Source organism: Cervus canadensis, chromosome 5 (assembly GCF_019320065.1).
Source record: "Cervus canadensis isolate Bull #8, Minnesota chromosome 5, ASM1932006v1, whole genome shotgun sequence".
NCBI lineage: Eukaryota > Metazoa > Chordata > Mammalia > Artiodactyla > Cervidae > Cervus > Cervus canadensis.
The window spans coordinates 13,439,912-13,584,090 of NC_057390.1; the positions used below are offsets into that span (position 1 = coordinate 13,439,912).

Here is a 144,179-nt window from a genome sequence, read left to right on the forward strand (position 1 = left end):
TTATGTTCACTAAGAGTTTTTCTTTAAACAACAGTGATATTCATTGATGTTAAATAATGTGCTAAGCATGCAAATAAATTCTTCCATTTAGTTCTTGTATCAACCCAATGAGTTCAGTATTATCCTTGTTAAAAACATAGGAACTGAGGCAGTATAGCACAAAAATCAATACAGAGGCCCTGGAACCAGCTCAATTGTTTTCACATAAAAGGAGGATGAACTCTTACCTCATAGGGTTGTTGTAAAGATTAAATGAGATATATAAGATGCCCAAATCAGAGTGTTAATATTTTAGTATATTGGGTTTCCTCCTAGCCCTATAAATGTTCAAAAATAATTTCTCAGTTTACAAAAAATGGTGTGGATATTTAGAAAAAAATTTCAACACTTGATTATCTGTTTGACTTGTATGAGTTGGAAGGTTGATAAAACTACAGATATGAACTGGCTATTGAAAATATTGGGGAAGAATCAATGATTTCCAAGCATTAAAATGTCCTTTGATTTGGGTACTCTTTAGGCTGCAAGGTATCAAATTATCTCTTGATTTAAAATTTTTACAGTCATGAAGGGAACAAGCTCATTGTCTTGATTCTGCTGCTACTTCCCTCAACCCATGACTTTATGTGCAGGCAGGGGGCAGAGGAGGGGAAACTGCTGAACCTGACTCTTGTCAATTTGGACAGCTGGCCCTCAGTCACACTGAACTTGAAGTGTGTGTCCCAGCAGGAAACAAGGGGACAGGTCAATTCTCCAGCCCGAGTTGAGGGTCCTGAAGAACAGGAGAAGGATATGGAGAACACTTGATTTCTTTCCTCCTGTAGCCAAGGCAGGCTAGTCTAGGAAGGAGACAGAAGAGCCACAAGCACAGGTAAGAACAGTCTGAAGGATGAAGACACAGATGCTGAAGGGAGTCAGGGACCACTCATCAAAGACAGTGTGTGTGCCCTGTGCATGCATAGATGTGCACTTAGGAAAACATGTACCCCAGGACTTAAACCCTCACCACTGGTCACTGAGTTGAAAAAGCAGCAAAGTACCCTTTGAGAAATATATTACAAGGAATGGTTTCTCAAAGTAAATTTACACTGTTTCCAAAAATCCTTTTCTACACTGGTATTTCCTGCTCAAACGTCGAGGCCAGTGACCTACTGCTTCCTATTTGAAACTAGGCCCCTTATCTCCTATGAAATAAACTTAAACATCAACTCTGAGAGTCTGAGCCTTGGGCCAAGGAAACGGCAAGCGATTTTGCCTTCTTCCCCTTCAAGGAGAGTGGGTCTACCCTGAGGAGGTAGGATAATGGGATTGGATATGCAGATGACACCACCTTTATGGCAGAAAGTGAAGAAGAACTAAAGAGCCTCTTGATGAAAGTGAAAGAGGAGAGTGAAAAAGTTGGCTTAAAGCTCAACATTCAGAAAACTAAGATCATGTCATCCAGTCCCATCACTTCATGGCAAATAGATGGGAAAACAGTGGAAACAGTGTCAGACTTTATATTTTTGGGCTCCAAAATCACTGCAGATGGTGATTGCAGCCATGAAATTAAAAGACGCTTACTCCTTGGAAAGAAAGTTATGACCAACCTAAACAGCATATTAAAAAGCAGAGACATCACTTTGCCAACAAAGGTCTGTGTAGTCAAGGCTATGATTTTTCCAGTAGTCATGTATGGATGTGAGAGTTGGACTATAAAGAAAGTTGAGCACCAAAGAATTGATGCTTTTGAACTGTGGTGTTGGAGAAGACTCTTGAGAGTCCTTTGGACTGCAAGGAGATCCAACCAGTCCATCCTAAAGGAAATCAGTCCTGGGTGTTCATTGGAAGGACTGATGTTGAAGCTGAAACTCCAATACTTTAGTCACCTGATGGGAAGAACTGACTCATGTGAAAAGACCCTGATGCTGGGAAAGATTGAGGGCGGGAGGAGAAGGGGACCACAGAGGATGAGGTGCTTGAATGGCATCACCGATTCAATGGACATGAGTTTGAGTAAACTCTGGGAGTTGGTGATGGACAGGGAGGCCTGGTGTGCTGCAGTCCATGGGGTCGCAGAGTCAGATACGACTGAGTGACTGAACAGAACTAATCCCTGAGCTGGGGGCATCTGGAGAATACACTGCTCACTGCCTCTCTGGAGCACACTATACATGGCCCCCGGGTAACCTATGATTCTTCCTTTCTCTACCCAGAAAGTCTTCCCTCTGCCCCCCTAACTTCTCCAAATTCCAGCACCAGGGGCCAGCTAAAGGCCACAAATCCTTGAAAAAACCATCCAGGTAGCTCCAGCCCATTCACCCCTCTCTCAGACACGTGGCTGCATGCTACCTTGTTCTTGGTCTCAGCTGACTGTGGCAAGATGGGGTGGGGTGGTTTGGGGTACTGGTGGTGATGGAATACCCATCTTCATCATCAGTACCAGACCAGGTGTACGAAGGTCTACTGATCTTCACAAAGTGTCGGCCTGAGAACTTCGGGTGGCCGCGCTCCAGGCGGGAGGAATCCGGAGAATCCAGTGTTCTCTCGGATGGGGGCGCAGGTGGGGAATCTGGTTGAATTTGTTCGATTGTGGGGAGCACTTTCTCTGAGCCACGTCTTGGCAAGGGCAGGCGAAGCTCTCGCAGGTCCCCTTCCGGGCCGCGTCCCAGTTCTTGGCCCGGGAGATCCCTCGGCAGCGGCCGTCGGCGCAAATGACAGACGCCGGGGTGGCTCCTCTCCTGCGCCGAGATCCTGGAAGCGGCCACTGCGCCCGGCCGCTCGCGCTCGGATCTGAGCGGCTAATCTGAGGGTGGGGTCTGAAATCGGGCGCTTCCTGCCTTTCCCCCGGCCTGGATGCCCGGCTGGCTCCGCGGGCTCCGAGATTCCCGCGCCGCCCCGCCCCGCCGCCCGCGCCCCGCACGGTGCGCGCCGCGTCCCCGCCCCAGCCCCACCCCACCCCGTGCCCTCAGGGGGGCACCCCCACCGGGGCGGGAGGGTGGTCCGCCGCGCCCGGTCGCCGAGTGGCGGAGGTGACGGTAACCGCCTTCCCATTTCCGCCCGGCCGGCGGCTCGGCGGGGCGAGTGCCAGCAGAGGCGCGCGGTCCTCCCTCCGCCCGCCCGCGCCGGGGGCTGGCCCTGCCTCGCCGGCGCCTTTTTCCCCCGCACCGCGGCGCCGCTTCGCCACTCGGGCACCGCAGGTAGGGCAGGAGGCTGGAGCGCCTGCCGCCCGCCGCCCGTAAAATGGTCACCTCGGCTGGACAGCTCGCCCTCTTCGCGCTGGGTACGTACGCTGCCCGTGGCGCGCCCGGCGCCACCTGCCCTCCGGGACACCCTGCTTTCCCCTGGTCCCCTCCATTTCTCTGTCTTGGGGGTGTTCTGCGCTCGCGTAGGAGAGGAGAGGGAGGCGAATGCTTTTCGAGGCTTGCAAGCTAGGAGGCAAGGGAAATCACTTGTGTCTACTAGGGATTTGGGGAGCCTGTTCCAAAGAGGGGGACGGTCGAGCGCTCAGCCGGTCCCCGGGAAGTGGCCGGCCGGCCGTGCGTGAGAACGCCCGCCCCGCCGGGGAAGGGGGAGCGGTGTGTGAACGCGCTTGAACTTTAATCCGCCGCGGCTCGTACACTTGCCTACACCTACCTGCTTACCTGGCTGCTTCCAAACCAGTCTTCACCGGCGTCTGAAGCGCGTAGATTCGGAGAGGGTGGTCGGGGTCCGACCCTCAGGCCAGACCCTGGCTTCTTCCTTTTCGTACTCTCTGCCTACCCCTGAGCCCAGCGACCCGCAGATGTTCACCATCAGCAGCGGCGCCTGGATCTTCTAACTTTGCGAGTTCTGGAGCTTTGGGGTGGGTTTTGGAATTTTGTGCGGATTAATTGTTCTTTGATTAACTTCTCTGGGAGCCGAGGGCAGGAGTGAAACCCTAGACGGAGTGCTGCCAGTTTCCTTTGAGTTTGTTCTTGGAAGAGAACGAGGGATGGGGGAAGGGAGGGGAAGTTGAGCCCGGCAAACCTGGGCCGGGTCTGGGGAGCCGGTGAGTTTTTCAAAGGTGAAGGTCACTGCCCGGCCGGCTCTTGCCCCTTGCGGCGCCGGGTCTCTCTGGTGTTGAGATAACAGATTAACAGCCCAGGTGTCCTGGTCATTGCCTAGCTTCCGTGAAGTGAATTGTTGGGTCACTGTCTCCTCTGGAAAGCAAGTTGTTTGCTACAGGATGATTTATTAGAGCTTGAGAAAAGCTCTGGAACCCTTCCCCTTCCCCCCTCTCCCCAAATGCCCAGAGCCTCAGCCCCACCCAGTTCCGTGTACAGTTTCAGGGGGTTCACGGACCCGCCCGTAATCCTGCCCATGAAACGCTGATTAAGAAGTGGAGGCATCATCTAAGGGAAATACGGGGCAGCCGTGGAACCGGATTCCACAGCAGCTCCGGGGTGTACCCTCACCTGAAAGTCACCAACAGGTGGCATGACTCCGAGTGGCTTTTTTTTTTCCCCTTTTCCCAAGCCCTTTTATATTTTTGTATTGATAGTTCTAATTTTAGATTTTTTTTTAAAGCAGTTAAACATTACCAATACAATAGAAGTCTCCTGTATTCGGGTCCCTATTATAATGTTGTTTGCAAATGCTGAAAGTATTAATAATAACCTAACACTATTTGAGCACCTACTCTGTGCCAGGCACTGTTCAGAGTACTGTATATGTATCGGCTCATTACATTTTCACACCAACCTGATGATGAAGAAGGTATTACCATCCCCAGTTTATGGAAGGGTGAAGTGAAGCACATAGGCCCTCAGTTAGTAGGCAGCTGAGTCAGAATTATGATTATAGCAGGAATGTTGATACTAAAAGTCAACTTACTGTGGTTACTGTAGTCCCATTCTCCTGGATTGGGACTTTTTCTCCAGTAGAGGTGAATGAATACCCTGGAACTTGCTTTAAACAGGGTTTTCTTTTGGATTCACAGAATCTCAGGGCAGTTTCAGGTTATTCAGTGAACAATGAAACAAGAAACAATAAAAGTAGGAAAAGTCGAGGAAGCTTTGTAAAGCTGCTCCTGTCCCCCAACATGGGATACTTGCCCATGAAGACTGCATTCGTTCATCATGGAATTTTTCTCTTTTGCCTGAGTTCAACTTAATCTTTGTTTCTTTCCTTAACAAAAGAGTGTATAAACTTACAAAGATTGATCAATTTGTAAAAGCTGGCTTATGCAGTTCCAAGCAATGAGCAGTTGAAAAAAGTAGAGGAAAAAGAAGGCAAGTAATTTACACCAGTGAGGATTCCTTCATATATATATATATATATATATATTTTTTTTTTTTTTTAGTCATTAGTTCTGTGCATTGACTACAATTTCTGTCTCCCACCTCACTTTCCACTAGATTGCTGAATACCCATCAATGCCACATGCATCTTTATTCTGCACATTTCCTCCAGAGTTGCATTCCTCACTAATTTTTCTTAAATTAGTTGAAGGCAGTTCTAGGTGAATCAGCCAGTGTTCTGTCAGTAATCAAGATTTGGAAAAATGAGGTCTTTCCTCTTCTTCCCCCACATCCGTGGGGACAATCTAAGAAGGAACTGTTGGGATTCCCTGTTGATTCTTCTGATTACTTGATTGGTGTTTTGGTGGAGAGAGTGTGGAGACTTGATTAAGTGTAACATTGGGAACTTAATCTGGGTTCCTGTGGTGGCTGCCCTCTGATGTCAGGTTCCCCTCAGTAGCGGCATAGGGTCTTGTCTCCTTCAATCCCAGGTCCTCCTGGTGTCCTCAAGGGAGCAAGATGTGTACTTTTGGGCAAGTTACCTAGCTTGTACCTTGTTTTCCTCATCTAGAGAATAGTAATATTAACAGGATCATTGAATATAATTAATGAACCTCAAATGGTGCTTGACACATAGTAAGCATTTAATCAATCATCATCATTGTCACTTTGAACTTAATAGAATTCCAGATATCATCACAGGTTATGTCCATTCTGTAACTGAGAGTTTGTCTTACTTATCTCCCAGTTCCTCACCCTTCCTAAGACAGAAAATACTGCCTGAAGTAAAAACCTTAGAGATTTTAGCAAATCTCATTTGGCAGATGACAAATTCAAGAAAGTTTGGGAGTTCTCTTGAACCTAGTGAATTCTTTAGTTTTTGATGCAGAGCATTGGTATTTCCTCCTTACTGTTCAGTGGTCAGTTGTTTATTGAAGTCCACACTAAGTTTTAGTTTCCTTATCTGTAAAGTGGAAACTCTACACACCTCTACACAGTGGGTTGTTATGAGAATCAAATGAGATGGTAAATATGGAAGCTACTTATAAACTTTAAAAATAAAGGGCTACACACAAAATGACATTGATTTTGTAATATATCTTATAATCCAGAAATAAACATTATTACTTTTATGGCAGTTCCCAGAAGACTGCTGCTGCTGCTGCTAAGTCGCTTCAGTCGTGTCCGACTCTGTGTGACTCCATAGACGGCAGCCCACCAGGCTCCCCCATCCCTGGGATTCTCCAGGCAAGAACACTGGAGTGGGTTGCCATTTCCTTCTCCAATGCATGAAAGTAAAAAGTGAAAGTGAAGTTGCTCAGTTGCGTTCAACTCTTAGCGTCGTAGACTAAAGAAGCATGTTCCCGGACACAAAATACCATGAAGGATGGGGAGAGAGGAAGCGAGTCAGCTTCCCAGTGGATTTGGGGCAGAGGGACCAGCAGGGGGCATGAAGTAAGCTGGTTCTCTTCTCCATTACATAGAAATGATGTCTTTCAGAGTGAACAGTGGAGCTTTGCCCAGGACACATGTTTTCCTTATTGGACAGTCATAATTAGGGAAAGTTCACTTTGAACAAGGGCTGTAAAGGTGTATATGGAAGACTTAGAGGCTGAGTTTCCTGTATTTACTTTTCCAAAATTTGGTTTCCTAGGATAAAGTGAAAATCTTTCTGCAAATACTCAGTGTCCCCTGCAAAGAGGACCTTTCTTATAGGAGTAAATGATGCTTCATGTTCCATGGTAACATGTGAAAAATAGATGGTTTTTCCATTAGACCTATCTCTAAAGACCTTTTAAAAGTATACTTTGAACAGGGTCCTGCTCTTTGGGCTGCCGGCTGAAAAGGACAGGCAGTGGGAAGTGGAGATTGGGTCAACCAGAATGGAACTGGCCTAACGAATTGGGCGTCTTGTGCCTGCTTCTCCCTCAAAACCTCTCTAGTCTCTTCCACAGCAGTGCCCTCAAATCACAACCACTTGGAGGACTTGGTACCCCATTGGCTGGGTAGGAAGAAGGTGGGCGAGTGTGCCCGTCTAATGAGAGTTCCCCCGTGTGGCTTGTGACTGCTGCTGGTGGGGAAGAGAGGAAAAGGACCCTTTGAGACCCATAGCTGTAGTCAGTGTGGTTAGGGAAACTTCTCACTTCACTAGTTGCGTTTTGTCTGAAGTACGTTTGGTGTTGTAAATGCTGCTGTGCATTTGTGAGCGTTAGTAAAGGCACTTCTGCCTGTCCTGTTGACCAGCAGGTTAGAAGTCATGCTGAGAACTCTTAGCTGTCCTACATGTTCTTGTACTTTACCTATGGATGTAATGATCAACTCAATATTAAACTCCAGCAGACCAATGCTAATCATGTCATGCTTTTTTTTTTGGTTGATCACCCAAAATTGACCATTGTTTTCCTGCCATTTCAAATGTTTTTCATCATCTCACTTAAAGTATAGACTTAATTCTATGCTAAAGCTAGTATGTTTCAGATTGCCTCTAGATAGAGGATTGGGGCACTTTTATGGTGACTTTTGTTTTGCTTTTTTTCTTTTCATCTGTGAAATGTTAAATATAAAAATCCTTTTGTAGAATCAGGAAAGGAGCCAGAAATCTAGGCTACTAGAACCATTTCTTAGGAACTCTTCATTTCAAGCATAAGTGTATGTTTCCCTTCAGACCAGTTCTAAAAATGTGGGTAAATTCTTTTGAAGCATTATGAATTAGTTGGGTTAAATATGACTTAAATAGTTGTTGTCTAGATGTAGAAAAAATTGGAAGTTCGTTGAAATGGAATTTTATGCATTTGTTAGTACTTTTATTTCTTTCTCTTAAGTCAGAGGAAACAAACTTTCTTCACTGGATTCCCTGATGGCTCAGACAGTAAAGAGTCTGCCTGCAACATGGGAGACCTGGGTTCAGTCCCTGGGTCAGGAAGATCCCCTGGAGATGGAAATGGCAATCCATTCCAGTATTCTTGCCTGGGAAATCTCATGGATGGAGGAGCCTGGCAGGCTACAGTCCCTGGGATCGCAAAGAGTCAGACATGACTGAGCAACTAACACACACTAGCCTGGTGTATTATATGCCCGGTACTTTTGCCTTTAATAGTTTGCTGTCCTCTTACCTTGAAAATCTTTCAGTTTTACCCACTTACATTTCTGAAGTACTTGTAGCTGGTTAGGGCTTCCTCAAGGAGGGATTTGACACATAACTTCTTTGTGTAACAAGCTTGTATAACTTTGTGGAATTCAAGCCTGCTATTGCCTCTCCTCTTTTGGTTTTAATTTTTGACCGTGTTGACTTTTCTGGCAGGGAACCTTGATACACCTCCACGTCCTGTCTTGAACTCATGTGGGTTGGTGCTTGCCCCCTCTTCCCTGCTGGTTTGAGGGCTTCTGGAGGGCAGAACCCCTTGGTCTTCATCTTTGCCCTTGGCACCCGGAGCACAGGCTGACCTTCTGGGGAGACCAGTAAGCACTTGATGAGTCCTTGGGATGCCCTGTGCTGAATACTCCAATTGTAGATTCAGTTGGCAAACACTTAGCTGGGCAGGTAACATTTATCCTGAAAAACTCTTTATTATGATCATCAAGTTTGGTTGCATATAAATGCTTGTATGCAACTAGTTTTCAGATAGTGTTTTATTGTTTTTTAGTAGATGATGATTTGTTTTAGACTGCAAAAGCATATTTTTTTCTCTGGAACATAGAAAATTTAGGAAAGCGTAAGAGAAAATGTATTTTAATGGCCTGTAATTCCACCACCCAAAGATAACTGTGATTAACATTCTGTTGCACAGTCTGATAGATGAAAGTATGCGTGTGTGCGTGCATGCTTGGTTGTGTCTGACTCTGCTACCCCATGGACTGTAGCCCACCAGGCTCCTCTGACCATGGGATTTTCCAGGCAAGAATACTGGAGTGGGTTGCCATCTCCTCCTCCAGGAGATCTTCCCCACCTAGGGATCGAACTGGCGTCTCCTGTGTCTCCTTGCATTGCCGGGCAGATTTTTACCACTGGGTCACCTGAGAAGCATTCAGATGAATGTATAGATCAATAAATATTCTGTAAAAGCTTGTATGAATTCTGAGGGACTCACACTGTTTAACTTATTTGCTTTTTAACTTAAAAATCTTTCATAATAAAGCTTTTATGTCATTAAACATTCTTCTATAACATCATTCATTGTAGCTGGGAAAAATAATCCCTTGATTGCATTTACTATAATTTTGAAATCCTTTGACCATATAGATTCTTCTTATTTCTCACTGTTATGAGTAATCCACACATTGTTATTGGGAATATAAATTGATACAACTTTTCTTGGAAGTCAACGTGGCAATCACTATCAATTTTAAGTGGGCATAATTTGGGTCATTGATTTCACTTTTTGACATATATATTTATATTATACTTATATAAATACTTACCTGAAAGTGCAGAGAAAAATGTAAATGATGGTGGTTGTTGACTTGTTTATAACAGTGACAAGTTGGCAGTCTCACAGTTATACTTTTTTTAAGGAGATTCCTTACATAGGTATTATTATATATGAATACAATGATTTCCTTTATTCAGTTCAGTTCAGTCGCTCAGTCGTGTCTGACTCTTTGCGACCCCATGAACCGCAGCACACCAGGCCTCCCTGTCCATCACCAACTCCCAGAGTTTACCCAAACTCATGTCCGTTGAGTCGGTGATGCCATCCAACCATCTTATCCTCTGTCGTCCCCTTCTCCTCCTACTCTCAATCTTTCCCAGCATCAGGGTCTTTTCCAATGAGTCAGCTCTTCACATCAGGTGGCTAAAGTATTGGAGTTTCAGCTTCAACATCAGTCCTTCCAATGAACACCCAGGACTGATCTCCTTTAGGTTGGACTGGTTGGATCTCCTTGCAGTCCAAGGGACTCTCAAGAGTCTTCTCCAACACCTCAGTTCAAAAGCATTAATTCTTCTGTGCTCAGCTTTTATAGTCCAACTCTCACATCCATACATGACCACTGGAAAAACCATAGCCTTGACTAGATGGACCTTTGTTGGCAAAGCAATATCTCTGCTTTTTAATATGCTGTCTAGGTTGGTCATAACTTTCCTTCTAAGGAGTAAGCATCTTTTAATTTCATGGCTGCAATCACCATCCACAGTGATTTTGGAGCCCAGAAAAATAAAGTCAGCCACTGTTTCCACTGTTTCCCCATCTATCTGCCATGAAGTGATGGGACTGGATGCCATGATCTTAGCTTTCTGAATGTTGATCTTTTAGGCAACTTCTTCACTCTCCTCTTTCACTTTCATCAAGAGGCTCTTTAGTTCTTCACTTTCTGCCTATGTACCTATTTTCAAAAAATAAAGATTTCTTCAAAATTTTAAATTCAATAAGGCAGGTTCTAGAACTAGATGTATAATATAGGGCTACAGTTTGGATTGATTAATTTTTTTATAAAAATTATATATTAAATTTGTAAGGCTAAAGTCAAGGAACATAAATGATACAACAGAAATTCTTGTACATAAATGTTTGGCTCATCTTTGATTATTTAGGGTAAGTTTCTAGAAATTACCCTTCTTTCCCACTAGCAGTGTGTGAATGCGCACTTTTCAGGCCCTTCTATAAACAGACATTAGTTCTAACATTTGCCAACTTGACTGGGGAAAAAAATCTCAGCCTAGTTTCATCTTTAATATTTGTTAGAGTGAGTAAGTTTGTAGATCGTTTGTCATCTTGTTACTTGCACCTTAACCTTTTTAGAATTTTTCCTATTGATGGATCATCCTTTTCTTAGAGCTTTATAACACACTTTATATAAAAAGGTTACTGATAGTTGGCAAGTAGTCCCCATTTATTGTCTTTTACTGTTTTGTTTACGGTATTTTTGACATGCCTATTTTTTTTGTTTTTATGTAGCAGAAGCTATGAATCTTTCCCCTTAAGCTTTCTACCTTTGCTTGTATAATTAGGAAAACCTTCCTTATCTTCTAATTCTTTTGTGGTCTCATTATGTTGAACTGTTCTACCTACAATTTGTTCTAATGTGTAGTGTGAGGTACAACTCATGTTTTACTATTTTAAAACAGTCAACCAATTAATATTCTCAATTGTCATTTGTGGAATAATCTATTCCTTCCGACTGGAAGGAAGGAATAGATGATTTGAAATTCCATTTTTAATCATATACTAAATCCTTCTAAGTACTTGAATCTGTTTGTGGAATTTCAGTTTGGTTCTTTTATTTTGTACTTCTGTCCTTATTCTGAACTTGCTCATTCATGTAGTCTACAGATTTTCATTGAGTACCTGTTCTGCACTGTAACTTCTAGGTACTAGGGAATCGGCCAAAAATGATTCCTGTTTTCATGGATCTAGTGGGTGAGACTTTTTCCCTTGCTTTGGTTATTGATGATATCTAAAAGCTTTTTAGATATCTGTAAATTATATTTACAGTCGGTCCCTGAACAACACAAAGGTTAGGGGGCCAACACTCCAAAAATCCGCCTTTAATTTATGGTTGGCCCTCACATCACAGGTTTCTCTATATCCAGGGTTCCCCACTGGCAGACTCAATCAATGCTGATCATGTAGTTCTGTGGTGAAGTGAAGTGAAGTTGCTCAGTTGTGTCCGACTCTTTGCTACCCCATGGACTGTAGCCCATCAGGCTCCTCCATCCATGGAATTTTCCAGGCAGTAGTATTGGAATGGGTTGCCATTTCCTTCTCCAGAGGATCTTCCCCACCCAGGGATCGAACCTGGGTCTCCCGCATTGCAAGCAGATGCTTTTACCATCTGAGCCACGAGGGAAGCTCCAAGTTCTGTGGTATTTACTATAAAAAAAAATTCACACATGTAAATGGACCCACACAGTTCAAAGCTGTGTTGTTCAATGATCAAATGTATTTTGTAATAGGTTTTGTTAATTTTAATAGTCCTTCAGCTGATTCTCTGAGGTTTCTTGCATCGTGTAATCTTCAATGGAGATAACTTTGTCTCTTTCTTTTTATATTTTCATCTCATTGCACATGTGAGTGCTGGGTCCGTCCGACTCTTTGAAACCCCATGTACTGTAGCCCGCCAGGCTCCTCTGTCCATGGGATTATCCTGGCAAGGATACTGGAGTGCGTTGCCATTTGCTCCTCCAGGGGATCTTCTCAACTCAGAGATCGAACCCATGACTCCTGCATTGGCAGGCGATTTCTTTACCACTGAGCCACCTGAGAAGCCCTTTCATCTCATTACTTTTTCTTATCATGTTGGCTAAAACTTTTAAGAACAACACTTTTTTTTTTTTTTTTTAAGCAGTGGCTATCTTTGTATTTTTCCGGACATACCATAATGTTTGTAGCTTTTAGCAATTAAATAATAGACTGATTTTTCAGTTATTTATATATAATATGCATATGTATATTTTTCTATGTGTATACATACATGTACATTTTGATGTTAATAAAATATGCTTCTCTTCATAAGTTACTAAAAGATTTAGTATTTTGATTTGTTTTTTAAAGCAGGGGAGATAATATGTTGGAGTTTTGTTTTTTTCCTGAAATGTTTTGAGGATATTTGACTCAATTAAATTAAAGCCATTCTTTTAAATTCTTGGAATGAACCCTTCTTGGCCATGCGTATTATTCTCTGCATCTACTGCTAGATTTGATCTATTTGGACCCTTTTTTCCTTTTTTTAGGCTTTGATATCAGTGTTATGTCAGCTTTATAAAATAAATATTAAATTGTTCCATCTGTTTTATTCTCTGGAGTAGATGAATTATCATGGAAATCAAATGTTGCTGTGAAGGCTTGGAAGAAATTGCTTATGAAACTTCTGAGTCTGGTCTGTTTTTAATGGTCAGTTCAAGTTTTCTACTTCTTGAATCATTTTTGGTAATTATTTATTTTCCTCACAATATTCAATTCAGATTTATAAAGCTTTAGCATAGATTAATAAATGATCTCCTTTTAATTAAAATTTTTTCTTTTGCACCTGCAACCTCAGTTAATGTGGCTTTACCAAATATGAAACAAAAATAAGCACTTTGGCCCCCAACATACATTGTTAATTTGTTTTTCTTGATAATTATAAAGACTTCATTTTAGTCATTAACCAAGTTCAAGTCAAAGTTTCATATTTGATAGTTTATTTGCATAAAGGCATGTCCAGTGTTGTTATAATGATGCTATTTTTTATTTGGATGATGCATGGCACTGTAATTTCTAGCAGAGGCTGCTAACTAGCTTCCTGATGGTTTCTTAAGCTTTAAAAGTTTTGTTGTTGTTGTTGTTCAGTCGCTCAGTTATGTCCGACTCTTTGCGTCCACATGGACTGCAGCACGCCAGGCTTCCTTGTCCTTCACATTCTCCTGGAGCTTGCTCAAACTCATGTCCATTGAGTCAGTGATGCCATCCAACGTTCTCATCCTCTGTCGTCCCCTTTTCCTCCTGCCTTCAGTCTTTCCCAGCATCAGGGTCTTTTCTAATGAGTCAACTCTTCGCATCAGGTGGCCAAAGTATTGGAGCTTCAGCTTCAACATCAGTCCTTCCAAAGAATATTCAGGATTGATTTCCTTTAGGATGGACTGGTTTGATCTCCTTGCAGTCCAAGGGACTCTCAAGAGTCTTCTCCAACACCACAGTTCAAAAGCATCAATTCTTTGGCGTTCAGCCTTCTTTGTGGTCCAACTCTCACATCCATACATGTCTACTGGAAAAACCATAGCTTTGACTATGTTTTAAAAAGTTTTAAAACCTCCAAAAACACTGTTGTGTTCATTAGATGCTACTGTAGTGTTCGGAGCAAGATAGATTTCTGTTGTTTGCTCATTTGCTTTTTGTTTATTTACTTATTTATTGGTTTGTTTTTAAAATCTGTACTTGTAGTTGAAAAATGTTGTGTTCTTACAAAGAGACCATGTCTTCATCTTGGATTTTAGGTCTTTAATCTGAGTTTGAACTAGGTTAGTAAACAATTCTCCTGGGTACTTGGAGACTAGGTATACCTTGACGGCTCTTTCGTCATCTCTCTCCAGGGCTGAGGCCCTCTCTTTGTAATTATTATATTTCCAAGCGGTCTGGGAGATTAACTGGCTAAATGGTACACATAATGTGGTGACAGAAAAGCGGCTGAAGCTGATAAACGAGAGGTTTGCAATTACACACTCTGCTTCCCTCTGCCAGGCCTTGGCAACAGGGAAAAGAAGACTTCGGATACTTTTCTTGGTTGAAAGAAACCACATAAGCCCTGTAACTTTCCCCGAGGCCGTGGCCCTGAGGAATTGGCTTGGGAGCTGCGGAGGAACCTCACCTGGTCACTTTGTCACTGAGCGCAGCCTGAAGCTCTGGGCTCAGGAACCTGTCACCTTGGGCGGGTTTCTGGGTTACCACTGCTGCATTGAAGGAGCACCTCAGCAGGCTGGTTTGCGTGCTTTACACACTCCCTGCCAGCACGTTTGAACAATGACAGGTGGATTTTTGCACATAGCAGACCTTGGGTGTTATAATTAAGGTTTTGGATGATGAATCACAGGTTTCTGAACTAGAATGAAAGCAAGTCCGGGTCCTGAGCATTTCTTTTAGGGAGATGAGGTAAACTCACAGATCATAGAGGTAGGGAATCCTTCTGGATCTGGACACTCCCTAAACCTCATCAACCACTCCTTTGTCCCCCCCACAAAGAAAACCCTCCAAACAAACACACCTTTTGTGCTGACCCCGAGCAGACCACTTATTGTTACCAGAACACATACACCCTCTGGTTGCCACCTCCCCATGTGGGGCACTCAGGACACCCTCCTTCTCTGTCAGCCTTGCTAAATCCTACTCATTCTTTTTCCACAGTGAAATAGAAAATCAGAATCTACAAACTAGAGTCTGGAAAACACTCTCACATTCAATTCACCAGAGACATTCTTTTTCGAGGCTTAATTGTCATATCTCTTTCTGTGTGTGGTTACAGATTTATTTGTATATTCACTCTTTTTCCTTCAAAAATGGCATTTGGTATTTTAAAATCTGCCTTTCACTTACAGTATATAGGGAAAGTGTTTTTGTGGCAAAGATACAAATATGCCTATCCATCTATTTTTAATGAGTAACACATTCCATTAAACAGCTCTGGCATTGTTATTTATTCACCCGTTTTGATAGAGATGTAGGGTGTTTCACCCTTTTAAATACTGAAACCTGAAATTAAAATGTTTACAGCTAAATTATTACCAGCATCTTTGAATTATTTACTATGATCAAATCCCCAGAAATGGATTACTAGGTCAAAATGTACACACTTTTCCACCTCTTAATATGTTTTGACAATCTGCCTTTGAGAAATTCTGCCTTTTGAGAAATCTGCCTTTGAGGCTGACAAATTCATACTTCTATCCTGTGTATGAGTGCCTATTTATCAGCAAACTTGCCTATGATGAACATTATGATTTTTAAGACTTTGCTAATCATGTTGATTAAGTGATGTCTCATTTTAATTTGTATTTCTTTGGCTAAAACCAAAGTTTGCTACAATTGCATGCTTTTCATGTTAAGTATTTGAATTTATTTTCTTGAGACTTACCCATTTCTGTCCTTAGGTCATGTTTTGGGCAGGTGAGTTATTTTCTCATTGATTCATAAGCAGTTTTTTAAAAAAGATATATGAATTATTTTCCTTGTTTTGTCATTTTGCTATTTAAATTTACAGGTGTGTATATTTAGGTTTACAGAAGTATGGTTCTGTTTTTGTTTTTAATTTTTAAGGACTTAAAATCATTTCATTATTTCTTTGTGACTTCTACTTTTGTCTTGGAGTAGGAAGAGATTTTCTATAACTCTTTGATCTTTCATTTTCTGTATACTTTCATGTTGTTGCTTGGGGTATTTAAATTTCACTTCTTTGGGAATGCGTTTTGGTTTCAGATGTGAGATAGGAATCTAACTTGCCTTTTTGTCAAAATGATCTGGTTCCTCAAACACCATTTGTTGAATAATTTATTCTCTACTCACTGATTTCGAATTTTTGCCACTTGAGACTTTCTTAGGAGTACTTGAATCTGTTTTTAGAGTTTCTGTTCAGTTCCATTAATCTGAGACTTGTCCTGTAATGAACCATTCATTGGGGCTGGGAATGTGTTATTGTCCTAGGAAGCTGGGGCAGGAAAATCATGAGAAGTAGGCAGGTATTGGGTGGTCCCTGGGTCTCACTACCCTGAAAGGCGTGGTGAACTTGCCTCTGCCCTCCTGTTCTTTCTGGAACTTTGTGCGTGGAAGGAATTTGGGGTCACGAGGCAAGCCTGTGGTCCTCCATGTGACATTCAGGTTAATAAAAACCATATATTTTCAGGTCCACTTCTCAAACAAGAGTACCGGGGAGTCTGCCATGGCGTACATAGAGCCACAGACAAACCTGGCACATCTCCTAGGATATAGTAAAAGGAATAATTAAAGAATCAGAAAAGAGTTTCACTAGACAGGCATAACATTGTTTTCTATATTAAAACAAACTCAGATATATTAGTGAATAGAATGCAAGATTGAAGTGTCAAAATTAGGTCTCCAGGTATAAGTCTTCAAATAAATTGTGATTTTAAAATTTTGATTGTTTCAAGCTGTGCCCCCATACTCTAGAGGAACAGGTATGGGTTCCTTTTCTTTGCCATTTGGGGGGTTTTAATGAAGAAATTAGAGAAGTACTGTCCCAAGTGGATGACTAGTTTTCAGATACTTAGAGTAGGGCAGAATAGTAACTAAAATGAATGACTTCACCATTCTTCTGCTTCTGTTGGATATAATTTCCCTTTCTTTTTCTAAGTTTTTCTAAGGTAAAAACTTAATTATTGATTTTAGATCTTTCTTCTTTCCCAACATATTTATTCAATGCTAAAAATTTCCCTGTTGACTCTGCTTTCACCTCATCCCACAAATTCTGATGAGTTGGTTGTGTTTCTTTTTTTTTTTTACTTCAAAATACTTTTGACTTCTCTTGAGATTTCTTCTTTGACCCCTGTTTTATTTAGAAATGTTGTTTAATCTCCAGTGTGTGGGGATTTTCTGGCTATATTTCTGTTACCTAGTTTACCTTCTTTATTGTCTGAGAGCAGACATGGTATGATTTCTATTCTTTTCAATGTGTGCTCAGTCGTGTCTGACTCTTTATGACCCCATGAACTGTAGCCCTCCAGGCTCCTCTGTCCATTAGATTCTCCAGGAAAGAATACTGGAGTGGGTTACCATTACCTCCTCCAGGGGATCTTCCCGATCCAGGGACGGAACCTGTGTCTCCTCCCTCTCCTGCATTAGCAGGTGGATTCTTTACCACTGAGCCATCTAGGAAGCCCTTCAATGTGTCCAAGTATATTTTATAGCCCAGAATGTAGTCTGTCTTGGTGAATATTCATGTGAACTTGAGAAGAATGTGTATTCTGCTGTTGTTGAATGAAGTAGCTCATAGATGTCATTATATCCAACTGGTTGATGGTGGTGTTGAGTTCAATTATGTCCTTCCTTATTTTCTGCCTGCTGGATTTGTCCATTTCTGAAAGAAGGGTGTTGAAACCTCCAGCTATAATAGTGAATTCATCTGTTTCTCCTTGCAGTTCTATTCATTTTTGCCTCATGTATTTTGGTATTTTATTGATAGGTGCATACAGGTTCTATATTGTTACATAACTTCATCATTCATTAATGCTTTTTTAATGATTCAGGATCTCCCAGCAGCTAAAGGTCTTCACTAATAAACTCTTTCTTCCCATGTGGTGCCTATAGTGCAAAACTTCCATTACTGCCTGTGAAATGAGGAAAGTTTTCTTCCTGACTTAGATAAGCAGATCTCAATTTTAACTTTCCTTGTGGGGAGAAAAAAATATAAAAGGCATTACTCCAAGTTCCTGATCAAGATAGTGGGACCTTATTTGATTGAGGGCATCCTTTCAAATCAGTTCTTATTTTGAATGTAGGATGTAGAAGGTTTCAGTGAATTGCTTATGTCCCTTTGAGACATCTTTTGAGAGTTAGAAATTTACACTTAGGAAAGGAGCGTCAACTCACTATGTAATATGAGCTTATGCTCTTGTGAAATGCCCCTTTCCCTTACTGTGGAATAAAGGGGAAAATAGAAGCTCTTCTGACTCAATTGGATTTTTTTGGATTTCAGATAAAAGGCAGAACACTTTCCTTTTAACAGTGATAACAGAAGCAGTTGGAGTATCTCATCTGTCATCTCATGTAATACATCCAAGTGATCAAAGAGTTGTGATTTTTGTGAACTGGGCCTGACATAACGTTTATTCTTAATTCACCCAAGGAAGCTATTTTATTTACTTACAAAGCCAAAGGATGAGTAACAAAAATAAGATCTGACAGCTAAAAGTGAGGGATGCTGTGTGTTTGGTTAGGTTATATTATACTTGGATTGTTCACTTCAGCAAACATTTAACTGTGTATCAGACCTTGTGCTGAGTTTGGTGATATTAATTCAAAAGAAGGCCATGACTAGCCCTCGCCTCCAGCCCCTGAATTCTTTGTAGATTGCAGCAGAAGCAGACACAGGTTTTCACAATATGACATGAGAGACGCAGTGAACACCTTGGGCTCAAGAAGAGGGGTCTTGAGGGAATTCCCTGGCCAACCAGTGGTTAGGACTCTGCATTCTCACTGCCGAGGGCCTGGATTCAATCCCTGGTCAGGGAACTAAGATCCCACAAGCTGTGCGGTGCAATCCCCACCCACCCTCACGCCCCCCCACCAAAGGAAAGTTCTTTGTATGACAGGGCATGGCAGTCTTCAAGAAGCTAATGGCCATCATTTAGAACAGGGATGGGTAATTTCTTTAAGTGCCCATTATTATACAAATTCCTTTAACCCATCTAGCAGTCCTATGAGATATTGTGATTATCTCCATTTTATAGATGAGAAAACTGACACACAGAAATGTTAAGTGAATTGCTGAGGCTCCTATAGCCAGCAAATGCAGAACAAGGATTTGAACCCAGGACCCTTGCCTGTTATCCCGGCCATCTCCCTGTTCTGCTTCTCCATGTCATCCATGGAAGGCTGTGGCTCTGAGGGGCCTGGCTTCACTTCTGTGAGGGCGCCATTCTGTAGCAGACATTAGATGTAATCAGGCTTTCAGACAGCTGCTCCTCTAAATATTTACCGTATTGACAGTAATTGCCATGAAGGCTAAAAAGAAATATTCTACTTCCCAAAGCATGAAATAGAATGGTAGTTGTTCTCCCCTTCTTTAATCAGAAGTTCAGTTGTTCAGAAGACATAATCACAGGAGGTATGTGTGACACATTTTGTTGCGACCATGGAGCCTCTAATAATAAGTTCACTAATGGAGGCCTGTTTGTGTTTCTAGCATACATTTTTTAAAAGGTGTTTGTTTTAAAGGGCGATCTCTGTTGTTTATGCAGGCAGCCTGTCTCCAATGGGTGATGTGATGGAAGTCACAGCGCTTGTGCGCTGCGGCCTTGAAGGCCCTCTGCTGGGGGCTGGCTTCACCCTCCTCACCCTCCTTTCACGCCTCCCCACTTGACATTTCCCCCAAAGAAGAGCAGAAGGTGGAAGAGTCTTAAACACTTTTACTTCATTTTTAGTTCCTCTCAGTCCAACCAAAGATAGAATCTGTGTTAGCACGTTTGCTAATAGCTGGCTCCACTTTCAGACTCGTCACCCCAACTGCAGTGATGACATGTACCCACAGACAACACAGGCATCTCCATGGGCCTGATAGAATCTCAGATCAGAACACAAAGAGCATTTACTGTTTCAGTTGTGTATAGGAACTTCCTTCATTCAGCTGGCAGCGTTTTCGATGGCCTTTGTACCTCTGAATAGGTGGTTGAGTATCAGATGCTCAGTTGTGGACAGTCTACAAAGGTTGATTAAAGGTGATTTTTTTTTTCCCATTAGGTAAAAGTAATGGGGTCAGATGCATTGGCAATCAGTGTATTACTAAGACACAAAGCAGCCAGTGAGACACACCTCTTTTGCAATGAGTGAGCTTCTGGGTAAAAAAATATATATATCTGTATCTTGTTTGAAGGACCTTATTTGATAATCCTTTTCTAGAACCATCTCTTCTTAATCGGTTTGTAAATCCAAAGTGTTCAAAGTAAGTTGCTTCTGCTGTGGGGACACCCCTCAAAACAACGTTGACTACTTGGGAATTGTGAAAAAGCCCATGCAAGCTGGTCACGGGGGAGAAAAAGCTGATTTTTTAACTGAGTCAGGGAACTAAACTCTCTCCTAGGAGTTACCTGCATGGATAGTCACTCCTTATAAAACTCCTGCTGTTCTCAGAGCAGAGGGCCTGCTTACATTTTCCATAGGTCTCCACACTAGCTACAGACTTTCTTGATCTTTGTTTGTGTCATCTAATCTCTTAGTGACCCGTCATCTAGCATTTCTTCCTTCAGTTGATGCTCTTTAGTTGTGACATTCAATAGGAAAGAAAAAAGAAGGATTTAACATTTTTGGAACAGAGCAATCCTTTAGGCACAAAATGCCTTCATCTTTTCAGCTTGCAGTTCAGAATCCAAGGAACCAAAATTGCACAGCGCTGGTGTGTGATAACATGGCCAAGACTTTGGTGAAATCAGCCTAACTGTTTTCTAGCAGGAAGAAAATAAACCTGCTTCACCATTCACATATGTGCTTCACTGACTAATCAGGGAGCAACACTTTGTGGCCTGAAGGGAGAGGGTTCTGCTCCAGTGGGTGACTACTCATGGGCCAAGGATGGAGAGGCAGTCCCCACTGCTGGGAGCTCCCACAAGCCCACCCTGTGGATGGAGAGTTTATCTGAGCTCCCAGTCTTGAGAAGTGAACCACTGGGCTGTGTGTGGGAGGCATGTTTTTTATCCCAGAAAAGAGGCTATGATATGCAGCTATCCTTGCAAAACACATACTTCCTTAAACGAGGCAAGTACTGGCTGCCCTGCTGAATAGGGGAGAGAGTCAGGCTTAAGGAGAGACCCCCCCCACCCCTCAACCAGCTCTCATTTTTGAACATGTTGTGACCCCAGAGTCTAGTCTTGGTTCAACCAAAAGTCTTCCCTGGGGGCTGTGATGTCATCTGACTCTACTACAAGAAGAGCAAAAATAGGCAAATGGCCTCACTGTTTGGCCTTCAAGAGTAGTCAACTTTTATGAATAAGCATGTTTTGGTCCCCAGGAAGTGAATTAGGAAGTGTTAAAGAAATCTGCATTGTTCTAACTACCTAGCTCTGTGCTTTTCTTGGTTGTCTCCTCCTTAACCTCTTTTATGAATGGTTCAGTCACTGTTTTCACCTGGGATGTTTATCACCTGAGCTATTTTCAGAGGCTTCACAGGCGGAAATTTTCCAAAAATCTACAAAGGTCTGTATAGTCACAGCAGTGCTTTTTCCAGTAGCCATGTATGAATGTGAGAGTTGGACCATAAAGAAGGCTGAGTGCTGAAGAATCGATACTTTCTTACCGTGGTGGTGGTGAAGACTCTTGAGTATCCCTTGGACAGCAAGGAGATCAAACCAGTCAATCCTAAAGGAAATCAAACCTGAATATTTATTGGAGGACTGATGTGGAAGCTGACATTCCTGTACTTTGCACAGTACTGATGTGAAGAGCTGACTCTTTGGAAAAGACTCTGATGCTGAGAAAGACTGAGAGCATGAAGAGAAGGGGACAACAGAGGATGAGCTGGTTGGATACATCATCAACTCAATGAACATGAGTTTGAGCAACCTCCAAGAGACAGTGAAGGACAGGGAAGCCTGGCATGCTGCAGTCCATGGGGTTGCAAAGAGTTGGACACAACTGAGTGACTGAATACAACAAAGGGCTTTGATTTATATAAAAACATTTTGCTTTGAGAAGGTGGATAAATTGGTATGAATAGTTATTGATGTTCTCAGGTGCTGTCCCCTTATCCTGGGAGAGAAAGGATGAATCCACTTTTCACCTGTCATCATACCGATAAATGGCAGCTTGCTCCATTGACAATAATTGTGTGCAGGGGTGTGAGCATGTGTGCATGTGTTTCATCTAGAAGTTTCATTTCCTACTTCTTGAGCTTTTTTTCCAGCTTTCCACTTGCCCCTATCCTCAACCTCTGCAGTGCCTCACACAGTCCTAACATTTAATGGTTGATCCTTACATTTTTATTGATGACAAATAATTTATGCCCAGAGTCTCTCTTCATTTCTCTTTTCTCTTCCTTCCCTTCTCCACCTGTCACTTTCAAAGCATCATTGACAGAGCAGCAGGTATTTTTTGAGCTGAAGTGGGAAGTAGTTCTATCTTCTGGGCTAACCATGATCATTTGAAAGTGTTTGTTTCTAAGGATTTGGAGGTTGCATCTGAGTTCAGTTGGAAATAGTGCTGTGATCAATAAATAATGTCTACTGTGGGTCCAGGCTGTTGAGGTGGTCTGACATATGCAGTGTATTTCCATTCCTGCTTGAGATGGTGGGTCATTTTTTCTTAAGAATGATAAAAGGCACACATCTCTAAGGAATTACTTGAAGATGTTCTCACTTCTGTTGCTTATATTTCCTGGCTTTTAAGTAATTACTTGTTTATTTTTGGCTGCATTGTGGTCTTTGTTGCTGTGAGCGGGCTTTCTTTCTCTAGTCACAGTGAGCAGAGGCTACGCTTCTTTGTGGTGCATGGGCTTCTCATTGCAGTGGCTTCTCTCATTTCAGAGCATGGGCTCTAGGTGTTGGGACGACGCAGTTGCAACCTGTGGGTTCTAGGACGCAGGCGCAGTAGTTGTGGTGCACAGGTTAAGTTGCCCCACAGTATGCGGGATCTTCCTGGACCAGGGATCGAACCCATGACTCCTGCACTGGCAGGCAGATTCTTAACCATTAGACCACTAGGGAAGTCCCTTTTCTGCCTTTTAAAAAATACAGTACTCCAAGTTTTAAAAGGTGTTCCATAAACCTAATATCATAACCATGCAAAAGTACTACTGAGTCCTGTTAGGCAGAATTAGCATCCAGCAAGGCAGGGAGCCTATGGGCATGTGGGCTGGTACATCCTGCTGTCCTCCAGAACATGGGGTTATTTGCCTTCCTTCCAAATAAGAAGCAGAAAACCATAGGTATCGCTGGACAGCAAAACTCTGTGTTGATGTTCACATCTGCCCATCTTGGGCACTTGTTGGGTTATTAGCAGGAATGTTCTGGCCGCCTGCTAGTAAGAAGGGAACACTGCCATCTCGCTTTCTTGAAACGAAGGACTCCTTTCCCTAGAAGATACATATGTGTGTGTGTGTGTGTGTGTGTGCAGCATGTTGTGGCATTCCCGCCCAGCAGCCATCAGTATCCTTAGACCCACATCAGTGGGGACAACCATCCCTGTTCAGCTGTCCCCCACAGATAAGGAAGTAGAGAGAAGGGCCGTGTTCACACTGGGCATAGAGGTTGCGGCAGAGGCAGGGTGTGCAGGCAGAGAAGCCCGGAGCAGACAACAGTCTCTGGGCCTGTAACTTTGCAGCTGGACATGCCCTGGTCGCAGGTCAGCTTGAGCCTGTTCACTTTGCTCCTTGTGCGTCCTTCACTCCTGAGTCTGGGACGCTGTAGGCCAGCCCACGGTGGCATCAGAGGGCCGTGTGGTGAGCAGCATTAGATGCTGTGTGAGCCTCTAGAAAGCCTCCCTAGGGCACACTGTTGTTTTCTGGATGCTAACTTATCCTGGATGTTGCATGTGAATCTCACAGGAAAGCCATGGACTGGGATTCCTAGGCCCTGTCTGGGGATGAGCAGGGCCAGAACCTTCATGCCAGCCTGTAGCATCCTGGAGGATCTTTGGGGTAGTGGGCAGACCCCAGACAGGAACTGTTAATGAACACTTTAGAGAAATGCGAGAACGTCATGACCAAAATGAGACTGACTTGTGTGGCTTTGGTGCCTGTGAGCACTGAGCTTGCTAATGGGTTTCTTCAGCCCTCTGTGCTTGTTGACTCACTGACTGGGTATTTTAATTTTGGGCGGGGGGATGGGGGTGGGGTTGGAGATGGGATACTCCATCTGCGGTGGTCAGGAAAGGTTTGTGAAGACACTGATGTTTGAGCTGGCCTTGAAGGTAAAGAAGGAAGGGACATAGTGGAGGCAGAGATGGGGTGGGGAGAGGAGGTCCCACACTCAGCCTTCCTGAGCTCCCAAGCCCTGCTGGCTGTTTCTGTTCTCCACCTGACCACTCCTCACACCCTCTCACCTTCCACCTGGACTCTGCGGTAGCCTTGTTCCCATGCTGCCGGCTTCCAACCTTGCCTCTCTAAGTTCTTCTTCTGTTCCCAGCACCCCACGTGATGTCTCTAATCAGACGCTGTGGCTGCTCTTCTCAAAACCTTGCAGTGGCTGCCCAGCTTGGAGTGAAATTCAGATTCCTGCACTCCCCCGAGAGACAGCTATCAGCATCCCTCCAGCCACGTTTCCCACCACTGTCTCCTTCTAGCCGCACCAGCCTTCTTGCTGTTTCTTGAACATGCGGGGTTCAGTCCCACCTCAGGACCCATGCACTTGCCTTCCTTCATTTTGACTGCTCTTCTTCCACATACTTGCAGGACTGCTTCCCTCATTTTATTCGGGTCTTTGTTAGACATCACCTGTTCAGAAGGGACATCTGTGATGACTTTATCCTTCTCTGCACACACCCGTGAGAAAGAAAATGCCCGAGTGTCTGCATCATTTCTTGGAGAACTGTCATCACAGCAAAGTTCTAATGATGTCTTCTTATTCCGGAATGAAAGAACCTAGATTCCACAAAGTCCTTCTAAAAGTGCTTCTGCTCAAGTAGGAGTTCATGTCTCACCTCCTTTAGTTCACAATTGCCAGACACCTCTATTGCACTGTCTCCCAGGTTTGGCTTAAAAAAGACCTGAATTCATTCAGGAGGTCCAGAGCTGTCTACATGTCAGGCATTGTTCTAGGCACTGGAAATACAGTGAACCAAAAAAAATCATCTCTCCTCCACCCCCACTTGGTGGCAAGAAGACAGAAAATAAGCAAACAAGCCTACAGTAAAATGTCAGGTTGTGACAGCGGCGGGGACGGGTGGTGAGCTTCACTACCTTGCGGGTCGTCATCACAGAAGGCTGCTTTCAGGCGGTGGAAGGGCCTCCTTTTCTCTTTTATTCCTTTCCTGCCTGCAGTGTGAGAAAGGAAGTGTGAGGAAGGGGAGGACGGACCAGTTGTCTGCGATGGTAGCTGCATTTTGTTATGACAGAGGCTGCGCTTGGTAGGCCACGGGAACACCCCTCTTGGATGTAGCCAGAGGGTCCAGAAGCAGAATTAAACCATCCTTCAACAACTCTTGAATTCTGCCCCCTCCATCTTGGAGCTGACTGCTGGCTGGCAACAGATTGAAAACTGTATTCATCACTTGTCCTCATCTGAGGGGACATCTAGAATGCATCTAGTTTACGTCAGAAACCACAGAAGCAAGGTCGGTTTGCTTGAAGCCAGGGCACTGGATTTCCTTGGTTGTTTCAAAAGCTGCTCAGATTCCTGGCAGTGCCTATCAGCCTCTCTATTGAAAGACTTCTCTGAAAGACTCTTCACCCATTGTTCCTCCCTTTCCTCCCCTCCAGGTTCCTATCTGCCTTATCCATGGCCTATTTGCAGAGGGTTTTCCCCTGCTTCCTCCCATCCTGACATGCCCCCAGTCTGAGAGTGAGATTCGGGGTCCAGGTGGCTCAGCCTAGTCAGATCAGCCACTGATCAAAGCTTCTCCCTGGCAGCCATTGTCAATACACAGTTGTCTAACAGACTGTGTATATTTGGCTGTGCCAGGCCTTAGTTACGTTGCAGCATGCAGTGTCTTTGACCTTCATTGTGGCACGTGGGATATAGTTTCCTAACCAGGGATCGAACCCAGACCCCCCTCTTTGGGAGCGTGGAGTCTTAGCCATTGGACCACCAGGGAAGTCCCTAGACTGTATTTTTTAGAGCAGTTTCAGACTTGTAGAAAAGTTGAGCATAAAGTACAAAGAGTTCTCGTATACTTCTCCTGTTACTAACATCTTGTTTGAGTGTGGCAAATTGGTTGTAATCAGTGAGCTGATATTGGAACATTATTTTTAATGAAAGTTAATGTTTTTTTAACTAGAGTATAAACTAAAGTCCCTCATTTACAATAGGGTTTATTCTTTGTGTTATGCATTCTATGAATGTTGATAAATGTGTGATGACATGTATCCACCATTGTATCACACACAACAGTTTCACTGCCCTCAGATCCTCTGTGCTCCCCCATTCATCCCTTCCTCTCTCTCTCTCTCTCTCTCATCCCAAACCCCTGGCAATGAGTGATCTTTTTCTACTGTCTCCATAGTTAGGTCTTTTCTGGAGTGTCATGTAGTTGGAATCACACAGTCATAGTACATAGTCCTTTCCGATTGGTTCATTTCACTTAGGAACCTGCATTTAAGGTTACTTCATGTCTTTTTCCAGTTTGAGAGTTCCTTTTTTATTGTTGCATAATATTCCATTGTCTGAATATACCATAGTTTATCCATTTGCCTGCTGAAGGATATTTTGGTTACTTCCAAGATTGAGTAATTGTGAATAAAGCTGCTATAAATATTTGTGTGTGCAGCTTTCTGTGTGTGTGTGTATGTGTGTGTACACATAAATTTTCAATTATTTGGGTAAATACCAAGGAGCTTGATTGCCAAACTATATGGTAAGACTATGTCTAGTTTTGCAAGAAACCACCAAACTGTCCTCCAGAGTGGCTATACCATTCTATCAGCTGGTTCTGGCTCCTGCCTCACTTTCACTTGGATGAGTCTGATTCTTCTGGGCAGTGCTTCGGAAACACACTGAATATTCCAGGGATGCTGTCCACGTTCTTCTTCCTGTCATTTTCCTCTTCTTGCTAGAGCTAAACCATCTTAGCAGAAAACTTCCTCTTCCCTCCCTCTTTTCTCTTGCGTCACATCGCTACCATCCCCCCACCCCAGAGTTAACAAGGTAAGTGGGGAAGGGCAGGAGCAGGCTTGGTAGGGGAAAGCTACCATGCTTCCCCAGCGTGTTTTTTTTCTTTCTTTAAAATGACTTAAGTTGACACCACTAAGAGGCACCTGATGCTCTTCACCCCAAAACTGTGGGGTCAGGTGTGCGTCATTCCTCACTGATGTGTCTCCAATCAGTGAAAGACACTCTTCCTATATGATAAATGCATTGGGGGCATTCACCGAGCAGCTTTGTATTGTGTGGCCAAAAGAATATCCATTGGCCAGAGGGAAATACTTCAGGGGCTCTGAAGTCAGGCGGTGCACTGAGAGACGGTTGCCCTCCTCACCATGCCTCCCCTCCGTCCCTCTCCAGGCCCCCAGGAATCTGTCTGGAGCCCTGAGACTATAAATCATTGGGTGCAGGTTTGTTGGCAGCTCGTTGGTCTTGTTACTTTATAGGCTGGCTTCCTATTGTGCAACCCAGATGCTCTGGGTTATTATAGAGAAGCATACAGATGAACACAGAATGGAGAAAATTACTGAATGTCAGGGAAGGAAGCAGCCCAGTTACCTGAAGCCAGTCTGATCCTGCAGTCCGCTGTGAGCTCCCCCAGGCCACTGGCAAGGCTTTCCTGAGCTGCCCTGTCCGTTCATGTACCGCCAGCTTATTCTGTCTCCCTTGAGTTTTGGGTGCTTCTGCCACGTGCAGTTGGAGGCTGAATGACCTATGGTTGAGAGACTTTCCATGCCTGCATCCATAATTTCTCAACAGGGTGCACTGTTAGCCTCTTAAGGAGGACAAATTCCTGTGCATCGCAGCAATTTAGCATCCCTGTTGTTACCCAGTAAATACCAGGGGAGCCCCCATGTCATTGTGACAGTCAGACCTGCCCCACCAGTTACCAGCTGCCCCCGGGAAGCACCGCCAGTGCGCAGAAGCGCTGGGCTAGGGGTGGTCTGGTCAGGGTCTCGTAATGAAAGAGGCTTCTCTGAGTGCCTCTCACCCACTTCTCATCCGGGCCCTTCTCAGAAGCTGGTACCTGCTCTTTTCCTGCATTCCCTTCTTCATCTCCTCGCTTCTCTTCCTCCTCCTTCTCCCCCTCACTTTCAGGGGAGGAGAACTTAGACCTCTTCCCAGCCTGCTTTGTGATGCTGGGTTCCAAGAACTTCAGGGTGTTTCCCCTTTAATTCTTGAAAATCCATCTTCTGGGGATTTGTTTCCTCGTTTGAACTCTGCTTCTCAATCAGTGGTCTTTATGCAGTCAGGTGAGTTCTCCTAAGGGGTGTCCTGGAGTCAGCCCCGAGAACCCGGAGCACGACGGAGGCCTGATGTAGCAGTGAGCGTCGGTACAGTGCCGTCCCCCTAGTCCAGCCCTCCCCCAGCCCCCAAGGCCAACGCTGCGTTGATCTGAAATGCGGCCAAGTCCCACTGGTGTTTATCTTGGCTCAAACCCCAGCGTCGCCGTGCCTCCTTGCAGGGTGGTTCTGGGGGTGTCCGAGCTGAGTGGTGGGAAGGATGAGTTTGTCTTCATCACGTGGAGGAAATAGGGCAGAGTTCAAGGATTGCTTATGTTTTCACCTCCTCCCCACTCGTCGCCTCCTTCTAAGCCACTGGTGGTGAGTGATGTGCGCACACGGCCTTGACAGAGCTGAGGGATGGGCCCGCCTGTGTTGGGGCTGCCAACAGGCTAACCCTGCTGGGCTGAGGTCTGCACAGACAGAGCCTCTGCTGACCCTGGGCCCCGAGGATGGCCATGTGGGCGCCACCACGAGGCCAGGGGAGGCTGGGCCAGGGCCAGTGGGCCTCTGTGGGGGGGGCGGGGCTCGGTGTTTGATTCCTGAATTTGCTGGCAGTTGTGGGACCCTGGCCCCGCAGGGCGTGTCACTGCGTCTCCCAGCCCTGTATCTGGTCCACTCTCCCACCTTTCCTCGGGGACTCTGGGAAAGTCGAGCGTGGCCCTCTGACTGACACCTTGATGCCTCACGTGAGGGTCAGTCGACTGGAACAGGGTGTGAACACCTCAGCTTGTCACAGCTTCCTGCAGCCTTGGTGCTCGGCGCTGGGAGAGCGTGGTGGTGATTCAGCAGCCAGGAAACCCCGGGAGGGCTCAGTCATACTCGGCCGGCTGCTCTGCAGTCCCCTTCGGGGCCCTTGGCCCGCCAGGACGGGAGCCGGGCCCGTGTAAGAGGAAGTTTGCCTCAGCCCCCAGCCCTGGTCCAGGATCATTGATGAACCTTCAACTCTGCTTCCTCCTAACAAGAAAGGGCAGGGGATGGATGGGAGTGGGCACAGGGCCCGCCTCATCCAGAGGAGATGCTCGGTGCATCCTGGTTAACTGTTTTACAGAGATATTTTGCTCCTTTGCGGGGCGTGGGGGTGGGTGTCCTCTCAGGCCACCATATCAGCGGGTAGCACTGTGCTGTAAAGTTTTGACCTGGGTGAGGGTTGGGGAGAGCAGAGAGGAAGATGTGTGTGTAGCAGTGTGAGGCATTGCGTCACACTTACCGGGCCTTAAGAAACAAAGGTTTCTCAACAGTGCAGCACCCACCTGCTCCTGCCACGGTCTCTACGGCTTTCTTGTTTAGTCATTCCTTTTTTTAAAAATTTATTTATCTTTAATTGAAGGATAATTATAATATTGTGTTGGTTTCTACTCTACATCAACATGAATCGGTCATAGGTATACATATGGCGCCTCCCTCCCACCTCCTAGCCCATCCCACCCATCTCAGTTCAATTCAGTTACTCAGTGGTGTCCGACTCTTTGTTACCCCATGGACTGCAGCACACCAGGCTTCCCTGTCCATCACCATCTCCTGGAGCTTGCTCAGACTCATGTCCATCGAGTTGGTGATGCCGTCCAACCATCTCATCCTGTGTCATCCCCTTCTCCTCCTGCCTTCAATCTTTCCCAGCAGCAGGGTCTTTTCTAATGAGTCAGTTCTTTGCATCATGTGGCCGAAGTATTGGAGCTTCAGCTTCAGTCCTTCTAATGAATATTCAGGGTTGATTTCCTTTAGGATTGGATGGTTTGATCTCCTTGCAATCCAGGGGACTCTCAAGAGTCTTCTCCAGGACCGCAGTTCGAAAGCATCAATTCTTCGGTGCTCAGCCTTCTTTATGGTCCAACTCTCACATCCATAGACAATTACTGGAAAAACCATAGTTTTGACTAGACGGACCTTTGTCAGCAAAGTGATGTCTCTGCTTTTTATTACACTGTCTAGGTTTGTCATAGCTTTTCTTCCAAGGATTAAAAGCATCTTTTAATTTCATGACTGCTGTGACTGTTCTACTGTGATTTTGGAGCCCAAGAAAATAAAGTCTGTCACTGTTTCCATTGTTTCCCCATCTATTTGCCATGAAGTGATGGGACTGGATGCCATGATCTTAGTTTTTTGAATGTTGAGTCTTAAGCCAGCTTTATCACTCTCCTCTTTCACCCTCATCAAGAGCCACCCCATGTACTACCTGTTTATCCTGAGTCCCTGCAGTCAGTCTTTACAATAACCCCGTGTGGGAGATGTATATCTTTTATCTCTTTTTCATAGTGAAGGAGACTGAGATGCTGGCAACAGGCCAAGGTTGCATAACTGCAAGGACCCAAGTTAGGACCCTAGTGGCGTGAGTCTGAGACATTGAGCTGAGTGAGGACAGGTCGTGTGCAGGGAAGGTGGCTGGTGCCCGCCAGGAATGGGTGGGAGAAGCCAAGTAGAAATGGGGTTTAGGACCAGGTTATGCACCTGAAGTCTCTGGGCAGGACTTCAGACGGGCCTCTGTGAGCAGAGTTTAGAGGGAAGGGGTCTGGTGGTCCAAGTGCTCTAGAAGCTCACTGGCAGCAGGAACAGAGGTGAAAATGCTTTGGTCAGGAAAACCAGTCAGGCAATTATTGTGAAGACCGAGGAGAGATGATGAGGCCTGAGTTTTGGCAGTGGCAGTAGGGATGCAGAGGGATGGATAAGATGGGTAAGGTGGAGGCAAGACTTGTGGGAGGTTATGTGGCTTGGTGATGGGATAAAGGAGAGGGAGGGTATCTGGTCTTCAGCCCCACCTAGAACCAGGGAGGAGGAGTGGAGAAGGGCAGGAGACACGAGGTCTGAGGTCCAAGCCTTTGGAGAGGGTCAGGGTTGCAAACAATGCTTGGGGCCTGGAAGTGGGAACGTGTCGATGGGAATGTGGGATGGGAATGTGGGATTGTGTGCGGGCTTCAGCAGCCCACACTCATCTGCTTTCCATGTAGTGAGGGAGAGTCCATTTTCCTCTGACTTTGCATTATTTAATCCTTGCAATAGTCATGTGAGGAAGTGTTGTCCTTGTTTATGGATGAGGGCACAGAGGCTCATCGAGGTTAGATAACACAGCTAAGGTCTCACAGTTAAGGAGCGGCAGAGCTACGGTTCGAACCCAGTCCTGACAGCAGGGCTCCTTTTTCCTCTGCGATAATAGACCCTGAGTTGGGATTAGAAAGTGGTACAGGGTTGCAGTGCAGACATGCGTCTGCCTGTCTCTTCCACCTCCCTGATCCTGAAGGTTCAATCTGAACACTTTGGGTTTTCCCACCCACAGATATACAAACACAGACATGGAAAATACCCATGAGCATTCACGTAACACTGGCTTATTTTCTAGGAGGTCGGAGTCTAAGGTATTGCCTTAGACTCATCAAGCTGGACTTTGCGGCTTCTGGCCACCCACAGGTCATTCGGAAGGGCAGCTGAGGGTCCCAAGCTCACTGACCCAAGAGCATTCATCCTGGACTGTAAGCTTCGAATATATCTTCAAGCCCCTGTCAAGACTGCATTGAAAATGTAGAAACGGAAAGTGCCCTTTTAGGTTCTAGTTTTGGATCTCTCCCATCTTCTGATATTCGATGGACATGCTAAATCAAAAGACAAAATTACAACCAACTGCTCACACTCACTGAGGCAAGCATGCGCAGCCTTTTGCCTGATCCTGGTTCAAGGCAAGGGATGCACCTGCGCACAGAGCATCAGAATGAGGCCGAGCATGTCCATGCTCCTCTTCCCCAGATAGATGGTTTAGGAAGATGCCAGCCCCACATCATCCCAGAAGTTAGGGACGGGGCTGACCCAGCTCTGTCATTTAAACGTAAAGAACCTGAGGTTGAGAGTAGTGAAGGGACTTGCTAAAGGTGACACCACTCACGGATGACCCTAGGCTCTGGGCTCCCTGGTTATCTCCGTATCACAGCACAGCTGGCTTAGGTCCAGGAGAAGAGGACTTTTCTAGAGTGTCTGTGTCCTTTGGCTGTGCTCCACAGGATGGGGGAAGCAGAGGGTGGCTGGCTGGGCCCTGTAACATGAGCTGACATGTCTGTCACTTACAAGCTGGGTGACCTTGGGCAAGTGACTTAATCTCCTATACCTGGACTTTCTCATCTCCAAACTGGGACCTCGAACAGTACCTGCTTCCTAGGACTGGCTTTGAATATTGAATGAGATGATGCAGGGCATGTCGTAAGTGCTGAAATGTAGCTGCAATTACTGTTAATAACGCTCTCAGCCGCAGTAATAATTATGGCTGAATGATGCGAGGAGGGAGCTTGGGAGACTAGTCAGGCGCCGTGGTCTTCCCACCCACTGCTGGCCTACAGGTGTGTTCCTGTAGGTTCACGTGTCTGGAGCTGTCTGGGTGCAGGGTCAGAATCTCACTTGGATGGGTTTGTCACAAGAGCTACCCCCTTCTCTGTAGAGTTCCCACCTGAAACCCAACACTAACCATTTCAAGTAATTTCTCGAAAAGACTCTCCTGGGGTAGCAAACTTTAATCTGTGTTTTGAAGGCAGAGTTCCAGATGCTGGGATGGGGAGAGAAAGAGCCCTCTGTCCCGTGAGCCATTCGGCCCAAAGTGATTCATTCTGTGTCACATATTTCTGAACCCTCCTCGCCTTCCCCTGAACTCTCCTGATCCCGTCTGGCCAGTTACTCCACACATTCCTCTGCTGCTTTGCCTGCCGTCCTCTGAAGCCAGTGTCACTGGTGTCTCTGTAAGCCGGGGCACTTGTGAACTGTCACCTCTTCCTTGAAGAGAAACTCTGCACTGGGGTGATGAGGATGCCGCGCGGCTGCTTTCGATGTGACATTTATGGCTATTCTCGCAGGAGGGTCAGGCACGGGTCTCCTGGTCTTACTGGTCCTGCCAGCCTCCCTCCTTGCCCCTGCCTGCAGTGTGTTCCCTTTTTCTTCCTGATCACTTCTGACCCTGAAGCTAGCATCTGTACCTGGCTATCAAACCTCTTGCATTGAAAAATACTAAGTCACACAATATTGCAGGTTTGGCAGTTAAAAATCCTGCCATGTTTGCAGATAAATTTCAGGTGTTGGAATATAATAAGAGAAGATACCCTTGAAGCTGGTGCCAGAAGTTACCTTGGTACCAGCAGACCTTGGGTTCCCTGTGACCCATTTCTGCATATTTTTGTCCCCTACATGGCTGTTCATGGGTGTCACCTGAAGACCTCAAGATGTAGGTACCACCCTCACTTCCTGAGCTTCTGCTCTGAGCCTCATGACCCTGCAGCCCCAAGCATAGCAGGAGAGGAAGTGAGATCCTGGCTGCCCTCCACACGGCCACACTTGCTTTTGCCTGTCTTTCCACTGGTTTCTGCCCCCTCCGCCTGCATTAGGTCATTCTCTGCAGGCCTTTCCTCATCACCTTCTCTAAAGCTAAGACATCTTTCATCCAAACGGACCAGCTGCAACCTCTCTCCACCCTCCCCACATCTCCCTGACGCCAAAACCTCACCCTCACTCCTTTGCTCAGGAAGCCTGGCTTAGGGGATTTGAAAGTGGACGAGCTGTGGAGCCTTGATTTTCTAGGGCAAGCTGCTGATCTACACAGTGGAGTAGGTAGGAGCCTGGAAGCAAATACCAACTGTAGTGGAGGTGAGAGCAGGGCATGGTCACCTCTGCCAGCGTGGCTGGGGGCCTGACAATGCCTCTTCCAGGTCGGGGCCTTAGAGCTGAGTGTCTGCAGAGGAGGTGAAGCGGTCACCAGGCCGACGGGTGGAAGGGGATGGAGGGTGTCCCGTGCTCAAGGCACAGCCAGGTCCCAACCCCGTGCATGCACGCGGGGCCGCACATGCAGACGGGGCATCCTGCTCTGTGGTCGGGGGAGATGGGTGTCCAGCATCCGTCGGCAACTTTCCCCTTGGGCCTGACCTGTGAGCTCACAGGTAAGTAGGCTGTCCTCTCTCTGGCCATTCTTCCTGTTGGAAGCAGCCACCTGCGTTCCAAAAGTTGAAGCGAAAGCTCTGCGGCCCTTGTCCTTCCTGGAGGGCCGCCTGGGTTCCCTCTGCCTCAGGGCTGGGGTCCGTCTTTAACAAGGTCTTTCTTCCATTATGTGTAGATTTTCATCTTGCCACCACCCCCCCTTTACTAAGTTCACAATCCTGAGATTCCCCTCGTTGGAGCTATTTAAACAAAATGAGATGCTGGCAGGAGCAGCCCAGAAGGGATTCCTGCCTGGAGGGAGGCTGGCTGGATGGCCTCGGGGCAGGCAAGGCCCGGCTTTGAACCTCAGGCGAGAGGCACCTGTGGCCTCTGAGTCTCCGTCTGAACTGTGCATTGTCTCCCCAGGGCTACTGGCGGCGGCCATGCCTACATCTGAACCCACGTAGGTGCTCCAGGGAGGATTCCTGTGCTTCTGATGAGTCTCGGAGCCTGCCAAGGCCACGTGTTTCTGGCCTTCACACAGTCCAGCTGCTCCAAGCAAAGCCTAGGGGGCTGGAAGTCTGGGCAGCTGGGCTTAGGGAGGTTAAGCTGTGGGGAGTCTGGACGTTCACACCCTTGCTCCTTCTCGGTAGACCCTGCTTATAGTGGGGGGATTGGAGGCAGTGGAAATACCACAAGAGGCAACAGATGGAGCCTCTGGAAGAGATGGATCAACCTGGTGTCTAGGCCCACTGAACCTGTTGTCTGCACTCTTTTGGGGGTCATAGCTGGTACCTATGTGTACCTGTGTGTCATGACAGCCCATGGTCAGAAGGACTGGTGTGTGGGGTGGTCATTAAACACTGTCTCAGGCATAGGAGTTGGATAGACTTGAGTCTGAATTGGGCTGCAGGAACTTGGGCAGATTTCTCAACCTGTCCCAGCCTCAGTTTCCTCATCTGTAAAATGGGGGTGTTTCCATAGACTGGACCAGAAGGCAGGGAGGCTGGGAGGAGCCCTGTGTCATGGGTATGGTGAGGACTAAATAAGATAACGCGTGTAAAAGCCAAGTGGTGGGCCTGGGACTGGCACCTGCCCAGGAAGTGGTACCTGTGCCCCCGTGAGACGTGACAGAGGTCAGACCCTGTCTTCTGGGTCTGGGACCCTCCTAGGGAGCCCACCACGTGGTGAAGGAGAAGCAGAGGCCTCATTGCCCATCACAGGGCCTCTGCTGCAGTTGTGTCTGAACAGAAATTGCAGAGAGAGCCCAGGGCACTGAAGAGTTTTTCCATGGGGTTGGGGGTGGGGAGGTAACAGAAAGGAACTGTTCTTGTACTGCTCAAATTATGATTAAAAACCCAGTGTCCTTCCTCTGTGGAACATGGTGGTTTTGTTACCTCTAATTAGTTCCTGAAACATCTTTGCAAGTTCAGCAGCTGAGAGCTCCCAGGTAAGGAACCCAGGGGGTGGGATGGCAAAGGGACTCACCCCAAGGCTGAGGGAGCACCCCTCCACATGCCCGGGATGCTGAGGGGCACCTATGCTATCTCCTGGCTGTGGTTGGACAGTGTTTGCTGTCTAGTCCAGGTTTTGCTTAAGCAGAGGTCAGCGTGGAGCCCAGGAACTGTACTGACTGATGGACGGACGGATGGATACAGGGCTGGTAGGGAGAGGGGAAGGAAATGCATTTGTTCATAGACTGTTTGTGACAGGCCAGTGACACTTCCTCTCAAGAGGTGTACAAAGCGTCTGTGAGTCCTTCCTTCTGGTTCCACAGGTCACTGGCCACCTTGGGCCCAGAGTGGTTTGTGGTGGTGCCAGCAAAATCAGATTGTGACAGGTCCCCAGCTGACTGGGAGAAACCTCTGAGACTTTTTCTTGCTTTGGTAGGAAACCCTCACTTTAATGCTTGGTGTGTAGATTACACACTCGGCCTTGTAGATAATCCCCAGGGGGACCCTGAGACCTTGCTTCCAAAGGTAGTGTCTATTGAGCCGCAAGAAGGAATTACACAGGCCAACATGTGATGTCACTGACTTTCTCTCCTCATCCCCTCTGCCACCGCCTCCTGCTCTCCCCGCACCCAACTCTAACACCAGTGTTGGGTTCGACACTCTGTAGGAGTGTTTGGGAAATTCATGCCAGGCCAGCAGTGAGAGCAGCCTGAAGCTTTTAGATGTTCCTCATGTCAAAGGCTTAAAGGAAAGTCCTGAGCAGATTGCCTTATCTGTTCCAAGTGTGTTTCTCCCTTGAGAGTCAAGGGCTGGCGTGTCTACATCCTGAGTGATGGGGGAAAGGAGCTCTCACAGCCCGCATGGCAAGGGATGTACTGTTCCTGAGCCTCGGGGTGGGGGTCGCAGCACAGAGGTTTGCCTCTTTTCTGTGCTGCCTCTGGCCTAACCTGCAGGCGGCCCAGCCCCATTGCATGACCACCACGGCATCTTCTTGCAGTTCAGTTTTAGGAAATCATTCTTAGTTCATGCTGATTGCATAACTCCTAGAGGTTCCTTCTTCGACAGAATTATGCTGCTCTGTTTCCTGCGGGGCTGTAACGTGCGGGTGCAGAAGGTCATCTGCTGGCCGGGGTGGCTTTGGAAGTATGCGACCCCTGTGGTCCCAGAGCCTCCTGCTCAGGTGGGCCCTGGGCTTGGGGGCTCATGCCCATGCAGTCGCAGTCTGGACATACTTAATGGTTTTCCTTTCACATTATAACTGTGAAAGAAAATGAAGTTCAGTGGGACAGTGGGGTGTGTGCAGGGCCCTGGGGCCTTGGCTCCTGTGATCCCACCTACTCCCACCTCCCTGCCTCCCCTGGGTGGGTTCTCGCCCCTGCCACATGGGACCTGGACACCAGAAAGGCTGGAGGGAGGTGTGTGCCTCTCTTGGGCAGGGCATGGTGGCAGCTACCCCTTCGAGGCTGGTAGCCCTGCTGCGTCTCTGCAGAAGACAGACACGGGTGAGCCTCTCCTCTCCCCTAATCCACGTACCCAGAGTAGATGTTGCGACACCCTCAAGGTCACCTGCTCACTGTGGGTTGGGGTGACTGGTTTCTGGGAAGAAGAAACCTTTGACTGGCTTCCGTGCCCCCAGCTGGGTTGCTCACATCCGCACATCCATCCCCCTGCTGGCGGACCCAGCTGTCCGGGATCACATGCGCGCTTGGGTACTGTCGCTGGGGCCCAGGGTGCCTCTGGGGAGCTGGGCTCACCCTGCAAGTCTCCTCACACCCCAGAGAGAGCAAGACCAGAAATAGCACGTAACAAATATCATGACATGCTCAACAACATGTACATACTTAAAGCCACCAAACTGTGCGCTTAAAAAGCGTTAAGATAGTAACTTCTGTGTATATTTTATCACAATAAAACATATCTATAAGGTGTTTTAAAGCAAGAAACATCATGACAAGTGGAGAGAGAGACCAGGAAAGAAAAAGCTTGAGATTTTAGTAATGCTAATAGGTACTTTTCCCCTGCTTTTTGCACAAAGGGTCCCACCTATTGATTTTGTACTGAGCTTCCGCGGCTCAAGACGGTGAAGAATCTGCCTGCAATGTGGGGGACCAGGGTTTTATCCCTGGGTTGGGAGGATCCCCTGGAAAAGGGAATGGGAGCTCACTTCAGTGGGTTCTTGCCTGGAGAATCCCCATGGACAGAGGAGCCTGCTGGGCTACAGTCCACGGGGTCACAAAGAGTTGGACACAATTTAGTGCCTAAACCACCACCACCCTGTATTATGTCGCTACGCCTGCCTGTTGGCCACTTTGTAAAACTATCAAACTCTTTCCCTTGAGAAGGACCCATCCTTGAAGCCTGAGAAGTTGGCTGCTGGCCAGACTCTCACCTGTCTTCTTTTCTTCCTCTTCACAGGTATTTTCTTGGCTGTGTGCCAGGCCCTGGAGAACAGCACATCCTCCCTGAGTGGTGAGTCCCATCCCGTCCCCTCCATGTGGGGTAGTGTATGAATGGATGGGAGCCTCTGCTACAAGCTTCCCCCGGGGGCTCCTGCCTGCTGAGCTCCCATGCGTCTGCCCCCTGCACGTTGTCCCAGGGCCTAGGGAGTGCTCCTGGGAGGTCTTAACTGTGGACCCACAGCGACTGTTCCCTGCTTGCTGAGGGTGCACCGTCTCCCAGCTCTGAACAGTCACTGTGGGCGAGGGTGCTGGCAAGCTGAGCCTCGTAATCCATCTAAAGAAGAACCCAGATTCCTAAACCCTCTTGTCTCCTTCTGCCTGGGAATCTTTGTTTAGTTATTAATATTTTCCAGTTTCTCTTTGGACATTTGTAGTTGCATTTCCTTTGTTGCATTTATGAGATCCTGGGTCAACAGATTGGAAAGGGAAACGTTGGCGGCAAACTACTCATGGGCAGAGGCTCACAAAAGCGCCCCCTGTGATGTTTGCGCACGGCTTTTAGCATTTGTCCATATGCACTAATATTTTTATACAATTAGTCGTGGTGAGGAAGTGATTTGGGTTCCTGCTTTTTAAATTCAGGGTTGGAACTGTGCTTTTTTCCATGTGGCTAGAATGTCTTGAAATTTATCCTTTTAAAATGTCATAATGTTTCATTCAAGTGATGATACAATTAGGCTTTAGATGATACAATTTAGGCTTTACAATTAGAGGGTGATACAATTAGGCTTTTCCCATGGGATATTTTTGTTGTCTTCAGTTTAAATTATAATGCTCCCTCTTGATGACTAGAAACTATTTCCTTCTTTTGGATTCTTTCCTTGGGACATAGCTCCAGGAGCAAGAGTATATATTTACGACCCTTGTAACAAATTGCTAAGTAGCTTTCCAAATGAATTGAGCTGGTTTTTATGTCAGCAGTGCACCAGTCTGCCAGTTTCTCTGTTCGCTGGTTGACATAGAGAATGTTCCCATCTGTTACTGCAGTGGCCCCAGCTGCATCTCCCTAGTTATTTCAGGGAGGTGACAGGGCAGGAGGTGGTGATCTGTATTCATATATCCTCAAACCACCACACAGTGTTCCTGGTACTTAGCTCTTCTCTTCCAAAGCTTCCTGTCCAAACATAGTAGACGCTGCTGCTGCTCCCACTGGATACCAGTGCTTCTGCAACCCCACAGTCTCCGCCTGTAGCTGTTATCCTTGATGCACTTGAACCGTTAAGGTGTCTGAGCCACTTGGTGACCCATGATGCCATGGAAGAAACTGCCTCTTGTCCTGTGTGTTATGCTTCATTGGGACTGGGGGTGGAAATGCCCGTCCATTCCAAAGCAGTGCTTTGGGAGTCCAGGGTCTACTAGAGTTTCCAAGAAGTAGTTCTTTCACTTTTCAACTACTTCCCCCATCACATAGGGCTCAGATGTGCATATACAGGGCGGAGGGGATAGTTTTGTGACCCACGCTATTTTCACAATTGACCCAGCCCTCATCCTGGGATGCATTTACCCTTCGGGTACATCCCCAGCCCATCGTGGTCCTCACTGTAGGACCTGGTAGGCCAACAGCTGGGTTCTCCTCTGAGTCACTTGTAGGTGATGGTTTGTGGTGATGGCAGAGGCTGATGCTACCCCCAGGGAGACGGTTATCTTACCCCCTACTCCCATTCCATCCATTCACACAGGAAAGGCCTAGGGGATTTTGTACCTGAGCCAGTATCCTTAGGGCCTGGCATGAGGCCCTTTGGGGTTTCCTAGGCTCTTCTGGGTAGACGTGGGAAACCCTGTGATATTTATCCAGAAAATGACTATGCTTGCTGCGGTCATGATCGACCTCTGTTCCATGTTTCTTTTCTGGGCTTGCTTCTGTGAGACAGTCTCAGGTTGACACTGGACGTGCTCTCCCCACGACCACTTAGGTTCAGGAAGCAGTAGGTGTGGCCTGCCCTTTTGCACACGACCCTGTGACTGGCTGAGTGCTGCTCTGGGGCCCAGTGTGGTGGGTGGGAGCTGGGGTCGTGCCACACCGTCTAGTGTCCGGGGGGCCCTGAGATCTTGGTGTGGGCTGGTGATACGTTGGAGGGGGAGGGGAGCCCCCAGTCTGGCCTCTTACACTGCTCCCTGTTTGATGGGTTACGCAGCTGCGGTACTTGTGCCCCAGAGAGGTTAATGGAATAGGTCTTTCCATGTTTGCTTGCTCTCTGCCCTGCCCTGCTGGACCAAGATGTGAATCCAGAGAGAGCTGGGTTAGTTAGCAGATAAGTCCAAATGGTGATCATGTCAGAGCCGCTTGTCCAAGGGCTAGGGCTTTGTGACTAAATCAGGATTGTTTGCTCAACTTTCTTTCCCTTAGGGTGACCTTCCTAAGGGAAAGCACCCTAAGGTCCCTTAGGGTGACCTTCCCGTCTCCTGGAAGACTCCCCAGGCCCTTGTAGGCCTTGCCCACCCCACCCCACCTCTGTCCTCTTCCGACATGGCTGAAATCTTGTTGTGGGTACAGCTCAAACTGGAGACCTCACCAGCCACACTCACTGCACTAGCATTGGAATATATGTGTGTTTAACTATTGGCTAATTCAGCAAGTAAAACTATTTGTTAATGTTTATAATAGAAATCGTCATACATAGGAAAGGAGAAATAAGAGCAAAATCAATCCCCATGTATCCATCACCCAACTTCAACAACTAGCATCTCTTTGCCATTTTTCTTTCATCTATTTTCTCACCTTTTTGAGTTTGCTCTTTGTTGGTATAGTTTAAAACATAATCCATTTTTCTTGTGACTATTACTTGAATCTAACAGATAAAAACTTTTAAAATGAAACCATAGTTCAGTTACACCAACAAAAGCAATAGTAATTCTTTTTTATTAGATTCTTAAATATGGAGGGTAGATGACGCTGAACTAATATTTGTGGCATTTTATTTAATTCACATTGCCTTTGATGTTTTCATATTTTGCTTTCTACTTGTATTCCCTTTCAGGTCAATGCTGCTTTTGTGAAATGTGTTCCTTTATATACTGGGTGACTGACTTTCACATCTGAGTCCCTCCTAACCCTTGTGCTCTGGAGGTTGGTGGGCTCATTTACTGAAACTATCTAGGTGTGAAGATGGGTAATTTTAGGACAGAAGGTACAAAAGCTTCACCCGTGGTTTAAATATGTAGACCTCTTCACTCTGAGGGTTAATGGCAATGAGAAACAGCAATGAACACACAAGGTTTTGGCACATTCCTGATTGGTGGTGCTGGAACAAAGGACTGCAGGCTTACTCAGAATTAAGTTCTAACATTTTGATGGAGCAACATAAACAGAAAATTGCAAACTCCACATGCCAATCAAAGTGGAATATGAGCTTGAAGGAACAGGGGCTGATCCCATGTGGCATTCTTATGCTTTCCCCCCCCCCAAAAAGTTCCATGGTCTCATGACTTCATAGTTGCTCTTGGCTTTCTTGTTTGAGGTTTCATTGGTTTCTTTCAATCTTCCTTTTTATAAACCCCCAAATGTAGAGGGTAGATGATGCCAGAGGCATGGAAACTGGCATTATCATCATCAGAAATGCTTCTCAGACATTTACTTCGGGTGGGACATTGAAGGGATATATGCCTTAGGCTGGAGGTTGGGAGCCCTGCGTGTTAGACCCATCTGGTCTCAGTTCTGCCGTGTCCTCAGGCAAGTTATTCATCTGGTTCCTGTTTGGATGTTGGCCTTGACTTAGGAATAACCTGTGAAGTTTTTCACATGACCACTGTGATGTATTGATGGGGACTGCTTAGAAAGCTTTGGTGAGGATTTAGAAGGCAGCCTTCAAAGTATCAGTTCAGTTCAGTTGCTCAGTCATGTCCGATTCTTTGTGACCCCATGGACTGCAGCACACAAGGCTTCCCTGTCCATCACCAACTCCTGGAGCTTACTCAAACTCACATCCATTGAGTAGGTGATGCCATCCAACCATCTCATCCTCTGTCGTCCCCTTCTCCTCCTGCCTTCAGTCTTTCCCAGCATCAGGGTCTTTTCCAATGAGTCAGTTGTTCACATCACGTGGCCAAAGTATTGGAGTTTCAGCTTCAGTATCAGTCCTTCCAATGAATATTCAGGATGGATTTCCTTTAGGATTGACTGGTGGGATCTCCTTGCAGTCCAAGGGACTCTCAAGAGTCTTCTCCAATACCACAGTTCAAAAGCATCAATTCTTTGGCACTCAGCTTTCTTTATGGTCCAACTCTCACATCCATACATGACCACTGGAAAAACCACAGCTTTGACTAGATGGACCTTTGTTGGCAAAGTGATGTTAGGAATGTATGGCAGCGGTCAGTTGGTGACGCTTGCCGTGAGCCTCAGACACACTGGTGGTGGTGTGCCTGCCATGTGTCTCACTGTCTCGGAGCCAGACGCTCTTTTACACTCAGGTTCTAACATTATGAGCTTTCCAGGTGGTGCAGTGGTAAAAAAGTCCACCTGCCAATGCAGGAGACACAAGAGACTTGTATTCAGTCCCTGGGTTGGGAAGATCCTCTGGAGTAGGAAATGGCAACCTACTCCAGTACTCTCACCTGGAAAACTCCACAGTCAGAAGGGTCTGGTGAGCTACAGTCCATGGGGTCGCAAAGAGTCAGATGTGACTGAACAACTGAGTGTGCATGCATGCGTGCATACACACACACACACACACACACACACACGCTATATTATAGTTGCTGGACAACTTCTCTGTCCTTGTCTCCACCACAAAGGTGACCCCACAATGAGAGCCTTGCAGTGGCAGACGGCAACCACAGCTGACTGCTTAGTGTGTGATTTAGAAAATCATTGCTCTAAGAAGTCAGTAGTCTGCAGGCCAGGACAGAAAATTTGTATCTGGTTGGTTGTCAGTTCATAAAGCTTGCAGAGAAACATTAGCTGGAGGCAAGGTGAGGATGGCAGCACCTACAGCTTAGAACCTTACACCCTTCGTGAGGAAAGAGTTACGGCCTGTCTTCAAAGGCACCTTTTAATGCCCCTGACTGGGGACAGAATGCACCCTGATTAAGTTGTTGGGTGGCTGCTTGCTTAACCCTGCGCGGTGTTGCCTCGTTCCCAGGCTGCCCATCTGGTTCTCATATTTTCATGAGACTCATTCTAATGATCCAGGGGTGTGGTGAGGGCCTTGCTCAGACACCTGGGAGCCAAGCTCCTTCTGTTCTTTGCCTAATCCCTGGATGCTCAGGGTGGCTCTTTAAACCTCTGAATTTCTGCTCCTTCCTCTAGCCTGTGTCTATTGACACCCACCTGGAACCAGGCAGTGTTGGAAACCTTACTTAATTTAGCACCTGGGAGACTTTTCAAAGGCGATGATGAAAGACCATGGAACATTCTTGGTGGTGTCACTCATAGGGATGGTCCCTCTTATCAGCTTGCATGGAGAGACGGTGGTCAGATTTGGTGGGGACTTTGGGTTTAACTGTTAAGAACGGCAAGTTTGGGCTGGGGGTGTGGAGGGAGGGCAAATCAGATTATAGGGAGCAGTCTTTGAAGACAGTACTTTGTTTGGAAAACAGGTAGAACATGCAAGCCAGGGATCTAGTTATTGCTCACCTCGCCTAACAAAAGCTTTTCAGAACTGCAAACTGCTTCCCCGTTCCATTGTCTGGAGTTTTCCCACGTGGGGCTGAAGTCATTCTAAAATTAGAAAGCTCACGTGTTCTGCCCAGGTACAAGGTTCACGGTTCCAAATGTGTGTCTGTAGCACAAGAGACTTGGTATGACTTTGTTAGGGGCTAAAAACACAGACAGCCGTGGGTGTGGGGACTAGCTCGCTGCAGAGGACGCTTAGAGGAGCGTGGAGCCTCAGGAGAGAAAGAGGGCTTGTTTCTCCTTTCCTTTCTAGGATTTTTGCTTGTCACACAATTCCTCATTTTACCTTCTACTTTTTGCAGAAGAAACTGTGCTGGATCAGAAGGCAGGTTGCTCAGAGTAGTAGACACACCACAGAATGTGGAATCCAGGATCATAATTCTGACTCACTAGCTGTGTGACATCAGTAACCCCAGTTCCCCCCTGGATAAAATTAAGGAGTTGGATTAAGGCAGTGTCTTTTCAAACCGTGAGTCACAAAATCACTCTAGTGGGTCACAACCAACATTTTCTAAAAATGAGATTGAAGAACTCAGCCCAGAAAATTTCAGAGTGCATTACATGAAGGAAAGTCGGATAATGTCTCATGATACTCTTTTGGTTGCTCATGGATTTATATATTGGCATTCTGCATTTGTTTAGTTGTGTAAGCTACACCCATATTGAATCCTTAATAATTTCCATATTTGGTTTCTTCAGTGTAAGAATTCAGACACTTGCAGAGTAAGTGCCTTAAAACTTTGCAGACCTGTATATTCCCCTCCACACCTGGTCTTTCATAGCTATCTTGTTCACCCCTAAATTGACAGCAATACTTTTCACCTTTATCAAGTCTTTCCAAAACACTGCACTTGTAATAAAAACAACAGCTCTTTCCTTATGCATAGATATTTAATTAGTATATGTAATATGTAGTTATGTAAATACAGTAATGAGTGCGATTGACATGAGCAGGTTTGGGAACAAACACATGCGTCGTCTTGGTAAATAAATATCTGTTAAAAACAGAAATGGGTGGTGAACTAGTGTAGCCAAATGATTGAGCTTTTGCGTGCTGAGGACGTTGGTATAGATGTTTTAACAAAGGAATGGAGAGGATGGATTGGGTAAATCAAGGCCATGGTTTAAGTTGAGCTCAGATAAGTGAACATCTACCAGCTTTGAAAAACCAAAGTGAGTGACACAACTCCTGAATTTCTAAAAATCAAGGCCTGTAGAAGCCTACTATTCTCCTACTTTTTAGCTCTTGACTTTTACTTAGCACCCACTTATTAAGAACTACCTTCTACCAGGCATTGTGCTAGGCCCTGGAGATACACATGAGAAGTCAATATGAGCCCTGCCATCAGAGGGCATAGAGTCAGGCCAGTGATGTTGATGATTTTTACATCCCAAAGAAAATCATAAACACAGAGCAGGTTATCCACCATATGGATTTCTTTGAAGAAAACACCCGCCTCTACTATATTCAGACTTCCCATTTTTAATCCAAGTGCCAAACTGTGTACTTTTTCTTTTCTTTAATAAATTGCTTCTTGCTGAGTTTGGCTTGTGATGCTGAGCTGGTTTTCAATCTGATTGATCACTCTTCTGGGCTGTGGTTGTCATCTGTGAAGCTGGCATAAAGGGCATCTTCTGGCAGGCACCTTGTATAGCAGGAACAGAATCTAACCACACATCAGCCAAAAGAGCCAGCCTGCAGAGAACCACAGTAGTAGTAGTGGTCAGGCCCCACAGTCTGTGGCCATTTACTCTGTACCTACAATAAAGATTGTCCTAATGCCAGCTCACCCCATCTCTGCACCTCTTAGCTCAGAGCCTCAAGAGAGAGAATTGGATCAGTGTGTCCTCTTTGGTCTGAGTGGTCGCCCAGCAGCTGTGGCAGGGTTGGGGGTGGGGGTGGGGGGAAGGCTGCAGATAACCAGATGCCAAAGAACAGGGTAGGCCTTGGACAGGGCAGAGACCCTCAGGCGACCTGGAGGGGGCAAAGACCAGCATTCCTGGTCCAGACCGATTCTTTGAATCATTCATTGAATCAGCAAAGACTTACTGAGCACTTACTATGTGCCAGACCTTGATGAAAACAAAATCTCTGTTCTCAAAAACATTATGCTCTACTGGGAAAGATAGACATACTATTATATTTTAATCTGTCAAATTGGCATATTTGTGAGCATGGCAACACCGAGTGCTGGTGTGTGTGAGGTGAGGCAGCTTTGTATATTGCTTATGAGTATGCCTGTTGGCTTTCTGGGAAAGAGTTTAATATTAATGGGGAATTTGATTCCTTAGTATTTGTAAGAACCTTATAATTGTCCGTGCCTTGTGACCCAACAATTACACTTTTAGCCATCTATTTTACAGAAATACCCAGGGATGTTAGGTTATTATTCACTATAGTAAAATACAGCCAATTTAAATGCCAGCAAGAGGGAACTAGTTATGGGACAGGTGATTAGATTTTAAATAAAAGCCCTTTAAAATCATGCTGATGAAGAATATTTAATGATATGGGAGAAAAAGTTTTATATAAAATTGAATATAATATATCATGTAAATAAATAGAAAAAGGTATATATAAAATTGAATATAACATCTCAATTTTATACACTGTACACACAGATGCAAAAATAAAAGGCAAGCATCATATAGTATTAGCATTAATTATCTCTGAGGAACTAAAGAGCCTTTTGATGGAAGTGAAAGAGGAGAGTGAAAAAGCTGGCTTAAAACTCAACATTCAGGAAATGAAGATCACTTCATGGCAAATAGATGGGGAAGCAATGGAAACAGTGACAGACTTTATTTTCTTGGGCTCTAAGATCACTGCACATGGTGACTGCAGCCATGAAATTAAAAGACGCCTGCTCCTTGGAAGAAGAGCTATGACAAACCTAGACAGCATATTAAAAAGCAGAGATATTACTTTGCCAACAAAGGTCCATCTAGTCAAAGCTATGTTTTTTCCAGTAGTCATGTATGGATGTGAGAGTTGGACTATAAAGAAAGCTGAGCGCCGAAGAATTGATGCTTTTGAACTGTGGTGTTGGAGAAGACTCTTGAGAGTCCCTTGGACTGCAAGGAAATCAAACAAGTCAATCTTAAAGGAAATCAGTCCTGAATATTCATTGGAAGGACTGATGCTGAAGCTGAAACTCCAATACTTTGGCCACCTGATGCGAAGAACCAACTCATTGGAAAAGACCCTGATGCTGGGAAAAATTGAGGGTAGGAGGGGAAGGGGACAACAGAGGATGATACTGATTCAATGGACATGAGTTTGAGTAAGCTCCAGGAGTTGGTGATATAAAGAGAAGTCTGATATGCTGTAGTCCATGGGATCGCAGAGTCAAATATGACTGAGCAGCTGAACTGAACTGAAGCAATATAGCTGATTGTAATTTCCTTTGTACTTTCCTGTTTTTTCCTATCCTGTCTACAGTGAGCATTTTTAATACTACAGTCAGAAATAAAAGGAGCTCCCTTTTTAAGAAGACAGAAAAGGCCGAGGCTGACGTCCTGCCCTGCAGGTCTGTTGGCCAGTGTGAGCTGACTGCAGGCTGCCACGAGGCTCAGCAGTGCGGCTGTTCGTGGAGCAGAGGGCCCTGCCACGCTGGCATGCCTGGCACCCATCTCCAGGGACCTCGCTGTCTGCAGAGCGTGACCCCAACAGAATGCTTGCCAGTTCACCTCCCAAGTTCTGGGGATACTCATCCAAACTCTCCTTTGGTGGCCCTTTGGCTCCTAAGTGCTGATCCATTCTTTTTTTTTTTTTTTTTAGCTGTTAATTTTATTTGTCTTTATTTTTTTATCTGTAATTGAAGTATAATTGCTTTACAGTGTTGTGCGGGTCTCTACTGTACAGCAGTGTGAATCAGCTATAAGTACACACATATCCCCTCCGTCTTGAGCCTCCCTCTCGTGCCCCCCACAACCCCACCCCTCTAGGTCATCACAGAGCCCCGAGCTGAGCTCCCTGAGCTAAGCAGCAGCTTCCCACTAGCTGTCGTTTTACACATGATAGTTTATATATGTCAGTGCTGCTCTCGCAGTTCCATTCACTTTTATCTCTGGGTTTCAGTGGAGAGGTTGGGCTTTTCTGGACCCCCAGCCCTAGAGTCAGTCTCTAGAATGTGAGCCCTCTGGAACTGGACAGAGTTCAGACTCTCCCCCTCCACTTACTAGCTGTGAGACCTTAAGCAAATCACCTAATCTCTGTGACCTCAGCTTTGTTATCTATGAAACAGGACTAACGACGGGACCTGCTCTTATGGTTGTTGTGAGGATGAAGTGATAACATGTAAAACACTTGCAGCGGTGTGTACACACACTCTGCGTCTACGCCTCTTGCTGTGTTATTGGTGATGCATGGATCGTGACATATGTCTGTGTCTTCGTAGCGCTTTTATCACCAGGAGTCTAGTTGTAAGGCAGTGGTTCTCATGTTCCAATGAGCAGAAGAGTCATCCTGCTGATTTTTAAAATGCAGATTCCAGGGCCCTCATCAGCCTGTGGCCCAGAAATTGGCACTTCTGATTCTCAGCAAAATGTGGTTAAGGCCCAAGGGAAAGAAGCTGAGTGGTAGATACATTTCTTTGTAGGCTGAGGGGCTTTCTCCTTAAGGCAACAACCTCATCCCATCCCTGGAATTCTTAACTCTGCTTTGCTGGACTGGACAGAGCCGGTTTATGGGAGTCTGTGAAATGTTTGTGTTCCAGGACTGACTTTCTAGCATCCACCCAGAAGCTTGGTAAAAATGATCCAAAACCTCAGAACTTGAGCCATCACCTCAAAGCATCCTCTTTCTCTTTATCCTTGCTGTGATGAAATGATGAACACAGCGGCTTTGGGGTAAGGCAGCAGCTTTGTTTTCTGAGAGCCTGACCCAAACCGCCCGCTTCTGAGTTTGGGGAACAGCCTTGAGTGTCTGGTTATTTACTAATGGGGGACCTTTAGCTGTTTTGATGGAGCCAGGTTCAGATGTCCTCCTTAGCAGCGCAGTAACTGTTCATTCTGAATCTCTCTTCTCTCTAGAAGTCTGTATAACAGAAGGTGATTTCACATGTCTGGCCATTGTATTGTCAGGTTGCATTGACGAAAGTGTTTCTTAAATACCAAAACATGCTAGTACAAATCAAGGGGGAAAATGGATAAAACAAAATAGAATGGGGGGCTCAATTTTACTCACACTGATGCCATGGAGCTGGGATTCAGAGAGGGAGGCTTTTCTTCCCAGTTGTCATTTAGTGGCTAGGAAACTCTCTTTCTAGGCCTTTTTTGTCCCAACTACTGGAGGCTTGGGGCCTCCCTGGGAGCTCAACTGGTAAAGAATCTGCCTGCAATGCAGGAAACTCCAGGTCGATTTCTGGGTTGGGAAGATCCCCTGGAGGAGGGATAGGCTACCCACTCCAGTATTCTTGGGCTTCCCTGGTCGTTCAGATGGTAAAGAATCCCCCTGCCGTGCGGGAGACCTGGGTTCGATCCCTGGGTTGGGAAGAGCCCCTGGAGGAGACAGTTCACTCCAGTATTCTTGCCTGAAGAATCCTCAGGGACAGAGGAGCCTGATGTGTTGCAGTCCCTGGGGTTGCAAAGAGTCGGACACGACTGAGTGACTAAGCATGCACTGGGGGCGTGGGATATAATAAACATCTCTCCCTGCCTTACACAGTAGATCTAGGAAGGCACTTTTGGAATCTTAAAAGTGAAAAATGTTGGATCTTACTCGGAAATCTGCCACTAATGAGTCTCTCGGATGCTCTGGGGCATGACAAATGGAAGTATAATCATGAATCATAACCGTCCTCAGGAGCCTCTATAACAATCTGGATGTAGCAGGCTGTCCACTTAATATTCCATTAAATAACCATAGCCCAGCGCAGTGAGAGGCTCTGGAAATCTAGATATACATCTAACCAGAAGATAACCACATCATCATTGTCATTATAGGCAATTTCCTAAGGATTTAACCCTAGGTCGGTGCTTTACAACCTTTTTCAGAATAAAGATCCAATTTGCACATCAAAAGTGTGTGATTCACCACGGACAGTAGTTGTCCCTTTAATTATAAATTCATATATAAAAGTTGCTATGAGGACTCAGGAACACTTTAAATTTGTATTTTATTGATCACAGTAGAATTCGCATAGTAACAGGACCTGACCTAGCACTTTCAGAGCTCTCACCATGTGCTGGTTACTGTTCTCCACATCCTCATTTAATACTTACAACTCTAGGGAAAAGCTACCTTTATTAGTCCCATTTTACAGTTGGCAAAACTGAGGCAGAGAGCAGTAACTTGCCCAAGGTCACACAGAAAGTGGCAGAACTGAGCTTTGAATCCAGGAAAGGATGGGGAGAGGGAACCCCAACATGCTCTTTGGGAGGCATCAGGGAAGGCTTCTCACAGGAAGTGATTTTTGAACTGAGTTTTGGAGGAAGAGATGGAGTTAGGCAGGCAGACTTTGGGGGTGAGGACGTGCTTGCAGGTGTGTGGAGGTGAGGCTGGGAGAAAGCGGTAGCTAGTTGAGCAGAGCCGCACGTGGACTTTGTTCTCAGGTGTATAGATTATTAGCACTGTAAATGTTTTGCCTGGATCTAATCACAGAGAGGTGCTTCCTAAAGGAAGCTTTTCATGCATTTCCCTCAGATGGCTGTCAGGAGGCTTTTGAAACACAAAGGATTAAATCCATAGGGCTCCAAGGTCACAAAGTCCGTGGGGATAATAACACAGCCCTCCCACCCTTCAGTTTTAGCACGTGCGCTGGCCCTGTCTGCTTGCTGCCTTGGGTGTATATGCAGTGGGGGTGGTTTCTAGGCTAGACATTCTCAAGTTATTCTTGGAGCTTCAGTTTTACTTGATTTCAGCTTCTCATTTGCAAGTGAGAGAATTACACCTTTTCACCTGTTTAAGTATGGCTTGATGAAAAGGTGCCTAAAAATAAAGATCATAAGGCTGATAACACAGTAATTACAGTAGTCTCTAGAGTCAGCCTGGGTTCAAGACTGAACTGTGCCCCTTGGGAACTCTGACCTTAGGCAAGTTACTTAATTGCCCTATGCCTCAGTTTCCCTATCTGTAAAGCAGAGGTAACATCAGAGTGTCCTTCATAAGGTCATTGTGAGGATTAAAGAGTTGGCATGTAACATGTTCAAACAGCGCATAGTAAGGCCTGTGTATTAGTCACATAGATCTTTTCAAAAATATTGAGAAAGCAGTGATACACATGTGAGAAATGATACTTGAAATACCGAGATGGCCTTAGCCAATTGGTAGTCAGGATGTGAGTTGAGTTTAAAGTTGTAAAGGACCACACTGGGGGTTTAGTTCAGTTCAGTTCAGTCGCTCAGTCGTGTCCGACTCTCTGCAACCCCATGAACCGCAGCACGCTAGGCCTCCCTGTCCATCACCAACTCCTGGAGTCCACCCAAACCCATGTCCATTGAGTCAGTGATGCCATCCGACCATCTCACCCTCTGTCGTCCCCTTCTTCTCCTGCCCTCAATCCCTCCCAGCATCAGGATCTTTTCAAATGAGTCAGCTCTTCGCATCAGGAAGGCAAAGTATTGCAGTTTCAGCTTCAACATCAGTCCTTCCAATGAACACTCAGGACTGATCTCCTTTAGGATGGACTGGTTGGATCTTCTTGCAGTCCAAGGGACTCTCAAAAGTCTTCTCCAACACCACAGTTCAAAAGCATCAATTCTTCTGTGCTCAGCTTTCTTTACAGTCCAACTCTCACATCCATACATGACCACGGAAACACCATAGCCTTGACTAGACGGACCTTTCTTGGCAAAGTAATGTCTCTGCCTTTTAATATGCTGTCTAGGTTGGTCATAACTTTCCTTCCAAGGAGTAAGCGTCTTTTAATTTCATGGCTGCAATCACCATTTGCAGTGATTTTGGAGCCCAGAAAAATAAAGTCAGCCACTGTTTCCACTGTTTCCCCATCTATTTGCCATGAAGTGATGGGACCAGATGCCATGATCTTAGTTTTCTGAATGTTGAGCTTTAAGCCAACTTTTTCACTCTCCTCTTTCACTTTCATCAAGAGGCTCTTTAGTTCCTCTTCACTTTCTGCCATAAGGGTGGTGTCATCTGCATATCTGAAGTTATTGATATTTCTCCTGGCAATCTTGATTCCAACTTGTGCTTCCTCCAGCCCAGCGTTTCTCATGATGTACTCTGCATATAAGTTAAATAAGCAGGGTGACAATATACAGCCTTGATGTACTCCTTTTCGTATTTGGAACCAGTCTGGTTTTCCATGTCCAGTTCTAACTGTTGGCTTCCTGACCTGCATACACGTTTCTCAAGAGGCAGGTCAGGTGATCTGGTATTCCCATCTCTTTCAGAATTTTCCACAGTTTATTGTGATCCACACAGTCAAAGGCTTTGGCGTAGTCAATAAAGCAGAAATAGATGTTTTTCTCAAACTCTCTTGCTTTTTCGATGATCCCGCGGATGTTGGCAATTTGATCTCTGGTTCCTCTGCCTTTTCTGAAACTGACATAATTCCATGCCCAGGGGCTTGCCCTTGAAACTCAGAGGACAGGTCAGAGGAAGCCCCCCTTGGCTTGTTGGGAAGTGGTACTATAGAACCTGCTACTAGAGGATGCCCCGCAGTGACGTTCTCCTTTTAGAATTGTGGTACCCAGAGCAGAGGAAACACAACCTGACTCTTCAGTGGCAGTGATGGGAGGCGTGGTATATTGTACTCTATCCTGAGCTGTGGGATTTAGGAGGGACGTAGAGAAGCTCAAGAAACTGGACCACCACAAGAAGTTGAGGCACAAGAGGGCTGAAAAGTGAGGTGAAGTTCTCAGCTCCCTGTTCAGAGCGCCTGGTACAGACCCCAGGAGCACAGAGGTGGAAACGCTCAGTTACATGCTTGAGGGATTCACATGGACAGCCTTTGACAGTGTTGTTTAAAATAAAGTGAGAATGGGCTGCCCTCCCTTCTTGTGAAGGCCTCAGGGAGAGGCTGGTGATCCCACATGGGGGCTATTTGTAGTGATTTTAAGAGAAGCATTCACTCCTAATTCCTCTTTGCTGCTGCTGCTAAGTCACTTCAGTCGTGTCCGACTCTGTGCGACCCCATAGACGGCAGCCCACCAGGCTCCGCCGTCCCTGGGATTCTCCAGGCAAGAACACTGGAGTGGGTTGCCGTTTCCTTCTCCAATGCATGAAAGTGAAAAGTGAAAGTGAAGTTGCTCAGTTGTGTCCGACTCTTTGTGACCCCATGGACTGCAGCCTACCAGGGTCCTTCGTCCATGGGATTTTCCAGGCAAGAGCACTGGAGTGGGGTGCCATTGCCTTCTCCTAATTCCTCTTTAGATTCTAATGATTTCAGAATCTGAGTGGAAGCCCAGGTTAGAAATGTATAAAGATAGAGAAATAATTAGATGGTTAAACAGAGAGGGTTAGGGTTAGGGTTCCTAATTAAGGAGTAAGAGCTACTGGGATTAAATGACTTTTAGGATTAACCATCCAGGTAACAACATGGAAGAAAATAATATTTCAAAATTTAAAAAAAGTTCTTTGGTACCCTTGAGAAAGAGGATATGAAACTGACAGGATCTTTAGCCCAATTGGAGTAGACTTTATTTCTTTTATTAATTTTTAAAAATTCTTGATTTCATTATTTATTGTTTTTTATTGATTCATTATTGATTTCGTTATTTATTGTTTTTGACTGTGCTGGGTCTTTGTTGCTGCATGAGGTTTTCTCTAGCTCTGGTGTGTGGGGGCCACTCTCTAATTATGGTGTGTGGGCTTCCCATTGCAGTGGCTTCTCTTGTTGCGGAGGTAGGCCCTAGGCACTCAGGCTTCAATAGCTGCATCTCGCAGTCATTAGAGCAAAGCCTCAATAGTTGTAGCCACGGGCTTGGTTGCGCCACGGCATGTGGGATCTTCCCGGACCAGGGATCGAACCCACGTCTCCTGCAGTGGCAGGTGGATTCTTCACCACTGAGCCACGAGGGAAGTCCCCCTGTTATTAATTTTTTTAAAAAAGATTCTTATGATTGACTGTGAGGATTTACTACAGACAGCTGTGCTGAGCATCAGAGATGGGCAAGGGATAGTCCCTGCCCTCTGGGCCCTTTAACTGGGAAAAGTGAGGAGTAAAGCTTCAAATCTTCTTTGAGTTAAATGACTGCCCACCAGAATTATAATTAAACCCGTGTCAGGAAGGGCCAGGTGCAGACTGTCCTCTGCCTAAAGGAATGAAGAAGGTGCCTTAGAGGAGTGAATTCTGTGAATAATCTCTGTTCTACTCCATGGACAGCTGTCTCAGCTTGGAATCAGCTTCAATTACAACAGGAGGCTTGAAAAGGTGTGTCTGGAGGATCCTGAGAGGTTCAGAGTCCAGAATCTCTTGTCTGTGAACCACGGAAAAGGATACGGCCTCCAGACCATTTTTCTGCAAATGAAATGCATTATTCGTTAGGAATTCTGAAATAAGGTGCAGTCTAGGCCTTCTGTTCCCCGTGTGCACCACGGTGCGCCTCGTGCTGGTCACACCTGCCGTTGGCTCCTTTAGGAAGGTGAGGGGCATCTGCGATTAGTACCCAGTGGAGGGGTCATAGGCAGCCCGTCTTCACTGTGCATGAGGTGGGAGGTCAGCTGAGCTCGCCTTGTCTCCTTCTGGTCAATTTCTAATTAAAATGATCGACCTTGGTAAAGAGTGTTGATGTGCTGTGTGCTTAGTCGTGTCCAGCTCTTCGCGACCCTCTGGACTGTAGCCCACCAGGCTCCTCTGTCCATGGGATTTTTTAGGCAGAAATACTGAAATGGGTTGCCATGCCTCCTCCAGAGGATCTTCCCAACCCAGGGATCGAACCCATTTCTTCTGCACTGCAGGCAGATTTTTTACCCACTGAGACATCAGAGAAGCCCAAAGAGTGTTGGTACTACAGAGCTATCCAAATTGTCACTCTGATAAAAACTCACATTGGCTGATTAAGTCAACAGAATTCTTCAAAGGTATGTTTTTACCATTAATACTGCAGAAAGTTGACTTTTTTCTTAAAATTGGCTTACATAGTATAACTGTGAATAAATATAATCCCCTGAGCCAGGATGTTGTTTGGGGAGAGGCTTTGACAATGTCAGAATTTTTTAATATCAGTGTATTTGTATTGGTCTTCAAAGGCTTATGTAATCAAAACTCTGGCTCATGGAGCATGCTCAGTTCATGGTTTGCCTTTAAGTGGATGAGTGATCAATGCTCAGTATATCCCCCTTCAAGAGAGGATGTTTTTAGAAGCCTCTGGCAGTTAATGAGAACTTCACTGTCCAATGCAATAGCCACCAGTGGCTATGGAGCCAAGTTGAGATGTGTTAAAATATACAGTAAACACCAGATTTTGAAGACTTATTCTTTTTATGTACTATCTTATAACTGCATGTTAATACTTGTCATTTATTAAAATGACACTATTTTGATTATATTGGGTAAAATAAAATATTCAAATAAATTTCACTGGTTTTTTTTCAAAAGGTGTTTTTTTTTTTTTTTAGTTCAGTCACTCAGTCATGTCCAACTCTTTGCACCCCGTGGACTGCAGCATTCCAGGCCTCCCTGTCCATCACCAACTCCTGGAGTTTACTCAAACTCACGTCCATCGAGTCGGTGATCCCATCCAACCATCTCATCCTCTGTCATCCCCTTCTCCTCCTGCATTCAGTCTTTCCCAGCATCAGGGTCTTTTCCAATGAGTCAGTTCTTTGCATGAGGTGGCCAAAGTATTGCAGTTTTAATTTCAGCATCAGTCCTTTCAATAAACATTCAGGACTGATTTCCTTTCGGGTGGACTGGTTGGATCTCCTTGCAGTCCAAGGGACTCTCAAGAGTCTTCTCCAACACCACAGTTCAAAAGCATCAGTTATTCAGTGCTCAGCTTCCTTTATAGTCCAACTCTCACATCTAAACATGACTACTGGAAAAAACATAGCTTTGACTAGATGGACCTTTGTTGGCAAAGTAATGTCTCTGCTTTTTAATATGCTGTCTAGGTTGGTCATAACTTTCCTTCCAAGGAGTAAGCGTCTTTTAATTTCATAGCTGCAGTCACCATGTGCACTGATTTTGGAGCCCCAAAAAATAAAGTCAGCCACTATTTCCATTGTTTCTCCATCTATTTGCCATGAAGTGGCAATGAAGATTTTTTCTTTTTTTTTAAGAAAATGTCAAATCACCTAATTGGCTCACCATACTTGCTACTGGATGGCACAGCCCTAGGGCCTTACAGCACATTTGTTCCCGTTCACATCACTTCCTTCCCATCCTGGATCTTCCCCTAAAAGCCAGCCCCTTAGAACATCTCTCATCAACCTCATCCCAATACCTTGCTCCAGTCCACATATCTAATGCTTTCTCATGTACCTGAACCTGTGACAGTGATCTGCTTAGGGAATGGTGACTTGTCCTTTAAGTTATAGGTCTTATATCTCTTCCTTTAGAGCTCCCCTATCATCTTTGAACAAAATTAATTTGTCCTTCCTCTGTTCCATTCCCTTGTTTTGAAATATTTGGGGTTTGGGGGGAAATGTTTTTTTCCCCCTGCTGCCTCCTCTCTTCTGGTAATTCCTTGAGCACAAGGGACTGTGTATTTTTTCAAAACTTCTTATTTTATATCAGAGTATAGCCAATTAAGAATTTATAATACTTTCAGGTGAACAGAGAAGGGACACAGTTATACATGTATCCATTCTCCCCCAAGCTCCCCTCCCATCCAGGCTGCCACAGAACATTGAGCAGAGTTAAGGGACTGTGTCTTGTTCATCTCTGTGCAAGAGGAACGCTTTACTCCATGCCTGGCACAATGGGAGCACAGTAAAGGTTGAATGAGTAATGAACACTAGCTCTCTATAACACCAACGTCTCTATAAAGACATGAAACACAGAAAATTAACATAGCATTGTGTTCACTTCTAAAAGTGGAGGCTACAGGCTGCTAACATAAGAATCGGACAGATGCTTATAAAAATTAATATTTCCAGGCTTCACTCTTAACTAGCAGGTTCAGTTAGGAGAAGTTAAGTCATGCTGCAGTAACAAAATGCATTACCTTCATAGAAAAATTTTCTCATGAATTTGAAGTCCATTGTGGGCCCTTGGATGACTCTCCAGGAGTGGTTCAGGTTAGACCTCCTGTGGGATGTAAGGTCTGTTGCCCCCAGGTGAATGTTCTCACCCAGATATGGGTCAATTTTCAGTGCTCCCAATTCATTGAAGTAATTCATATGGCTGTACCTTATACAAGGGCGTGGGGAGACCAAGCCTGTGTGCCTAGAATGTGTGTGCCAGGTCATCCACAGTTTTTTTTTTTTTTTTTTTTCATCCACAGTTTTAACTCCTTACTGGTCTGTATTCACACTAACATTAGGGGGCCATTGGGTAGGACAGAACTTTTCAACTTTGGCTGCACATTAAAAGTAACCCGGGGAGTTTCAAAAACACCAGTGCCCTGGCCCTACCCTCAGGGATCCTAATTTGTAGAGGCTGGGGGAGAGGTCCAAGCATTAGTATTTGTTAAGTCTTCCCTGGGGAATTCTCCTATGGGGCCAGAGTAGAAAACCACAGATGCAGGAAAAAGAGCAAGGGCCTTTGGATCCTGCCTCTAGCGCAGACTGAACCTTGGTTTGCATACCTGTCGGCAGCAGTGAGGATCAAACAAATGTGAAAGTATTTGTCACCTGCAGTATTGAACAAATATCAGCTATATTTATTCACTGGCGGGTGTGGACATTTTATAAGCTGGAGCCGTGCACATTCTTACATGCACACGTGGTTTCTGTCCCTCCTTGTCCCCTGCCCCCTGCACCCCCAAAGCCAGGAGGGGGAGGAAAGCATCCTCCACACCTTTGCCTCTGCCACCTTTTCAGTAGGTAACCTGGGGGCGGCAAGGTCCCTTCTGCTTGTCTTCATGATAAAAGGAAGAGAAAGGAGGGGAAAAATGCTTCCCCGCTTCTATTTTCTTCTCCCTCTCTGTTCCAGAACCCTTAGCCTAGGCAGATTGTGCCTTCGCCTTTCCCAGGCCCCTCCCTTCACTGTCCCTTCAATCTGTACCTTATGCCTCTAATCTCCTACAACCCTATCTCCAACCTCTCCCTAAAGCTCTTTCCCTCTGACACCGCAGTCCCATGCCAGGGCATGCAGCAAGCACCCTGGCCCTGGGGAGGCCCCTTCCCTGCTTTCTGATGAGTTGAACAGTATTAGACATCTATACTGTCAGAAAATTCAAATCCAAGGCTTTGTCCCATAGCTGTATCATTAGGACTCGTTGACTCAGCCACACTCTGAGAGATGAGATGTGCTATTGGTTAGGCCAACGGGTCTAGCACTCTCACCTCTTTAGAATATATTTTGTTTCACGTTAGATCCTGAGTTTGCAAACAACCTCTTGAAATGCTACTGTTCTGTAACCTGGGATTGGCCTCCAAAGTCAGATTTCTTTAGTTTCAAAAGTACCACACTGGCTTTCTTCCACTGACAAGAGTTGAGAGTTTAGGCTGGAATAAGCTGTTTTTAATTATTTTTCCTCTCATGTCTAACAATTTCCAAAGCAGAACAATGCCAAGAGTACCTTTGGTTGTTGTTCAGTCGCCAAGTTGTGTCTGACTCTTTGCAACCTTATGGACTGTAGCACGCCAGCCTTCCTTGTCCCTTACCATCTCCTGGAGTTTGCCCATGTTCATGTCCATTGAATCGGTGATGCCATCCAGCCATCTCATCCTCTCTCGCCCTCTTCTCCTTCTGCCCTCAGTCTTTCCCAGCGTCAGGCTCTTTTCCAGTGAGTCCACTCTTTGTATCAGGTAGCCAAAGTACTGGAGCTTCAGCTTCAGCATCAGTCCTTCCAGTGAATATTCAAGATTGATTTCCTTTATAATTTTGATCTCCTTGCAGTCTAAGGGACTCTCAAGAGTCTTCTCCAGCACCACAGTTTGAAAGCATCCATTCTTCAGGAATCCATTCTGCAGGAAATAAATGCCGTACCACCTATGAAAATATAGATCTATGCTTTTATATGAACTGTTGGCTTTATAGAAGGATTGAATACATCCATCAGCCTAGATAGCTGTGAGCAGATCCTTTGAAATGATTCTTACTGGTCCAGCAAATACAGCTGAGGAACTTGGCAATGGAGGTTTTATGCCAGGCATCAGATTGTAGGCCACCCCAACCTTCCCAAAAGTTGGAGCCCACTTCCATCCTGCTCATCGGCTGGAATGTTCTCTTCACCTTAGTTCTTTCTGAGGTCAGCCGGGCTGGAGTGAGACACGCCCAAAGGGAAAGAGCTCCAGGGCTCATCTTGATGGCAGGGACTGTGCGTGCAGCTTCTCCTTATTTCCAGCGTCTCCCACGTGGTAGGTGCATTGGTATTTTCCCTTGATTTGTGCATGGTGTTAGGTCTCCTATAGACATCAGAGATTCACAAACAGAAATGCTCGCAATCTGAAAATGAGCCTCCTTCAGTCAGATCTCCGTGGTAGGCTTTCTTGCAAACGAAGATGGTTGAGTAACTATTTGAGCTCTGGTTTGAACTGCAACCCAAAGCAGCATCTCCCATGTCACCATCAGCTGCAAGAACAGCAGAGACAGTGGCAGCAGCAAGAGACCCAGATCACCCCTGCCCTGCGAGGCCCTGCTGCCAAATCCAGGGGAGCAGTCCCCCACCTCCCTCTCCAGCTGCAGCTCGTACCCCTTTCCTCCTTAATCCCTGTGCTTCAAGTCTCTGGCCTCCTTTCATTTTCTTAGATGTGTCAGACCCTTCTTCATTGCTAGGCTTTTGCACTTGCTCTTCCTTTTGCCTGCAGTGCTCTTTCCACAGTTTTCCCATAACTATTGTCTCTGTCCTTTGGGTCTCAAATCTTCTTCCCCTTCTCCACGCGCTCTTCCTTGGATGGTGACCTCCAATGGCAGCTCTCCATCACACCTCTGTTCCTTTTCTTCATAACACTCACTGCTGCCTGTAATGATTTCATGTTTTTATTTACTTATCCTTTGTCTGCCTCCCCCAGTCTCCCTAAGTTCCCTGAGGGCAGGGATCTTGTCTGACTAGATCAGTAATGGTTCCCCGTGCCCAGCACAATGCTTGGCGCATTCGTTTTTGTTTAGTTGCCAAGCTGTGTCTGACTCTTTTGTGACCCCATGGACTGTAGCCCGCCAGGCTCCTGTGTCCATGGGATTTTTCAGTTAAGAATACTGGAGTAGGTTGCCATACCTTTCTCCAGGGAATCTTCCCAACCCAGGGTTGGAACCCGCATCTCTTGCATTTCCTGCATTGGCAGGTCGATTCTTTATGACCGATCCATCAGAGAAGCGTGCTTGGCACATAAAAGGCACTTGATATTTATATGAGTGAGCGAATGAAGAAATGAATGAATCTGCCCTTTACATCACAACTGCATCTTTACAACACTCATTATTGATGCATGAGGAACCTGAGGCCCAGAGTCCCCAGAGTGTTTTTAGGGCATGCCCAAGGTCAGAATTAGTAACAAAGAGCTGAGATTTGATCTCAGTTTGCCTGCCTGCTGACGTTATGGTTCAATCTTTTGCCTTATTCTGTACCTTCATGGGTTTATGAATAGGAAGTATTTTGTTTATTCCTGTGGCTCAAAACTTCTTGTCCATGGTCTTTGAAATAGATCATTTCCCATCATTTTGTGCAAAAGAACCTGGTGGCAACAAGGAAATGTTTCAGCAGAAACATATTTTGGAGGGAGTTATAGACATTTGCCTGAGCCTGAGGATTATGGGTGAGTCTTTTTTGAGATGTAATGCACATCTTAAAGTCTAGTTTTTAGGAATAAGAAAATAATCACAGGTTTTCCCAGTGGCTCAGTGGTCAAGAATCTGCTTGCAATGCAGGAGACACAGGAGATTCGGGTTCGATTCTTGGATTAAGAGGATCCACCTGAGGAGGGCATGGGAACCCACTCCAGTATTCTTGTCTGGAGAATCCCGTGGATAGAGGAGCCTGGAGGGCTACAGTCCATAGGGTAGCAAATAATCGGATGTGACCAAAGTGACTGAGCATAGCACACAGCTCTGCAAGGGAATAATCAGTGGTTTCCTAGTATCCAATCAAAAGTGTACTGAGGAAGGTCACTTTCAAAATAGCTACAAAACATAAACTATAGACTGTGTAGGAATAAACTCTAAAAGATGAGCTCAGAATCTGAAGAATACCGCAGCGCTTTCATTTTGAGGTAATTGATTTGACTAAAGAGAACCATGTCTCCATAGCAAAGCACAATGATATGAACTGTCAGCTCTGCTCGTTATTACTTTATAAACCCAAGCAGTCCTAGTTAGTCTGTTTTGTTTTGCTTTTTTTTTTTTTGGCTGTTCTGGGTCTTCATTGCTGCTCACAGGTTGCGGCAAGCAGGAGCTGCTCTGGTCATGGTGCAGGGGCTTCTCATTGCAGTGGCTTCTCTTGTTGCAGAGCAAGGGCTCTGGAGTGCGTGGGCTCAGTAGTTGTGGCACATGGGCTTAGCTGCCTAAAGGCATGTGGTTGTTTCCTAGGGCAGGGATCGAACCTGTGTCCCCTGAATTGGCAGGTTCCTATCCTCTGGGCCACCAGGGGAAGGCCCTAGTTAGTCTTTACACAGGATCAGAATGGGGAACAGGGAATTTGAGTAAACGATTCTAAAGTTTAGCTTTAAGAATAAAGCATGAGAAAATGTTGATTAAAAAGGTGGAGGGATTTGTACCATCAGATGTTAACAATTAATATAAAGCTGCACTAATTAAAATGTTATGATCCTGGCACAAGAATAGATACATTCATGAGCCAGCCTGGAAAGCTCCAGAAGAGAGCCAATTACATGTAACAGGTTGATGTGATGCAAAGTGGCATTTCATAGCCCTAAGGAAAGAGAGGATGATGTCACAAATGATTCTGGGGTCTTAGGATAAACACTGAAAAAGAAACAAAGTTGGATATGAAAACTTAATGATATTCTAAAGTAACTTCTAGCTGATTGGAATATTTTTAAATGGAAACAAAGTTTATCTAAAAAATATTAATATAGGTGAATATATAATTTATATAAAAGGAAAACTAATCAGAGCATTGAGGACTGAAACCATATAGTAAAATAGATATATAAAAATTGTAATTTTCTGAATCTCATAGGAAGAACATTATAAAGAAAAGTCATGGATATTTACCAATATTTGAATCCTAAGAAGGACTCATGTCTTTAATACATAAAATACTCTTATAAACCAATAACAGAAATTTTAATATACCAATAAGAACACAAGCAAATTATTTGAATAGAGAAGTCACAAAATAATAATTACCTATGGCCAATAAACATAGAAAAGATATCCAGCCTTGGTAGTAATCAAAGAAATGCAGATTAACTCAAGATAGCATTTTCATTGATCAAATTAGCTAAGATAAAAATAAGTAATGTGTACAAAGTAGATAAGGTTGGAGACTTGTACTGTTGGCTGTGTAAGTTCTCTCACTTGCACAAGAATAGTTTGGCAATACTCATCATAAAACTTTAAAATGGCCTGCTTACCCATTGATCCAGAAATACCACTTCTAAAAGTTTATCCTAAGGAAATAACGTGAGTTGATTTGTGTGACCTAGCTATGATGATGTTCACTGCAGCAAGATATTTATCAGGAGAACTCCAAATGTCGAGGTGGTAAGAGGTGCTGGAGAAGGTTTCAGATTGTTTGAGACAGATGAGCAGAGCCTGTGTCTGTATTGCTGGACCATACGGAACAGTTAGTGCTTAGATCACCATCTGAGGGGCCAATGAAGCATACAAGTAATGGCAGTGATACATTTGATGGCCTATGTTTACAGTTTTATTTTTCTGTTTTGATGGAAGTTTTACAGGCTTGTATCTTTCAGGTTACTATGAATTAGGGTCCAAATTTCTCATTTACAGTTTTGAACTGTTGAACACTTGCTTACATTAGTACCGTACATGTGGACATAGTCATTTGATTGAATGTCTAACTGTGTTGGCTCTCAGATTGTGATTGTAAAAACAAAAAGTATAGGTTTCCTTTTCCTCCTGCTCTACCCATTTTTACATTTTAAAAGGGTCATCAAACTTGCAAATATTTTTCTGCAGACAATAGATTATTGGAAAGATAGAATTCTTTTGTCAGGTGTGGTAGGCTGAATAATGGTCCCCCAAGGATGTCCACATCCTGAACCCCAGAACTTGTGCATATTCGACCTTGCATGGAAAAAGGGACTTTGCAGATTAACTAAATTAAGGGCCTTGAAATGGGGAGATTATCTTGGATTACCTGGGTAAACCCAGTGTCATCGAAAGAACCCCTGTAAGAGGAAGGTATGAGCCCCAAGTTAGAGCAGGAGAGGAGATGAAGGAAGCGGACATTGAAATGATGCTGTCTCCAGTCAAAGTCTGGTTCTGACTGACTCTAGACGCTGGGAAAGGTAAGGAAACGGATTCCCTTAGAGTCTTCAGAAGGAACCAGTCATAGTGACACCCTGATCATAGCTCCATTAAGACTCATTGCAGACTTCTGACCTGCAGAAGAATAAAATGATAAATTTGTGTTGTTTTAAGAGCCACATGGTTTGTGGTAATTTGGCATAGCAGCAGTAGAAAACAAATACATTTAGAAAAGGAGGAAACTTTTACTTGAGCCGTAGTTATACATTAGCTGGTCCCAGGTGAGTTCAGAGATGGAGATTCTGGTCATAAACTTGGGAAGTCACTTCTCTAGGTCTCTGGTTCTTCATCCTTAAGGTTTACTTCTTGCTCTAAAGTTCTGGTCCTCCTTCAGCATTTGTTTACCGTCATTAGGTAACAAATGTGTTGACACTGATAAGTTGGGTGAGGCTAGTGAGTGGATTTCAGTTGATTTGTTTTGGAAGCTGGCTACACTATTAGCATTGTCCTTTTTGGGGTGTGTGCCTGGGTGTGTGGTGCATCCTCATATGCAGATCTTGGAATATCACAGTGAGTGCTGAGGAGTCAAGTGGGTTAGAGGCCATTAGAACTACAACAAATGGATTGCAAAATGCCAAAGATTGGGCATGCAGGCCTGATGGACTCTCCCATGATGATCTGAGATCTTTCTAGAAGGATTTCCTATATCTCTCCTACTCAGACCCCCTATTCCAAATTGCTGCAAAGATTTGCACATACAGAATGAGAATTTTGAGATTATAATGTCACATCAAGGCCCTGCTGAAGAGCAGCCCAAGTGTCCATAGTTACTTGTCCAGCAGACCCATGGGACCTGCCCAGGAGGGAGAGTGGGTCTGCGTTCTGGCTCCCAGAAGGTGCACAGTAAATGTTGCTGAAGAAAACAGTTCAAAACTTTAGCAGTGAGAGTTGTCACTTGATACCACAGAGTGTATGCATGTTTAATAATGTGGTACATGGGCCTTTGGGGCTTCCCTGGTGGCTCAGATGGTAAAGAATCTGCCTGCAATGCAGGAGACCTGGGTTCTATCCCTGGGTCAGGAAGATCCCCTGGAGAAGGGAAAGGCTACCTGCGTCACTATTCTTGCTTGGAGAATTCCAAGGACAGAGGAGCTTGACAGGCCACAGTCCATGGGGTCACAAAGAGTTGGACACAACTGAGCAACTAACACCACCACCACCACCACATGGGTATTTTGGGGTTTTATCACATGCATTATTTCCTCTGCATATAAGCACAAGAACCACAATCAATAGCCATTAACATTTGAGTTTGACTATGTTAAAGATAAATATAAAAGTGTGTTTTCAAATTGAAGTTTGTGCCTATAAGAAATCAGTGCTACATTTTGCATTTAAATTTTACATTTAAAATGGGAATGAATTCATCTTATCGCCACTGGGCACATTCACACCAAAAGTAAAGTTGTGTTTATCAGGGAATGACATGAAAGACACCCTTGTTTTTCAGAGCACATTGGAAGCACAATTGGTGATTGAGAGGCATGCCAGGGGGTTGTCGTTATAACTTGTTATCCCAACGTGTGGAAACATTGTGAAATGGAGCTGACGTTTTGAAGTTAAACATGGGGATATGGAAAACCCCTGCTTTACACAGAGTCAGTTGGATAATCAAAAGGGATATCAACGAACACCAGGGTGAACAAAACAGTCTTACATAGTGAGAAAGGAAGAAAAAATTCAGGGCTTGATTAACCAGTCATGGCTCTGGTGCCAACCAGCAGAGCAACCTTGGGCGAGTCACTTACCTCTTGAGTCTGTTTCCTTGTCTATTAAATGGGGAAAAATACCTGCTTGTCTGGTGGGGGGTGAGAAATAGGGATGATGGCTTACACATGCATCCACTCACCTTATTTGCGCCTGACCTCAGCAGATGTATAGTTCAGCTAAGAAGATGCCAGAGCCATGCTCAACTGACCACAATCCAAGATGGAACTCATTAATTCCTGCTCTAGAGTCCTCTCCCCTTAGCCTTACCTTGGCCAGGTGTGGAGAAGGAAGTGCCACATTTGAGTACCTGTCAAGGCCCACGGTGGCTGTGGAAGGCTCCATCAGTATGAGAGAACCTCTGGCATTCTTCTTGCCTTTCTTCTATCCCTTACTGAGTTGAGGCCCAGGTTTTTTCTGTAGGCTTGCCTCCTTTCCTCTCAGCCCTCTAGATACCTTTGTTTTTGTTTCCTTTATATCAGCACAAATTGGGAGTGTGGGTGGTAACCTCACTCGAGCATAAGATCCTTGAAAGTAGGCCAGGTTTTTCTCTTCTGTAGTAAGTTTTCTGCATGGATAAATAGCTCAGTTAATATTTGTTTTTTTTTAAAAAATTGTAGAATTGGAGGTGTCACCTCCAGGACACTGGAGATATACCTTTGTGCAACTCATTTCCTGGGCTGTGTAAGCTCTTAGCCCAGGTGATGTGGACTGGCGCCCCAGGAGTTCCTAAGGGTAGGATACAGACAGAGTCGTGGTATCTTCCACATGGCAAGGAAGCTGAATATGAGCCTTTTCTCAGGGGACATTGTTGTTCAGTTGCTCAGTCATGTCCAGCTCTTTGTGATCCCATGGACTGCAGCACAACAGGCTTCCCTGTCCTCCACTATCTCATGGAGTTTGCTCAGATTCATGTTCATTGAGTCAGTAATGCCATCCAATCATCTCATCTTCTGTCACCCCCTTCTCCTCTGCCCTCAATCTTTCCCAGCATGAGGGTCTTTTCCAGTGAGTCAGTTCTTCACATCAGGTGGCCAAAGTATTAGAGCTTCAGTTTCAGCCTCAGTTCTTCCAATGAATATTCAGGACTGATTTCCTTTAGGATTGACTGGTTTGATCTTGCAGTCCAAGGGACTCTCAAGAGTCTTCTCCAGTGCCACAGTTAAAAAGCATCAATTCTTCGGCACTCAGCCTTCTTTATGGTCCAACTCGGGGGACAAGAGGGGAGCAAAGAAAGCCTTTCACTTGTCAGAGTAGAGCCCGTCTGGGAAAGAACAGTCCTGTGCATAAAACGCTGTTAGGCCACTGTCTCCAGGAAGGAGGTCTGGCTGGCCAGGGCCTGGTGAAAGGGAGACATCTCACAGTATACACATGTTCCTTATGAATTCTCAAGATGATGAAGGAAATGAATGTCTTTAAAAACCAGCTGTCTTATAGGTCATTCCACAGGCCAGGGAGACTCACGGAAGTGCAAGTGGGCCCTCTTAAGTAGAGCAGTGTTCCTCTGCATGGTGGCATGACTTTTGGACTATGCCACGCTGGAAAGTTTGATTTGGTCTGGAAGGTTGTTGGCTCCCCCACACACCGTAAGCCACTGCTTCTGACCAACTTGCCGATACCTCATTGTCCCCTGCCTCAACACGGGTGTGTCCTGGGGTCCCCATTCCAGCACCAGAGCTGACACTGTACACCTGGGGCTGAACAGCCTGGGAGAAGCCCCATCCAGCAGCTCCGGCCCTTGTCCTCAGCCCAGCTCTCAGAGAACATGCTGGGTTTCTGATGGGGCGTGGGAGCTAACAGTACCTTCTTTAGGAGTTAAATTCAAGCTGGGTGGGTAGGTGGTGAACTCTGTGTTGCCCCTGGGCTTGACAGACTGAATACTGACCGTTTTTTCCACTGTCGGTTCCCACTGAATATGGTCATGTCATATGTCAAACCTGATATGATTGGAGAAACCCAAGCCAGGAGTCTCTCTTTATTTTCCTGAGTCACTTTTATGAATGGCTTGGATTGAAAGGAAAGGCACTGACTGGTACACAGATATGTCTGCACCATGTTGTGTTGGCTCCTGGGCCAGATAAACGTGTGAAGTGCAGGAAGCCCTGTAAGCCGAGACTTGGCTTTGAGGCTGATGTGCTGCCTAGGTGGCTGGAATGCAAGGGCAGATGTCTTTTCATAGCTCACCTATGAGTTTAAAGCAAAATAAGGCAGGAAGTCAGAGAGAGACCAATTCATCCCCTCTTGATTATTTACCCAACATGATGCTGAAAGACATTTGTGTTTTTTGGAAGTTCTGTTCCCTGGCAATGAAATAAAACCTCCTTTCTAGGCTAGAAAGATTGATGTCCAACTACATTAAAGGAGTATGTGAGTAAAAGGAAACTCTGTATTCTGCAAGTGAACACAAGAACTTCCACTGTGCTTATGGGACCGTAGGGCAGAGTGCTTTATCAGACCCAAAATTTGTGACACAGAAATAAAATTGTTTTAATAAGACTGGAGCACAAAAATAGTCCCACTTGCCATGGTTTGGAAATTATTATATGAAGAAGATTTGATTTTATTAGAAGATGAGAGAGGCAAAAAGTAGGATTTAACTTTGTTTTTTTTCTCTGCTTAAGGACATCACTGATTGGCACCACATAGCAAGGCACATCACATCGGTGGCTATATGTCCAATTTCTTTTCAGTGAATTTTGTTTAGTTGTTTGCAAAGATTTCAATGGTTCTGTTTATAGTCCAGGAATTCCAAAAGGAATTTCTTAATTTTTTTCTTTTAATTTATTTATGTATATGAGACCAGTGGTTCTCAACCTTCACTGCATATTAGAACCACTTGGAGAGTCTTAAAAAAATCCCATGGTCTCAGCAGCACCCAAGAACAATTAAATGGTCATCTCTGGGGGTAGACCCAGGCATAGGTACTTTTGCAAGGTGATTCCAGTGTGTGGTCAAGATTAAGAAGTGCTGGTCCAGAGCAGCACTTAGCAAACTGCAGTGTGTATACAACCCTCCATCTGTGGGGGATTTGGGGGGGCGGGCAGGAAGTCTGGTTAAAATGCAGGTTCTGTTTCAGCAGCTCCAAGTGGGACCGGCACTCTGCATTCTGACTAGCTCCTGGGCAGTGCCAATGCTGCTGGTCTGCAGACCACACTGAACAGTGAGGTCCCAGACTATGAAGAGAACCTATAGCTAGATGCCGGATGGCAGACACAGTCATGATGACATGCTGCCCAGGTTCTCGCTGGTCCCCTGACTGCTGTCCCCTGCCATGTGAACAAATAGCAAAGCTACCAGAATTCATCTTCCTTTTCCTCTGAGGATTTTTAATTATTATTTGCAATCCCCAAAGGAAAAGCCCTTCTTTCTCAGACCTCGCTTGACGATGTGTCCGTGAGAGCATGAGTCACCCCAAGGCGGAGATTGGGGTCCATCTCCCCTGAGTGGGTGGCTGAGGGCCTCTGTCGACAGGGTGGTGACCTGTGTCCTGCACTCTGGCGGCTCGCCCGGCTGTGGGAACATTCCCTCTGCAGCCCCGGGAACCCTGGTCTTGTGCTTCGTCTGTGGGGAGGAGAGATCTTGGTAAACACTGCGTGGGAAGAGGAATGAAATGGGCTGAGAATGAGGCTAAGGAATGGGTGTGTGAAATGCCAGGTTGAGTGAGGCCGGGGTGCCTCTGAGCAGCATTCCAACGCCCACCTCCCCAGCAGCTGGTGGGAGAAGCTCACCTGCCCAGGGAGGCCGGCGTGTGAAGCAGCATGGCGCGGGGCCCAGCCGCGCTCTGGGGGGCGGCCTGTCTGCGCCTCACCCTGGGACCCGGTGTGGGCTAGAGGGGCAGCTCCTGCCCTGGCCTCCTGTGCTGGGGCCCCACCAATGGTCTCCAGGCCCCGTCTTGTCTCCTATGAAAGGCCATCTTGTTCTGTGTTCCCTATGCCCTCTGAGTGCCTAGAAAGGTCTGATTTTAGGCCAAGACCCCTAAATTAATTTACCTGGATGTTTTGGCCATCTTTGGACCAAGGAAATCTTAGGACTGGACTGGACTTTCTAGGCTAGGCCCTCTCTGTAGAGTGGGTGAGTTCTGTAGAACAGCTGCTCAGGACTGAGCTAAAAGTGACAGACGCATGAAAACTCAGTCCACTGTGGTTCCCACTCTCTGGTCACGTCAGATCAGGTCAACTCTGCCTCCCCTGCCGGCTTCCCAGACCTCTTGCCTCCACACGTTTGCACATCGGCTCCACAATGGGGGACTGATTGCACATATTTGCTGTGCCCTTATGGAGATCCTGTGTTCAAGCTCACTTTTCTCTAACAAGCTTCCTCAGATTAAGCTAGCTGCATTTAGATAATCATCCTTTATTTCTTACTCCTTTAGCACCTAAGCTTACCATGAATAATAGACATTTCTGTGAGAGTCCATCCTCCTCAAAGGGCTCCTTCATCCACCATCTCACTTTTGATAGAATCAGAATTTTAATATGAAAGGAACCTTGGAAAGCAGTTTTACAGAGTAGTAAACTGAGACCCCTGGGCCTCCCAAGTGGTAAAGAACTTGCCTGCCAATGCAGGAGATGCAAGAGGTGCGGTTGCATCTCTTGGTCAGAAAGATCTTGGTCGGAAAGATCCCCTGGAGGAGGGCACGGCAACCCACTCCAGTATTCTTGCCTGGAGAATCCCATGGGCAGAGGAGCCTGACGGGCTACAGTCCATAGGGCTGCACAGAGTTGGACACAACTGAAGTGACTTAGCATGCACACACAAACTGAGACCCAGGGAAGGGAGGGACTTGGCCAAAGCCGAGTGAGCGTCCTAGTCACCACTGGGACCCAGGCTGCCGACTCGGGGTTTTGTGTTGCATCCTTCCAGCCTCTGTGCACAGTGCTGCTGCGGGCCGGTGAGGCTGGAGGCCTCTGCAGATCGTATCAGGGATGGTTCACACCGAGCCAAGGGCATTACACAACAGCGATGCTTGTTGAGTGCAGAGTTCCTTGGCACTTGATTGCAGGATGCACAAAGGAGATTTGAATAAATGGAAAATCACAGCATGTTTGTGACTAGGCAATTTTCATATTTAAATGGGCCAGTTATCTCTGATTTCTAATGTCAGTCTCTAAAAGGTTTGGATATTTTAGGAAGGGAACTTGTCAATGATTCTAAAGTTCAACTGGAGTAAATAAACAGATGAAAATATCTGTTTTTTAAAAATGAGTGATGGGGGCAAGAGAGAGTGGTAAATTTGTACTGTCACATATTAAGCCATATTACACTGTTACAATAAGTAAAGTGATTTGGTACTGATATAGAAATGGAATCTCAGTGGAACTAAATAGAAAGACAAAAAAATAAATATAGTTATGATAGAGATAACATTTCAGATCAATAGGGAAATTATGAACTATTCAATAAATGGCATTGGGAAAATTGTTTAGAAAATAATAAAGTACATACTATAAAATAAGTGATAGGTTGTTTAGAATTAAATGTAGACAATGAAACAGTAGAAAGAAATTTAGGTAAATATTTTTATAATCTTAAGGGAAGGCATCTAATCATAATGCTGAGGTTATTTCTGCATTAACAAGATGAAGACACAAAACACAGATTATTGGCAATATGTGTATATAACAGGATACTGAGTTATTATTCCTATTATTTTAAGTAACTTTTACAAATAAACAGGAAAGAACATATCAGCACAAAAATGGATGAAAGATAAAAGCAACTTATTCACCAAAGTTGAAATACAAATGCTACTAATCATATGAGAAAAACATTCAGCATCCTAAGAAATCAAGAAAATGCAAATTTTTATAAAAGATTCCAATACGCCTCCATGAAATTGACAAGGAGGGAAAGGGAAAATCATATTCAGTGTTGGGAAGGAATAGAAATGTTCACCTCCTTCTTAAGGAGCCTAAGTTGTTACAAATGTCCTGGAATGCAGCTTGACAGTATGTCTCAAGTCTTAGAAATGAGAACTCCTTTGTCATGCTAGTTTTGCTCCCAGGAAAATAATTATAAGTGTGCACAAACAAAGATCTGTATAGAAGGATATTCAGTTCTGTATTACTTACAAGAGGGAGTTACTAGGAAGCTATCAGAATGTCCAACAAGAGGAGATTGGTTAAAGAAAATGTGTCAGTCAAAGAATTCAGCCATTAAAGATTACCATGTACAATAATATTACTGGGTTGGACTGCTATGTTCAAAATGGATAACCAACAAGAACCAATTGAATAGCACATGGAACTCTACTCAATATTATGTGCCAGCGTGGATGGGATAACCAACAAGAACCAATTGAATAGCACATGGAACTCTACTCAATATTATGTGCCAGCATGGATGGGAGGAGGGTTTCAGGGATAGTAGGTAATGGATATATGTATGGCTGAGTCCCTTCGCGGTTCACCTGAAACTACCACAACATTGGTAATTGGCTATACCCCAACACAAAATAAAAAGTTTAAAGTTTGAAATAAAATATTACTGGGTTGGAGAAATGTTCATGAGTGCATTGTTTTATTCCTAGTGGGGGCAGAATGGGGGCAGAGAATGAAGACAAAGGATATCCTCCAAAGTGCTGATATGGGTTATCCCTGAGTGATGGGCTAGTGGTGGTTATTTATGAGTGATAGGCTTACAGGTGACTTAGTTTTTTTCCTTTCTTTGTACTTTTTATATTCTCTCAAGTTTTCTGCCTTGAACATATGTTGTTTTTGGAAATTTCAAAAGTTATCACAACAGGGAAAAAAGAAGGGCAGGAGGTACACTTGTAAGAATCTGGGTGGGCTTTGCTCAGCTGTCTTTTTGAGAGACCATGTAAGTGACTTATAGTGCACTGGGAGGAGTACTCCCTAGAGCTGCCCAAACCAGGATCAGGGGAGGTAAAATATCCTGCCCTTGTTCCCCAGGCCCTCCTTCCCATAAAGGCCACTGTGGAATAGATCAGAATGTTCGTGGTTTCACCATCTAGGTCTACAGAAGGCATTTCTGCTGTGTTGCCTGGAGGCAAACATAGACCTTCCCCATTCACAAAAAGTGTCTTGCAAGTAGCTGCATGAAGGACACCTGCACTCCAGTGGGTAGTAGAAAGCAATGACTTCTTGACTTGGAAGGTGAGAAAAAATATATTCAGGACAGGTTAATGGAGACATATTATGTGAGCTTTTGTCTTTCGAATACCAACACACCTGGAAGAGTAGAAGACCCTGAGAGTCCTCAATTCCAAGAAAGGTAGTGCAGATGTGAAATGTTACTTCCTGTTGCAGAGTGCAGTATTGACCCTCGTGTAGCTAATTGATAGGTATCTGGTCTTTCTTGACCATCCATCTGAGACACAATAGAGAAGGGCCAACACAACCACCAAAATGAGATCGTTGCCTGTATAGACTTTATATATCTATATGAGCATAGCCTATAAAGATTTGTCAAGAGATGGACTGTGGCGTGTATAAACAGGGAAATAAACAAGCGTTTGGCAAAAGAGGCCCCCAGCTAATCAGTATGTCCTTAAACAGAAATTTTGGGGTAAGAAAGATGAAGGTTCAAATAAAAATATAAAGCCAGATGCTTTGGAGAGGGTGGCAGGTATAGTTTGAAAATTAAGCTGCACTGAGCCCCTTTGAGTTGATCCTCAGTTCTCAGTTATAATATTGTATTTATTTTTAAATTTCTCAACACATTAAAGGAGACCATGAAGTCATATTTATCAATTTAGAAAGGGAAAGCTTAACAAAGGATAGGAATAATGCAGAACACAGCACTATATAAATAATACCTAAAATCTTGGGTAACTGTAGTCTTAGAGTTTGCTTTGGGGGCAATGAATAAATTGAACTTCACATTTTAATCTAGTTTATGTCATTTGGGCTCATTAGGGAAATGTTTCTGAAACACAAGTAGATGGATGAGTCCAGTGAATTGAATGGGTGATTCCAAGATGCTGTGGGCATTAGAGACTGGGTGGAAAGAACGTCATTGGAATAAGTCATTGGAGAATATGCCTTGTCCTGGAGTATATCAACTAGGGTTTTTTTGGTTGCAGCAATCAGTTCTGGCTACCATGAACAAATGCAACCTTGTTGGAAGGCAGTTAAGCCCACAAAACAGCAAGAAAGCTAGAGAATCATACTTGGAAATAGATGCCTCAGGAAGCCAGGCATCACAGGACAGAACTGTGTTCAACACACTTCAGTTGTGTTACATGAACTCTACCTGCATTATCTCTGTGTCTTCTCAAGATGCAAATTCCATGAGGGAGGGTAGGTGCCTGGCTGTTTCCATAAACCTGTATAAACCCATCATGGAAAAGAAAATCTGGGTGCTGCTTGGAAGTGGAGAAATATTTGTCAGTCAGCCCTAAATTGTTGACCATAAGCTTAACAGAGGCATGGATGTTTGATTCAAGTTTGTTTTTTTTTAAAGGAATATCAAGAGTAATATCATCATGGATCAGTTTTACAGATAGATGGTTTATCAGTAATTAATACTGCTTGGATCCTGATTACAAAGTAGTCATAGGGATAGAATGTGGTTTGACAGCAAATGTCAGATTGGTACATTTTCTGGAAATCTCAGTATGCCACAAATGGAACACCCGAAAGATTCTTTGCATACCTGTTGGATTGCTCAGGAGCTGGAGAAGACAGAAACACCTGCTTCTTTGAATGCAACCTTGACCAGAAAGCATAACAGACTAGCATGTCTCTCTGTCAATTCAAAGTTTCCAACAGGAAAGAAGGAAACACTAGGCATAGTTCAGCTTCAGAAAAGCGGAGTCTCCAAAAATTCAGAGAAAAACCAAATGTGATCCAATGACTAGAATTCTAAAAAGGAACGTGGCCTGGGGAGATTGGAAGGCTTTATAATAATTCTGAGTTCATAGTCAGAGAGTACATGAGAAAGATAAGGAATAAACATTTAAAGAAGACCTGAGTGTATCTGCTGAGGGAGATAATAATAAGTTGTAATAAGTTGTGTAATAAGTTGTGCAGAGAAGATAAAAAGAAAGACATGTCCCAAGAGATATGACAAAGAACAGCACTTTGTCATGACAAAAAATGGCACTTTGTTGAATGAACAAGCACATTGATGCCTCCTGGGTGGCAGGTGTTACCCTGGGTGCTGGCAGGTGATTACAAGAATGTCAGGAAAACTGAAAGGCATGAGAAATAGAGGCCTGCCCACATGGCTATTGGCTACGTGAGAAAGGGGGTTTTAAAGCTCTATTTGGGAGCAGACAGGTAAAAAAGGAAGGAATACATCCATTCCTTGGGGCAGATGGAATGAGGTTAGTGCAGAACCAAGGAAAAAGCTACTATTGACTGTAATTTTGTTTTCCTCTTTTCTGTCAAGGAGAGAGCTCTTCAAACTAGAGAAGATAAAACAAACATCGCAAATAAGAAATAGTCTAGAGAGAATCCTAGTAAAAGACCACCTAGTGCCGTAAATGAATTTATGTTCAGGGTTACAAATGAATTACATCTCAGTATACTAAGGGAACTTGTAGAAAAATCATTCCATCCTTGTTGGGAATTTTTAAGTAGATTTTTAAGAAGTAGTTACTATTGTTGTTCAGTCACTAAGTCATGTCCAACTCTTTGTGACCCCATGGACTGCAGCACGCCAGGCTTCCCTGTTCTCCACTATCTCCCGGATTTTGCTCAGATTCATGTCTACTGATTCAGCGATGCCATCCAACTGTCTCATTTTCTGCTGCCCCCTTCTTCTCTTACCCTCAATCTTTTCCAGCATCAGAATCTTTTCCAATGAGTCTGCTTTTTGCATCAGGGGGCCAAAATATTGGAGCGTTAGCATCAGTCCTTCCTGTGAATATTCAGGGTTGATTTCCTTCAGGATTGACTGGTTTGATCTCCTCTCTGTCCAAGGGACTCTCAAGAGTCTTCTTCAGCACCACCATTCAAAAGCATCAATTTTTTGGCGCTCAGCCTTCTTTATGGTCCAACTCTCACATCCATACATGGCTATAGTCAAACCATAGCTTTGACTATACGGACATTTGTTGGCAAAGTGATGTATCTGCTTTTTAATACGCTGTCTAGGTTTCTCATAGCTTTTCTTCCAAGGAGCAAGCGTCTTTTCATTTCATGGCTGCAGTTACCATTCACAGTGATTTTGGAGCCCAAGAAAATAAAATCTGCCACTGTTTCCATTTTTTCCCCATCTGTTTGTCATAAAGTGGTGGGACTGGATGCCATGATCTTAGTTTTTTGAATGTTAAGTTTTAAGCCAGCTTTTCACTTTTCTCTTTCACTTTCATCAAAAGGCTCTTTAGTTCCTCTTTGCTTTCTGCCTTTAGGGTGGTATCATCTGCATATTTGAGGTTATTGATATTTTTTCTGGAAATCTTGATTCCAGCTTATAATTCATCCAGTCCAGCATTTTGCATGATGTACTCTGCCTCTAAGTTAAACAAGCAGATGACAATATACAGCCTTGACGTACTCCTTTGCCAATTTTAACCCAGTCCGTTGTTCCATGTCTAATTCTAATTGTTGCTTCTTGACCTGCATACATGTTTCACAGGAGGCAGGGTAAGGTGGTCTGGGTACTCTCACCTCTTGAAAAGTTTTGCAGTTTGTTGTGATCCACACAGTCAGAGGCTTTAGTGTAGTCAGTGAGAAAGTTTTTCAGGAATTCCCTTGGTTTCTGTATGATCCAAAGGCTGTTGGAAATTTAATCTCTGGTTCCTCTATCTTTTCTAAATACAGTTTGTACTTTGGAAGTTCTTATTTCACCTACTGTTGAAGCCTAACTTGAAGGATTTTGAGCATTGCCTTGGTAGCATGTGAAATGAGTGCAATAATACAGTAGTTTGAACATTCTTTGGCATTGCCTTTCTTTGGGATTGGAATGAAAACTGACCTTTTCCAGGCCTGTGGCCTCTGCTGAGTTTAAATGGTTAGAGTCATAGACCTATGTCCCAGGGCTTTTTAAGAATTAACTTAGATGATTCATGAAAACCTAAAGCATTTGGTAAAGTGGTTTTTGTAATAGTTGTTTTTGTTGTTATGCAGGACTGTTTTAAGAAGGGCACTAAAAAAAGTCAGGATCTGTCCTGAGGTAAAAAGTTTACAGACTTTCCCACTTAAAGAGCGTTTATAGGAATTGGAGTGATTAGTTATATATTGCTGTGTAACAAATTACCCCAAAGTTTAGCAGCTTAATCAGTAAACATTTATCCTACACAGATTCTGAGTCTCAGGAATTATGAAGCAGCTTAGCTGAGAGGTTTTGGTTCAGGGTCTCTTATAGAGGTTGCTTTCAAGATGTCAACTGGGGCTGAACTGTCATCTGGCAGCTTGACTGGGGGCTGAATAATGGCTCGTTCACATAACTCTTGGGTGAAGACTTCCGTTTCTTGCCACGTGGACCTCTCCATTGAGTGTCCTGATGACCTGGCAACTAGCTTCCCCCAGGGTAAATGATCAGAGAGAAAGCAAGGCAGACGTTACGGTGCCTTTGTGACCTAGCCTCTGAAGTCACATACCATCCATATTCTATTGGTCACCGCTGACATAGTATGGGAGGCAAATTCACAAGGCCATGGATACCAGGAGCTGGGAATCACTGGGACCCATCTTGAAGGCCAGCTTTGCTGGGAGTTATCACCATAGAGTCTCAGATTTGGAAGCTGACTGCAAATACATGAAAGGACTGTTTTCTGGAAGAGGGAGACATTTTGTGTGGCTTCCAAGGGCAGAGTCAAACTGATAATCAGAGAGTTTTCAGGGAGGTATAAGTCAACTTGGTTTGAGGCAGAACCTTGTTGCAATAAACTGACCCAAATAGAAGGAGTTGCCTTAGAGGGTAGTGAGCACCTGTGTATAAGCAGAGTAAAGCACAGCTGGATGCCCCCCCTCAGGGACACCATATGGAGGGATGGGCTCTGGGCTAGCCAGAAATTTAGATATGAGCACCTCCATCTCTGTAATATTTCATTTCTGGGTTAGGGGAGAATCTGGGGACATGGGACCCTTTACAGCCTTATTTCTATTATTTTGCTTTTGGTGGAAAGGAACTTTCATCAAAATATAAGATCTTTGTTTCTGAATCAGTGTGGCTTGGAAAAACTATTCACAGGTAAAATGACCTTGGTGTTTCTAGAATCCCCTAATATTTCTCCTTTTAAGAACAGAGTTCTGATGTGCTTGGTTTACACTTAGTCTGTGGGGTTTAATGCTTTTGAACTGTGGTATTGATAAGACTCTTGAGAGTCCCTTGGACTGCAAGGAGATCAAGCCAATCAATCCTAAAGGAAATGAGTCCTGAATATTCATTGGAAGGACTGATGCTGAAGCTGAAGCTCCAATACTTTGGCCACCTGATGTGAAGAGCTGACTCATTGGAAAAGACCCTGATGCTGGGAAAGATTGAAAGCAGGAGGAGAAAGGGACGGCAGAGGATGAGATGGTTGGATGGCATCACCGACTTGATGGACATGAGTTTGAGCAAGCTCCAGGAGTTGGTGATGGACAGGGAAGCCTGGCGTGCTGCAGTCCATGGGGTTGCAAAGAGTCGGACACAACTGAGCAACTGAACTGAACTGTGGGGTTTAAACCAGGAATTCTCAACTTTTTGTGAGACAGAGGCTTTAGATCTTGGAAGGGGCAGGACTGAGTTTTTCCCTTTGGGAATCCCAGCAGACCTTGGAGAGAGGGGTGAAGATACAGTTCTGGGGGTACTGGCTGGCTGAGACATCTACCAGGGGGAAACCAATCCACTCTGAGCCTGTGGAAAGTACTCGCTGACACTTCACTGGGGATTCCATAGGGAGAACTGAGAATGCACTCATGGTAAAAATAGCTTCCTGGAAAAACTTAAGCGGTTGATGGGGGTGGTGAGGCAGTGTTACACTGGTTACCCTGTGTGCACATAATGTAAGAAATGTCATTTCCTACAGGAAGGGAGACTTGAGCATACCACTTTCATTCCTCCTTCCTCCCATCTGCCCTTGGACGCTCATTGAAATGAGTGATCAATGGAACATGAAACTATTTCTAAATTTTCAGCAGTACTAGAAGCTCTGAAGAATTTCTGCCAGTGAATGTACAGATGGGATCCATCCTGCCCCAGAGCAGCATGCCCCCCTCCAGGAGGTGAGGGGATTTCAGGAGCAGAATCAGCACCTTGGAAGACCGGGGCATGTGGGTGAGAGCTGGCCATGTGGCAGTGGGTTGAGGGGAGGTCCGTCTGTCTGGATCCTCTCTAAACCTCAAGAAAGGACACTAGTCAGGGCCTCTCTGAATGATGAGCTTGGTCAGCTCTTACTCTTGGCATGGCATGGGTGCCTAGCAACCAAGAGAAGAAGAAACTTCTGGCGCAAAGATAAAACCCTCTGCTGTACTTGCTCTGCCTCCTACTGAACAGATTCCTCAGATATTTAATACCAGTACTTAAACTTTGCCTTTTCTATCTTTATCTTTTCTATCTTTCTCTGATGGAACCTATCTTAACTCTCCATCATACTCTACAAGGTAGGTCTTTGTCTGTAAAGATGATGACGCAAGACTTTACTGGCCACATGAAAAGATTTATTATATGAGAAGAATATTCTTGAGGAATTTCAGTAACTGTCTCTATGCTAGGGCTACGCTAAGTCACTTCAGTCGTGTCTGACTCTCTGGGACCCTGTGGACTGTAGCGTGCCAGGCTCCTCTGTCCATGGGATTCTCCAGGCAAGGATCCTGGAGTGGGTTGCCATTCCCTTTTCCGGGGGATCTTCCTGACCGCAGGAATTGAACCTGCAGGAGACTGTTTATCATGGAGAAGAGGTTGAATTACCTCTAATTTGTGTCTTTGAGACTGAAGCTGACATTGCATCTATGAAACCACAGCAGGGAGCTATTAGTAAAAAATAAAAAAACACACCTGCAAGGAGATGAAAAAACATGGCAACCAATTTTGAATCCACAATGGACCAATGAGCAACAGGTTGATATGACAGTAAATCAAATCACTGGATTTTTTTAGATGACCTGAGAAACAGCACTAGGAGCTTAGGGATACAAAGATAAAATTACTGAGGAGAAAAATGTGAAAAGCAGAAATAAGTGATCCAATATACAGATAATAATATTTCCAAATGAAGAAAGAAAAGAGCAAACCAAGGTTGGCACAGTCATGGGTGATTAATTACAGAAAACTTTTTCCCTGATAGCTCAGTTGGTAAAGAATCTGCCTGCAATTCAGGAGACCCTGGTTTGATTCCTGGGTTCGGGAAGATCCACTGGAGAAGGGATAGGCTACCCACTCCAGTATTCTTGGGCTTCCCTTGTGGCTCAGCTGGTAAAGAATCCACCTGCAATGCGGGGGACATGGGTTCGATCCCTGGGTTGGGAAGATTCCCTGGAGAAGGGAAAGGCTACCCACTTGAGTATTCTGGCCTGGAGAATTGCATGGACTGTATAGTCCACGGGGTTGCAAAGAGTCAGACACGACTGAGCGAGTTTCACTCACTCAAGCGGAAAAAGATATGTCCTTAAGAATGAATGCATTAACTTTCAGTGTAACTTGACAAGTTTTTGTTACAAAGGAAAAACTCTCATAAGCATCCAGGTGAAAACAAAAAACAGGTTTCTTAGAAAGAATGCTACAATGAAGCCAGCTTTAGGCCCCTCATCAACTACAAGCCACAAGTCAGTGGTAGGCGGGCTTTCAGGGTCTACAGATTGTGACCCAAGTGTCATTCACATACAAAGCCATAAACATGGGTGAGAAGACAGAAAGATATTCTCTGACACGTAATATTTCACGATGTAGACATACCCTCACAGGCTCTTCCTGAAAAATGTTCAAATATCCTCTATGGCTAGATAGCATGTGTATCAGGATTAAAAGCCCCCAGATGGGAACGATGTGGTGTAGAAAAAGCAGTGATGATGTGTGTCCAAGTAATGGTTGTTGATTTAGTTACTGTACTACAGATGTCAAAATTAATTCTTAACGTTACATATAGAAATAATTAGGGACATGAAATCAGACTGTAGTAACTGGTAACTGGGGACGAGAAAAAGGGGGAAGTAAAAGTATACTACATTTCTTATCTAAAAGAATGTCTAGTTTCATTCTTAACTTTGATAATTAGGGAAAATATTTTTAATTTAAAGATGACCATCAATAGATTAAAAGGGAAGATGTATATTCTAGATCGTTAAAGAGTCAAAGAAACATAGTCCTTGATACAAAAGGACAGCAACAACAGAAAAAAGAAAACTACTAGAAAAAATAAGCATTTATAAAATATTTTAGAAAGTAGTGGTTATTTCTCAGCAATGGCAATTAATTTTCCTAGCAGTTTTAGATTTTCTCAAATTTCTACAATGAACATGTTTAAATAACAAATTATAAAGCTCTTTCTGGGACTGTTATAAAAGTTGTTTTATAATACTACCAGTAAATAAAACATACTACCAGTAAAACTAAAGGCTACGTGGAAAGCCCCCAGTAATATTGAAAAGATATTATCGAGATCCTTTAATGTAGATGGTCATGTATTTTTTCTGGTGATTTAAGATTTTATGACTGGTGAGATACAAGATGTAGCAATTTGGAGAAATTGTAGGGCACCACCCCTTCTGTATCAGGAGGACTGAAGATATAGTAGACACAGTGCTATCCTGCCTTGGTGATTTTTTGTCCAGAGAGATTTGATAACCTAGTAATGACACATATCATTTGTGTCATTTCAGTCAGAACAGCTGGACCTTGCCTGCTGTAAATTGTGGCAGCAGTGCTTTATATTTTGTCATATTCTCAGACTTCCACTTGAAGAAATAGCCTTTGCTCAGTTACAAATGCTGGTCTCATAAACATTCTACAAGGACAGGTCCTTCCTGGCTCCCAAAAGACTATTACCAATCCTGCAAAGGTGTGTGAGCATTGATCTGACCCTTATAAGTTGGAGAGGGGACAGGACATACCTTAAGGTGAGGAGCAAAGGGTTCATACTGGAGGCTTCCAATAAGAGTCAGGTGGACTTGAGATTCTAAGTGTAAGATATATTGGTATTTGGATGAGGTTCCCAGAAAGGACTATGGGAGAAAAGGAGAAAAGGAAGTGATTTATTAAGAGGATTTTTCCCTCATCAGAAATTCACTAACTAACCCTCAGACACTGTCCATACTTCAGACGTAGCACTTGAGTTACACTCCCTGCTGCAACAGACAAGCCCTGAATGCTGTTTACTTCCTGCTTATTTCAAAGTCTGTGCAGGTGTGCCTGGCCCTTCAGACTTCTTCCCTTGCAGTTACCCAAAGACCCAGGCTCTGTGCCCCTGGAAGGACATTTAGCCAGCAGTTGGAAAAAGAAAAATGGAGATCCCCCTGCAGAGGCTTTTATGGACCAAAGTGGTGCATATAACTTCTGCTCACATCCGTTGGCCATAACATGGTCACGCTTACCTGCAAGGGAGTCAGAAGTGTAGTCTGTGTGTCTAGGAAGGAAAGTAACACAGGTTTGGAGGAACTCATGGGAGTTTCTGCCGCAGATTTTTTCCTTCTCATTCCCTGCCTCCTTCACAGAATGGTTTCCCTACTGTACTCTTTCAATTAAAAAAAAAAAAAAGACATGAGTGTAGGAGTTGGAAGTGGAGTAGATAGTGGAAGCATGTAAGGTTTATGTGCCTAAGAGAGCAAGCCCGAGGTCAGCTTTTACTAAACGTCTTTCATCTGAGCATCATCTGTCTTCTCTAAACATTTATTTTCTGTCTCCCTCCTCCTTTTCCTTTATAATGATAAAACACAAGGCAGTGACATGATTTATGCTATGCAGATTCAAATCTAAATTTCTAAGGTTGGTCATCTATATAAAAATTGTTTAAACTTTACCTTTTTAATATTGTGCAGTTTTAATGTTAAATAATGTTTATTTTCAAACTCTAAATGTTCACTGTATAAAATTTGAAAAATTATTAAAAAAAAAAAAAGATTGCTCATTATCCCACCACTCTCTCAGCATCTCACAGTTTTCCTTCTGGAATATAATCTTGATTAAAGGTCTCTTATATAAGGGCAACCAAAAATCAATATAACACCCAGGTTGAAAAGGACAAGTCACGTATTTGTCATGGGACAAAGTCCCAGCCACAAAAATCACATCTATGTTTTTAAAGCTGTTGAGCTTTGCCTTAAATTTATCTCTGGATACTTCTGTTTCCTCACTTTACAATGAGGAGTGTCCTTCATCTACCCAGACTGCATCTGCAGACTGTAAAAGAAAAAGGCATCTGTCAAAAGTTCTGAGGGCATAGAATGTTCTAGAAAAACAGTCATCCCAATAGTGCTTACATATACTCAGTGTGGAGGGTTTGAAGGGATTATGGTTCAAAGACTCAACAAGAGGAAGCATTTTTTTCCTAAGGGTGGATTGAGGGTTTCCTGCCAACCTCTTCACCTAACAATTTTGATATTAATAAAGAGGAGAACAGAAACACACAGAGCCTGCAAACCCAGGTAGCCCCAGGCTCCAACGGGGCTGCTCCTTCAACAAAGTCAGAAGAGAATTCCCCGTCTAGCGGGACTCAGCTGTGGTTCCCAGAGCCGTTCACATCTGGATTCAGAGCTGGCTGGTGAGAGCCAAACGTAGATATCCTTGTTTACTTTGTAAACGGAAGTTTGAAATGAAATCTTTTCAAAATGCTGGTTAACACCCAAGAGGATGTAATTAGAACAAGGGGCTTTCTGGTTTGAAGATGTAGAAGAAAGAAATGATCTGTCTCTTTGAAATCAAATTATTAAATTGTAACAGAGATGGGAGGTTTGACTTTCAGTCTTCAAAGCAAAGTCATGATGGGCAATTTTCTTAGTTTGGTTTTTTGCTTTAAATCACGAAAGCCAAGGTAGAGAAGAAGCAATCAGGGGGCTGGAGAACGGGGTCTGGAGGAGAAAGAAGAGCTGATTGGGGATGGGTGATCTTCCATGCCCTGTGCATTTCCCTTCTTTTTCCAACTCATGGACTTAAAATGTAGTTTGGGGGCTACTTGGGGGCATCGCACGCATGCCTCTCTCTCCCTTCCCATGCACTTTAGGGGAGGAGGTGGTATTACTGGTGGATGCTGGACACATGTTAGAGGCCAAGTTGAAATTCATAATGCTGCACATCTTCAGATGAGTAGCCCACACTTCACATGATGTCACTGAAATTTTATTTTAGATTCCTAAAGCCTCTTTGCTAATTAAAACCATTTTGCCTTGGGACTTTTAGCTCTTTTAATTCTAAAATAGCCCTGAGAATTTCATGGTAATTCCTGATTAGTTTATCTTCAAATGAAAGAGTTGTCTTAACTGCAGAAGGTGCCCATGAGGGTTTAACCCTCACCTCACTCTTTGGCTCTTTCTCCCTCTCCCCAACCCTTTCCCTCTGTCTCTCCCTCTTTTTTCTCCCTTTCTCTCTCTCTCACACACACACACCCTCTCTGAAGTGACACACCCTCAGGGGCTTTAGATTCTGCCAACCCATGAGTTCTGGTTTCAGCTCTACCATTGGCTAACTTAGCAACATTGAACATCCTTAACCTCCCTTGGCTTTACTTTCCTCATCTGTAGACTGGGGTAGTAATGAGCACCTCACAGGACTTTGGTGGGGATTAAACAGAATTCTCTGTATAAAATGCTGGGTATTGTGCTTGCATTTAGTAGACAGTGTATTACTGGTATTGTTGTTCAGTCACCCAGTCATGTCTGACTCTGCAACCCCATGGACTGCAGCACACCAGGCTTCCCTGTCCCTCACCGTCTCCCGGAGTTTGCTCAGTCATGTCCATTGAGTCGGTGATGCCATCCAACCATCTCATCCACTGTTGTCTCCTTCTCCTGCCTTTAGTCTTTCCCAGCATCAGGGTCTTTTCCAATGAGTTGGCTCGTCACATCAGGTGGCCAAAGTGTTGGAGCTTCAACTTCAGCATCAGTCCTTCCAATGAATATTCAGGGTTGATTTCCTTTAGGATTGACTAGTTTGATTTCTTTGCTGTCCGAGGGACAACTACTACTATAACTACTATAAATAATAACAGTAATCATCATTATTAGCATCACCACAGTCCAACTTCAGAAAATCCATATTGGGTTAAAAAATTTAAGACCAGGTACTTTGTTTTTTAGGAATAGAATGGTGCTTTAATTTTAAGGAGAGTATTGGTAAAAAAAAAAAAAAAAAAATTGCTGCAAACACCAAACTTACTGGGAAACATTAGATGAACTTGCTTCCTATTTCACTCAGAAAATTTAAGCCATCAGAAAAGAACTTCTCCAGACTCTTACAACTCTATCTACCAATTTGCCAGCACCCATTCAGCTATATGCTACCTTCCTCTTGGCTCATAAATACATTATCTGGGCTTCTATCCCAAGGCAACCAACTTCATATACACTGGACCTCATCTCTATACTTTACATAAGGACAATGGTCAAAAATCTTTTTTATCTACATGTCCCTTTTTCGGAATCATTTTACATCATAAACCCAGGTACTTTAGATCAGTCCCCAACCTTTTTGGCACCAGGGACCAGTTTTGTGGAAGACAGCTTTTTCATGGACTGAGATTAGGAGGTGGGGGGCTGTGGTTTGGGGATGATTCAAGGTATTACATTTATTGTTTAGTTTATCTCTATTATTATTATACCAGTTCATTAGATGAGCTGAGGTTAGCTGCTGGAGGTTGGGGAGCCCTGCCTTAGATGGGACATGAACCTAGCAAATTGTTTTTATATTCATGTTATCTGATTCTCTTCTGTTGAATTAGAAAAAGGTACCAAAAGTAATGCAAGTTCTGCCTTTGCCTTAGAAATAACCACAAGCAGAATGAACCCCATTGGTGTCAAATACTCCCAGTGAGTGATTTTCTCTCTGAATATGTATCTGTTTTCTTGTCTGTCTCTCCCCTCCTCTCCCCCCGCCTCTCTCTCTCACACACACAGGTGTTGTGTTATTTAAAGCCAATATCTTTGGTAGGAAATATGTTGTCTGTTTCTTTACCGATACATTTGTTTGAATTTGGTTCCATCACATCTGATTCCCCTTGAGTGTTATCCTAAAGAGAGAAATGCTCAGAGGGAATTAAATCAGCTTGGATGCTTCCTTAGGTTCCCCCCCTGCCCCAGATCTTGTTTAAAGCTGCAGAAGCAACTCAGAGTCCAGTTTAGCCCTGCTCTGAGCCAGAAGCTCCCGATTTCTTGGACATGAGCATCATGTAGCCCAGAGGTTGGCTCTGGGGAGGGCGGGCTTTGTGAGACCCTTGGTACTATCCTGTGGGCCAGCCCCCACCCTCTTTGCAACTACTCCTCAATTAACCATCATCTGTGGACAGAAATCTCTTTTGCATCTATGTTTTGCAGTCACTGCTCCCTCATGGGAATAATAAGTTTCACATGTACTGTCCCCCACTCCTCCCCCAGATAAAGTAATACTTCCTCTTGCTTCTCGTAAAAGTGCCCCCTTCTGATTACTAGAAAGTCATCTAGTTTCCTAACTGCCTAAGAAGCGAAGTGTTCCCCTTCCTCACAGCCATGTGACTTGCAGAGTCTGATTGAGTTTGATTATGTGCCTTCCCAGCATCTGTCTTCCTGGACTTGAATCATGTTCTAATCTTCTACAGCTCTTGACTCTCTTAAAATCAAAGAGAACCGAGATAAAAGTCTAGTTCTAGTACTTTCTAGCTGCGTTGGCAAGGTTACCTAAGCTTTAGTTCCTTTTCCTCATCTGAAAATTAGGGAATGGCGATGTTTACCCCACAGGTGGTTTATTTAAGGTGTAAGGAGATAGCATGGTCTCCATGCTCTTAAGTGGGGGCAGAGCGGTGGGCAGGGTCTAAAAGTCAGAGTAAGACCAGGGGAAGGGGAAGATCAACTAGAGTCAAAACTAGCCAGTGTTGGAAAAAACTGCTTAAAACGGAGTAAATCTGTATTTGGGGATCATGTAATAGGAAAAGTATATTATCTTTGATGTGTAAGATTTGCTCTCAGAAAATTGAGAGTCTCGGGGTGGGGGTGGCAGCGACAAAGATGGTGCTCCCCTCCGCTCCCCCCACCACATCAGTGGGGTGGCAGGAGGCGCGGCGGGCTTCTTAGAGTCACTTTTCTCTCATTGCTTAACCATGACAAATGATCATTGCCCCTTAAATGATGGGACTGTGAAGCCAGACTGCTTTCAGACTGCTTTGTATCTGTCCTTTTTAAAGTATTCGCTGTCCTTGGTTGGTGAATGAGTTGGGTGATTATATCACACCACCACCACACACAGCCCCAATTCAGCAGAGTTGAGCTCCCCTCGATTGACTAGTAGCCCTCAGGAATGAGATGTATTTTCCTACTCCTGTGAATGTAACTGAGATTACTCCCCTGTACTCTGCTGACTCATCTGCCCCTCACACTGGCGCAGGAAATGACCTCACTGATTGCCTTCCTTGATGGTATGTTTCTCTCTGTGGTAAAGGTCAGAAGCGTTACCACACTCACTGCTGACAATGCTCTTCCTCGTCAGGATCACTTCTAAAATTCGTGATAGTTCTTTTTCTCACCCCCCTAGTGCCCAGGGGAACCAGGGTCCCTGCTCTATCTGGGGAGGTGCCTGTGCTCTGCACCACCCTTTTCTCTAAGCCCTGGCTTAGCACTTCTGCCGCCCAGGTGTAAGCCTCTGTACCAGCCTTCCCCTCACACGCCGGCTAATTCTGCAGGTTCATGCATTGGCTCATGTAAGCCTGGAGTTCCTTCCCTGTAAAATGGGCTCACTGGCAGCCTAAAGCGAGCCTTCTCCACCCCAGAACTGAGACCAGAGGAGTTTGTACCTCTGGCCTTGGCCCTGGGAGCACCAGCGAGCTGATCTCAGATGCACTCAGCTCCATCCGCTCCCCTAACTTCACAGGGGCTGCTGACCAGCTCCCATCTTCATAAAATTCATCTATTGCCTTTTCTCCTAGACATTCCAGAAGCATTAGTTGGCTTTCCCACCTGAGTGTCTGAAGAGAACATACTCAGCCCCAGGTGAAAAACCTGTCTGAAAATTCCTACTAAAAAAACAGGTGTCATTCTTAAACTGTCAGAAAGTTAGCCATATTTGAGGAAGTAATGAAATGGCTATAAATGATGTAAGCTTCACAACAGGCAAATGTGTTTGCAACTGCTGATGTCTGGAGAAGAGAGTTGAGGAGTTGGCTCCCAGGGACCAGCCCTGCAGAAAGTCCAATTAGGGCTGCTTTTCAAGGGGGTGTTGGTCCTCAGCAGTGTGGATGCCCTCCCCCCCACCCCAGAGGAACAGGGGTGTTAGAAGGCAGTGTTCAGACGGCTGCCTCCGACCCTTCTGACTGCAGAGACCCCTGCTTGAGTTGAATCCGCGGTTTCCACACCCCCTAGATTGCTATTCCAGACCTTCCTCCTGGGTGTGGGGCAGGGGTTCCAGGCCCTATTAGTGGATCTGTGGTCTCCAGGCAAAGTTTTCATAGCTTCGCGAGAGAACAGCAGTATCTGTGAGATACGCATTTGGTTAACACGCTGGGGAGGCCTCTCATAAATTTCAGAGCAACAGGAACTGAACGGCTTCGAAACTCCAACTGCAGATGGCCTTGGTATGAGGTCTGTTCCGCAAACCAGAGCATTTGATTTTCTAATCAGCTCACGTAAGCATCAGACCCAGTGCCTGGGGGAGAGGAGGGCAGGGTCTGGAGCCCAAGGGAAGGGCAGTCTACTCACTCCTCCCTGCCTGGACCCCCAGGGCCTCCTTGGAGTTTCTGTTGGCCTCACCTTTCTTTTCCAAGTGAGGTGGGGTTTTTCTATTTTAAGTGTCTAGACCTTTCCTTCCTTCACTTTGATATTTCCTTGAGTTTTCAGAAAGAAGAGAAAGAAAAACTAAGAGGGAGAAAGTAGAGGAGGGTAGAGCAAAAAATAAGGAGAGAGAAGAGGTGGGAGGGAAACAGAGGGACAGAGGCAGGCTGAAAGACTCCTTCTCTGGGAAGATGCTGGGAGTTGGGGTGTTTCCTTGTATGGCTCATAGTTATGTATGAAAATGAAAGTCACTCAGTCGTGTCCGACTCTGCGACCCCATGGACCATGGAACTCTCCAGGCCAGAATACTGGAGTGGGTAGCCATTCCCTTCTCCAGGGGATCTTCTCAACCCAGGGATCTAACCCAGGTCTCCCACATTGCAGGCAGTTTCTTTACCAGCTGAGCCACAAGGGAAGCCCAAGAATCCTGGAGTGGGTAGCCTATCCCTTCTCCAGTGGATCTTCCTGACCCAGGAATCAAACCAGGGTCTCCTGCATTGCAGGCAGATTCTTTACCAGCTGAGCTATCAGGGATGCCCCTCATAGTTATGTAAGTTACCAGCAAATCCTCCACCTGATGTGACCGCCCGCCCTGCCTGGCTATAAGGCCAGCAACCAGCATGTAAGGCACACTCAGAAAGTGAAGCCATCTTCTCTCCTCCCAGCCGCACCCAGAGCCCCTTTTCTCCAGAGCATCCCTGGAGCTTGTGTTAGCATCAGTAGGACAGGTCTTGTCTGTGAGCATACCATACTGCAGTGTTGGGGTTTTCACTGCAGATTCTAGTGGTGTACCTGAGGCAAATACCTATAAAAGCCCCAAAACAAGAATAAAATCCCACCCTGACCTGTAGGGAGCTTCGCACAATGCACAGGGCTTTTAGGTTCCTCAGCCCAGGAGGCTTAGCCAGCGCTTCCCCCTGAGGCTGCTGCAAGTGCAGAGGGCCAGGAGGTGGCCCAGCCTCGGACCATGTCTGGTCCCCTCCTCCCCATCCATTTCCCCAGCACAGGTCACCGCCCCCGCCCCAGAGCCATTGGACATGCTATTGGAAACAGGAACCACCCTCACTGCACACATTGAGCTGCTCGGGGTTAGGCACCAGGAGGGCACCCAATGCAGACCTTGAACTAAATGCTTGCTCTTAAAATGTTTGGGATGTCACACAAACTCATGTGACAGAATAGAAATAAAAAGTTTTCATGACTCTGTGTGTGTGTGTGTGTGTGTGTGTGCAGGCACACAGACAATGGGACTGTAGCCCACCAGGCTCCTCCGTCCATGGAATTCTCCAGGCAAGAATAATGGTGTGGGTTGCCATTTCCTTCTTCAGGGGATCTTCCCAACCCAGGAATCGAACCAGGGTCTCCTGCATTGCAGGCAGATTCTTTAATAACTACACCACCAGGCAAGCCCAGTTCTCCTGAAGTGGTGGATTAAAGATGAGTTTTATTCTCACAAATGTTTTTTGTTTTACATCGGCACTTACAAAAGGTTTCTACAGTGATGTATCACTTTTATAATCAGGAAAAGGGGGGTTAAAATAAACAGTATTTTAGTGATCATGATCATCACCTAGCATCCCTCGGTCCCCTCAGCACTGGGGGTTGAGTCAGAACAGTGGGATTGTGGAGGACTGGGAGGCTACCTTCTAAGCATCAGACTCCCCACCTCACACTGCTCTCTGACTGCAGAGAGCAGACCAGCAGGTGTTCGCCTTCATCACTGTGACGAGGGCAGGGAGTTTCCCCACGGCCTGGGCTCTTTGGCTCTTAGCTATTGAACAGCAGACGGTGACATTGGCAAGTGTCTCTGTGCTGTCTTCCTGGAAGATGTCGTCCACCATAACACTTGAAGTCCCCTTCGAAAGCAGCTGCAGAAGTTGCTCTCTCACCATAGACTCGGGCAAAGCTGAGCCTGTCCTGCGTATGCAAAATGGGTGCATTTCTATCTAATGGGCTGTGTGCATCCTTGCTTAGATGGCCTGGAGGCATGGAGGCACGTGTTCAGGACTCTGACGTGTCTTCATGTGTAACCTGATACCTGACTTCTTGGTTCTTTTAGACCCTGCCCTCGTATTCCTTTGTCTGCTCTGTCCTTCCCATTCTCACTGCCTGTCTGTCTCTGTCTCTCTGTCCTTCCTCTTCCCCCCACTTCCCTCCTCTGCCCCTCTCTCCATCTGTCTCTCCTTCCCGCTCTCCCTTCTGTGTATCTTCTCTCCTTCCTCCCCTTCCCACCCAATTCTCCCTCCTTCCCTCTCCCCCCCGCCTCTCTCTCACACACACACACATACGTACGTCTTTCCCACTTGCATCTCCTTTCTATGGTACCTATTTTTATAAAGCCTCAAGTCATTTATGAGATGAGGCAAAATATCCATAAATACAAGATTGCGACACTGAGTCTCCTCCCACCCCATCAGCTCTGGGGAGTAGTGTTCCCAAAGACAGATTCCGAGTGTTCCTTTTAATATGTTTCTATTGACCTGACACTTCACCACCAGGACCGTCAGCGGATTGTAGGCTTTCGTATCACAAAGGAGCTTGGAGAGCTGGAAGATTATCGGCTCCAACAAGCGTCCCTTTCAGGAACCCTGCTGTTTTACTTTTCTGAGAGGCCTTTGTCTCTCTCCTTTGTTTCCTGTGATGCTAGCTTGGTTCTGGTGATGAGTGCCCATCAGAATCACCTGGAGGGCAAAAGGTACTGTATGTCAATTCTGTCTCAATAAACCTGACTTTTTAAAAAAAAAGTCACTTGGGCTGGGCAGCTTGTCACACAAATTCCTAGACCCCACCCCAAGGATCCTAATCCCGTAGTCTAGGGTGAGGCCCAGGAACTTGGCTTTCTGACAGGCTGCAGGGATGTGAAGCTGTCGGCCCACAGATCACATGTGAAGGAGCCTGGCTGTGAACCCTGACAAGGGACTCGCAATAGCCACTTGGAGGGGGTTGTCTAAAAGGCCACCTTATCATAGAGCTTATCAAAAGCCTTTTTCGACATCTAATCAAATTAGATCCCCTGGTCCCCAGTCCCTTCGTCTCTCCATGTTTGCCCCTTGATGAGTTTAGTGAGCACAGAAATGCTGGTTATGTGACCTACAGCAGACCCTTTCAGCCTCAACTTATCATCCCAGTGTCTGCTGTCAGCAAGTGGCCAGGCCACTCCTGGACCACCTGGGCCCAGGACGCGCAGATAACTGTAGTCAGCCCCCGTGTCCTGGAGGCGACTGCTGGGGAGGGACGTGCTGCAGGCAGGAACAGGGCTGGCCAGCTGCCCTGGGTTGCCGCCTTCACCTGGCTTTGGGCTTCTCTGCTGGTCTTCACACGTGAAAGTCGCTATTTTCAGTGACTGAAAGGCACCCCTGGATTTTAGTTGCACTGCAGTGAACTTAGGGGGAGAGGAGGAGATTATACACGAGAGTGGTCTGGTCACATGTGGGACTCATTAGCATCATGGGATTGTGGGTGCTGATAACAGAAGAGCTAACAGTGAGCATAGTACTTACTAGGCTTGGCCTTGCTCAACCTCAGAGCCACCATGATGCAGAGGACTCGCCGCCTCCCAGGAGGAAGCTCAGAACGGCATCCAGGCAGCAGAGCAGAACCCTCATCCTTTTCTTTCTGCCTCCTCAGCCCAAGGTCATGGCCTCTAAGGGCTCTCTGCATCAAGGATTCTGCTGTACTTTTTCTTGTTCAGTCGCTAAGTCATGTCCAACTCTTTGTGACCCTGTGGACTGCAGCACACCAGGCTTACCTGTCCTTCACTGTCTCCTGGAGTTTGCTCAAACTCATGTCCATTGAGTTGGTGATGCTATCTAACCATCTCATCATCTGCCTCCCCCTTTTCCTTTTGCCTTCCATCTTTCCCAGCATCAGGCTCTTTTCCATTGAATCAGCTCTTCACATCAGGTGGCCAGAGTATTGGAGCTTCAGCATCAGTCCTTCCAATGGATATTCAGGGTTGATTTTCTTTAGGATTGACTGGTTTATTCTCCTGGTAGTCCAAGAGATTCTCAAGAGTCTCCTTCAGCACCGTAATTCGAAAGCATCAAAGCTGTACTTTTTAGGCTCTGTTTTTTTCCATTGGAATTATGAGTTTTCCAAAATTGTGATACTTCTAGAAGCAAATCATAAATAGATAGCAACATGAGTTTACTATTTCATGATGGTTGAAAATCTTACAATATGAAATTGGAGTTTAATTCACTCAAAAAAGCAAGAGCTCCAGGCACATGTGTTTTTCCCTCCAAAAAATATACGAGAACGACCTACTCCCTAAATGGCCAAACACAAATATAAGAGAATCTTTTGAAAGATGCAACAAAAACATCTATCATGCCATCTTGAAATAGCTGCCTACTGTGTCTGAAGGGTTATTTGGACAAAGCAGGGCTATTGGAGTCTAATTAATCCCTCTGGGCTGGTCAGTAGGTGACGCGTGGTTCCTTAGAGTGCTTCTGAGTAGCTTGAGAGGTCTGATGATGCCCCAGGCTCCTGAGAGCCACAGAGCTCTGAGTGGACCCGACTCTCCCCCCACCACCCTGGCTTTCCCAGTCCTGCCTGTGCCACGCCCAGGAGGACGTGTATGCACTAAGTCATCTTCATGGCGTGATCACAGCAATCCCACCACCCCAGAGAGACCCTGCCACCGTGTTTCTGTCATCCTTCCCAGACTTCCTCAGGTCTAAATTTCTGTTTGTTTACATAGAGTCATACTCTACAGACCACATTGGAAATGCATTCCTTCTCTTACAGTTATATATCACGAACATCTTTTCGCATCATAATTCTTCCTCAGCATCAACTGAATGGTTAAATAGTACTCTTTTGTACCTTTCTTCAATTTCCTGCCTTTAAAACAGATTTTTATGGAGGCTGTCTTTTGAAAAAATGATCTCTATTATTTTGTAAAAGTAAAATTAGGTCGTTCTTGGGGAGTAGGCTTTAAATAGTAAAATTGCTGTGATATCTCTGAATTACACTGAGGCTTTTGGGGAGACGGTTTTGTTTCCTACAAAGCTAAGTAAGTGAAGCCCCCTGGCAAGCTCACAAGCAGGTTCTGGACTGGCCATTAGGAGGAGAAGCTGGGAGGGACCAGAAAGCCCAGCCATCCGGGCTCCTTCTCCAGGGGGGTGGGGACCTGTGGGATGTCTTGCTGTGCCTTGAATCTGAGCCAAGTGTCTTCTCTCTCCCAGCAGACCCGCCTGTGGCTGCAGCGGTGGTGTCCCATTTTAACGACTGCCCAGATTCCCACCGTCAGTTCTGCTTCCATGGAACCTGCAGGTTTCTGGTGCAGGAGGAGAAGCCCGCGTGTGTGTAAGTGTCCCTGTGGTTCTGTGGTGTTGGGGCTGTAGGCGTTCCAGCCACCACTTAAAACAGCATTTACCTCCACAAGCCATGCCAGGGCTGCCTGAGCGCCCTGGAGCCAAACATAATGGGGAACCAGAACAGTGGGCTGAGGGACACCTGCTTCAACCCTGCTGATCCCAGCCCAGAGCCACTGAGGCAGGAATCCTAGGACGTGGAGCCTGGGTGTCTGCATTTTTAGCAAGCATCTCAGGTGGCTCCTGGGTTTCATAAAGTCTAAAACTTCCTGGATTCAAGTGAGGTTTTTCCTTTTTTTTTTTAATTGAAGTATAGTTGATTTGGGCTTCCCAGGTGGCTCTGCAGTAAAGAACCTGCCTGCTAACGCAGGAGACACCAGAGATGAGGGTTCCATTTCTGGGTGGGGAAGATCCCCTGAAGGAGGAAATGGCAACCCACTCTAGCATGCTCGCCTGAAAAATCCCATGGACAAAGGAGCCTGGTGGGCTACGGTCCATGGGGTTGCAAAAGAGTCGGATATGACTGAGCGCTTCTGCATAGTTGATTTACAGTGTTGTATTAGTATCAGGTGGGTAGCAAAGCAATTCAGTTATATACTTATACATATAATGCATGCATTCTTCTTGAGATTCTTTTCCATTATAGGTTGTTATAAGATATTGAATATTGTTCCCTGTGCTATACAGTAGGTTCCTATTATTTACCCGTTTTATATATAGTAGTATACATCTGTTAATCCCAAACTCCTAATCTTGGATTCAAGTTTAATTCACTACTTAGAATTTTTGGAGAGCAAGACACTGTGTTGGATCCCTTTCAGTGGCCAGTAGCTCTGAGGTGAGGTCTGCCCTCCGGCATCTTTACCTTACAGCTAATAAAATAAGCCAGAAGGGCACACAAAGGGTTGGTGTGCCTGATTGGCAACAGGACAGAACAACTTGGGAATAAAGATGGGCATAGCAGGCCCAGCATGAGGTGGCGGGGGGTGGGGTGCAGGGAGGGTTGCTTCTTAAAATATAGCTGAGCCCACACCCACTGAATCAGAATCTCTAGGAATGGGACCCTGGAGTCACGTTGGTTAAAAGCCACCAGTGATTGCAATGGTCAGCCCGACTGGGCAAGAAAGGCACACAAGTAAAGCCTTCTAGAGCAGGTGTTGGACTTAGGCTAATAGGGAAAGCAGAGAAGTTACTCAAGGCCTGGACACTCATGCACCCCCACCCTTTTCGTGCACTTCCGGCTTATTTTATTAGCTGTACTATACTGTTATGGGTCAGTGCGGCCACAGCAGGGAGGAGACAAATCTGCAGGTGAATTGGAGGCCAGAGCCTGTTGGAAGTTAGCCTTTATTCTCTAGCCAGTGGAAGCCATCAGTTTGGGAAAGAGATGTTTTAAGAAAGTTAACCTGTGCATGGTGGAATACTGTAAGTTGGCCCTGTACTCAGCCTTGGCACTGTGGGCATTTGGGGCTGGGTAACCCTTTGTTGTGTGGGCACGCCTGTGTGGCTGAAGGATGTTAGCATCCCTGGTCTCTACACCCCCCCAGGTGCCAGTAGCACCACTTCCCCCCAACAGTCGTGGCAATCAAAAATGTCTCCAGCCATTGCCAAATGTGCCCGGGGGTGGGGAGATATGTGGAGGAGGCAGAATTGTCCTCCACCCCCTTTAAGAACCATCCATCTCTACGAAGATGCCATTTTTATAGGTGGGAAATGGAAGTCAGCAATTTCATATGATCCAACCTAATAGTACCAGTGTGTGTGTGCTAAGTCACTTCAGTCATGTCCAACTCTTTGTGACCGTATGGACCATAGCCTGCCAGGCTCCTCTGTCCATGGGGATTCTCCAGGCAAGAATACTGGAATAGCTTGCCATGCCCTCCATCAGCGGATCTTCCCAACCGGGGGGGTCGAACACACGTCTCTGGCCTTGGCAGGTGGGTTCTTTACCACCAGCGCCATCTGGGAAGCCACTGGTACTGGTAAATAATACTAAATGTTAATAAAAAGCCAACGTTTATTGAGCTTTGCTTCATGCCAGTCACTGTTCTAAGCACGATCCACATGTTAACTCATGTAATCCTCATGATGACCCCAGGGCATGGAGAGGTTGAGCCCTGATCACAGAGGGGAGCGCACATTCAGACCCGGCTGGTCTGGCTCCTAAAGCTGCTTTCTTACCCACAGTGCTGAAGGGTGTCAGAGGAGTAGCCCAGGGGGCCGGGAGAGCCCGCTGCAGTAAGCAGTGGTGGGCAGGACTCCCCTTTTCCTGAGGCGCAGCTGTGTAAGCCTGTGCAGTGGCCCCTTGGGGTGCCTCTGGGCCTCACCTGGGGGGCACACTGGCCACCTTCCTCCAGGAGAACTGGGTAAGGCCCCAGGTCACATCTGCAGAGCCAAGAGCCCTCCCGCCCACCCCATACATTCAAAGCACGCTGATGACAAGAATCACTCTCATCACGACTACCACTCTTATGAAAACACACATGGGAGCCTTGGGGACTGATGGGACTGTTTTCGTGACTTGCCTGATCACTGTGGAAAAACACTGGCCCTGAAGGAAGTGTGACTCTTTAGCCCAGATCTCAGGAAGCCTCCAGTGCAGCAGGTGGGGGGTCTTCTCCCTTCCAGTCACCTCTCATGCCAAGACCTCAGGCTACCCCCGGCTATGCGATGAGAGGGCCTTCTTTGGAGAGAGAGGACAGTTCTGACTAAAATTGTGTCAGAAGGTTAGTGTTTCCACCAGATGAGGGGCTGTTCTAAATGTTGAGAGCTGGCAGCCTTGAGCCGGGGTCAGCAGAGACCCAGAGCAATAACCCTACCTGTGTCTGAGCCCCGTTGGCTGGTGGAAGCCTTCTGAGAGTGGGACGTGGGTGGCTCTCTCGTTCTCCTCAGTCTGGGTGCCAAGCTCTGCTTTTGGCTCACGGAGATCACTGTCCATCACATTTACACGCCATTAATGTTGGTTGTCTGGACAACTGGCCGTCTCTCTCCCCACTCACACTGTAACTATTACTGTAAATGATAATAGTAAGCTCTGGGTAAAAACTGTAACTGTGTGCCAGCCCCAGCTCCACCTACAGTGACTCATGCCGTTCTCTCGTCCTTCCTCTCAAGTAGAGATTCTTGCCCTTATTGTGTAAATCAGAAAACTTAAGCTCAGAGAAGTTAGGCGACTTGCCCAGAGTCCCAGAGCCCGTATACAGTGGAGCTGGGATTCAGTCCCATCAGTTCCAGCCCCCAAACCCATGTTCTGTTCTGCTGCCCCAGAGGGCGCTCCTTCTGCCTCAGCCTCACAGAGTTCACTGCAAAAAGCTAAGTTTTTGTTTCCAGAAAAGGTATTGGCACTGTCCCTCTGCAGGCAAACCTTCCTCCAGGGGAACGTCAGGGTCATTCCCTACCTTGTTGCCCTGAGCACAGACTCTCAAGGATTCCTTCCTGTGGGTCAAGGGCAGAGTCTATAGAATCCACTTTTGCAGGATGGGGAAGCTGAACGTCTCTGGGGAGGCGTGGCCATGCAAGACTTTACCTCCTCTTTACCTCAGTTTCCCCACTGGGTCTTGGCGGCCTAGGGGCGGTATTCAGCGCACAGACATGTTTCATGCAGCGGTAGGTGAATCTGAATTATTCTTTGGTGGTTTTAATTAACTGCTTGCATTTTGGAAGTCAGGTTTACAACTCCAAGCAGACACCCAGCTTCTCTGGAGCACAGCCTGCCCTCCCCAGTTCCCCAGTTTCCACGTCTGCCTACTGCTCCCTGACACTGAAGCTGCCGCTGGTCCGTCATCCTATCGCCCTTCTTTTCTGCTCACAACAGCTAGCTTTGATCATTTCTGTCGCCACATGAGCCTGTCAGCTCGGTGGGGGCAGGACAATACTTTATACCTTTTTGTACTTTCATTACTTAGAAGAATGTTCTAATTCACTCATTGCCACTAGATCAGAAATTCTGAGTCTGTGCAGGGAAAGCAAAGCCTGCTGTTCCTGCTCTTAAGAACCGCCCTAGCTCTGGGGGAGCTGACACACTCATCCTCAGTAAAACTCGCAAACCTTGAGGTTAAGGGCATGTCAGTCATGGACTTACAAGGCAAACCCACAGGGGCCGAAGATTATAGTCTGAGAAGAGGGAGTTCTTTCTAAAATACTGTTGGCTCTTAAGCTTTGTTTTCCATAATAACAATAGTCTTTGGGTCTCCAGAGTTAAAATGACATCTCACACTAAAATATGAAATAAAAAAAAGTTAAAACAAATAACTAGTCAGAAATTGCCAAAGGTAGTGAACATCATCCTGAAATATTTATGCTTCACATGAACCCTAGATTGTATTTTTTGGTCTCTCTTTAATAAATCCCTGCTAGGCACCAACCACTTTAGAAAACAAATAGGCGAAGAATTTCCAAAGGCAGTTAGTAAAACCAGAGAAATGCAAGGTTAGGACTCAAGCACCATTTTTTTCCCCTGAGGCAAATTCTGCAAACCGTTGGTCTGCCGCTTGCAGGAACCTTCAAACAAAGGAAAACAGTTGAAGGAAGCCACCCAGGTGACAGGTTTTCAGGGTTCCAGTGTTGGCAGCCAGTGGCGATTCGCTGAAGTGTCTCACAGTCCAAAATGCCCCTCGGTGACTGAACTCCCTGACTTTCCCACAGCAAAGTGTGAAAGCGCATTGCTGTCGGCCAAGGAAAATATTCCACCTGGCTCTGGCACAGTGCCTTCTACTGGGAGCTGAACAAACACCCCGAGAGGGGTGACCGCCTTCAGTAAGCCCGCAGACTGCCCGTGTAACCGAGAACATGCCTCCCGAGAGACCAGGGTTGGGGGTGGTTTTCCTGCTGGTGCTTAAGCCACTTCATGTAGATCTATCACCTCAACAACCAGCAGGTGGTGGGGTTAGGGGGAGAAGTTAGGACATCACCCAACCCCAGGTCTTGAGGAAGTGCACGCCTTCTCTCTGCCCTCACCGGAAGCAGATACTGAGGGTCACACACCAGGCAGGAACACACAGCAGTTAAAGGCATAAATTTCAAGGTCAGACAGACCCAAGTGACTTAGCACCATTAAGCCTCAGTTTCTTTGTGTATAAAATGGGGAGATGAGTATTTCTCAGGATTGTGATGAGGCCCCAGTGACCCTAATGCATATAGAGCTTTTGCTGTCCAAGATAGGAGCCACTAGCCATGTGAGGCTGTTTAACTTATTTAATTAAAATTTGATTTTTCAGTCTCGCTAGCCACATTTCAAATACTTAGTACCTCTGGGCAGCGAGCGGCTACTATATTAGATGCCACACATACAGACACTATTTGCATCGTCATAGAAAGTTATTTTTAAATTTATTGTTTATTGAAGTATAGTTGACTTATAGTATTGTGTTAATTTCTGCTATACGGCAGAGTAACAGTTATACATATATATATTCTTTCTGTATTCTTTTCTATTATGGTTTATCCCAGGATATTGAATAGAGCTCCCTGTGCTATACAGTAGGACTTGTTGTTTGTCTCTTCTTTGTGTAATAGTTTGCATCTGCTAACCCCAAACTCCCAGTCCCTCCCTCTCCCACCCATTGATCCTTGGCAACTGACAAGTCTGTTCTGTCTCTGAGTCTGTTTCTGTTTTGTAGATAAATTCATTTGTGTGCTGTATTTTAGATTCCACATGTAAGGGATATCATATGGTATTTGCCTTTTCTCCTTCTGACCGACTTCACTTCGTATGATAATCTCTAGTTGCATCCATGTTCCTGCAAAAATGACTTATTTACTTCTTTGTTGTGGCTGAGTAGTATTCTGTTGTATATATGTGCCACGTCTTCATCCATTCATCTATTGAATTACTACAGAAGGTGCTATTAGAGCATTGGAGAACATCCAAGCCCAGTTCCCAGCAGAGTATAAGAGCGGCCTTCATCAGCACCGTCACCACTGTGATCAGTACGTTGTTAACCGTGACCACAGCTGAAGGATTCAGGTCCTGCTGAAGGAACAGTGAAAGTCAAGTAGACCATGTGCCATGAGGAAGCCCCTACCCCTCCAGAACACTCCTCCTCAAGTGCCCCAAGCAGAGAGGTTATAGGTCATGGCAAATCTTGTTCTTGAGGCCAAGAATGTGTGCTTAGTCACTCAGTCGTGTCCAACTGTCTGCGACCCCTTGGACTGTAGCCCTCCAGGCTCCTCTGTCCATAGGGATTCTCCAGGCAAGAACACTGAAGTGGGTTGCCATGCCCTCCTCTAGGGGATCTTCCCAACCCAGGGATGGAACCCAGGTCTCCCACATTGCAGGTGGATTCTTTACTGTCGGAGACACCAGGGAAGCCCATGAATACTGGAGTGGGTAGCCTATCCCTTCTCCAGGGGATCTTCCTAACCCAGTAATCAAACCGGGGTCTCCTGCATTGAAGGCGGACCCTTTACCAGCTGAGCCACCAGGGAAACCCCAAGGCCAAGAATGGGTAAACCCAATACAAGTGTCAGGAGGCTCAGTGTCCCCACTCCCACCACAGCCCTGTGGATTTTCTCCACGGTTAAGGCAAGTTGGTATAAATATTTTTCTAAAACCTTAGTCTCTAACTGTTGGTCAATTTGGTCCTTGGCCCCCATATTAAAGACTTTATCTTAGGGTCACTGCCGAAAGCCTTGATTAAAATTCAGAACACTAGCCTCCAATCAGAGAGTACATCATTGTTTAGGAAGACAATGTCTCTCAAGAGCCTTTAAAATGCTCTCATTCTTTTATTTACATTTTTAGCACTCATGCAGCCCTTCCTTTGTGTCAGGCACTTCCCAAGACATTAACTCATTTAATGCTCATAACTCTGTGAGGGAAGTTTTGTTACTCTGTTTTACTAACACAGAATCAGTGGCACAGAGAGGTTAAGTAACTTGCTCAAGCTCACACAGGCATTAAGTGGGGAATGGGATTCAAACCCATGACAGCTTGGCTCCAAGTCTATACCATGCTGTGCCCACTTACGGGATCCTATCCTGAGGAAGTAATCTCAAATGCAAGCAAAGTGTGTACACAGACATAATCCATTGGCATTATTTATGAAATCAAAATTGGATGCAGTCTAAATGGTAAGGGTTCAGTGAAGCAAACCCTGTATAAACTACTTTACAACCATTCCAAACAACTCCTGCATGTTTCTAATGACATAGTAAAATGGTGAAGAGATGTCAAATGAAAAATTGATACAAAATAATATTTTTTAAAAATCTTAACTATGTTAAGAAAACTATGTAGAAAAAGTACTTGTCAGTCAGATGTGCAGTAATGTGGACTTTCTCTCTCCACTCTATTATAATTTATGTACTTTACAATTTACTTAGAAACATTATTTTTCTAATTAGAGGATATTTTCCTTAAGAAGAAAAAAAATTATAAGGGCAGAGCTCTACATGTGTTATCACCATTTCTTTAAAATTTTAAAAGGCACCGTGAGCCAGGTGCAGAGGGGACTTAGGGGGAAAAACTGGGCAACTGGACAGGGCTAGAAGGTCTGAAAGCCCTGAGCAGAGGAGAAAGAGAGGCATGTCGTTCATCATTTAATTTTTGTCGTTTGCTCCTAAGAAAGCACCACAGCCACCCCCAGACTGGATCAGCACACAGAAGAGAAGGTCCCAGGGACCCCCTGTTTGGCGCACATGGCCCCTCATCTTCAACCATCATGGCTTCTCCGCTCAGACAGGAGCCTTGCTCCTCCTGTGCTGCCCTTTGCCCCTTCTTTGGGCACTACTTTCTTTCTGGTTCTTATTTGGGGAAAACAGCTTGCATATGATTCCAGAGGCTCATTTTCAGAATTATGAAGACAAACTCAGCATTCCTTGTGTCTGACAGTACCCATTCTCAACAGATGAATTGAATGGTCAAATGGTATACACATTTGCCATTCCCCGTGGTGACAGAATAATTCCTATTTTATTCAGATTCCTTTCTTAAACAGAGGTGCCGCATCTCGGGTTTCTCCTGCACCTGAATGAGAAGGCCCATTGTACAGCTCCCACCCTGGGGAAATGCCCAGAGAGAGATAGGAATAGCGGGGAGAGGGGAAAGGGGCAGACTTTGGAGTGTTGCTCTCGAGTCTACAACTTAAATGACCATTCTGCCTCAGTGGTTCTCAGGCCTGGCCACACATTAGAATCACTTGGGTGCCCAGACCACTTGGTCAGGGGCATCTCCAAGGGTGTGGTCTTGGCCTTGGCATTTTCCAAAGCTTCCCAGGTGATTCTGATGTGCAGCCAGGTGGTATCTGGTGCCTACCTGAGGTTGAGACAGCAGCTGAGTCAAGCGTGAGTCATTTGTGACCAGGTGAGGTGATGCTTCCTCTTATTGTGTGACTTATGCTAAAATAATTGGCATAATTAAGTCTAATATTAGTAGAAGCTTGGGAAATTTTTTAAAAATGTTTGTCACCAAACCTTTTCTTGCCCCCCCGCCGCCCCCCCCCCCCCCAAGTAAAGAGCAACTGAGAAGCCTGCCTATATTACAGATGAGTGGTGGGGGAAAAAAAGGACCTCTATCCATCCCCAAACCAGCAAGTCTAAATTGCCTTAGAAAGTCTAACCCTGGCTGCCCGTTGGAATCGTCTGAGAGCTTTAAAAATACTGATGCCAGTCCTTACTCCCAGGGATTCTGACTTAGTTGGTCTGCGGTGTGGCCTGGACATCAAGGATTTTTTTTTTTTTTTCCAAGCTCCCCAGGCCATTCCAATGTGCAGCTAGAGTTGATTTCACTGGTCAGCCTTCATGGTGGCTTTCAACTTTGGCTTCATCGGAATCCCTTCAGCCGTTTCTTTAAGACCCCAGGCTCCATTTTCAGAGAGGCTTTGATCTGAGAGGTCCTGGGAAAAGCTCGAGTATCTAGACCACAGGCTATTCTGCCTCCCAGTGCAGTTGGGTTGCTTGGTGCTAAGACTCGCTGCTCTAAGAGCCCACCTAGGCTGTGACCTAGAGTCTCATGTACTGGGTTGGCTAACAGGTCTTACAGAAAAACTCAAATGAACTTTTTTGCCAACCCAATATTTGGCAACAGCTCATGTAACTCTCGTGCCTCACCAGGGAAGGTTTCATTCAGAAACACACTGAGCACCCTATTTCAATGAGACTGGGGTTTGAGTGTTTGCAGCTGCGACCCTAAGGGGACAAAGAGGCATTCTTTTTGGCATGAAGACATTCCTAATGGGCCGGACCTCCACTGGAGCAGTTCTGAGGCAAGGCTGATTGTGAAGGGCCCAGCACTCACATGTTAGGAAGAACAAGAAAGTCAGCAAAGTGTGACTCAGTCTGGGGGTTGTCTTTCCTGGTGACTTAAGATGGATTGTTTGGGGGCATCTTTGCAATTTGCTATACCCCCAGCAGGAAGACCTCTTTACAGAGCGGTCAGCAGCCCATCTTCCCTTTTGCTATGTGGTTTGTGAGTTTGCCATAGAATCAATATCCAAGAGTATCTTCCAAATCAATTTGCATTACACCAGAAAGGTCTCCTTCACAGTTGAGATCTAATTTAGTTTTTAAACTCTAGAATCCACTCCCCACCCTCTTTCCCCATCTGTAAAACAAGGTAAATAGTAGCCCAGACCTCACATGCAGTTGTTATTATTGGAATTAACAGAGATGATTCATGTAGGAGATTAGCATAGCCTTTAATAAGCTAATGTTGTAATTAGCACTAGGCTCCCACTCTTTTATTTAAATAGGATTTCTTAGAGCCCCCAGCATTGATTTGTTGGTTCATAGCATTTCCAGAACCAAGCAGTTGAGGCAGTTGAGGAGATGTTTGAATCCTCTCCCAGGGCCTGTGGGTTAGAGGAGTTTAAGGTGGATGAAATTGCCTCTCCTACAGCCTGGACCTTTCATGAATGGCTGTACAAATCATCATCACACTCGCCTCTCTAGGAGGAAGCAACACCAACACCCAACTACAGAGAAGTCTCATTGACTTGGCCACAATTCCCGGTTAGACATCTAACAAAGCCCAGGCTCCCCAACCCTCTTCTGTTCAGTGGTTCACCAGAAATTTTGTAGAGCTCGGTCTTTCCTGCAGGAGCCTAGAGGCTGGCCTCCAGTGAAGCTGGTAGGAAGGGCAATCACAGAGGTTGGCATAGTCCTAAGGGCCTTTAGGGAAAGACAGGCTATGAAGATCAATGGAAAGAGCTTTGGAAAATGGATGGATGGATGAATGAATGAGTGAGTCTTCAAATTATATCTTCTTGGAGAATGTGGTCTTTGAGATGGAGTTTGAGGAAGGAAGTGAGGAATAATGTCGCAGGCAGAGAAGGTGGCAGGAGCTGAGATGGACAAGGGGAAGGTAATCATTCATTCACTCATTCATTCACAGACAGGTGTGTCCTGAGTCTATGTGCTGGCACTAGTTTAGTTGACACTGGGGGGTAGGGGACTGATGGGTTGGCTGAAATCTAAGTGACAGAAGATAAAGTAGAGGGGGTAGATTAGGGTCCTGCAGATGTGGGGTGTTGGATGCTAAATGAAAGGAGGAGGAAGCCCACAACCCAGATGAGAGCCATCGGGGTGCAGAGTGAAAACTCAGAATGGCTGGTGGGGGCATCCTTTGCAAGATTCTCTGTAGACACTCACAGCTTGTGCATCACCTGTGCCTGCTGTTTATCGCCTCTCAGTCTCAAGTTCAGTCCACACTTTAACTTTCTCCTGGTGGGAAGGGACCAGTGCCTTTGTTTTCTCCCCCGCCTACAGGGTGAGCTGTTTCCTGACTTTGGCCCTCACGTGATCCTGTTATTAAAACCAACCAAAAAAAAAAAATTGCCCCTGTTTCATAATGCCCTGGTCATCTCCCTCCTAGCCTGAGCCTGTGAGAGTCTGTGCTCTTATTCACACTTCTGTGGTCCAGATCCTTTCTCAAGCAAAGTCTTCTTGCCAGAACTCCCACATCTTCCTCCTCCCCAGAGCCTGCTCTCTCCTTAGGTCTGTGGAGAACCCTGCATTGTTGGACCTAAAACCTCAAATCTCCTTTACTGTTTCAAGATCAAGAGCTTAATCTGCAGTGTTTTTATCCCAATCCCAGAGAGTATACAGGGGCAGCAGCTTGCTGAGTGAGCTAGAACCCAGATCCTGGGGTCCACAGATCTGGGAATGTGTTGGCATTCTTCCTTGGCAGAGTCTGGCTCTTTGCAACCCTATGTAGCCCACTAGGTTCCTCTGTCCAAGGAATTCTCCAAGCAAGAATACTGGAGTGAGTGGCCATTCCCTTCTCCAGGAGATCTTCTGTCTGACCCAGGGATTGAACCAGGCTCTCCCACACTGCAGGCAGATTCTTTACCTCCTGAGCCTCCCTGGCATGGTGGTCACAAGCAAATGACTTGACTTTTCTGTGCAAAGACTAAATGAGAAAACATGAGTCAAATGTAAATTAATCTTTAACTGAAAGCAAGTATCTGAATTCAAATTAAAAATGCCTTTAAATGAGGTACATAACAATTGAGCTTTGGAATAGAGCACCAGTGGGAAACTTTTCCATTAAGCAGCTTAGAGACGGAAGCTGTGTGCTCCAGCATCCCAGGCTGTGGCCTTAAGCAGCCATTTTTACAACATCTCCTGTTTGCCTTAATCGTAAGCCCATACAGTACCTGCTCTTTTAACATTAAAATGATTAAACTTTTGTTAACATTGAGCAAAAGCTATGCTCCAGGAAAATACCCTGTATTTATCCTGTGACTCCTGGCATCTGGAGTCTGGAAGCCCAGGTTTAAGGGAACCACAAATGTAAGACCCCTGGGGCTTTTCAGGTCCTACAGTTACCAGACAGTGCTGCTGGTTCTACCCCAGTACGTGCCCCTGTGCGCTGGATCGCCTGGTAAATGCTTGCAGGACTAATGAACCCTGACAAAGAAGATAAAAATCAAGCCACAGTCTTTGTCTCCTGCTGGTTTAGCGTGTTTTCTTTCTCTCATCACTGGGAATTCTGAATACACACATTTAGTTTAAAAATAACCTGGGTTTTTATGAACTGCCAAAATGAGCTTCACGTCCTAGACACATTTGCTGCCTTCCTCACTCCCCCAGGATCTGGCATAGTAACCATGATAACAAAGTGCTTCAGTAGCACCTTGCCTCCGCAGATGATAAGCTGATGAGTTACCTTGTTCTCCAAGCAAGAGAAACCTATGCGGGGGAGTCGGAGCGATTTTACCGACACCTTTGCCTCCAGTAGGCAAGGCTGGCGGGGCCCCTTTGGGCTTTTTTGTAGGACTTGGGTCTCTCCAGTCCAGTCCTCCTGGGGAGTGAGGCGAATGAGACCTCTGCCCGGAGAGGGCGCTGATGTCCCTGTCTTCCTCAGCTGCCACTCTGGGTACGTCGGTGCACGCTGTGAACACGCAGACCTCCTGGCCGTGGTGGCTGCCAGCCAGAAGAAGCAGGCCATCACTGCCTTGGTGGTGGTCTCCATCGTGGCCCTGGCTGTCCTCATCATCACGTGTGTGCTGATACAGTAAGTCTTCACTGCCCCTGAGCCCGGGTCCCCCACCTGCCTGCCTTCCCGGGGCCATCTGCAGCGCTCCCAGATAGCAGGACCACCTTGGCAGTTTACCGCTGTGATGTCTGATTGGTGTTAGCAAAGTGAAGAGGGATTTTAGTGAAAGCTGAGTGGTGTGAAGGGCACACAGCCCGGGAGATCTCCATCAAATGGGTCAGAGCAGAGCTCTGACTGGAAGCAGAGCCAAAGGCTTGGAGCCTTCACCGTTGTGATGGGGGTGTGCAGGGGTTCCAGAGGGAATTGGAAAAGGCTCCGAGCCTCCTGTGTGCAGTTAACAGTCACACTTCCTCTCTGCAAATCCTAAAGCCACCGTTGCTGTTACTCCCTCTTCCCTTCCTCCAGACCTCAGTCGCTGCCTGGCATCTTCCAGGAAGCCTTCCTGAACCCCTTTTTGGGTGTTCTTAGCCTCATTTGCTTGTCTGTATCTCCCAATTGGACTGCTCTGCAAAGGGAGAGACCCGAGGGTTGTATTTCCAGTATTGGGCCAGAATACTGGCCTGATATTCCCTGGAAATATGGGTAGCAGGTGCACTGAGAGGATGGGTTTGCCACGACCAGAGTGTTAGTCTGCGGAAAAAGATCTGAAGCCATGGAGTTGCTTGGCTCGTTCTTTCATTCCTTCCGTGGGTCCATGCCGTCTGCCCACAGTCCCTGCTTTACTGCTTGCTGGCTGCTCCTGATGGATGACCCCCGTCCCGAGCCTTCACAGCCCTGCCAGCCTGAAGTGGCTGTTTTGGCCCAGTCCTGACAGTGGTTCTAAGTGACCCAACTGCTGCTTTATGGAGCAAACAGCTGGGCTGCCGGGGTGCAGGTGGGGGTGGGGAGTGACCGGTCCCCTCTGTCTACTGGAGCCCGTTTGGCCAACCCAGAGAGGAGCAGCCACGCAGAGCCGGTCTTTGGGGTGGCCAACAGATCCTTCCATGAGTGGCCCCAAAGGCCACCTCCTTGCAAAGCCCTCAGCCCTGTGCTGTGATTGTCCCTCTGGAAGCTCCAGGGGAAGGATGGGTTAGAGCCCGGAGCAGCCCGGCAGGCCCCTCCGGCAGACGCTGCACCAGCTGGGCACTCCTGCCGGGCTCCTACCCAGCCCGTGTTCTCTGCACCTTTGCAGCTGCTGCGAGGTCCGGAAACACTGCGAGTGGTGCCGGGCGCTCGTCTGCCGGCATGAGAAGCCCAGCGCCCTCCTGAAGGGACGGACTGCTTGCTGCCACTCAGAAACAGGTGAGGAGGCTGCCTCGAGGGAGGTACTCGGGAGACACTGTTGGGTAGAGAAAAGGTCTACCTTCTCCAAGTCAGGGCAGAAGTTCTTGGAGGGTGAAGCAGAAAGAAGGGAGAAAAAGAAGAGGACATTTATCCTACCAAGTCAGATTCAGTTTATTCCAATGTGTCTTTTCCTCAGAAGGTAGCTCTGTTATCCTTACATGTGACCTTTAACAAGTAACTTAATGTCTCTGAGCCTTGGTTTTCTCATTAAAAAGATGTCGTGCAAATTAAATAAGTACTGAGATAAAGAACCTGGTGTATCACAGACTGGAGACACACAACAGACATTCTTTCTCTTTCTCTTGAGAAATCATCTTCCCTTTCCCATCAATGAAATGAGAGATGCGGCTTTTAGAAGGACTTGAAGGACTCTGAACTCTTAGAATCCTGTGATCTTCATTCAGCTTGCCATTGTTCCATGAATACTTTCTCCAACATCCATGAAAAAGATTGGACATCTGGCTAGGATGCCAGACTCACATCTCCAGAGCCTTCTCCAAGCATCCCTAGCTCCGGGCTCCTGGAGTCAAATAGCAAATTAATCCAGACAGGCTCTGAAAAGTCACACATGAATGAGTTTCTGCAATGCTTGTTTGACCAAAAAGACTGTCATAAACTTAGCGTTCCTTTTTAGGAAGTGGTTCGTCAAGAGACAATCACCCCAGCCTCATCCACCTGAGGGTCGCTTCTCTACTAAACAGTCAGCTCAAGGTGGAGTGGTCAGGGAGAAAAGTACCTGCTGTGTTCCTTCGGCCTCCTGGTGATCTGACCTGGAGGGAACTGAAGGCAAGGGACCGCCATTTACTTGATCTTCATTTCAAGAGCCAAAGTAATTGTATGTGAGCGGTTGTTTTGATTTAGGAAGGTGCGAATTCATTGATCCTCTCAGTAGTCTTGAGGAGGGTGTGGGTAAACTGAGTCTGCCAAAGACCTGTGTGGAAGGTCTGAGTCCCTGGGGGAGCTAGGATGAGACCCAGGGCCTCTGAAGTCCCCACTCCCATTTCCTCCGCTCCCTCAGGGGACCATGCATTGAGCTGATGAAGATAAACATTTTTGTTTTGTCTTTTAACACCAACAGAAAAAAACTGTGTATGACTTTTTAAGAAAATTGATAGTATTTTTGTACCCTCAGTCTGCACCTTGGCAGAGTCATTTAGGGTGGAGTAAATTTCTTGTTAATGTCACTTCTTTACCTACATTTTGAGAGAATATTGGCTTTGAACCCAGCGATGGGTCTGACCTTGCAGAGATGGCCACCAAGGCTAAAGCCCCCTCTTCTTAAGATGATGGGTATGCTCCACCTCCAGGGGACCCGGGAGAGACCAGTGCAGGAAGATGTCCAGGCTGGACTGGACTCTGGAGCTGCTGGGGACTGGGTGCACCCTGCTTCCCCGTGACAGGCACAGAGGATACCCTCAGGGCCCAACCATTGAGAAACAACGGCCTTAGAGGAAGCCATTCTGCTGCCAGAGCCCTTGACCAGCTCATGAGCTGCCCACTAAGCCGCTGCTGATGAGGGAGCTGGCTGCAGACCGGGCTGAATCACCTCCAGTTGAATGAAGGCCTTCACACGGTGTGTGTCCCTGTTTCCTTCTTTCCTTTGGTGCTGAAAGCACAGATTCAGGAGCTCCTGCCCCTGTGGTCGAACCAGCAGAATGTGGACTTGACTGCCCAAGAGAATCCAGTGACTTGGGCTGGTGCATCCCCAAGTTTCTGCCCCATGCCAGTTTTCCCAGCCTGGCTGGAGTGTGGCCTGCAGAGCTTAACCTGTTTTTCCTTCCTTCCAGTGGTCTGAAGAGCCCAGAGGAGGAGTTCTGCCAGGTGGCCTGCAGCAGCCAGAGGGAAAAAGGACTTTTTGAGTTCGGCACAGCCAGGGCTGCCAGGCGTGGGTCAGCAGGCCCTTCCTTCTCCGCCTGCCATCGCCTGTGCAGGCTTTTTGTCTTATGTGGGCCTTCCTTCAAAATTCTGTCCAGAACTCTGTCTGCTTGGGGTTATCCGATGTGACCTGGAGAAGAAATCGGTGGACCACAGTTTAAAGACTGGTCAGAAATGAATGGCATGGGGTGGACCTCCTATTTACCTAATGACCTATGTGCTTCGTCATCTGCATCCAGGTGTGTGTAGGTGTGTTCTGCCAGTTACGGATACCAGACCTGTCTCCCCACAAGTCTCCATCGTGCCCGACACTGGTGTTCCTGTAATTGTTACAGTTTTTTTCTTATCTGCTTATTGGGGAAAATGGTGAAAAAAAAGCGTCACTGCTTTTTGCCACATGAAGACACCAGTGGAGGAGGAGCCATACCAGTCCTCTGTCACGAAACCCTCAACCAGCCCAGTGTCTTCCATGGACATATGATGCTGAAGACCTTCCTGAGCTGTCACCATCCTCAGAGATAATTTATTTATTAGATGGATGATGATTTTATTTTAATCTCTTAAGTCAGTGTAAAAAGTATAAAAGCCTTTCAGACATCTACTTCAATGATCCATGTATTGCTGGCCAAAAAACTAGACTGATTAGAAATGTCTGGTCTCTTTGGGACAGCTAAAACTTGGTGGGCAGGGGGAGAGCACCAGGATGGGTGGAGATGGAAGCAAGGAGGAGTTACTGATGGGAGCAAAGCTTGGGGTTCAGAGGTCATGCCATTTAATACACAAAACTGGTAAATGCCCCAGGATACATTCCTGCTGAAAAATTAGCAGATCTTACAGTGGAGACCTGTCACCTTATTGAGGAAGAGAGTCTGTGTGTGTATCTACAAGGAGGAAACACAACAGTGACTACACCGCTCTTATTAAACCTATTAACCTTCTGGTGGGCCGTCCGAGAATCTGTTTAGACATGGAGCTTTAGCAGAGAGCAACAGGCATCTGGGGTTGCACCCATGAAAGGGGACCAGTCACTTATTTTCCATGTTGTTACTTGGTTGATTTGTTACTTTATTTTGAAAAGGACAAATTGAACTTTCCTGTTTATTTTTAAGCATTAGGAGAAATATTCCAGTGATTTTATTTTTCTTTTCCATTCAGGATGCTAGGTTTTTGTTTTTTGTTTTAAAACAAAAACTCTTAAGAAGCTGCCTCCATCATGTGAGTCTTGCTTTTCCCTCGGAGAAGGAGAAATTGTTCTCCTGGGTACTTTCCAACCCAATGGGCCTGCTTGTGGGAAACCCCGGTTCACTCCAACTTCATGGTGGAGCTCATCCCTAGGAATTGTTATGAAAATTTGGAAACAGGGAAACAATGAAATAATTTGTAAACTCCTTATGCGAGGGAACTCTTATTCACTAATATTTGAAAAATGGGAGATCACTACCTATTAACCCTTCAGTGCCTCTAGCTCCTCACTTCATGAAAGGGACTTTTAAAATATGTCAAGTGAGCTTGAAATTCCTCCCAGGTCATTTTGTCCTCCTGGAATTCTTCTGCCCAGTACGTCTATTTCAATGCATTTTCTCTGTTGAGGAAATTATATGACCTGTGTCGCAATTCTGGCACTTGTATTGAATGACGCTGTACCCAAAGCACCGAGATTAGAAATGGGATCTGTTCGCCAGCAGTGTAACTGACATAGCTCCTGGGGTCTAGTCATGAGAGAATATATGCTTAAGTTTGCATTCCTTACACAGGTCCTATAGCAGTGGATCTGAGGGCTGGGGCTTCACCCCTGGAGACCGATGCAGTTGACACTGGTTTGTGGACCCCAGTTTGCCCTCCCTTTTTTCATCAGGCTCTCCTGAAAGTCTGATTCCGCTGTAGAGAGACTAACGAAAGTGGAGTGGCATCACTGGTTTTTAACTTGAAATCACATTATTACTTTAGAACAGCCTTTCCTCAGTCTTTTAGAGACTGTTTGAGGTCTGGTTGCCTTTAAAGAGCAAGAACTGATATTGAGACTGTCTTGTGGGGTTTTCTGCACCTACTGGATGGAAGGATCAGCGTCCAGTCTGTAGGCACCTGAGAGCCTTTGCAGAAGGGTGAGGAGGTGAGAACCAAGAACCTTCGTGATTTCCTGTGGGGACTTCACACTTAGGGTCTGTGAATGCTCCAGTCACAGCTCCTGGTGCCCCTCACCCCTTCCAGTGCTGGTACAGCCTTGCAGCGCTCAGGCCCAAATATGTGCCATCCTGGGAGAGTTGCAGGCGGAGGCTGGGATCAAGGCATGCCCGGGTGGACCTTTGTCCATGTCCAGGATGTGAGAACCTTGCTTCTTCAGTGAGTTTTCTCTTAGAAATCAGAATGGCCACTAAGCATTGGATTCCTATGCCATTTGTGGCATTGGTACTTCTTTGGTTAGATATAAAAATACCCCCTTTTCAGGTTAAAAATCATCTTCTATTCCAACTCTGTAGGTTCCCTGTGTTTCTTTGCTTTTTACAAAGCCAAGTTCATTATGATTAGGGACTTGTTCCCAAGATCTGACCTGGTGAGCAGCTGCACACCGGGGGATGGGGAACACAGCTGTTTCCAATATCTGTCTCAGGAGAAATGCAAAACCCCCATTTAAAAGGGGCGGGGGAAGGGAGAGACTGCTTCCAAATCTTCAGTGGAGCCTGGATTCTCCCACTGCTGGACAGGCTGTGACTTCTTTAAGCATGCTGGCAGGAAATAAATGTCTTCTTCTAGATGGAAGGATATACGGCAGCCAATCCTGATCTGGAAGACACATTTGAACACATGTGGTAAATAAGCAAGACTTGAGTTTGCCATTGTGTGCCAGCAGAGGAGAGGGGCAGAATGCCCCCAGAGTCTATTTTCCCATGAAAGAAGATGGTAGAATTGACATCACCCCCACCCACATTGGTGAGGGAGGAGGTGCAACTTCAGAGCTTTTTGGGAGCCTGGTCTATGCAGGTGGAGCAAGTGTCTGCATCTTCAGGTTTCCCAGGTCCAGGCTGCTTCAGTGCACATATACCACTGGCTGCTCTTCCACCGGGTCCAGGCTGCTTCCTTGCATGTGGACCGCTGGCTGCTCTTCCAGGCCATCTTGATAGGAACAGTTCAAAGAGGCTCCAACACTGCTCAGGAGACCCTGATCCCATAGTGGGATCTGGGCTTTGATTTCTCCCAACCTGCTCAGCTGAGGAGGGGGCAGGGAGGTGATTCAAAAGCCCAGGACCAAGGAGGACATCACAAAAACAAGAGGAACACATATGTTTGTTCTTAATGTTCTCATAGAAGACCTGTTCTCTAGCCCCTGATTTTATCAGGCTTTTTAAAAGGTCTCATGGTAAACACACACGGTACTGAATATAATGCCTCTTCCTAGTGTAATAATACTGAAATGTTCAACTTTTCATTATCTTATTATAACAAACCTGATGCTTTTTTTTTTTAGAACTTGTTACTCTGACTTCTGTATATGTTGCACTGAAAAGGTTAATATTTAATGTTTTAATTTATTTTGTGTGGTAAGTTAATTTTGATTTCTGTAATGCATTAATGTGATTAGCAGTTCTTTTCTTTAATATCTGAATTATACTTATTTAAAGAATAGTGAGCAATATAAAATGCAGTTGTGTTTTTCAGTAATGTGTATTGTTGTCAGTTGTACTGTACCTTGTTTGGAAGGATGAAGGAATGAACTTTTTTTTCCCTAAATCAAGACTGAAGCTTTTCTTTCATGAGGTTGGGAGATGGCTGAAGTACATTAAGATTTTTCTCTGCAAATGTGAATGGTGCGAAAAAAAATGGATGCTCTTTTGCAAAATGTGGGAATCCTAAAATTAACTTTAGTTGATCCCTATATGCTTGTAAAAACCAAATTCTCTGAAGTTGTTCTCAATATATACTTCATTTACAGTATGTCCAACAATACGCTAACTAGTGTGGAAGATGAAACAGACAATCCCTGCCCCAAGGAATCAGAATCTGCCTGAGATCAATTGACGTGCAGAAAATAATTCCAGACTCATTCCAGACAAAATACAAATAAAGCCTGAAATTGTAATGTAGAGGAGTTTGTGTGTTAATAGCTGTAATTCTGCACATGTGATCCCCAGACCAGCACCATTGCATCACCTGGGAGCTTCTAAGTAAGGCAAATTTTCAGGGCCCACCCCTGACCTATTAAACTCTCAAGATGTCATGCCCTCTCTACCTTCCAGATGATTCTGATATGTACTCGAGTTTTGAGAACCACGGTGCTATAGGATTCCAGGAAGGGCAAATTCATGTGGGCCCAGAGTTTTTAGGAAAGGTTTTCTAGAGGATATTCAGGGGAAGTGAAACAACACAATTTACCCCTTAGCGTTCAAGGTTAATGGCCATCAGGTAGTACAGCCTTGAGGTAAGGCTCACATTTATTTGTCTCTTCTCAGCCTAATTGAAGAAAAAAACAGGCCTGCCCATCTCCTTCCACACCACTGCTCACACCCACCCCCACTCCCCTCTGCTCACTTTCTAACTGTAAGGACTTGTTCTAAAACTGTCAACCCAGTTCTTACAAGCCTCACTGCACTTAAATTCCCATACAAGCCTCTGCCCTTCTAACCCATGCATGGACCACTGGTGTGCAAGGTGGAGAAGCAGGGGAGAGTGAAACCGTTGCTGTGAGAAGCGAGAGCTAGGTTGCAAGGCAAATCCAGCTCTTTGTAGTGAAGGAGGTGCATGTGGAGCCCGTTGTCCAGGCCTCGAAGGTCTTGGCATTGGTCTCACAGGAAGACAGCCACCCAGGCAACTCCTTGTTCTGAGTGTCCTGTGTGGTATCTGTCCCTCAGCAGAGCCTCTACCCACCTCTGAGGAGAGGGAGGGACAGACCTCTATCTGAACTTGGTGTCCCCCTCATGACCCTAATCAGTCTTCAGGGACATCTCCAGGCCCGAATTCTAAACCACTGGATTTTCTAGTTGACCCCTTTCTTCCCCTTAATTTCCAAGCCTCCTGCCAAGGTTCCCTCTTCCATTTCTGGTGTCTGGTGCACTGGACTATCAAGGTTGGGGGGGAAGGACCTATCCCAGGAGAAAACCCCCTTGAACTTGGAATCAGCCAGACCTTCCATCATTTATCCAGGTGATGTGTGGGTGCTGTTGGCCCTCACGTCAGACCTCTGCTTTGCCTGGTTGCTCTGTGCCCTGACTCCTGCCTGGCCAGTTTTGGGTGCTGAAGTGTGGCCTAGCCTTGCCTGCACTCTAGCTTGGAGCTCCCTGCCCAGCAGCAGCCTGGAATTCTAACCCCAACTCTTTCCCCGTCTCCTGAAGCTCCAACTTCTAATTTGCTCTTCCCAGGACTCACTTCCCAGGTCTTGAGCCTTATGCCTCTGCCTTTTATCCTCAGAAACAGGAAATGACATGCCCATGGTCACACAACCTTGGGTCTAGCAATGCCTGTTCTACTAGGCTAGCATCTCTCTCCCCGGATTAGTTGAATCCTACATCTGTGGGGGTGGAGCTTGAGCATCTTTTAAAATCTCTCCCCATGATTCTAATCCTATCCCTACTGACCTCTGGAATACACCAAGCCCCAGGGAGCATATGGTGTAAGAGAGGGTTGATGCCCAGAGCTGAGATATCCTCCCAGGGCTTGCCACCTTAGTCCATGCTTAAGAATCCCTTAAGACCCAGCAGATGTTAGCCCTGGGGAAACATGGAGGCTGGGCCCTCCTTTCAAGTGAGACAATCTAAAGCAAGGAAGGAAGAGAACACCTGTGGGAACTGGGGCCCCTGAGGAGGACTGCGGGGTGCTTGAGGTTATGCGAGCCTGGACGATGGCTTTTCAGGAGCCAGATTTCAGACATGAGATTAAAATACGGTGACATTTATCCAGAAAATAAAAAGGAGATTGGGGCGAAGAAAGGAAAAAGAAACAAAACCTCTCCCCAGGCACATTTACCTCATGGAAGCTTCAGGCCCTGAGATGCAGTTGTACAAAGTGCCGCAGGACAGGAGGAGCCCCCGCTGCCGGGACGTCCTCTGGGGCAAGTCCAAGCCCACCACTGGAGCCCCTCTCAGGGTCAGGGGAGTGGGGCTGAGAACTGGGCAGGAGAAGGGCTCCACTCCTGAGCTTAACTGCCCCGCGTATTCCAGGGAAGCACTCTCCCCAGGTCTAGAAATGTGCCATCCCAGAAGGACTGTGCTGTGACAAGCTGGCATCATTTAAACCTTGTCCCAGCAGAAGAAAGCAAACAGTGCGGCCCCATCCCTGCAGCGTGGTCTCCCCCTGCCTTTGTACAAGGAGCCCCCCAGAGAGAGCCCAGAGGCCCTGGGGCCCTGTGGCGGAAGGAGGCCTGGAGGCGCAGACCTAGGCGTGGTTGCAGCCCCGCCTGGGGCTGTGTCACCTGGGGCAGTGTTGAGTCTTTCTGAGCCTCCAGTCCCTGCCTGTTTAGCTCGGGGAGCTGTTGAGACAAAACTTATAAACACCCACTTGTTCAGCCTGATTCTTAAAATAAAACTAATGCCACTGATAAACTGTCCAGCTCAAGGGAGGCCACCTCCTCCATTCTCTACAGACATTCAATTCAAGGTAAAAGCAGGCATGGGAGGGGGGTGTATGAAAAATATTTCCAGAGAGCCGATGGCGAAAGGGGCCACGTTCAGAGGGTCATGGTCGCAGGTCACCGCCTTGAGAGGTGGTTAAGGACCCAGAGGAGTGAGGAAGACTGTTCTTGGACGTAGGAAGGTGTTCAGTGTTCCCTCAAGTTGCCGGGCCAGAGGCAAAGAGGTTGACTTCAGCTCAGCAGCGGGTCTTTCTCATGGTCAGAGCCATCCCCTGGACTACTGTGCTCCCTAACACCTAAGTGATCAAGCAGAGACTGGGTGACCAGCAGGGACGTAGGGGGTGCCCTGGTGAGGTACCACGTGAGCCAGAAGACCTCTGGGGAACATCTTCCTCCAGCATCCCGACCACCATCTCCAGCCCAAGAGCCCCTGTGTTATCCCAGCACTCCAAACCTTCACCTACCACGGCACCCTTCTAGAATAGTCTTTGGGAACCCAGACCTAAGCCTCTGTCTTCCCCCTGTTTTGCTGTGGGTCTTGTAGCCTCCTGGAGCTTCTTGGTGATGGAGGGGCATCTCAGGCTCTGTCCAGCCCCCTTCCCTTCTGCCTGCTGGCTTCAGAGTCTGTGTCTTAACCATATTTAGGAGGGTCCCTATGCAGGGATCACAGGAGAGGGCCTTTCCTGACTTCTCCATCCCTAGATGTGCCTAGATATACTGGCGCCTTCCCAGAGCCACTCTCCACCCCTCTCTCTGTGCCCGGCTGTGGACAGCCTCTGTAGGGTTCTCTTGCCCTCTGGCTTCTAGTTCAGCTTGTGGGAGGCTCTGAAGGAGAGATCAAGGTTATTTGTTTGTTTTTACAGTGCAATTCTTATCTGTTTTATTAAATTTGCCTATAGCTGATTTACAATATTACACTAGTTTCAGGTGTATAGCATAGTGAGTTAATATTTTTATAGATCATATTCCATTTAACCTAGATAGCATATTAAAAAGCAGAGACATTACTTTGCCAACAAAGGTCCGTCTAGTCAAAGCCATGGTTTTTCCAGTAGTCATATATGAATTGTGAGAGTTGGACTGTAAAAAAAGCTGAGCACTGAAAAATTGATGCTTTTGAACTGTGGTGTTGGAGAAGGCTCTTGAGAGTCCCTTGGACTGCAAGGAGATCCAACCAGTCCATCCTAAAGGAGATCAGTCCTGGGTGTTCACTGGAAGGACTGATGTTGAAGCTGCAACTCCAATACTTTCGCCACCTGATGTGAACAACTGACTCTTGGAAAAGACCCTGATGCTGGGAAAGATTGAAGGCGGGAGAAGGGTTCAACAGGGGATGAGATGGTTGGATGGCGTCACCGACTCCATGGACATGAGTTTGAGCAAGCTCCAGGAGTTGTCGATGGTCAGGGAAATCTGGCGTGCTGCAGTCCATGGGGTCGCAAAGAGTCGGACACAACTGAGCGACTGAACTGACTATCAGGGAATTCCCCAGTGGTCCAGTGGTTGAGACTTTGCCTTCCAATGCGGAGGGGTGTGGGTTCAATCCCTGCTCAGGGAGCTAAGATCCCACAGGCCTAACAGCAAAAAAAAAAAAAAAACAAAACCCAAAACTGAAATATAAAACAGAAACAATATTGTAACAAATTCAATACAGCCTTTAAAAGATCCGCATCAAAAAAAAAAAAAACTCATAAAATAATTCCTACAAAATAATGGCCACATTTCCTTGTGTTGTATAATATATTCTTATTGCTTATCTGAGACTGAGGTGTTTTATCCCCCCTTCCTTCCAGGGCTTCCCTGGAGGCTCAGTTGGTAAAGAATCTGTCTGCAATCCAGGAGACCCGGTTTTAATCCCTGGGTTGGGAAGATCCCCTGGTGAAGGAAATGGCAACTCACTCCAGTATTCTTGCCTGGGAAATCCTATGGACAGAGGAGCCTGGTGGACTACAGTCCATGGGGTCACAGAGTCAGACACGAGTGTCTAAACCACCACCCTTCCAGTTCCAGTGCTGTGTTTCCAATAATTACACCCCAAGCCCTGGGCTCCCAAGGCCCTTCCTCCTCCCAGCTCTCATCACACTTCATTTACACAACTTCCTCCCCTTGTCCCTTCAGCTTTGAGTGGTAATGGTTCCCCACAGTTGCTAGTTTTAATTCTGCCAATCTTGGTCCCCTCAACCTCCACCTCTTGCTCTGTAATTTCTAGGAGTGCTTAACCAGAGGCTAAAATTTCAAATGCCACCAGGAGTGACGCTGTTAATCTGAACTAGGGCAACTGCTGGGTGGGAGCATAAATGTCCATGAGTAGATTGAACCTGACATGGGAGGTGGACATTGGGATAAACTGGGGTGCACAGGCCTCTTCTGAAAGGGGCGATCATGTCGCAGTTCCCGCCCGTGATGAGTATCCAGCAAGGTGGTCTGCTTTTCTATTTTTTTTTTTTCAAAAGAAGCAGAAAATCTGGACTTTTTCATGAAATATTTCCATTTCTAAATATTGCTCAAATTCATAAACCACCCTGGGGCCCCAACGAAATCTGTCTGCAGGTCACCATCCATTTGCAGCCTTCACTCTCAAGCTGTTCGCTTGTCTGCCAGGCCCCTTCGCACCTCTCTTCATTCACGGTTCTCTTTGCTAGGAATGGCTTTTTCTGCTTCTTGGCCTGATCAAACTTGTGGTCCTTCAAGAACAAGCTCACACCTCACTTTCTCTCTGGAGCTTTCTTGAAGCCCCCATGCAGCGCCTTCCCTATGCACCCAGAATACTTTGTACATGTTAATATTCATGTTAAGACAGTCATCTCACTTTGCTGCCACTGTTTGTTAGCAAATTCTCCACAAGTTGTCCTGTGCCCAGGATCATCTTGTGTCCCAGGTCATGAGCTTCTCAAGGTCAACAATCTCTTTCCTATACATCTTTGTAGCCTGAGCATTTAGCCTGATGGCTGAAGCAAGGTGATGCAATAACTTTTTGTTAAGAAAGACCCTCAGATATACAGGGCTTTAGTTGGACCAATGTCTGTCTCTGGAGGCAGGAGACCAATGTCATGTGGGCTCACTGGGTCCTGTGGGGCTAGGTTATCCAGACCTGGTGTTGGACGCTGTGCTACCGTTAGACATCTCACAGGTCAGATAGGTCTTGGGTCTCTGGCTTCCTATCTATTGTAAGAGCTTTGATTCTAGGCAAACAGACATTTTCTGACCAGTATCTTACCATGAACTTTGTCACAATCCAGGTGAATTTGACAGGAGTATTTTCCCCCCAGGTTTATAGAGATAGAAATGACATATGACATTGTTTAAGTTTAAGGTGCACAATGCAATGATTTGATACACGGATCTATTGCAAAATGATTACCACAGTAGAGAAATTAACACTTCCACTCCCTCACATGGATACCATTTTTGTGTGTGCACTGAAGACATTCAATATCTAATCTCTTAGCAAGTTTCAAGTATATAATACAGTATTTTTAACTATAGTCACAATGCTGTACATTGTATCCCCAGAACTCATTCATCTTGCAACTGTGAGTTTATATCCTTTGACAAACTTCTCCCCGTTCTCCCCCCACTCCACCCCAAGCCTTGGGCAGCCCTACTCTGCTCTGTTTCTCTGAGTTTAGCTTTTTAAGATTCCACATATAAGTGAGGGCATACAGTATTTGTCTTTCTCTGATTTATTTCACTTAGCATAATGCTCTCAAGGCTCATCCATGTTGTCACAAATGGCAGGATTCCCCTCTTTCTCACGGCTGAACAATATTCCATTGTGTGTACAGGGTACATCTTCATTCATTCATTCATTGGTGGACCCTTGGGTTGTCTCCATAGCTTGGCTATTGTGAATAATGCTGCAATGCACAAGAAAGAGAACCAAATTTCATTTTCTTTAGTTATATACCAAGAAATGGGATTGCTAAAATATGTGGGTGTTCTGCTCTTAATTTTTTTAGAAAAAAAAGTTTTTTATTTGCATTTCCCTGATGATTAGTGATGTTGAGCATTTTTTGCGTGTGTACCTATTGGCTGTTTGCATGTCTTCTTTGGAAAAAATATCTATTCAAATCCCCTGCCCATTTTTGAATCTGATCGCATTGAGTGGCGTGAGTTCCTTAGGTGTTTTGGGTATCTACCCCTTATCAGATAGATGGTCTGCAGATATTTTCTCCTATTTCATGGGTTGCCTTTTCATTTTATTCTTATTTTACTGTGCAGAAGCTTTTTAGTTTAATGTAGTCCCACTTATTTATTTTTGTTTTTGTTTCTTTACTTTTGGGTCATATCCAAAAAATTATTGCCAAAAGCAATTCAAAGAGCTTTCTCCCTATGCTTTCTTCTGAAAGTTTTACAGTCTCAGATCTTACATTTAAGCCACTAATCCATTTCAAGTTAATTTTTGTGAGTGTAATAAGATAGGGGTCCAATTTCCTTCTTCTACATGTTTTTATCCAGTTTTCTCAAAAATATTTATTGAAGAAACTATCTCCATTGAGTATTCATGGTTCCCTTGTGAAATATTAGTTGACTGTATAGGCAAGACTTTATTTCTGAGCTCTAAATTCTGTCCCATTGGTCTATGTGTCTACTTCAATGTGACAGGAATTTTTTAATCCTTTACCATTCTACTCTCTAGGTTAGTCCCATACAAAAGAGTAGAGCCTTTGGAGAATGTTCACTCTCTCCATGGCTCCGTTTATTTTCTCAGGATAGTCTGTACCCAGGAGGCTTCCTTTAGGCTAGTAAATTAACTACTAGGCCCTGAGCCCTGTGAGCAGCTTCTGACTGGAAATGAGAAGATATGTATAGATGAGAGGACAAAGAAGGGAGGGGTTTTATCCTAAGCCTTTAGTCATTCTTGAGTTTGTCTGTAATATGGATGGAGCAAGCTTGCAGCATGCAATGAGTGGTATGAGACACTTGGCCACTCAGTCAGTTGTCAGCCTCACCGTGGTCCTGACAGAAGGTTCAGTGAGAGGTGGGTCTCAGCCTTCTCCCCAGGGCCCTCCAGGCCCCACGCCTCAGGCCAGCGAGTGAGCTGGGGGCCCCGGGGACAGGCTGAGGGCTGTGTCCTGCAGAGCTCCAGAGCCCTGGCCATGGCTGTCCGTTGGCCGGGCCCAGACCTCGAAGCAGCTGAATCTCTCCCTCATCCCCACCACTTCGACCTGATGGTGGTGATAGTTTCCAGGAGTGGCAGGTTTGCAGGACCCAGCCCCTGTTTGGGTTGCCTGAGGAGCCTGAGGGCCAGCTGAGTCCTGGGCGCCTGGCTCCCTCAGTGAAGATGGCTGGGATCTGGGGAACCTGGCCTTGAGATCTGCCTCCTCAGCCAGGCCTCAGCACTGGCGGGAGGACCCAGACTGGGTGCTGGGTGAACGCTCTTGGGCAAGGTAACCGGCCTGTGCAGGGATCCCTCCTCTTAGCCAGGACATGGACCTCAGAGGGTGAAAGTTGAGTCTTGGGACCTTGCCTGTTTTTGTCAGAACACAGAATAACACTTGTTTTGGTGAGGTTTACAGGACCATTGTAACCTCAGGAGACCTGAACTCAAGAACAAAGGATCTGACACAAAGAAGTTTGCAACAACTAACCATGCCCCCACCCCCCACCCAACCTCTATAAAAGTGCTTTGCTGAGGGATTTTAAGGCATGAGCCCTGCGATAAACCTTTCTCTGCTCCAGACTCTGACGTTTTGGTATTGTTTGCTTCACTGTGCGTAGGGCATGTAGACTTGCATCCAGTAATAATTTCTATGGATTCCTATATGTTCTCTAGGGAGACCTCAAATCAAAACAGGCAATGATGTGAATTATACACTTATTTCATTGGAAACATTTTTTATATGTTGGAAATAGGCAGTAGAGCAAGTACAGGAGCTTTCTAGCAACTGACAGCTAAAAAATTGTATCTCCCTTCCATAATGCCAAACTTTAACATTTGTCCACTTTAAAATGTGGATTCCCCCAAAAGCAAGGTCTGAGATGAAAACTTGAAGATAAATAATTTATTTTAGAGTTAATCCCAGGAAGCAGGAGTGAAGGACCAAAAAGAGTGAGGAAAAGAATGAAAAAAAGCCAATGATAGGTACCTTGAGCTAGTTACCACTGTGTGAAATTGGGGTTCAGTCTTAATGGGCACCCACTGAAGAACTACATAATGTCACCACTGAGGAACCATATAATGTCACCTCCCAATTGAGCCTCTGAAGATCTGGGGCACTTGTCTGTCAACTCCCATCATCCTCTGATTGGAAGTTGCCATAGGATCATTAATTTCTACCCTCCACCACCTGGACACAGACACACATACGCAAATCTTAGTGATCTGTGTAATGCTAATAGTGGAACAGTCTTCCAAAGCTACAGCTGAAATTACGTGGTCCAACAGCATATGATGTGACCAAAAAAAAAAGGCATGTGCTATAATTAATTAAATATTTTTAATTAACAGAGGTAATAAAAATCATGTTTTTTCATGAAATTTGGATTTTTTTCTTGTAAACAGAAGTTCCCATTTTGCCTTTTGAAGATATTCCAATTTAGTACACTACTGAGTCTAAAAACAGCCATTTAGCATTCAGCTAAATGTGTACTCTGTTATGCCTCCAACACATTTCAAGATGCCTGTCAGAGAGCATGCCTTCTTACAAGAGAGCTCATCTTATTGCCCCAGACTGTGACAGCCCTGAGTACCCTGAGAAGCCAAATGATTATGATAGGCCTCTGATTAGTCCATGAACTACCAGGAAGGAGAAAGACCATGGTGGGTAAAATGGGGCTGGGGAAATGGGGCCATCTATGAATGGGTTTTGAGCAAACTGATAAACAAACTGAGGAAAAGATTGCAAAAATAATTCATAGAAGAGGAAAAAAAAAAGCATGCCACATTTAATGGAAGGAGATAAAGTCACTCCCATTCCTAAGCACTATCTAATTTAGTCTCTGATGATACCTGGCTATACAGAAGTTTCTGCTATATTGAGTCCCTGAACTTTTACAATAATTCTCTTTTTACTTGAGCCAGCTTGAATACACTTTTATCTCCTAAAATCAAAAGAACCTGGACTAGATCAAACTCCTCTTTTGTATCTCTTGAGGTGGTTATCTCGGTTTTTCTCCTTTTATTTGTAAGATAATAAGTTAAATTAGTAGCTCTCAAAATTGAACCATCCTTGCTTTCCTGGAAAGCTTTCTCATTCCAACTTTTCTGTAGCCAGCTCCTTCTCATCCCTTATTCTCAGTTAAATGCCATCCCAACAAAGAGGCCCTTACTTTCCACTCAATCTGTCTTGACTAGCCCTCCCACTACAATTATTTTCCATCACTGAATTATGTTCACTAGGAAAATAGTTGTACCCATCACGGTTTTTAATTATATGTGTATTTTTTGACTAGATTAACGTCTGTCTCCCCCACTAGATAATAGCTCCAGGAATTATGTCTGTTTTCTTCACCACTAAATATTTAACATCAGACTTATTAATATGGCATATAGCAGTTGCCTAAATTAATTGAAAGGATGAATGAATGGGTGGATGATGGCTAAATTCCTGGATAAATTGAATGGATAAATTAACTAGATAGTGAATTATTATTTTGTTATATTGCAGGAGTCTTTTCACTGATCTTAAGGACATATACACCTAAATCCTTTATCCACTAAAAATATCTTCAATTAGGACAAAAGGTCAGACAAAAGGTGAGATAATTCATTAGCAACAGCTTCACACTGTAAGTCATACTAATGAGTACTCTATACAGGGGAACACTATGTTATTTTCATTCTGGAAAAGAAAGTACAGATGATGTAACTCTAGTAAAAGCATACTGGGAACCCAGTGCCAATGGTATGGTTTTTGAGTTGAATTTTGAGAGGTCATAAGCACTCTCAAAAGCATTCAATTTGTGACTGGGGTGTTTACTTGAGTATTTGAAATACTGACATAGGATAAAGGGCATATATAACACAATTTGGAAACAATCTTTTTTTCATAAAGCCATGCACTTTGAATTAAGGAAAACTTTAAGGTTGACCCAGAAAGTGTATGATTCACATTCTCTAAAGACAATATACTAAAATTATAAATTAATCATATGATTTGAACATCTACATGAATAATAACAACTTACTCTTTTTCATTAAGAAAAGACTCAAATAAGGTCTTCCCCAGCAGTCCAGTGGTTAAGACTCCACACTTTCAATGCAGGGAGTACAGGTTTGATCCCTGGTCAAAAATAAGATCAAAGCTGTGCAGTGCAGTCAAAAGATAAAAAAAAGAAAAAAAGCCTCAAATAATTTTGACCAGGAGACAGATGAATAAATATAAAATTGAAAACCAACTACAAAATAACAGGAAAACATTATATATCAAAATCTATAAGCTTTGGTCAATTGATTCAGAAGTAAAATAATCTCTATTAAGTTAACCAAAGAACAAACAAAATAAATGCTCAACTCAATAATTTACAAAAGAATTGATTAAATGCCTAAAGAAAATGGAAAAAAATAATAAAGATAAAACCAGGAATATATAAATCAACAACAAAAAAAGCATTCAGTTCAATGAATAAATTCAAGACTGTTTTCTTGGAACAAACCTCAAGCAAGTTCAAACAAGAAAAAAATGGTGGAGAACTCCAAAATTCAAAGTAATAAAGCATTATAATAATAGTGAATAATTTTATTTTCAAAGAAAGCTAATCATTATGCTAGTGACTTTTAAACCTCCATAGATTGATCAATTTCTTGCTAAAAATGTAAGTCACCAGCAGAAAATTTAAATAGGCAGATCACTGAGAAATGTATTTAATATATTCCCCAGCACAGCCAAAATTTAAAAAATAAAATTCATATGGAATTGAGAGTGACCTAGAAGAGCTAAAACAAAGGAGAACAAAAAGAACTCATTGTTCCTGATTCCAAAACTTAGAATAAAGCAAAGGTAATCAAGGCAGTATGACATAGGCACAAGGGTGAACAAAATTGACCTAAGAATAGATTAATGGAATACAATTGAAAGTCCATAAATAAAACCATACATCTATGGCTAATTGATTTTTGACAAGGGTGCCAAGACAATTCAATAAAGAAAGAACAGTCTTTTTGACGAATGGTGCTAAGACAAATGGATGTCCACCAGCAAATAAATTAAATTGGATCCCTATCTCACACCATATATGACAACTAACTCAAAACAGTGCCTTGTTGTTGTTATTCAGCCACTAAGTCATGTCTGACTCTTTGTGACCCCATGGACTGCAACACACTAGGCTTCCCTGTCCTTCACTATCTCCCAGAGTTTGCTCAAATCCATGTCCATTGAGTTGTTGATGCTATCCAACCATCTCATCCTCTGCCACCCCCTTATTCTTTTGCCTTCAGTCTTTCCCTGCATCAGGGTCTTTTCCAATAAGTTGACTCTTCACATCAGGTGGCCAAAGTATTGAAGCTTCAGCTTCAGCATCAGTCCTCCCAGTGAATATTCAGGATTGATTTCCTTTAGGATTGACTGGTTTGATCTCCTTGCAGTTCAAGGGACTCTCAGGAGTCTTCTCCAGCACAAAAGTTCAAAAGTATCAATTCTTCAGCACTCAGCCTTCTTTATAGTCCAACTCTCACATCCACACATGACTACTGGAAAAACTACCTACAGCTTTGGCTATACAGACTTTGTTAGTCAAATGATGTCTCTGCTTTTTAACATGTTGTCTAGATTGGTCATAGCTTTTCTTCTAAGGAGCAAACATCTTTTAATTTCATAGCTGCAGTCACCAGCCACAGTGATTTGGAGCCCAAGAAAATAGAACTTGTTACTCTTTCCATTTTTTTCCCCTTCTATTTCCCATTAAGTGATGGGAGTGGATGTCTTGATCTTAGTTTTTTTTTAAATGTTGAGTTGTAAGCCAACTTTTTTCACCCTCCTCTTTCATCCTCACAAAGACGCTCTTTAGTTCCTCTTCACTTTCTGCAATCAGAGTGGTATTATCTGCATATCTGAGGTTGTTGATATTTCTCCTGACAATCTTGATTCCAGCTTGTGATTCATCCAGCCCAGCATTTTACATGATGTACTCCATACAGAAGTTAAATAAGCAGGGTGACAATATACAGTATTAATATACTCCTTTCCCAATTTGGAACCAGTCTGTTGTTCCTTGTCTGGTTCTAACTGTTGCTTCTTGACCCTAATATAAGAACTAAGACTATAACTCTTAGAAGAAAGTTCAGTTCAGTTCAGTCACTCAGTCGTGTCCGACTCTTTGTGACCCCATGAATCACAGCACGCCAGGCCTCCCTGTCCATCATCAACTTACCCAAACCCATATCCATCGAGTTGGTGATGCCATCCAACCATCTCATCCTCTGTCGTCCCCTTCTCCTCCTGCCCCCAATCTCTCCCAGCATTGAGGTCTTTTCCAATGAGTCAAATCTTCACATGAAGTGGCCAAAATATTTGAGTTTCAGCTTCAGCATCAGTCCTTCCAATGAACACCCAGGACTCACCTCCTTCAGAACGGACTGGTTGGATCTCCTTGCAGTCCACGGGACTCTCAAGAGTCTTCTCCAACACCACAGTTCAAAAGCGTCAATTCTTCAGTGCCCAGCTTTCTTCACAGTCCAACTCTCACATCCATACATGACCACTGGAAAAACCATAGCCTTGACCAGACGGACCTTTGTTGGCAAAGTAATGTGTCTGCTTTTTAATATGCTATCTAGGTTGGTCATAACTTTCCTTCCAAGGAGTAAGCGTCTTTTAATTTCATGGCTGCAATCACCATCTGCAGTGATTTTGGAGCCCAAAAAAATAAAGTCTGACACTGTTTCCACTGTCTCCCCATCTGTTTCCCATGAAGTGATGGGACCAGATGCCATGATCTTAGGTTTCTGAATGTTAAGCTTTAAGCCAACTTTTTCACTCTCCTCTTTCTCTTTCATCATAGGACTAAATCTTTGACCTTGGGCTAGGCAAAGTTCTTAGATTAGACAACAAAAGCACAAGCAATAAAGGAAAAATTAGATAAACTGGATTTTATCATAACTAAAATCTTTTGTGTTTAAAAGGACACCATCCAGAGAGTAAAAGGACTGTCCACAGAATGAAAGAAAGTATTTTCAAATCATATCCAGTAGGAGTCAAGTATCTGTAATATATGAAGAGCTTACAACTCAATAGTAAAAATAGCCTGATTTTAAAACAGGCAAATAATTTGCATAGACATCTCTCCAAAGTTATATAAAATGGCCAACACACATAAAAAGATGCTCAGCATCATTAATCATTAGAATTTGTATCCTACTGTTGTGTGAACATTGTATAAATCTTAATTATGTGAATTGGTTCACAAGGCTTTTCTGGTCTATTATATCCTTTTACTTCTCTGTATATTCATTCTATTAATTTTCAAGAGTTCGATATTGAAATTCCAACTAAAATCTTAATTTACTTTAAAAGAAAAGTAATATATAGTGGAACTATATGTAACCTTGTTCTGTATTTTTCAAGTCTCCTGTAAATGTGTTATCATACTTTTGTAATTTAAAAAGATAAAAATTAAAAAAGGAAATGCAAATCAAAACCTTATTATCAAGAAGTCAGATGATAACAAGTGTTGATGAGGATGTGGAGGAATTAAAACCTACATACATAGCTGGTGGAAATGTACAATGACACAACCACTCTGGAAACAGTTTAGCAATTCCTGAAATGATTAACCATGGAGTTACTAAATGACTCAGAAATTTGGCTCCTAAGTATAAACACAAGAGAACTGAAAATATATGCCAGCATAAAAACTTGTGCATGAATATTCATAGAAGCATTATACATAACAGCTAAAAAGTAGAAAATCCCAATGTCAATCAACCAATGAATAGATTTTTTAAAGTGATATATTCATACTGAAAGTGAAAGTATTAGTCAGTTGCCCAGTCGTGTCCGACTCCTTGCAACCCTGTGGACTGTAGCCCACCAGCCTGCTCTGTTCATGGAATTCTCCAGGCAAGAATACTGGAGTGGGTTGCCACTTTCTTCTCCAGGGGATTTTCCTGACCAAGGGATCAACCCCAGGGCCTCCTGCACTGCAGGCAGATTTTTTTACCATCTGAGCCACCATAAAAGGAATAAAGTACTGATACTTTCTACAACATAAATGAATCCTAAAAACACAATATGAAGAGGCCAGTCACAGTAGACACACACTGGTATGATTCTATATACATGAAATATTTAATATGTAAAATAGATATATCTGTAGATTAGTGGTTATCAGGGTCTGAGGAGGGGAGAGGAAAGTGTCTGCTCATGGGTACAGGGCTTCTTTGTGGAGGAAGGTAGATATGTACTAAAGCAATGGTGATGGCACACTGGCACAATTTTGTGAGTATACTAAAAACTGCTAATGGTATACTTAGAATGGGGGGAAATTCATGGTATAGCAAGTACATCTCAATAAAGCTATTACTAAACAAAAAAGATAACTAAAAACCCCATTGTGTAGAAAAGGAAAAACAGATGAAAAAAATCACCGAACTGAAGAAATGCACTATTTCCATTGTTTTTGTCTCAACTATACATAAATACACATTTACTGAAAATACTATTGCTCAGCATGATGAAGATAGGGTTTAAAACATTCAGGACAAGTAGGTGAAAACAATTAGATAATTTGTAATTTTTTTTCTTGTAACTGATAAAAGCATAAATATAATTAATATCATACATTTAAGTGAACCTATTCATGGAATCCAAAGGTATTGTTTGCTTTGGTCTTTAGGTGGGAGTGGGGGTAGTTAGCATGAGCAGAGCTTTTGGACATATGACCATATTAGCACAACATTGAGAAATAAATTATTTTGCATTGAGAACATTCTTGAAAAGTTTGATGTGCAAATGTCAAAATTAGTCAGCATAACTACAAACAGTGCTGTTGCGATGTTGCTCTTAAACTGGCATTTTGTATGAAACAATTCGATGGAGGCCTCTTTCATTATGGAAACAGAATTTAAGTTTGTTGTGTCATTCAGCAAGAATCCCTTTGTTGCTAAAACATTAAAAAGAGAACACGTGATGACTACAGTAATTAACTCTGTATACTAGATTCCCACCCTGGCTTAACCCAGACATTTCAGTACACAGTGAGTTGGCAGCACAATATGGCGGGCTGCACAGAAGTTATGTAACTAGTGTCTTAATATGAATGGAATTTTTTTAACTGTGAGGGGGGAAAAATGCACTGCTCACGTCATCTGAAGGAAGGTGTCTACCTCTGCTCACTAATTAAAATTGGATTAAGTCTTGGCATTTTTCTTTGTCAAGGTAATATCTCCAAAATGACTTTAAGGGCATTCACAAGTACTGTAGTTCCTCAAATGTGTGATTTGATTCTTTCATTCTAGACAAAGTGTGTCTTTGGGAAATTTATTCGACAAGAAATAACTTTGAAAAAAAGAAATAACTTGGCTCGCTTTCCTACACAAAAATCAACTTTCTAGTAATGAAAGTGATGATCTGAAATTCATTAATTTGTTCATGTATATTTATATCACATTAGATGTTTCTCTTCATAGTTCAATAAAAATAAAGTTTGCTAATACTTAAGACAGATTATTTTTTCTACTGGGCTTGTTTCATTCAATTGTGTTACTTCCCTCACTCCTGTAGGCATTTTTATCCCCTTTTTCTGTGCTTTTTTCTGTAAATGTTTAGACATATACAAACATTTATACACTTGTACAGTTTTTTTTCCACAAATAATAGGTTATACTACAAGTGCTAACTATTCAATTTGCTCTTTTTCACAAAGTAGTACATTATTAACATCCCTCAAGGTGAATAGACATCAGTTCAAATCATTCTAATAGTTATACAACATTTTATTGTATGAATATACTAAATACATTTTATTGAGCTGTATGGCTTTTGATAGATATTCCATTTGTTCTCAGTACTTTGCTTCCAAAAATTAATATTATGCATAAATTTCTATATACTGGTACTTTAATTTCTTTAGGATGGAATCTCACATGGGAATGGCTAGGTCAAAATTTTTCATGTGTCTGCTTAGAGGTATATTTAGCTACCGGTAACAGAAATCCTACTAACAAAGGCTTAAACAAACAAGGATTTGTTTTTCTCCCATAACAAGAGTCTGGAGGTAAGTAACTGTAGGTATTGCTTGAGAAACCCAAGCTCTTATATGTTTTTCTGCTCTGATATCCTTAGTGCGAACAAAAAGAACAGAGTATTGCTCATTATCCAGTTATACAAAGTGTTAAGTTGCAACCCACTGTAGTCACCCACCTAGAGTGAGCCTTCAGGGAAATTCAGGATGGAGAAAATAGGATAAAGCATTCCATGAAAAAAGCTGTGGATGCTGGACAGGCAAGTAACAGTGTCTGCCATCAGTTCAGTTCAGTCGCTCAGTCATGTCCAACTCTTTGCAACCCATGGACTGCAGCACGCCAGTCCATCACCAACTCCCAGAGCTTGCTCAAGCTCACGTCCATCGAGTCGGTGATGCCATCCAACCATCTCGTCCTCTGTCATTTCCTTCTCCTCTTGCATTCAATCTTTCCCAACATCAGGGTCTTTTCCAGTGAGTCAGTTCTTCGCATCAGGTGGCCAAAGGAACTTGGCGGACTACAGTCCACAGGTTCACACAGAGTCACACACAACTGAAGTGACTTAGCACACAGCAGGCATGCTAGGATTGGTTCTAAATAAATTATAATAATTCACATATCTATCTTTAGATTGAGTGCCTATTTTTTGCATCCTTATCACCTCTATATATTGTAAAAAAAAAAAACAAAAAAAGCTTTTCTCATTTTTACTGATCTAATTGATCTAAGTTGGCCTTGGCCTACAGTGGCTTGAAGCAGGATTTGGGTTCCTGGCCAGGGATTGAAGTCAGGCCGCAGCCGAGAGAGTGCTGAGTTCTGGACACTAGACCAGTGGCCAGTGACAAGACCTTGGCCTATACAGCTTTGCAGAAAATGAATATCCACAAAGAAATGGAAAATAGTGAAACAAGTGTTTATTAGGAGGGAAAAGAGTACGTGTGGATAGATACAGGCAGGCTCAGAGAGAGAGCTGCACCCTGGTGGTAATTTGAATAGCTTTTATAGAGCTTTTGAGTTCCTTTGGCCAATCATCTTGCTTTGCCTGGCTCTGAGTCTGTAGTTGGTATATCTCAGGAAGCTCCCATGTGCGCGCTCCCATTTCTTAGCCAAGCTGGATTCCAGTCAAGAGACCTGTGGGTAACTTGACATCACTCCACTTTGGACCTCCAAGGAGCCTTATCATAGGGAATCTTTCATTGAATTCGAGAATGAGAAATATGTGATCTCTTCTCTTTTACCTCGGGAGGGTCCAGCCTCCTCTCTTGCTTCTGCTATTTTGGAGTTTCTGTCTACTGGGAACAAATTCCAGCTGCTCACCCTGGGGCCCATCTATCTCCTGCCTCATAATATGTGAAAAAGTGTATCAGTGATGTTTTAACTTACATTTTCTGACAATTAATGACATTGAACATCTTGTTATATGATAATTGGCCATTTAGATTTTCTCTTCTTTGAATTATTATTCAAATTCTTTATTCATTTTTAATCAGCTCTTTTTCTTTTCCTTATAATTTGAATCTTTTTGTGTGTTAATAACTATTTTCTGTCATTTGTATTATAAATGTTTTCCCAAAGTGTTTATCTCTTGACCTTATGGTGTACTGTGCTGTTTTAGGGTTTCCCAGGTGGTTCAATGGGTAAAGAATCCACCTGCAATACAGGAGATGCAGGTTTGACCACTGAGTCAAGATCTCCTGGAGGAGGGCATGTCAACCCACTCCAGTATTTTTGCCTAGAGAATCCCATGGACAGTCTACGGCCATACCACCCTGAACGCGCCCGATCTCGTCTGATCTCGGAAGCTAAGCAGGGTCGGGCCTGGTTAGTACTTGGATGGGAGAATCCCATGGACAGAGGAACCTGGTGGGCTACGGGTTGCAAAGAGTCAGACACAAAGCAAATGAGCACACACGCATACTTCGTTAAAAATATTATGTATGTAGTCAACTTTGTCTATTTTTTCCTTCATTGCTTCTGGGTTTCTTGTCTTGCTTAGGAAACTCTTCTTTTTCTCCTTCAATGAATTAGAATCATTCCAGAGCTTAGAGAGCTGTTCATTTCAAATTCAAAGCAAAAATAACAAGATGTTCAAACAACTTTGGGAAAGAGAAACAGACAGAGAACTATAGCTCAGTCTCATTTATAGATGAACATTGAAAATTTCTAAATAAAATTTTAGATTTTATAACTTGAAGTCCATTTAAAGAAAAAATACCATAACCAATAGGGTTATAGGGCAACAAAATTTGCCACCCCAAAATGTCTCTTTGTCATGCAGATTATTTCAAGCTGAAGACAATCAAGGCCAAAAAAAACTCAAGAAGAAACTTTGATCTTCCCTCTAACTGCCTGAAAAATGTAGATAGAGGAGCTTTCTAGGAAGGAAGCCATCACCATAGAAAACTATAGTTTGAACCAGGTGTGTAGGCAGGGAGGAACCCAGCAAAGTCTATTAATTAAGATTCTGTGTCCCATCGTCTCTGCACGGCCCATCAACCATTTATTTATCAAGCACTTACTTTTTCATCTCAGTGTTAATGGCCTTTGCTTTTGAAGCCCCAAACCACTATCCCTCTTGTCTTTAGCTGACGATGGTACGTATGGCGAGAGCTTCAGCCATTTCAGTGAGTTGGTCAGTTTTCCGGATCTCTCCCACGTATAACCCACCTGTCAACGCAGAAGACGTAGGAAACGTGGGTGTGAACCCTGGCTTGAGAAGATCCCTTGGACAAGGAAATGGCAACCCACTCCAGTATTCTTTGTCTGGAAAATTCCATGGACAGAGGAACCTGGTGGGCTATAGTCCGTGGGGTCACAAAAAGTTGAACACGACTGAACACCCCATGTATACATGCTATTAAATTTTGTGTGATTTTCTCTTGTTCTCCTGTCTCATGTCAATTTAATTCTTAGATCAGCCAGAAGAACCTAGAAGAGTAGAAGAAACTGTCTTCCTCCCTGAAGGAGCATATCCCAGTACTACAAGGATAAGGGACAGCTAAAAATACACTATGGGGCTTCCCTGGTAAAGAATACACCTGCCAATGCAGGAGACACAGGTTCGATCCCTGATGTGGGAAAATCTCTTGGAGAAGGAAATGACAACCCACTCCACTATTCTTGCCTGGAAGTCCCATGGGCAGAGGAGCCTGGAAGGCTATAGTCCTTGAGATCGCAAAAGAGTCAGACATGACTTGAGTCACCCAGCTCCCCATTTTGCATAATGTACGAAATATAAGTTAAATGAGCAGGGTGACGATATACAGCTTTGATATACTACTTTCCCAATTTTGAATCGTCCATTGTTTCATGTTCAGTTCTAACTATTGCTTCTTGTCCTTAATTAGAAATATAAATATTTTTAAAAGAAGAAATATTACAAGTGGTTAAACTGTACCCTTAGCAAACCATAGCAAAGCAACTAAAAACCCAATTGCAATTAATTTAAAGAATTCAGTTAGCAAAAATAAACAAATGGGACCTAATTAAACTTAAAAGCTTTTGCACAACGAAGGAAACTATAAGCAAGGTGAAAAGACAGCCCTCAGAATGGGAGAAAATAATAGCAAACGACGCAACAGACAAAGGATTAATCTCAAAAATATACAAAAAAAATAAAAAATATACAAGCAACTCCTGAAGCTCAATTCCAGAAAAATAAATGACCCATTGGGCCAAAGAACTAAACAGACATTTCTCCAAAGACGACATACAGATGGCTAAAAAACACATGAAAAGATGCTCAACATCACTCATTATCAGAGAAGTGCAAATCAAAACCACAATGAGGTACCATTACATGCCAGTCAGGATGACTGCTATCCAAAAGTCTACAAGCAATAAATGCTGGAGAGGGTGTGGAGAAAAGGGAACCCTCTTACACTGTTGGTGGGAATGCAAACTAGCACAGCCACTATGGAGAACAGAGTGGAGATTCCTTAAAAAACTGGAAGTAGAACTGCCATATGACCCAGCAATCCCACTCCTGGGTATACACACTGAGGAAACTAGATCTGAAAGAGACACGTGCACCCCAGTGTTCATCGCAGCACTGTTTATAATATCTAGGACATGGAAGCAACCTAGATGCCCATCAGCAGATGAATGGATAAGGAAGCTATGGTACATATACACCATGGAATATTACTCAGCCGTTAAAAAGAACTCATTTGAATCAGTTCTAATGAGATGGATGAAACTGGAGCCCATTATACAGAGTGAAGTAAGCCAGAAAGATAAACACCAATACAGTATACTAATGCACATATATGGAATTTTAAAAGGTGGTAACGATAACCCTATATGCAAAACAGAAAAAGAGACACAGATGTACAGAACAGACTTTGGGACTCAGTGGAAAAAGGCGAGGGTGGGATGTTCTGAGAGAACAGCATTGAAACAAGTATACTCTCAAGGGTGAAACAGATCACCAGCCCAGGTTGGATGCATGAGACAAGTGCTCAGGGCTGGTGCACTGGGAAGACCCAGAGGGATGGGATGGGGAGGGAGGTGGGAGGGAGGATCGGGATGGGGAACACATGTAAATCCATGGCTGATTTATGTCAATGTATGGCAAAAACCACTACAATATTGTGAAGTAATTAGCCTCCAACTAATAAAAATAAATGAAAAAAAAAAAGAATTTAGTTCATTGACCAAATATAAGCTTTATAAAAACTGGTAACATTTCAGCTCTCAGCTTGTGTCCTTTCCTTGGGAAGCTCTCCTTCAGCCCTCCTGGCCTACTGGTGTTATGTTTTGGTTGTTTGTTGTATGTTCTCATGGGCCTCTGTTTCCTCTTTATTAAAACTCAGAGAGATTTCATGAAGCTTAAATAAGTTAATACATAAAAACCCTTAGCCCAAAGACTGGCACATAGCAAATGCTCAGTAAATAACTATCGTATTCATTATTTAGCAGTACAAACAATCTGCACCGCACATCAGTTTGTTCGGTTGGTTTCTCCCTCATCGATCCCTGGGAATCGTGTTACATGCACACAAAGCAAGATCTCAGCGTAGGTGTGTTGTGAAGGATCTTTGAAGCTGGTTCCCTCTCCCATGTCAGGTGTCTGTCAAGGGAACATGGTAGAGACGAGGGGAGCCAAGTGTTCACTGGGGAACTGGGCCAGCCAGGTTTCATCATGCCAGCTGCCTGGGAAATGCATTCAGACCTGTGCCCAGCGCTCAGCCGTCATTGCACAAGGCACCGGAACGTGCCCTCGGGGCGACTCACACGACAACAGAACAGGCACAGTGTCTGCCCGGGCCCCCCACCCCTGAACCAGAGGGCAGTGGAGGCCACAGACACAAAGATGAGACTCAGAGGCCGTGTGACCACCTGACTCTCAGGGACTCCTGCAGGCCCTCCTCGCTCACACTCTGCCAGCCCGCCCCAGGGCACCTGCCCGGGAGGGGACAGCTGGAGGACTTCACGCGCTGGCTAACTGTGGGAAACTGCTGCTCAGCAAGTGCTTTTTAAACCATTTTTTAAAATTGCAGTAGACTTAATTCGCAACGTTGTGTTAGTTTCAAGTGTATAGCAAAGTGACTCGGTTTTATATATATATATGTATATATATATTTTTTTTCCAGATTCTTTTTCCTTATAGGTGTTTACAAGATACTGAACATAGTTTCTTGTGCTATACAGTAGGTCCTTGTTGTTTATCTATTTTCTACATAGTACTGTGTATATGTTAATCCAGAACTTCTAATTTATCTCTCCCTGTCCTTACCCACCCTATCCCCTTTAGAATCCATAAGTTTGTTTTCTGTGTCTATGAGTCTATTCTTGTTTTGTAAATACATCTATATGTATTTTTTTAGTTTCCACTTATAAGCGATATTTGTCTCTCTCTGACTTACTTCACTAAATATGATAATCTCTAGGTCCATTCGTATTGCTGCAAACAGCATTATTTCATTATTTTTTTGACTGAGTTAATATCCCATTGTATATATGTGCCATATTTTCTTTGTCCATTCATCTGCTGATGGACATTTAGGTTGCTTCTGTGTCTTAGTTGTTATAAATAGTGCTACTATGAACACTATGGGGTACTATGTACTATGGGGTATATGTATCTTTTCAAATTAGAGTTTTCTCTGAATATATGCCCAGGAGTGGGATTTCTGGATCATATGGTAATTCTGCTGTTATATTTTTAATAAACCTCTATATTTTTCTCCATAGTGACTGCACCAATTTACATTCCCACCCATAGTGTAGAGGGTGTGGAGAACACACCCTGTCCAGCATTCTTTTTTGCAGACTTTTTAATGCTGGCCATTCTGACTGGTGTGAGTTGATATCTCATTGTAGTTTTGGTTTGCGTTTCTCTAATAATTAGCGATATTGAACATCTTTTCATGTGCCTGTTGGCCATCTGTCAGTGAGTACTTTGACCAGGCATGGATTTGCTGGTACCCTTTCTTCCACTCTTAACCTGGCAATCTGAGAGTAACATTAGCAGAATTAACATGTAGACACTTCCCACCCACTCCCAGAGCCCCTAAGGAGCCCAGAAGCCCATGCAATTTACACCCAGGATGATTATTTAGTTAAACTTTTATAGAAGGAATCCCCCTTTGGCATTTAAATTCCACTTAAGAGGGAGCTCTCGCCAAATGGTTCAACTTCTGCCTCTGGAATTGGGAGTTGGGTGGGCACAAAAAGGGGGTATCATCCATTCTTTCTGACAACTAGATGGTGCTGAGAAACTTTTGAATAAAACACTTTGCTAAATGAGAAAAAAAAAAAAAAAAAAAGATCTCCAGTGACTGGCTTGGTCTTGGTCCTCTCCTTAGATTTCTCTGTCTGCCAGATTTTATTCTTTCCTATCACCCCCAACTTTGCTCCCAAGCGTGGGATGCAGGCATTCTACAGCAGTAGCATGACAAGTGACATGTGTAGTGAACACAGCAACCAGCCAAGATCCAAAAAGTTGTTTTTTCCTTTTTCTGACAGAATTAGAATATTTGGGGTTACGTGAGACATGGCCTTGGTATTAGATTTAAATTCAGTTTAGTTCAGCTCAGTCTCTCAGTCATGCCCAACTCTTTGTGACCCCGTAGACTGAAGCATGCCAGGCTTCCCTGTCCATTACCAACTCCCGGAGTTTGCTCAAACTCATGTCCATCGAGTCGGTGATGCCATCAAACCATCTCGTCCTCTGTCATCCCTTTCTCCTCTTGCCTTCAATCTTTCCCAGTATCAGGGTCTTTTCCAATGAGTCAGTTCTTTGTATCAGGTGGGCAAAGTATTGGAGTTTCAGTTTCAGCATCAGTCCTTCCAACGAATATTCAGGACTGATTTCCTTTAGGATTGACTGGTTTGAACTCCTTGCAGTTCAAGGGACTCACAAGAGTGTTCTCCAACACCACAGTTCAAAAGCATCAATTCTTTAGCATTCAGCTTTCTTTATGGCCCAGCTCTCACATTCATACATGATTACTGGAAAAACCGTAGCTTTGACTAGATGAACCTTTGTCGGCAAAGTAATGTCTCTGCTCTTTAATATGTTGTCTAGGTTGGTCATAACTTTTCATAGATTTAAGTTATTGCCATTCATAGATTTAAGTTATTTATAGATTTAAATTGTAGATTTAATAGATTTAAATTATTGCCATTCAAAAGTAAGTTTGCCAAAAGCTTTAATAATGCTCACAATCTAAAGTCAGGAAGGAAGACTGCAAGAGAAAAAGAAAAAAAAAAACTATAAAAGAAAAGATTAAAAATTAGTGCTTCTTTATACAGCAGAGTTGTGAGTGGTTTTCTTCTTCAGGTTTTTCTTTCCTAGAGTGCTTTTTAAGCTCATTTTCATGTTTACCACCTAGACAAGAATTCAGCATCTCTCCCTCAAAAGCCCAAGCTCCTGTCCCTATCTCTCCCACCCACTTCTCACTCTTAACCTCAAATGCCTCTGTCCCTAGGTTCTGCTTCAAGATGTTTCTGCCTAGAATGCACATGCTCACCACACAACAGGATATATCCCTCCCCTACACACACACATTTTAAAATCAGATTTCAGGTTTCTCTTGAGAGATCAGCAGACCTATCATATTGCTCCAGGATTTTCATGTGACAACAATCACTTGATTCCACCCACACATTTCACCGTTAGATGGGCACTCTTTCCAGTCCACTGTATTTCCCTAGACTATGTCTCCCAACCAACCTGGAGGCTGAGTTTACTTTTCAATAGAACAAGTCTTCACTTTTCCATTCCCATAAAAACAATGAAAACAAAACATCCATCTGCACTAAGAAAAATTAAAGAGAGCATCTTTCTTCATGAAATAAAGGCTATTTTTACATGTTTAATAAGCAAACACCAGCCTGTGCATTCATTTAAATCACCTGCCTGCCCTCTGACCCAGATGATAGCCAAGGTGCCTTTCCAGCCTATGATTTCTGGATGTGCTGGGCACTGGCATAAAATAAGAGTATAAGACAGCCTCTCTAACAGACTGGTGGTGCTGAGGGGGAGGCGGTTGGGAGAGGAATGGAGTAGAAGGTTGGGGTTAGCAGATGTGAGCTTTTATATGCATGTGTGCATGCTCTGTCATATCCGACTCTTTGCTACCCCATGGACAGTAGCCTGCCAGGCTCCTCTGTCCATGGGATTTCCCCGGCAAGAATACTGGAGTGGGTTACCATTGCCTCTTCTGGGAATTTTCCCAACCCAGGGATCAAACCTGCATCTCCTGCTTGGCAGGTGGATTTTTTTACCACTGCGCCACCCGGGAAGCCCGAGCTTTTATATACAGAATGGATAAACAACAAGGTCCTACTGTATAGCACAGAGAATTGTATTCAATATTCTATGATACGCCATAACAGGAAACAATACTTTAAAAAAGAATGTATATATATATATATACACACACACACACATATATATATATAAAACTGAATCAGTTGGCTGTACAGCATAAATTAATACAACATTGTAAACCAACTAAACTTCAACTTAAAAAGAATGGAGAACACACACCAAAAAAAAAAAGAAAGAAACTAAAGCCTTATAAATTCTAATTTGTGCATGGTTCACTCAGTGGCCATTTCTTTATGCTTCTGGATAGTATATCACGATGTTCCTGTATCACATCAGTACATGGTCACCTCTGTACTGGATTCACCTCCTTGAAAACAAAGACTGTGCCTTTTTGTCTGGTCACCACAGCACCTAGAATAGTGCCAAATAGGTACTAGGTACTTAAGATAATATTTGCTGAATAAATGAACAATGCTTAAATATTAAAAAAAAAGATGGGGGTCTCTCTGACCCCTGTTCTGGCCCCTGCCCCCCATATCTCCATCAGGCCAGGCTACAGAGTCAGTATTCAATAATACATCCTGCAGTCTGCAAGCCTGACCTTGGGAAAATCAGGAAAATCAACAGTGCCCACAGTAACCCCAGGACCCAAGCCAGGAAACAGTCATCCCATTGGACTGTGTCTTACCTAAATAATACTCTGGGCTGCAAGTAACTGAAGATCCAACTAAAGGAAACTTAAATAAATGTGGGAGTTTGGGGTGGGTTGTTTCCAGAGTTAGTTAATTCACAGGCTTGTGACCTTAAAGAACCCAAAGGCTTTCCACCTTTCCACCAACCTCAGCATGTTGACAATATCTCTCCTCACAGTTGCAAGCTGGCTGCTGTGGTTTCAGGAATCACATACATGTATGGTAACAACTGTGAGGAAGAGGAGCTTTTCTTCCCATACATTTATTCTCATGAGGGACGGAAACCTTTACCAGAAGCCTTCCCAGACATCTTCCCCTAAGGTCCTAGTGGCCTAAGCTAGTGGCTGAAAGGGGAAATCACCATGACTTGTATGAACCAATTAAGATTTCCCATCTGTGGCTGGAGTCAGAAGTAGCTTGCCTGAGCACATGAGAATATGAAACACGGCAGCAAGAAGAATGAGGGAGGGCTTGGGAGGAGTAGGTGATGCCTCAGTTTTCTAGCTTGGACTCTGTAATTCTATACAAAGGAAAGAGAAGTCAGCGGTTCCCAGGGCCTTGACTGTACCTTCCTCTTACTGCATTGCTCACTAATGCTTTGGATACAAGAGGATACCTTCTGGGGAACAGGGAAAAGAGCCCAGTAATGAGATTGGAGTCAAGCTCGCTGCAATGAGGCAGCAGCAGAGAGAGCACAGGGGAGGCTGACCTCTGGGTTGTACTCGAGCACAGAAAACTCCCTGAATGCATAACACTGGCTCAGGTCCCATGGGAAGACGGGACCCCTCAGCTGCTGAGCTGGGCTCCTGCCGTGTTAACTCTGGTGCCAGAGTCAGCATCCTGGCAGAGGACATAACTTGTAAATGAGCCATCTTAGTGCTGAAGGCACATGCAGCTGGGGAGGAGGGAGGGACACTTTCAAATACCATGGCAGACTGTGGGTTGGAAAGAGCCCCAAACTTTTAATTAAATGAGATCAGATTGACCTAACCACTGTATCTGAAATTTCTCTAACTTAAAAGAAGGAACACAGAGCTATTTGGAAGATCATGCTCTGTGATTTGAAGTGTAGGAGGAACTGCACCAAAATTATCTCCAATTGAGTTGAAATGTCTCTAAGAATAGAATATTCAGAAAGACCTTCCTCACACTGAATAAAGCCTGCCTCTGAGAACTGAAGTTGGTTCCCAGCAGAAGGAGTACATATCAGCCACCAAAAGACCTACCATTCAGAAATGGCAAGTCCAGGCTTCCCCGGTGGTTCAGTGGTAAAGAATCTTGACTGCCAATACAAGGGACATGGGTTCGATCCCTGGTCCAGGAAGATCCCACATGCTGTGGAGCAACTGAGCCCATTGCCCACAGCTGCTGAGCCCCAGTGCCACAACTACTGAGACTGTGCCCTAGAGCTATGCTCCACAACAAGAGAAGCCACTGCAATGAGAAGCTCATGCACCGCAACTATTAATAGAGAGTAGACCCTGCTCACCGCAACTAGAGAAAAAGCCATGCAGCAACAAAAACCCAGTGCAGCCAAAAATAAATAAATTAATTAAATTATTAAAAAAAAGAACTGGTGAGCCCTTCCAACTGTCCCTTCCCATTTCTATCCTCTGGCCCAAACAATCTTTATTTTGCTTTTCTAAACTTACTCCTTTAATCATTTTTGCTCATTTCTGTGGCTTGTTTCCTCTTCCTCCTCTGTAGCACCTCCAAATCGCTTCAGCGGGGAGTCAGGAACCTAAGCCATGCACAGTACAATGAGGAAGTTGCCATGAATTTTTCTGCCATTCTGAATTTCTTTTCCCTGAAAAATAGGCAAAGGATATAAGCAGGCGCACCGCTGGAGATGAAATATGAGTTGTCAATAACATAGGCCCAATTTCATTAATAAAGACATACAAATCAAAATAACAATAGAGCAGGTTTCACCTATCAGATAAGCAAAGATAAAAATGATTCTTGGAACTTCCTTGGCCAGCCAGTGGTTAAGACTCTGCGCTTCCACTGCAAGGGGGCGCAGGTTCTCTGACCCCTTGTCAGAGAACACTGCATGCTGTGTGGTGCTGCTAGAAAAGAGAGATAAATGAATAAAAATTATTCTTAACATTCAGTATAGAGAAATTTTTCAAATTCTACTGATATGAATATAATTTGGGACAAACTTTATGAGGGTAGGGCATAACTTGCCAGTTGTATGTAATTTAAAAATTTTTTATTTATTTTATTTTTGGCTGTACTGGGTCTCTGTTGCTGCATGACAGCTTCCTCCAGTTGCAGAGAGCGGGACTACTCTCTAATTGCGGGACTCGGACTTCTCATTGTGGTGGCTTCTCTTCTTGTGGAGCACAGGCTTTAGGCATGTGGGTTCAGTAGTTGCAGCTTGCAGACTCGAGAGCCCGGTAGTTTCGGCACACAGGCTTAGCTGCTCTGCAGCATGTGGTATCTTCCTGGACCAGGGATTAAACTAGTGTTTTCTGTATCAAAAGGCAAATTCTTAACCATTGGACCACCAGGGAAGCCCTTGTATGTAATTTTAAGAGTAATCACTATCACCCATCTGAATCCCACTTTTGTAAATTTATCCTTCAGAAATATTAGCACTAGTGTGTAAAGATCCATGAAAAGTCAGCAGTTTTGTTCATAGTAGGAAAAAAAATGGAAACTGAACATTCAGTAATCAGATCAGTTCAGTTACTCAGCCACATCTGACTCTTCGCGACATCATGGGCTGCAGCACGCCAGGCCTCCCTGTCCATCACCAACCCCCAGAGTTTACTCAAACTCATGTCCATTGAGTCGGTGATGCCATCCAGCCATCTCATCCTCTGTCGTCCCCTTCTCCTCTTGCCTTCAATCTTTCCCAGCATCAGGGTCTTTTCCAGTGAGTCAGTTCTTCCCATCAGGTGCCCAAAGTATTGGAGTTTCAGCTTCAACATCAGTCCTTCCAATGAACATCCAGGACTGATCTCCTTTAGGATGGACTAGTTTGAACTCCTTGCAGTCCAAGGGACTCTCAAGAGTCTTCTCCAACACCACAGTTCAAAAGCATCAATTCTTCGGCTCTCAACTTTCTTTGCTATAGAGACTGGTTAAATAAGTCATGATAAGACATACAATGGATTCCTATGCAGCCATTTAAAAGAATGATCCCAGGATGGATTGGGAGTTTGGGACTAGCAGATGCAAACTATTATATATAGAATGCATGAACAATAAGGTCCTGCTATATAGCACAAGGAACTATATTTCATATCTTGTGATTAAACCATAATGTAAAAGAATATATATATATATATATGCATAACTGAATCACTTTGCTGTATAGCAGAAATTAGCACAGCATTGTAAATCACCTATACTTCAACAAAATAATTTTTTTAAAAAAGAATGATGCAGATTCTAATCTACAGAATTGGAATGCTGTCTGTTAAATGAAAACAAACAAATTTTAAAATTATAAGTAAAGCATGGGTCCATTTTTAATCATCTGTGCATATGCAGAGCTATAGAGATATGTACTGTGTACACGTAGGAATAAAAACACTATAAAAGTGGTTTTTTTAAATGAGTTCCAAGTACCAGCAGCCTCAGCATCACTAGGGAATTTATTAGAAATGCTAATTCTCAGGCCCCTTCCCAGACAAGCTGAGTCAGAGTCTCCAGGGGTGAGGCCCAGTAATCTGGTTTATAAGCCCTCCAGGTGATTCTGATGCTCACTGAAATTTGAGAGTCACTGTTCTAGAAAGAGCATTTATCCAGAGGTGCAGACAGAAGAGACCTAGCTTAGGGGGAAATTTCTACTTGTTTATTCACTTCTCTACTGTTGAGAAATGTAATTATGTTAATAAAGAATGCTCCTCAAAGTCATGTACACATCTTACTAGGCTGTGCTAGCTTATCAGTTGAATCGACTTCTATGCTCTACTTGAAGAAAATCCAACATGGAAAAATTCAGATTCTTCTGTACAGCAGAAATCAACACAACATTGTACATCAACTACGCTTCAAAAAAATTTTTTTTAAAAATTCAGATTCATGACACCAATAACACTGGGAAATTACTGAATGGCTTCCAACATCACCAGAGTAAAGTAAAATGTATGCACACATTAGGAATTGAACTTGGGGCTCTGCTATGTGAGCTGAGGGACTCAGTCTCTGGGCCTTGGTTCTGCCTCTGTAGCTGATGATAACAACAGCCACCCTGCCTCCTCAGGTCACAGGGAGGAGCAGGTGACACGTGGAAAGCCCACTACTCATTGTCAGATGTTAGTACCATGATTTCTTAAACATTGAAATGCCCTCAACAACTTGATTGACTTCCTTGGTTTTATAAAAACATCATCATTGCATAAAATCTTCCGAGAATGGTCCTCTTAGTAGAAAGGGTTCTGCCAGAGAGACTTGACACATACCTGCCCAGATCACTTTTCCTACTGAAACCTATAAAACTTGGATGAGCTGGTGAATGTGTGCAAATGATTTCTTTCCGCCATTCCCAAGGCCTCCCGCCCATTCGCCCCAAGCCTGCTTTGTGTGGTGTCTCTTTTACGGTCTGTGAAAGGCCTTCGTCTTGTCTCTCTCACCTCCCTGTCCTCAGACAACAAAGCCGGCTTTTCTGTTTGCACAAAGTGCTTGTTGCTCTCTTGAGCCATGAGAAAACATGGAGCAGAAGAGTAATAATGTGCTCCTTCTTTCTGCTCCAATAAAAAGTTATGAAACAGAAGCCTGGGGCCAAGGCAGGCTCACTGTTGTGTGTTTTGACAAAGAAATAATTTCTGTAAGCACAGTCCCAGGGCAGATGGCGGTAAACGAGCCTGTGGCACAGATCGTATAGTGGAGAGGCCCTGTGCTGTCCATGAGATCCTGGTCTCTGGACCCAGTAGGTGCCAGAGCAGCAGACAGGATCCCGACCTTCCATTCAGAAGCCCCTCTCTCCACTCAGGGAAGAGGAGTGGAGGGGGCTGCCCATGGCTCCCTGAGACTGAAGGCCCCTGGGGCTGGCCCCAATTCCCAGCCCTTCAAGGATCTCCATCTGGCCACAGGGGCAGCTACTGGGACAAACACAGGCATATTCTCAGTTTTCCCTACTGAGGTACTAAATTGATTGGTCTGAGGAAGAGTCCAGGAATCAGTGTTTTGTTTTCTTTTTTAACTTCTTCGGTTGTTTCTGATGAGCAGCCAAATTTAGGAAGCTGTTTTAGAGTCATCTCAAATGCTTCCCTGTCTGTGAAATGCTGACTCTCCCAGGCAGAACTGGACTCTCGACCCG

The 144,179-nt window shown here is 44.7% G+C and overlaps 1 protein-coding gene and 1 pseudogene across 2 annotated transcripts; both read left to right on the forward strand.

Moving 5' to 3' along the window:
* The first annotated feature begins 3,049 nt into the window (after window positions 1–3,049).
* On the forward strand, window positions 3,050–112,831 carry TGFA (transforming growth factor alpha). Of its 2 annotated transcripts, none has more exons than XM_043468244.1 (6): window positions 3,050–3,262; window positions 38,195–38,248; window positions 92,987–93,107; window positions 105,420–105,569; window positions 106,723–106,832; window positions 108,662–112,831. In XM_043468244.1, exons 1-6 carry the CDS (start codon window positions 3,223–3,225, stop codon window positions 108,667–108,669), a joined length of 483 nt encoding a protein of 160 aa, XP_043324179.1. In that variant the 5' UTR covers window positions 3,050–3,222; the 3' UTR covers window positions 108,670–112,831. The 2 variants fall into 2 exon arrangements, with proteins under 2 accessions (XP_043324179.1, XP_043324180.1); XM_043468245.1 differs by having other exon boundaries at window positions 92,990–93,107.
* An 18,353-nt stretch (window positions 112,832–131,184) lies between these two features.
* On the forward strand, window positions 131,185–131,310 carry LOC122442809 (annotated as a pseudogene).
* The last annotated feature ends 12,869 nt before the right edge of the window (window positions 131,311–144,179 follow it).

Excerpts from the sequence above, each read along its gene's own strand:
- TGFA (XM_043468244.1), top strand. The coding sequence starts at position 3,223 with ATGGTCACCTCGGCTGGACAGCTCGCCCTCTTCGCGCTGG. Across the intron at positions 3,263-38,194 it reads GCTCGCCCTCTTCGCGCTGG|GTATTTTCTTGGCTGTGTGC; the intron begins GTACGTACGCTG and ends TCCTCTTCACAG. Across the intron at positions 93,108-105,419 it reads GAGGAGAAGCCCGCGTGTGT|CTGCCACTCTGGGTACGTCG; the intron begins GTAAGTGTCCCT and ends TGTCTTCCTCAG.